The sequence below is a fragment of the Pipistrellus kuhlii genome, unplaced genomic scaffold, assembly GCF_014108245.1.
Source record: "Pipistrellus kuhlii isolate mPipKuh1 unplaced genomic scaffold, mPipKuh1.p scaffold_m20_p_8, whole genome shotgun sequence".
In the NCBI taxonomy this organism is placed as follows: Eukaryota; Metazoa; Chordata; class Mammalia; order Chiroptera; family Vespertilionidae; genus Pipistrellus; species Pipistrellus kuhlii.
In genome coordinates this window covers 44,841,819-44,985,997 of record NW_023425584.1, presented here as the reverse complement: position 1 = coordinate 44,985,997, position 144,179 = coordinate 44,841,819, and the positions used below count along the sequence as shown (strand labels likewise).

The following is a 144,179-nucleotide window of genomic DNA, read 5'->3' as shown; positions in this document are numbered from 1 at the left end:
GGTTGCACAAATCTGTAAAAACATTACAAATCATTGAGTTATATAATTGAAATGAGTGAATTATATGCTATCTGAATAATATTTCAGTAAATCAGTTATTCCTTTACATAGAAAAGGGAAACAGCGATTAAAGTAGACCATTATTTTCAAAGGTGGAGTCAGAGTTAAGGAACCTCAGAGGAAATGATTGAGCATACAGAGGCTGGCAACATGGAGAGAAGACAGCACTGTTGCTGGAAATGGAGAGAACTGTAGTATTTTATTGAATTAATTGGAGGTAACATTGGTTAATAAAATTATGTAGGTTTTATATAATACAATATACAAAAAACTGTAGCTTTGATATAGCTGTGGGGAGGACTGCCAATTTTTTTTCTCTCCAAGCATCAAATATTGCTCTTACATTTAGAAAAGTTATTAACACCAAAAGATTATGGCCAAATGAAACCTCAGAATATTAAACCCTATCATAAATGTATATAAGGATTTGTTTTCCTAATTAATTAGGAAAAACATTAATTATTGTCTGAAAAATGACCCAGTCACTATAATAGAAATATAAAATTTCATAAACTCATTCCTAACATTATATTTATGGGCTGAAATCATAGAATCTCAGAATTGGAAGACACCTAACAGAATTAAGTTACCTAATCCAGTGTCTGATGTTTGTATTGAATGGTTCAAGTGATTCTGTCAGCTTATGCAGAGCTGACACAAGGGAAAGTGACAACTAGAAAAGGATGTCACCCTAATAGCTCATGTTTGGAAAACAGCTATCATGCCCTGGATAAAAGATGTCCTTTTAAGTTCTGTCCCTGTCTGAGAGAAGAGAGAGAAAATGCAAGCAAAACTTCATATCACCTCATTTTACTGTTGGAAGAATACTTTGTCCCTTACTACTTTAAGCCAACATGAAGCTATTTATATTGTACATGTTTTTCTTTTTTCTCTTAGATATAACAGGTCCCAAAGAAACAACAGAAGAAAAACAGGGTAGTGATGGCACAGAGGAGAATGGACGATCACAACACCCACATTTTTGCTCAGGCCTCACAGCTTCCATACAACCCGTGGCTGTGAAAGGTGCCCAATAGAAGCCTGAGCAGTGAGAAAAAACATCTCTTACTTTAAAAGACACAGGAGAAGGTTGCACATGTCATACTCACATGTTTAAGTTTACATTTTATAACCTATTTGATGGCAATGATGATAATGAATGGTCTCTGCCCAACAACATTCTAAGTACTCTCCTGTATTAGCTCATTAGCCCTTCCAACACTCATATGCTATTTTGAAGGCCTCCTTTGGTTTTTCAAATCTTCTTTTATCCTCAACATCCATCTCACATTTTCCATGCTCTAATTCCTATTTCCCATCCCCTTACTTTCATCCCCAGATTGATGAGAATTTCTGTTTTTTTGAACCCCCTATAAAAATAGTTATAGCTCTAAAGTTATCATTTTCCTTCTTGCTTTAGTTATACATTTCACTGTTATCATTCTCTTCCTCAGCCACTGTTTGCATGCTCTTAAGAGCAGAAATAGGATAACAGTCATTTTTATATCTCATTAAGTTCTTAGTATACTTTCTAATACTTAATAGTTATTTAATATGGGTGTATTTGAATTGAATAAATATACATTTAACCCTTCTTTTCTAGTTAAATGTATATTTAACTAGATAATGTATATTTGGAGTGGTAAGCTAAGAAATAGACAGGCTATAAACATAAAATATTTTGTTCAAGTTTTACTTTACAAAATCAGAGTTTAACAGCTTTATTATTAAAGAGCTATGTAATAATTGTTCATGAGGACTATTGAATAAGAACAGGTAATGGTGACTGGATATCAAAATCTCCTTAGTCTCAGCAGCTAGCAAATCCATATGTTTGGTTATGCCCAATGGTAGGCCTTAATACCATAACTTCAAAAGTGATAATTACATATAATGAGACTGCTGAAAGTTTGTAGTTTGCTTCAAGACTAACACTGCCAGCTCTGATTCATTAAGAAGCATTTTCTCTTGGGTGTTTCATAGTGAAAATGTATCTTGGTGCCAATAAACTTCTCTTGTTATTGATGCAGGAGTGCAGAGTTCTGATGGCCTTAGGACCCATGATTGCCAAGCCCATTCTTTAATATCATGGAAAACCACTGGTGCTAAAATGTAATTTCAGAGTAAAAAAATAGGTGAAAGGGGTAGACAATAGTAAGGTAAAATTCTGGAAGCTAATTATGGTCTTGAGGAAAGCAAAATGTCTCCTAACCTCTTGCCAAACCTCCTCAGTGTATGTGTCTACCTGGTTTTTGGACTTTCCAACTGAAATGTCTGAGAACTATCTTCATTTTTTAAAAATTTGCTATTAGAAAAAAGTGTGAGTGCCAGGATTTGGATTTTAGTTATTTTTTGTTTGTTTTACACTGGCCTGAAAGGAGCAACTTTTGTTCCCATATAGCTTAGGTAAACCTAGGTAATAAAAATACTACTTTTCTACAATTTTATTAAATTTATGAGATCTTTTTCATTCCTTATTTCATTTCTTGACTTTTTTCCCCCTTGCTTGTTGTGTTTTTTCATGCAAATGGTCATGTTTTTAAAATATATTTTTGTTCAGGCACAAAGATGAATTAAACTCTTCGCCTATAAGATTACAATCTACAAGGTGAACAGAACCACAGGCACCAATTCAATAGTTTTTAAGCCAGCATTCTCAAAACAAGTGGTGTTACTGAGGAAACAACTTTTTACATGATAACTTCCTTTTTATAATTTAATAAATCTTTATTGTTCAGATTATTACAATCGTTCCTCTTTTTTTCCCCCATAGCTTCCCTCCACCCGGTTCCCACTCCACCCTCTGCCCTTACAACCCCTTCCCTGTCCTCATTCATAGATGTATGATTTTTTGTCCAGTCTCTTCCCACACCCTTTCCTTCTGAGAATTGTCAGTCCACTCCCTTTCTATGTCCCTGATTCTATTATATTCACCAGTTTATTCTGTTAATCAAATTTTTTTAGTCACTTGATTTTTAGATTCACTTGTTGATAAATATGTATTTATTGTTCATAATTTTTCTCTTTACCTTTTTCTTCTTCCTCTTCTTAAATACCTTTCAGAATTTTATATAATACTGGCTTGGTGGTGATGAACTCCTTTATTTTTTTTCTTATCTGTGAAGCTCTTTATCTGACCTTCAATTCTGAATGATAGCTTTGCTGGGTAGAGTAATCTTGGTTGTAAGTTCTTGCTATTCAGCACTTTGAATATTTCTTGCCACTCTCTTTTAGCCTGCATAGTTTCTGTTGTTAAATCAGCTAATAGTCATATGGATGCTCCCTTGTAAATAACTAACTGTTTTCTCTTGCTGCTTTTAATATTCTCTCTTTGTCTTTTGCTCTTGGCATTTTAATTATGATGTGTCTTGGTGTGGTCCTTTTTGGATTCTTTTTGTTTGGGTTCTTTGTGCTTCCTGGACTTGTAAGTCCATTTCTTTCACCAGGTGGGGGAAGTTTTCAGTCATTATTTCTTCAAATAGTTTTTCAGTATTTTGCTCTCTCTCTTCTTCTGGAACCCCCATAATTCTGCTGTTGGTATGCTTGAAGTTGCCCCAGAGGCTCCTTACACTAGCTTCATATTTTTAGATTCTTTTTGCTTTTTGCTTTTCCCTTTGGGTGTTTTTTGCTTCTTTGTATTTCAAATCTTTGACTTGATTTTTGTGATCCTCTAGTCTGCTGTTAGATCTCATATAATATTTTTTATTTCAGTCAGTGCATGCTTAATTCCTAGTTGGTCCTTTTTCATATCCTTGAGGTTCTCGCTAAATTTATTGGCCTTTTCTAGAAAATTCTTGAAAAACCTTATAACCGTGGTTTTGAATCCTATCCACTCATTTATTTTTCTGTTTCTTTCATTTGTGATCTGTTTCTTTGTCTCTGCATTTTGGCTGCTTCCCTGAGTTGATAGAGTGGCTTTGTGTGCTAGGTGTCTTATAGGGCCCAGTGGTTCAGCCTCTATAGTTAGCTGAGGAGGACACTCTTGGTGCACCACTTTGTGGGCTGTGTGCACAGTCTTGTTGTAGTTAAGCCTTGATTGTTGTTGGTATCACTGGGAGGAATTGACCTCCAGGCCAATTGTCTGTGAGGATCAGCTCTGTCTATTCTGGGAGAACTTCTGTGCTGGAGGCACCCTTATGAGATAAGACTTGCAAAAGCTTCTGTGCTCAGCTTGGTAATTGCTGCAAGCACCTCTGAGAGAAAGCCCCCCCTTGAGTTCTGCCCGCTGCCAGACAATCCAGTTTCTCCCCGAATGAGTCGGGGTCCCCAGAGTCTCATCTGGAACTGGAGTTCAGTGCAGTCGAGAGCTTTTGTCTCCCTCCCGCTTGAGAAAACCAGCTGTATACTCAGTTGCCAGCCCTCTCCACACACACACCTCAGTACCTCTGCCTTCTATAGTTCCTCAGAGTCTCAGTGTGCTTATCTATTTCCTGACAGTCCAATTTCACCCCGAATGAGTCTGGGTCACCAGAGTCTCCCCCAGAACTGGAGTTTGATGCCATCGGGAGCTTTTGTCTCTCTCCTGCTTGAGAAAGCCAACCGTGCACTCAGTTTCTAGTCCTCTCCACTCACACATCTCAGTACCTCTGCCTCCTGCGGCTCCTTGGAGTCTCAGTGTGCTTTTCTCTTTCCTTCTAGTTGTAGAATTCCCACTTAGCCAGCTTTCCTGTGGATCTGTATGATGTCTGTTTTGTCTTTTAGTTGTAGTTTTGAAATTGTTGTGTGAGGCAGCAGTTTAGGTGTTTACTATGCCACCATCTTGATTACTCCCTACATGATAACTTCTTTAAAAATAAAAGTTGTCACAATATTCAATTTGAATAGAATACACTACATTGTTATGAAAATAATGAATTTAAATATATAATCAATAATTAATGCCTTATTTCCAAGACTATAGCTTGTTTGCAAGCTTATTGACAAATCATACTGCTGTTTGAGTTCTCCTAGAGGTTCTCTAAAGTAATTGCAAATAATAAAAAGATGCATCATAAGACTTTAATTTTAAAAGTCTAGATGAAAAATTGAGCATGCATTCTCTTTGTTACATCTTGTCTGTTGACCATTGTACTCATGACTGTCACCTATTGCAGTGAAAGATACAAAGCCAAGTCACTAAAGGATAAGGTAAGGATTGTAGGAAACCCAGACACAACCTGCCAAGAGTTCTTTCACAGCAGGTTAACACAGGATACACTAAATTTCTTTAGCAATACATGTTAATTTATTGGTATTGTCTTACCAGTGAAGCTATTAGAGACTCAGTATCCAAGGCTTTTCTTGAGTTCTTGCCACATATGCACCCTCTGGCTAGTACATGACAAAATTCCAGACACCCAAAAGGAAAACAGGTGTGCAAAGTAAATAACATTAAACACTTTAGGCACAATGAGTCAGTTTTATCAGTTCTTGGAATGGTGGGAACCCTCCCAAAATCCAAAGTCCCAGACGTCAGCCAAGGGACAACCTTGCAAGCAGGTTTAACTTGCTATCCAAAGGATAGCAGGCTCAGACCTGTTACATTAGCTCTGCACATCTTGCTAGCTTGCAAATAACACCAATTCCAGCCCCTGTGCCTGACCCTGGCACAAACAGTACCTAGGCAGAAAAATTAAAATTTCTAGGGAAAGAGAGAAGATACAAAGCAAAGTAACATCTGGTGGTGATGATTACTGAGCTATTTTCCCGAGGCCATTGAGTCTAGAGCTACACCTAATGATGAGAGCTGAAAAGTGAGGGGTACTGAACTTTCTCAAGCACATTTGCTCTCAGAAATAATAATTAATTAGAAAAGATTCTGATCACATTGCTAATGTTATTTGGCATGAAATTACTTCTCCTTATAGTTACTCAAAGGATAGTAATTTTTTTCAGTTCTTCAGGGAAATACCAGGCACCTCTTGGTTCACTGCCTGGCTTCACTGTTCCCCAGCAGCTCCAGCTCTACCATTAACAAGGGTAAATTTCAATTGGCCAACCACAGGGTTAATGGGAGTTAATTTACTTCTTCGATATGATGTGATAATGCTCCTTCTCAGGGATATGAAATGGAAATCAGCTCCCTCATAAAATACTGAGAGGGAGTAAACCATGAAACTGGAAAATAGGTTTGGCTCTTGAAGTCTAAATTTTGCTCCTCCTCTATAAGCCCTAAAAACTGTATTTGCAAGAGGCTTGGATTAGGAATCAGCAGGAAAAGGTAAAGGAAAAAAAGATTGCCTGCAATTACCACTGTGACAGTTCTCCATTTCCCCCTGAGGGGCCAGTGCTTAAGAAGAACAAAATGGATAACTATTTGCTAATTGTTCCAAACTATTGCAGACGGGTCTGATTTTAGGATAAGGAACACAATTAGATTCTCTGAAATACCCTCTCCAACACAAGAACTTCTCCCTGAGGAGCAAAGAAGCCAGGAGAAAGGATTTAAGTAGGAGTTTCTGCAATTGTTCTGATAATCTCCATTCCTACAGATGTAGGGCTTTGAAAAAGCTGAAGATAATTTGGGGGGAACTTTATTTTGGTTTGTTTTTGTTTTCCTTCTTATTGAATTAATTGGGGTGACACTAGTTAACAAAACTATACTAGTTCCAGGTGTACAATTATATAATACATTATCTGAACACTGTATTGTGTGTTCGCCACCCAAGTCAAGTCTCTGTCCATCACCTTTAAACATGCCTCTGTAGATACTTTATAAATACTTTAGAGACTTTAATGTTGCTGTTTTAAATAAGCTTCTGATTTATAGTCAAAGTATCTTGCTTTCTTTGTCTCTTGTCTCCAGCAATAAAAGAAGAAACACAACATTTTACATAGCTCTCCCACAATTTCAAATTTTCTCATGTCCATGTATTCTTCCAAAGTCTAAAGTGTGAAAGGAGAATCTGTTCATTAAACAATATGAGAAAAACGTAATGCTTACATTATTTTGTGATGGAAATCCTGCAGCGGATCATTATCCATGTGGCTAATCATGTAAGTGCAATTTCCCTTCAGAGCCTGACACTACTGTCAGTGGTACCCCTTAGACTTACTCCTATGCTCTCTACAATTTCCTTCCTTCAAAAGAAATATTTCATTTCTGGCTATTGCACTAGACGCCTTTCATGTGTAAAATTCTTCCACTGAAAGCTTTGAGAAAGATATTTTCAAAATATCTTTAAATTTTACAAAGACACACTAAAACAGTGTTTTCTGTTTTATTAAAGATTTTGTGTTTATTCTTTTTTTAACTATCCCTGTAAATGTTAGAAGTAAAGCCTGAAGCGAGGAGGAAGATGGCTTCACATCACTTCGGATTAATCTGTGGTGTTGGAACATGTGTACCAAACTAAATGACTTAGACAGCCCATGCCTTGGAAAAGCTAAACAAAGACTATTGAAAAACCAAGAGAGACAGCTGGGTGACAGTGCAAATGAAGCAGAATGTATAGACTTTGACCAGATGTAAGCTTGGGTCAGTCTTTAGGTTTCCTGAAAGTTCAGCATTCCTATGAAAATTTTCCTAAGCTTAAACCACGTAAAATAAAGAAGCAATGACCATTAATTTATTTGACAAATTCTTTAGCATTTCAAGACACCTTCCAAAAAAAAAAAATAATAATAACCTATCAAATGATACTACATATGCTTAATTATGTCTAATTTCATGTTAATCATAACACCCTTATGAGCTCTCTTGGGCTTTTCTTATACCCTAGGACACATCTTGCTCATAGATGCACAAGATAAGCCAAGATGCAGCACAGATACTCACAGACATAGTTCATAGCCAAGGGGCTTGATGCGGAGATGCTGAGTGTGGTTTCTGGGAAGGAGCTCCGCGGGGCCTCTCTTGCTGCTCAGAGTGCATGCTGCCTCTATAATGCTCCCTGCAAAACAAATGCTGAGCCCTAATTTTGTTTTTCACCTTTTTTCCTGAAAGTGAAAATCATCCTTGGATTTATTTTGGTTAGCAAAAACAGGTACTAACGTAGGTCTTTTTTAAAAGCAAAGTGGCAAATGCAAACTTTTGAAAACGGAGGTGGGGGGTGAGGGGGTGGGGGTGTGGACGTACATATTTATTGAAACTAAAACTCCAGGTTCATAATGTTTGTGAGGTACCAGGTATCTAGACATTCGCTTAAAACCTTCTTTTATCAGTCTTTCCTTCTACGGGGGACCTAAAGATTATATTTCATTTCATACTTTGTCCAAACTTAGGCCCAACTGAGAAGTCTCTAATCTACTTTCTTATTTTATATTGGCAAATCATTACATTTTACTTCTCTTGGAAATTGATGTCAAAAGCACATACTGACAACTTAGGCTAAACATAAGAAGTGAGGCATTCCTGTGCTAGAGAAGGTATTTCAGTGAATTTAATTGTGTTCCTTAATTTAAAATGAAAAATGGTTCTTTTACCCCTAATCAATGCAACCTAGTGAGAAAATTGTTATGATTTTTAAATGTGTCATTTTTCTTATGAAAGATCAAGAAGGTAATCCAATAGTAATCCCATCACTTCTTTCCCCAACCCCTGAGCAATTATCCTTTTTCTGATGGAGTTTTAGGAAGTAATAAGCCAGTTAGGGTCCAGTTTTAACCCCACCCCATCATACAGCATTCCCTCTAGGGGAGGAACCAGTTAAGTGTAGGCCTACTTAAAATTAGTAGAAACTGGGGAGAACTGGAGGGAGAGTTGCTGCTAGAATTGAGTGTATAATTTGTGGGGCTCAGTGCAAAATGAAAATGCAGAGTTTCTTGCTCAAAAATGTAATGCAGTGACAGGAGAGCACTCAATGAAGTATTGGGCTCCTTTGGCCATGCATGGGTCCCTGTGTGACTGCACAAGTTATAGAGATAAAGGAAGGGCCTTTCGAGCTTAAGAACTTAGAAGTGAGGAAGGTAAAGATTACATGCCTGGCGAGGTAGAGAGAGGGAAAGGGAAAGAGAAGAGAAAGAGAAGGGAAAGGTGTGGGAATGCACCTGGGAGAGAGAACTCCCTTGGTGATCTGAACTGAGTTTTAAGGGTGGAAATTTTAGGGGAGGGCCAGGGGAAATTCTTAACAGAATATGCAGCAGCTGTCCAGGTGTGTCCTTTCAGGGTCTAGGTTTCCACCAACTGATTGGTTGGTGCCAGGGCAGGGGTCATTATTCAATGCAGCTGGTACCAATGTCAGCCTTAGCAGTGTTGCTTATCTGGTTCTGATGCTTTTCTAGGCCTGAAGCTGAAATACAACTGAAGCCTGTTATTCCTAGGAAGGAAAGGTCAGGGAGTCCAAACCTCATGAACAGCTGCATGCTAGGAGGAAAGGTCACCCTGAGGACGAGGTCCCACCCTACAATTTTCTGCTGCTAGGCATCCAGGGCTTTTCACCCCAGTGACTTCTGTTCCTGGTCCATCTTCCTTGCTCTGCTCAAGTCTGTCTAACTGCCTACCACACAGGGAGGAAAGTGTTAGGAGGGAAATAAAAATAACTACTGTTACCTTTTTTCTAGGAAGTGGAATTATGGTTGCTTATCTGATGTTCCTTCTGGCCATCTGGCATTCCTTCGGCCCTGTGCCCTGGCCCTGTGTCTCACTCTAAGGCACCTTCTGCAAGTGGATAAGGATGTTACTTAACCAAACATTTAAGGTGTTTGAATGTTTGAAGCCTACTCTAAAACAAAACCCAGATCTTTGATTTATTTTTTTCCAATTGTGGGAGCCTCTCTTGTTTCTGTGTAATCCATGAATGCAAGTGAATATGAGGGTCACTGGGCTAACCACAGAAGAGCACCACTGAAGACCTAACACGGGATATGCTGGCAAGTGAGAGGCACTAGTTCCTTTCAATACAATTACCTCCACTTGCCCCCTTGCACTTTCTGAGACATGCTCTACAGGAATCCTTGACACATTGTTGGAATCTATACAGTAAATTTGCGTGTGAGACACAGCAATTCACTAAGTTTAGATGCAATGAATCAAGAAAATATTGCATTGATTTTGTTTTTCTCAGTACCCTCATGTCAAGGAGATGTGCTTCAGCCCAGCATTTTCACTCCCTCTTTTCTCCCTGCTTCCTTGGTCTGGCCTTAATTTGTTAAGATTTAAGCACATAGTCACATGGAAATTTACTAGTTCGTGCCTCCAGTTGTGGTGATTTGGGGGACAAATTCACTTCTCAGACAACCCAATTGAAATTGGTGTTCAGCCCACATCCCTGGATCCACTTGAATCACAGTGTCCCGTTTCAGAATAAACCCACACTGAATTGTGAATGATAATTCAGCATTTCTAAATCTTTTTCCTCTCAAAAATCCAATCAAATCAGGTCAAATAAATTATGCTTGACACATTGATAAAGATTTGGGGGGAAAATATTGAGAAGGGCAATGGGGCTGGTCTCAAGCTAAACCAGCATCATCTCTTATAAGAATAGTAGCAATCAAATTTGTTCTGGCCTTTCTTAAAAACATAATTAAAATGCAGGGAGAAGCACTTGAAAAGGGATGGGATTATTTTTTAAAGTTTTAGAATAAATCTTTCTGGGTCAGAAGATTTGCCTAGTGGCAAGAATTTAATACATAAGCTTAGCTCCTTAGAGAGCTCATAATCGAGGAATTTTTCCCCCTCCCCAACCATGGAAACTTGAGGAAATGAAAATTTTCAAAGAGATGTTAGAAGTGGATAGGAAAAACCCAATTTGATCTCCACTGTAATGGTATTATCCCATTTTTACATTAAAGAATAATATCCATAATGTGAAGATTATGCCAAGTGCTCTATAAAAGGACACAAACCTTGAGGCAATCATCTCTGACTTGCTTCCAGCTGTGTTTGAAATGACACACACACACACACACACACACACACACACACACACACAAAGATATGCCGAGAAGTGCAGTGTCAGCAAAGCTTTTGGAGCTGGCAGCTTGAAGAAATAGGTAGTGGAGTCCTACCCCAAAATACAGAAATAAAGTATGTATGTATGAAACAACAACAACAACAACTGTTGTTTGGAGGTTGAAGAATTTGTCTCCCAAATGGGTATGGGTACACTTAAAGTATGAAATGATTATAAATTTGGCTTCCTTGATTTTTTTTAAAAAAGTATCTCATATAGATAAGTAAAAATATAGATACATATATATATCATACATGTAAATGTATACATACACATATACATGTACCTTTAGCATAGTGTATATATCTTTTAAGACAATTCATGTATTGAGACACTGAAAATGTATTGAGGTCCAGCAGAGCATCCATTAATGAAAGCCCAGATTTCACTTTTGTATCATTTTATGCTGACATATATTGCTGCTCCTATTCATATATATCCATCCTGGTTCGATCCTATCAAGAAATCTAACTAGAAGTAGCAGTTGGGTTTTATGTCACATGTCAAATCTATAATAGTAGTTTCCTAAAGAACTATGTTAAGAAGTCTTGTGTCTATATCTGAGATCAGCAGGAAAGATTACACAGATTGATTAGTGATGTCTTTCATGGCACACAAGGGAAAACTTTACTATGAATTTTTCATCTCTGGTCTAGAATTAACCAAGGTTTTGGGAATAGTTGTATAGTATGCAGGTAGAGTGTGAGTAGGGCTAAGTAATGAAGTTCACCAGGGTGAAAGCCCTAGCAGCAGACAATTGTCTGGTGGGATCCCAGGATGACTTTTCCTCCCCAGCATACAGCTGTTCATGAGGTTTGGACCCCCTGACCTTTCCTCCCTAGAGACAACATGCAGGCTTCAGTTGTATTTCAGCTTCAGGCCCAGAAAAGCAGCAGAACCAGATAAGCAACACTGCTAAGGCTGACATCGGGACCAGCTGCATTGAATAATGACCCCTGCCCTGGCACCAACCAATCAGTCAGTGGAGACCCAGACCCTGAAAGGACACACCTGGACAGCTGCTGAATAGTCTATTGAGATCTTTCCTTGGGACCTCCCCTAAAATCTCCACCCTTAAAAGCCTTATGACAGCTTGGCCAGTATGGCTCAGTGGTTGAGCTTCAACTCATGAACCAAGAGGTCACAGGATCAATTCTAGGTCAAGGCATTTGCCTAGGTTGTGTGCTAGATCCCTAGTAGGGGGTGTGCAGGAAGAAGCCAATTGATGTTTCTCTCTCATTGATGTTTCTATCTCTCTATCCTTCTCCCTTTCTCTCTTTCTAAAATAATAACATCAACAAATCAATAAAAACATATTTTCAAAAGAACAAACCCTTAATACAGAGGACCCAGTGAACTCTCCCTCCCGGGAGCACACACAAGCCTTTCCTTTCCTCTTCCCCTTCCCAGGGGCATTACTATTACCTCCCTCACTCCAAGCTCCAAGGGCCTTCCTTTGCCTCTATAACTTGTTCCTAAGCCTACTTCTTCTAGAAATTACTTCTTCTACCTCTGTGATTTCATAAATATATGTTCTCTTATAGTTTGGGTCTTGGGTCTGAATTCCTTCCTAGCCAGAACTCAACGTCCGGTCTGACCCCACTGATCTAACATTCAGTGCTGTTCCCACCATCTACAACAGTCTGAATGCTCTCTCTTCCTATTTCTGTTCTCTCTCTCTCCTCTCTATCTCCTATAAGCTTCACAGATGTTTTCCCAATCAACATCTTGAACTTCTAATTCTGCCTACAGCATTTTATTCCTAGAAGTCAAGAATTGATGTATGGGATAAAAATTAACCCTACATTTGGCAGAGTATCTTAATGAAAGAAATTCCCTGCCTCTCTTCCCCATTTTAATAAAATTTATGTAATGTTAATATTAATTAATACATAGCTTAATACAGAAGCTCCCCTAAATAAAATTTTCATAGAAATGAACAAAGCTATGTGTGCAAGTAATAACAAACACATCACTGGTATCTACCATTAATCATCCAGTGAGAGAGGATGACTTTGGGATTATGGATTTGTGTTTCTAGCATTAAGCTTTGAAATTTACCTACATTTACTGTGTCAGCAATTATTTCTGTATCTGTTATTGTTGCCTCAGAGGGACTTGGTTTTGAATCTGACAAAGGATCTAGCATTTTTTGTTTTAGCATGGTTTATACCTGAATATATATCAAATGAACCTAGTTCGTGAAATCACTAAAAATCAAGATATTACAACAAGTAAAATCAACCTCACAAGCAATTTAACATTGACTGAGTAGGTGGCACACAAGCCTTCATTCCTCCTTTATTTCTGATGGCCATGCTTCTCCAGTCCTGGTCTTGTTTATTAGGCTGGTTAAAGATGGGAGGGGACTTCTCACTTGGGTTACATTTCCCACTGTGATGTGCCTTCACAGAGTTTCCAGACCTTGCCACTCAGTCACTCGGTCACTTGAACAATATAAACCTATGTGATCTGTTCTAATTTTATCACCAGCTATATTTCCATACTTCCAAGTATGGCTGTGAAATGACAGAGTCAAACGCAGAATGTTCAGTCAGTTCTGATAAATATGAGTTTAAGGTATTGGAAAAGCATTTTGCCGAATACAGGTATGAAGGGACATTTGCTGTGTATCCACTTAAATAGTAAAAGCTTTTTTCTATATTTGGTACAGGATATATATTTTATTTAAATATTCATGAGCATTATGGATTCTTGCTCTTTAAATTTTTATCCTTAATGTTTACATTTACAATCTTATAAAAACATTAAGTAAGGAAACTGAAGTTGAGGCACCTTGAGAAAGTATCTAGCAAAGAGTATTGAGAGAAAAAGCTTAGTCTCTTCCAGACTTGAACAGAATTACATCAGATCTGATAAAGAAAAATAAAGTCTACCTTAGACATGTTCTATATAAAGATGAAGGAATAACTTCCCCACATCCTGGACACACCTTAGTGATCTATTTCTTAGGTATAATAGCAGCAGCATATTTTCCTATTAGGATTTTAAAAGCTTATTCTTCTTTTTCTGGTGAATAATTTATTTTTTTCCATTCCTGCCATATTATTTCAGTTCACTGCAAATGTTTCTAAAGTTCTTTTCATAGGACTGGATTTCATTTTGCTTCTGATGAATCCCTCTGAGAAAGCAGAAAAAAAAGTATATAGGCTTGGGTCCAGATCATATATTTTGACTCATCAATAATGTACAGAATACAAGGACCAAACAGTCTTGGGCAAGAGTTGACTCAGCTTTGTAACTAAAGTACAGATAATAGTTTCTAGTTAAAAAAACCCTGGGTATTGGTTATTGTCCATGATATACTTCTGGGATTTTGATTTAACTGTCTATAATAATTTATTGAGGCCCCCATTTAAATAGACATATCATTTTTAAGACCATATCATTGAACATTTTTAGTTAATTTTAACCATAGCACTTCAATGTTTATACTGGTTGAAATCCATTATTAAAATCAATAGTTATTATTTAGTTCAGTTTATTGACAGAAGTTTAATTCTAGAGGGAGTTATATCTCTAAGATATCTATGATTAAAAGGGGTACCAGTGAATTAAGTGAGTCTGAAATGCAGGTCTTAAAGCTTTTGGTTTGACATATATGGTTATTCATTAAACCAATAATTAAAGGCACCTTAATGCCTAATGTGTCTATTTCAGCTGTCAACATTATATACAATCCTCTCTTAGTTCAAATGAATGAATGATAAACAGAGTGCTTTGATCTTATTCTTTAGTTGCTAGGGGCATATGGAGTCTTTTAGGTTCCTTATGCAAAACAAAATGGTACTGAAGTCAAAAGGCTGCTTTTTCCCTTTAAAGAGCATTGAAATAGCAGATTTCAACAGCAAACTCCACATCCACCTTCTTTAATGGATTGCAACTTGTACAAGGTTTTAGCTTCTAATTTCTGGTTCTCTACTTTGAGTTCATATCCAGTTTCATCCATCTGCCAGTTGTATAATCTTGAGTAAGCCAGTCCACTTCTCTAAGCTTAAGATAACCTAGACAGATTTGGGGTTAAAACACCAACCTTAAATGTAGAGCTAGTATTTTTTTTAATGTGCTTAAAGTGTTTAGCAAAATTACTAATAAGAATTTAAAAATAACATTATGTGTATACTTTTTAAACACAATAAACCACGTTTGAGATACTGCCCTGAGAAGTAACCTAACATGTAGAAAAAGTCATTAAGAGTCATACTCACCCAACTCAGAGCTGATGGGCCCAGAATACTCTAGAAGCTTGGGATTGCTGAGAACAAAAGAGAGCTAGATGGCTTGCAGCAGCTCCAGAAAATCTGCATTAAAGGTAAATATATGGACCAATGATTTTCAACCTTTTTCATCTCATGGCACACATAAACTAATTATAAAATCCTGCAGCACATCAAAAATATATATTTTTTTGCCAATCTGACAAAAATGGTTTTAATTGTGACTCATTCACACACAAAAAAGTTATCCTTGTAGTGGCTGTTGTCCTTTTTTATTTGACATTCTAAGGGAAAGGCAGCCAGGTATTGCATGTTTTAAAAAGTCTTGCTGCACATTGGTTGAAAATTGCTGACACAGATAAATACAAAACCCTGTAATACCAAAGCTGCAGTACTGTAGGTAGACACCAGGGGGGTCGAGTGATTATGAGTTCCTAAAAAGAAATCAGCAAACCCCTCTAGTTGGAAATTTACCGGCCTAAATCCAGAGAAATCACATCCATTTTCATTGAAGCATTATTCACAACAACCAATCTATGGAAACAACTGAAATGTCCAAAGATATCTAAATGGATACATAAATATGGTATAAACAAAAGTTGGAATATTATTCAGCCTTCAAAAAGAAAGAAATACCATCATATGCTACAATGTGATTGAACCTTGAGGACATTATATTAAGTGAGATAAGCCAGTCACAGAATGATTCCACTTCTATGGGTTATCTAAAGTAGCCAAAGTCATAGAGGAAAAAAGTAGAATGGGATTGCCAGGGGTTGAGTGGAAAGGGAAGTGCAGAGCTGTTTTTTCCATGGTGCTATGGACTGCATTGTGTCCCACTCAGACTCACGTGTTGAAACCCTAAACCCTGCATGACTAGGACTATATTGCAGGGCCTTTGAGGTGATTATGGCTAAATTGGGTCATTAGAATAGAGTCTTAGTCTGATGGGATTAATGTCCTATAGGAAGAAGAAACCCAAGAGCGCTCTCTCTCTCTCTCTCTCTCTCTCTCTCTCTCTCTCTCTCTCTCTCTCTCTCCCCCCCCCCCAACCCCAAGACGCCACATGAGCACAGAGCAACATGCAGCCACCCATAAGCCACCTATAAGAAGAGAGACCTCACAGGAAACGCACGAGGCTTGCTTCCTGATCTCAGACCTGCAGTCTCCACAGCAATGAAAAAATAAATGTCTGTTATTTAAGCGGTCCTGTCTAATGCAGTTTGCTACAGAAGCTTGAGCTGAATAATACAAATGAATGTCAAGTTTCTGTCTTGAAGGAGGAATAAGTTCTAGAAATCTGCTGTACAAAAGCATGCATGTAGTTAACAATATTATATGGTATACTTAAATTTTGTAAAGAGGGTCTATCTCATTTTATACGTATTTTATCCAATAAAAAATATGTAGTGGTATTTTTAATAAAGCCTCAGGTTGCCCAGTGTGTTACTTTAAGCCCCTGTCCTATTCCTACATGCATCAGGGTTTGTATGGTAATGGATGGTTCTTAGACTTAACATGGTGACAACTTCATAAACTACATACATGTTGAGTCACTGTTTCTACATCTGAAACCAATAAAATATTATATGCCAATTGTACTTTAATTTAAAAAATTATTTTAAAAAGTAATTGAAACATATGATATAAATCCAAAATATACAAAAGAAAATACAGTAAAGCATCTTTTACCTCTTACTGCCCTCTCAGAGCCACCAACTGTATTTTCAGAGACAACCCTTACTTATTGTGTGGTCTTCTAGAGGGAGTCTGCATAGACAGACATAAATATTTTTTTCAATCAAATTATAATATACTAGAGCAGTGGTCAGCAAACTGCAGCTCACAAGCCACAGTTTGCCACTCTGTTGACTAATGAGTTTGCTGACCACTATAGTAGAGGCCCAGTGCATGAAATTTGTGCATGGAATGGGGGTTCCCTCAACTCAGCCTGCAACCTCTCCAATCGATGACTACTTGCAGGATGTCCAACTACCATTTTAGGCCCAACCCCAGGAACCATGCCTAAACTGGCATTCAGATATCCGTCTCACTGGGACCACTGGCTCTTAACTGCACACCTGCCTGCCTGCCTGATCACTCCTAACTGCCCTCTCCTGCAGGTCTGATGTTGCCCCCAACTGCCCTCCTCTGCTAGCCAATTTGGTTCTGATTGGTCAGTTCCTAGGTAGCCATTGGCTCCCCATAGCACCAAGATTTGGTTCTGATTGGTCAGTTCCTATGCCAGTCAGCATCAGAAGCTCCGCCTCCTGGACAGCCATTGGTACCCCACAGCACCCACCTTTAGTTCTGATTTGTCTTTTCCTATGCCAGTCAGCATCAAAAGCTCCGCCTTCTAGACAACCATTGGCTCCCGATAGCATCCAGATTTGGTTCTGATTGGTTTATTCCTATGCCAGTCTGCATCAAAAGCTCCATCTCCTAGACAGCCATTGGCTCCCCATAGCACCCAGATTTGGTTCTCATTGGTCAGTTCCTATGCCACTCAGCATCTCCAGGCCTATTTTTGGGCCTGGTCAAAGAGGTGGGGCTTAACAGCAGGTAAGCTTTTCTTTCACTCCTGGCTTAACTGGAGGACAGGAATGAAAGAAAAGCCTGGCTGCTGGCAAAGATCAGAAAGAAAGAGGAATAGGAAGAGAGCAGTAAGAGCACTTATCAACAGCTTCCAGTGAGGCTGCAGATCAAACCCTGACTCATTTTCTGAGTTTCAGCCACTGGACAGTCAGTGCTGGGTCCCAGGCTGTGGCTGGGCAACCCAGCCCTGATTTCCAGATGGTCTGCCTTTGGTTGCAGGTTTGGGCCCTTCCCAAACCTAAAGCCTCCACGCTGGCTGGGAGTGACCTGGGTGCGAGGAGGTTCCTGGGATCCAGGTATGTATGCAAATTAACCGCTATCTTTGTTGGGTTAATTTGCATACTCACTCTGATTGGCTGTGGGCATAGTGGAAGGGTATGGTCAATTTATATGTTTTTCTATTATTATGCGCCACCCACCCTCGAATCACAGGTCTAGCTCTGCCTCCATCCCTGGGCCCTGCAGCAGCCACGGCCACTGCTGATCAGGCCCTCCTTCAGAGCAGGCGCAGGAAGGCCCCTGCTGCCTTGCTCCCAATGCTGCATGCACAACCTTCTTCTGTCTGTCAAACTGTTATGGAGTCCCCATTAATTAGCATATTTCTCTCTCTCTCTCTCTCTCTCTCTCTCTCTCTCTCTCTCTCTCTCTCTATATATATATATATATATATATATATATATACACACAGTGTTTTTCACTTAAAATTGTGCCTTGGAGATCATTCCATATAAGTACCTATAGGTCTACCTCATTTTTTAAAAATACAAACAATAAAAGAACTCATTGTTTTATAGAACAGGTATGTCTATTTCAGTGGTTATAAGACAAGGCTCTGAGTTCAAATCCCAGATCTACCATTTACTACCATTTTACATTGGGTAAGATACTTCCTTCTCTGTGCCTCAGTTCCACATCTATAAAAAGATGGTGATTGTCATCTGTTATAATAGGTTTAGAGAAAATAAAATAGACACTACCAATAAAACACTTAAAATAAGTGTTTTATTTTATATGCATGCTGAGCACTCCACACCTTTCTATTATTATTTATACAGTTCCCTATTGTAAGGCATTCTGTTTCCAATATTTTTGTGTTACAAATAATTCAATAATAAATATCCTCACATAAAGTCATTCTGTACTTAGGCAAGTATATCTGGAGGATAATTTCTGTAAGTAGAAATTTCTAGGTCAAACAGAACATGCATTTGATATTTTCATACATATTGCCAAGCCACTCTCCATTCGGATTATAATAATTTATTCTCTACCAACAGTGATATGATAGTGCCTCTTTCCTCTCACCACTGCCAATGTGACAGTTATGAAATGATATTGCAGCACAATTCTAATTTCAATTACCTTTTTATCCTAAGCATTTTTCCATATGTTCAAGAGCCTTTTGAATTTCAATTTTTTTTTTTAAGATCAATTCATTTATAGACTTGAACCACTTGTCCTTCCTTTTTCTTTATCTAACTATCATATTTTTCTAGGGAGTTGGTGGCCAGTGCAGACCCTCTAACTCACTTCCCTTTCCATTGAAATTGCAACTTCTGCTGGAAAAAAAAAAATGCTCAGAAGCTTTTTCCTAGAAGTCACCAGTGACCTTCTAATTACTCCATTAATTTTGTTTTCTTATTCAGAATTCTTGCTCTTTCTCCTTATCCTAGTACATTCAGGCACTTCTGGATCACACACCTTTGCTTCTCAGAATGCTCCACCTGCTTTTCAGTTTTCTACATGTGAATATGTGGGCCATTTGCCAGTTAATTTTAGGGCCACCGTATAACCTATCACCTAAACCAGGATACTTTTTAGAGCAAGACCGGAGTTTGTAATAATCATTCCAAGGTAATAGCTATAAACAAACTCTGCCCCAAGAAAACTAGAACATATGCTCACTCTAATCAAGCCCTTTCACTATCTTCCTGTAGCCTGTTTTCTTCCTTTGTAAGTATCCAGAGCTTTCCTTTATAGCTTTGGTGATTTTGCTTTGCCATTTATTTCTTTGAATTGTTATCTTCAAAGATGAAGTGAGGCGTAGAGTCTATTCACCTCAGTACCCCATTTTTTGTTGTTTTTGTGTTTGTTTGTTTGTTTGTTTATTTTTTGCTATACCTCAAACGAAGCATTAAATTTGCTTGGAATTTTAAGGATTGTTGTACTAATAACTTTTATGGACATCAGAGAGGGTATATTATCAGACATGTCCATGTCTGAAACAGTGACTCAATATCTAAGGGCATAACTTAAGACAAAGCATGTGGCCAGAGAAGATGAGCTGACCTCTTAGCAGTGGATACTCAAGGAGCTCCAGAAGTTCAAAATGACCACATCTTTGCAACAGATGACAGTGTGTTTAGTTTTAAGCCATCTGAAGACCCTGATATTGTAACCCCTCAGTTCTAAAAACCACCACAGTTGTTTTAAATTTTCTTGAACCATAACACAGGAAGGGATTGACACTCTGCCCAGACAAGGAGACACTGGTGGTATAAATAATGAAAGGTGGGTCTCTGATGGGCCTACAGCGCTATAGGGCTCCACTGGCAGAAAGGCAATTCACCTACCTACCAACCTGCTCCTGACACATCATTAAGGCTGGACCTGGGCTGCATCAATCAATTTTAGCTTCATCCCTTCTTACATCCATATGTAACTCTGGCTTATGGGCATCACCTTATGTTCTTTTGCAGCTTACAAAAGATGTTTTTGTGATTAGAGGCTGAGCTATTCTCCTATCTAATAAAGAGGCAATATGAAAATTGACCATCACTCCAACACACAAGATGTCTACCCCCATATGGTCAAGGATGGCCATCCCCATGTGGACACAAGATGGCTGCTACAAGATGGATGGCAGGGGAGGGCAGGTGTGGGCAATCAGGCCAGCAAAGGAGGGCACTGGGCGGGGGTGGGGGGGCAGGTCTGTGAGGGCAGTTAGGGGTGATCAGGCCTACAGGGGAGGGTGGTTAGGGATGACCAGGCCAGCAGAGAAGGGCATTTGGGAGTGACCAGGCTGGCAGGGGAGGACAGTTAGGGGCATCCAGATCAGCAGGGGAGGGCAGTTAGGCATTAATCAGGCTGGTAGGCAGAAGTGGTTAGGGGCAATCAGGAAGGCAGGCAGGCAAGCAGTTGGGAGCCAGCAGTCCTGGATTGTGAGAGGGATGTACCAGACTGGAGAGGGTGCAGGTTGGGCTGAGGGACACCCCCCACCCCTACCCCCACCCCTCCATGCATGAATTTTATGCACTGGACCTCTAGTGTGATATAAAAGCTAAGTTGGTAGAACAGGAATCCAGAAGGTGGAAATTGCTTCACTCTATATGTGTAGGCCATGTATTGCCTCTGACCACAGGCCAGTTTCCCCTCCCTAATAAAGTCTTCCATAGAGACCCACCTGCAGGCAGGAAAGGTCACTCAATAGGGATGAAGAAAATAAACAACTTCAAGTACAAAGTTGATTATCTCAAGATTTAAGGCTATACCTCTCTATAATTTGGTACAAATCAAAATTCTCATTTACTCATTTGTAATGAGAATCTCACAGGCATGAGGCACGTGAATTTGTCAGCAGAACAAGGAAGAGGGGTCTGGGATGACAGAGTTGAGAAGGAATTTATCTGGAGAGACTTCAGTAGACATATTTAGACAATGTAAAATCATGGAACAACTATCAAGAAGAGCCAGGGCAAAAGAAAATTTTGAATATAAAGTCCAAGTAGGAAGATGAGGATGAAAATGGACAGAAAAAGTAGCAAGGTTAAAAGGTGACAAGACAGGTTGGAAGCAAAACACAGTCAGATGAAAAGACTGAGTTTAGAAGAATAATCCAGGTTAAAGGGGGTAAAGGGGTGGGGAGGCCCCCCTTTACTTGGAGACTGATGTGTATTTCCTTAATAATAATTTAAATATGCCATATGGAAATGATTAAGTATGGAGCCGTCTGAATTCTGCTTGGGGTTTCCTGAACCAGGACACTAAAACTCTACCCTAATTGTTAACAGCGGAGAATTGTAACCCACTCCACAAGTCTTTCAGTATTGTTTCTATAAAAGCTGACTGACTAATATGCAACTTGTAGGTAAACAGTATGTTTGTATAAGAATTCTAAGAACTAGTTTCAAGATACAGACTCCAACCAACCTTTAGTCAACCCAGCATTAGGATATTTGCTGACCTTCAATGGGAAAACCAGAAAAATTTTATTTTTTTAATTTGCAACCATGATTACTTTTCAAACAAAGCCCCAAAGAAAGTTCCCTGACTAATCAGGGGAAAAAGAAGACTAGAATGTCAAGCCCTGATATTGATGCTTGCAGCTTCCTCCCTACAGTATGCTCCACCTATAGGGCTACTGATGCTAACTCCCCATGTAGTATTATGAGGCCCAGTCACACCAAGGACATTTGGGGCTTTTCCTACTGGTTCTCTGAAAAAAAAGCTGGAATTCTTTGTTTCAGGTGTATTGGCTCTGTTCCAAACCAGAGCCAATCAGATGTACCCTTCTGAGAGTAGCATAATTCTAAGAAAGCCCTATCACTGTGGTCAGCAAACTGCGGCTCGCAAGCCACATGCGGCTCTTTGGCCCCTTGAGTGTGGCTCTTCCACAAAATACTACGACCTGGGTGAGTCTATTTTGAAGAAGTGGTGTTAGAAGAAGTTTAAGTTAAAAAATCTGGCTCTCAAAAGAAATTTCAATCTTTGTATTGTTGATATTTGGCTCTGTTGACTAATGAGTTTGCCGACCACTGCCCTTTCATAATCTATCCTATATAACGAAAAGGTAATATGCAAATAGTCCAACCAACAGAACAACCTAATAACCAATCAAACCATAATAAGCTAATAATATTCTAAGGCTGCTCATCCGCTCTCTGTGATATGCACTGACCACCAAGGGGCAGATAGTCAACTGGTCGACCAGTCGCTATGATGTGCATTGATGAACAGGGGGCAGATGCTCCGACAGGTAGGTTAGCATGCCCTGGAGCCCTCCTGCAGTCCCTTCCCTGCTCGATCATGCACCAGTGGGGTCCCTCTGCCTGGCCTGTATCCTCTCCTGATCTGGACTGATTGGGTGTGAGCCCGTAGTAGGCACAGTGGGGCGAGGATGAACAAGAGCGGCAAGAAGGAGCTGCAGGCAGTGTTGGACTGTGGGTTTTGACCCAAACCCTGCAGGCCACCCAAAGGGACCCCACCCATGAACAAATTTATGCACCGGACCCCTATGCTAAGTGTCCCTCCACCCATCTGACTGGTCGTTATGATCTGCACTGACTACCAGGGATCATACTCTCAATGCAGGGGCTGCCGAGCTACAGTGACTTGACAGTGGAGGGTTTTGGATGATGCACCCTGAAACCAGTGATTCCACCTTCAGCCATGGATTATGTTGTTGCTGGGGCACTGTCGGCCCTGAGTCTGGTTTACTGCACACTTGTGTTTGCGTTCCAAACCCTGTAGGACAGCAACTTTGCAGAGCGCCCTCTCACACTCTGGGACCCCTCTGGATATGTCAGAGAGCCAGTTTTGGCCCAATCCCTGCAGGCCAGGCTGAAGGAACCCACTTGCCAGAGGGGACCCCACTCACTCCATAGACATCCTTCAAGCCACGGGGTCACCCTAGGTACATCGGACAGGGAGGGACCATAGGAGGTTGGGTCCAAGTCCTGTCTTGTCCATTTTACCCAGGCCTGCCCTGTTGGCCACCTTCTAATTAATTTTCTTTCAATGTGCACGAATCTGTGCACTTGGGCACTAGTTGGAAATAAGAGGTAGAGCAGAGTGCGTGGTCAGGATGTTTCATAGATGAAGGAATAAATGTAAACCTATAAATTTATAGAACCATACCTTTTCAGTAAAGGGTTAACTCTGAAGGTTTGAAGATCTCAAACCCTGCACATTCGAAATAAAGATTGGCCTTTGCCAGCTCCTGAGAGATTACCTCAAAGCCTTGGAATATCCTTCCTTATTAGTGTCTTTGTATGGGCCATAGGATACGCTAGAGAGTTCATGCTAACTATGGCAGATGGTGAGGACCTTGAACCATACTGTATCTGTTTGATCACTGAAGAGGCTGAAGAGTAACTAAGGTCAGCCACATGGGTGCTCTATTCAGACATGACCAATCTTTGATTAAAACACTAAACACCAAGATTCAGATGAGCTTTCCTGGTTGACAATATTCTACATGTCTTATTATCCACTAGAGGCCAAGTGCATAAAATCCATCCACTGGGGGGAGGTTCCCTCAGCCCAGCCTTCACCCTCTCTAACCGAGGACCCCTCTCACAATCCAGGACTGCTGGCTCCCAAATGCTCACCTGCTTACCTGATTGTCCCTACCCACTCTCCTGCCAACCTGATTGATACCAAAATGCTCCCCTGCTGATTCAATTACCCTCAACTGCCCTCCCCTACTTACCCAATCTTCCCCAACTGCCTTATCCTGCTGGCCTGGTCCCCCCCAACTGCCCTCCCCTGTAGGTCTGATTATCCCCAACTGCCCTTCCCCGCTGGCTTGGTCGCTCCTAACTGCCCTTCCCTGCAGGCCTAATAGCCCCCAACTGCCCTTTCCTGCCAGCCCTGTCAACCCTAACTGCCCTCCCCCACCAACCTGGTTTCCCACAACTTCCCTTCCTTGCCAGCCATCTTTGGGCAGCCATCTTGTGACCACATAGGGGCAGCTATTTTGTGCCAGGGTGTGATGGTCAATTTGCATATTAGCTCTTTATTATATAGGATTGTTAATGAGTTAGCTAAGTGCTGTCTGTACAACTCCACTGGAAAGAACAACCAGACATTTGTGTCTGGTTTCTCCTGGACTCTGCCTTATATACCTTCCAACTTGGTTGATTTTAATCTGTGTTCACTGTAATAAATCATAACTATAAGTATAACAGCTTTATCAGGGTTCTGTGAATCCTTTTAGCAAATTGTTAAACCTAAGGAAGGTCTTGGCTTGGAAACCCTGACACAATACCTCTTAGTGGCTTATTCAGAATTAAGGGGAAGTCTAAGGGCACCAAGGTTACCTGAGGTGTGATAAATAGACCTGTAAAATCATAGTAATTAGCATTTATATTGATATTTTACCATATGCTCTCTTTTGATCCTTCCAAAACTCTATGAAGTGAATATTATCTTCTTTTTATTTTCAGATGAGAGACTGTATTCATTTTTATTACTATGGAAAAAATTACCTCAAAACTTATTGGATTCACCAAAACCAGTTTGACTCAGTGGATAGAGCATCAGCCTGCAGACTCAAGGGCCCCAATTTCGATTCCAGTCAAGGGCATGTACCTTGGTTGCAGACACAACCCCAGTAGGGGGTGTGCAGGAGGCAGCTGATCAATGTTTCTCTCTCATAGATGTTTCTGACTCTCTATCCCTCTCTCTTCCTCTCTGTGAAAAAATCAATAAAATATATATTTTTTTTAAAAAAAGAAACTTATTTGATTCAAAAGGAAACAAGTATTACCTCCCAGTTTCTGAGTCAGGAGTCCCAGAGTGGCTTAGCTGGATGATTTTGGCCCAGGTTCTGTCATTTGATTTTAATCACCTGGGATTGGGAAGTCTTGACTACAATTCCAGGCTCTGCTTCTGAGAAGGCTCATCCTAATGGCCGTGTGCTGGAGTGAGCCCTCAGTTCCCTGCTGGCTTCTGTCTGGAAGTCTCTGTGCCTTGCCATGCAGGTCTCTCCACAGGGTTGCCTGAGTAGGTTCAAGACAAGGCAGCTGTCTTCCACCAAAGCACATACCGCCTAAAACAGAAGCTGCAGTTTCTATAACAAACTCAAAGATGAACTAACATTATTTCTGCCATTGCTTACACAGATGAAACTTTGTCCAGTGACGGAATGGATTTCACAAGGGCTCACGGGAGGCCACCTTGGAGGCTGACTTTCATCAGAACTGAGAAGCTGGATAACTGTGGATAAGGTCACACTATGAAAGGTGGATTCAGGAATTGAATTCCTATCTCTGATTTTAAATTCCTTGACAATTCTCTACAACAGACCTATAAACATTCCTTTTGGTTATAGGGAAAGAGAAGCAGATGAAAAATGTATTCAAGTCTTGCATTACAGCCTTTTTTTTATACTTTAGAATAAAGGTCAGAGAAGTTACCTTGCTCTAGTTATGTAAAAAGACTAAAAAGTAAAACCTAATTTATAGTGATTTCAAATGTCTCCATAATCTGTTATCCTAAATGACCTCTAGGAGCAATATATAAACTAAAGGACACATCCTATTCCTCCATTTCTCACCTTCTCATTATTGTTTACCTAATCAGAGACATCAATGACTATCCTACTAGGAAAGAATGCTGCTGATGAAATTATGAATCAATGCTTTAATGAATGTCCTGCACAATTCATGAATTAGTCACACTAGCCTTCATTGCCTTGAATTTTTATTTTTTTCGTCTCTCCTGAGGAACTTGTCAAATTTCCCTGCCTTTACTTGTATTGCTTGGAATTTAAAGGCAATCTTTTAGCTTATACCCCATTAGGACATAATATAGTGTCATTATTTATTTGTCAGTATTTTATTTCTTTAATCCTTTGCTTTGCCAACAAGAACAAAAATAAATGTATAATTTTAGTTATTAAATCAGCAATGAATATTTGTTTCACTAAGAGCAACTACTCTTTCTTCAACTTTTTTACACAACAACTTCATTCAGTGCTAATTAGACTTGATCTGCTGTTGGAACAATGCACATTTTAGTAAGTTAATTGTAGTGATGAAAATAAGAACAATTAGAACCAAGTTGTATATACCCACCTGGCTGGAAGTGGTGGTAAAATGTTGTCGGTTTTATAATGAATGTTGATTTCTAATATGTCAAAATAGGAAAGGCTAACTGTCTTGAAATCAATGAAATTCTATTACTGGCCAAGTTTAATTCTAACAGTGGTTATCTGGGACACAACTTGGTTAATTTCAATTCAATCTAGCTAAATCCAAATAAGCCTCTTTTACCTCACTTGTTATACTCTCAAGCAACTTTCCTGTTACACTGTGTTTAGGATTTCTCAAGAATAAGTAAAAAATCAATTCAAAATACTAAGTCTGATGTGCAAAATTGAGTTGAGAGTCAGCCATCAAAGTGGTTTACATCGACATTGACAGAGCCCGACAAGACTATTTAGGTAAAATAGAAAATGAAAGGAACTGTCTTTGCAGATCAAGGGCTCATGAATCTCTTGTAACCAACAATTTCAATAAGTATGGGTAAACTCTCAGGAAAAGATCAGGAATGGTTTTTGAGCTCTAATGGGGTGACATGGGCTGAGAGGCAAATGCCAGGTGTCGTTAGGTCATACTGACACAGACAAAACATTGAGAAGACATTTTTTTCATTTATTTTGCAAGCATTTGTTTACAGTTCAGCTGAGTAAACATAATTTGTATTAGTTTCCCCATGGCTGCCAGAACTGATTACCACAAACTAAGTGGCTTGAAACAACACAAATTTTTTATCTTGCAATGTTGGAAGTCAATAGTCTGAAACAACACAAATTTTTTATCTTGCAATGTTGGAGGTCAATAGTCTGACATTTCATTGGGCCAACATCAAGGTGTCAGCAGAGCTGTGTTCCTTTCTGGTGACTCTAGAGGAGAACGGATGTCGTTGATTTTATTTACCAGTTTCTAGCAGACACCCACATTCTTTGGCTCCCGGCTTCCTTTCTCCATCCTCAAAGCCCAAAATGTAGCAACTGTCTGTGCCTTTCTGCTGTAGTCACAGCTCCCTCAGTCTCTCTTCCATCTCCCTCTGCCATGTCTAAGGACTCCTATGACTACACTGAGCCCACTTATATAATCCAGGACTTATTTTAAGGTCCTACTTTAAGATCTGTGATTACAAACTTTAATTCCCCTTTGTGATATAACCAACATATTCACAGGTTCAGGGAATAGAACGTAGGCATCTTTGGCAGCCATTATTCTGCCTAAGATACTACTTTTGCTCTTAAGATGCTTTATTTTTTAAATTACAAAATCATCTGAAATTTTTCAAATTTCTCTTAGAGTGCTAGAGATTTTAGGCTCACCTATTTCACAAAGTATATCACTGCTGGTTTCAGGAAAGACCACCAGACTGAGTTTTACAATAGAGAAAATACAACTGGCTTTCTGGGGCAAATCACATCACTTCTCTGAAAGGTAGTTTCTTGTTCATCAGATGTGGATAATTTCACATAGCCTACTCATCTCATGGAGCTATGATGAGATAAGCAAATATATATTCAAACATTAATTGTTACCTCTCTACAAATATGAGACAATGTACCTATGAGCAATAATGTTGGTTATAATGATTTAAATTTTCCAATTTAACTCCTAGTTCCTTGTCACAGAGCTTCAAGATACTAAACATTATACGAGCTAGTTAAAGTGCCCATAGGAAAATGCCTCCTGCATTTTTAAAGAATAAGCTACTGTATAAGTACAGCATTTCCTTCGTGAGTAAATGTTTATTGAGAGCCCTAAAACTCCTCTATCTCCGGGATGCCTCATCATCCGAGGATCTGATTTAAAATAGACAATAGACCATCTGTATTACAGATATAAATTGTGGGACAGTGATGACGGGCCATGTCTTCCACCTTCTGCAGGTGGCATTTCCCCCTCCCCCCCGTTTCCACACCTATAATTGCATCAAGAAGGGAGGTTGTTGTTTGTTTAAGTTTGAGGATGCACACGGAGGGCCAGGGCCCATGTCATCAATTTAAGGCCGCACTTTCATTTTGGATGCAATTAGCTGTCTAATTGAGCATCCAAATTTAGCAGTGCATTTGCATGTGCAATTAATTATGATTTAAAAGCACTCCACGGTTAATGGTTCCTTTTCCATTATCTACAAATGTAATTACTCAAGGATGGATTGAGTTTGGAAATCATTTGGGAAATATGTCTGTGCCACTGGAGCCCAATGCTGTAGAGGTAATAGTGAAATCAGAATACCATGCCCAGTGGCAGAGGGCTGAAAAGGGAGGCATTTTGGAAAGAGAGGCTGTAAAAGAGGACCAGATTGCTGATTTGGGTATATAGTAATCTTTTTCTTGCTTATTGAAATTAACTCAAATTAGAGTCACCATATGATTTCAGTCAGAAAAGAAATAAACCCTGGTTTTGCAAAAGCAGATTTTAGAGGGGGTTGGGGGTGGGAATTCACATTAAAATAATTCTAAAAGGAGATAATAAAATTCATAATTTTTAATAAATCACAAAATTAATACGGTAACTAGTTCAGCTTAGGAATTGAACTAACTTTGTGCATGGATTTGTGCACCTGTGGGGTCCTTCAGTCTGGCCTATATAAAAACAGTTCTTTTTTTTTTATTAAAGAAAGTAAAAATATAATCTTAAAAACAGATAAAAGTCAGATTAGAAGCCAGTAGTAATTAATAGGGAACAGACTGGAAATGTATTCATTGGAGAAAATATAAAAATTCTGAATAAGCAAATCTCTAGACCCTGACCCCACAAACCACAAAGACTCTGAGAGATGCAAGAATGTTTGTTTGGATTTATCTCTAGAGGCCCACTTAGGAGTGAGGCTAACCTCCTTGCTAGGAGATGCTAAGAGGGAATGTGATCATTGAAAATGAGGGGCCCTTCAAAAAGTGGAATGAGGGGAGAATGGGCAGGAAGATTGTGTGAAAGGAAAATTCTCACTTAATTATTATGTTACTAGTTTTAATTGTTCAAAATAAATTGTTTTAAAATTTTTATTTAAAAACTAGAGTCTCTGTGCATGGATTTGTGCACCTGTGAGGTCCCTCACTCTGGCCTATGCCCTCTGGCAATCCAGGACCCCTTGAGGGATGTCAGAGAGCCTGTTTAGGCCTGAACCCACAGACCAGGCCAAGGGACCCCACGGGTGCATGAATCCATGTACTGGGCCTCTAGTATGCATATAAGATCTTTGGTTAATCTCTTCCCAGCCTCCTCCCTCTTCCTTCCATCTGAGATTCATCAGTCTGTTTCATGTTTCTATGCCTGTGGTTGCTGCTCCTGCATTGAGTGTCTGCCCCTTGGTGGTCAATGCGTGTCATAGCTACTGGACAGTTGGTCAGCCTGATGGCCAGTTGGCGGGTCACTAAGGCATATATCTATATCAACATTTTTCTATACTCCAACTTAGAATTACACATTCTTTCTACCTAAATATGTTCTTGAGATCCAACTGTTTGGAGTTTTGTCATTTGAATTTGTTACAGAATTGAGGAGGAAATATGAATTTTCCATATCATTAGAGCACACAGGTTCTATGACTTACTGGCATGATATTAACTGTTTATTAATATGTTAGAACTAGGACATACTAAATGATATTGTCCATATGATTTATGTCTAGACCTTCAAAGAGAGGGGATATCTACAAGAAGCCTTAAAGTGTCATCTTGGTTTTAGTAAGAAATGAAATTTTTAGCCATTAAGTTGGAATTGTTTTAAATATCTCAATGATTGGCCAACAGCATTAAGCAGCAAGAGGATGAGTGGTCTCTAGCCACTGGGGAAGGAACTAGAGAAGAAGGGCAGATGGAAGGATAGAAGAAAGAAAGGGAGAAGGGAAGGAGGGGCCAATATACAAAGCAGCTCCTTTCTCTAACATGTGGTTAATGTTGAATATGTATAAATTCACAGAATTAGCAGGAAGGATACACTTCCATAGGTTTACATCTGACAAGGCAAAAGATGTTCTTTCCCTTTTTTGCACTTTTCCAAGTATGAGCAGCATAGCTCCCCATGCTGCTGTTCAATCCCAAGTCCATGGAATATGATGCCAGCAGTTAAGTAGTCCCTTAGGCAGAGAGGAAACCTCTGGCTTGCATTTCTGTCTCCATCCCAAGCACAATTTAGTTCAATGATAGAGCCAAATGGCCTCTCCCACATCAGACTGACTCTTCAAGAAATCTGATGTTTAGTCAAACCCTCTTGTTTACCATACTTAATTTAAACTAGGGTAAGGCAGCATCTTAAGACCTCCTTCCTGAAGTAGGTTTCTCTGAATCTCTTGGGCAGAAGTGGAAAGAGGGGAGGGCCTAAGGTTCTTTCCGAGGATGGCAGAATTTTGATCCTTTCAAGGTATTTCTGAATTTTTTGAGAGATTTTTGCAAATCTCTAAACATAGCATGGAAAGATGAAATTAAACACCTTTTGGATTTTTCTTGTTGGGAAGATGGCTAAAATTTGGGAGTGATCTGGGGTTTTATTGGGGGAAATAAAGTGTGTATTAAACATGACTAATAAAGTATTGATTCAGGAAGCTGAGTATTAAGTTTAAGAACTCATCTGGGCCTTTGGGGCCCAGTGATAGAGTTTATCAGAAATTTTGAAAAATGAATTACCCCCCACCTCCAAAATTCCATTATACTTGAAACTTAACAGCCTAAAACTGTTAAACATTTCAAGCTGTTTGCTGAAGGTGAAAGCTTTGTGATTCAGATTAATCCTGTGACTACTGTCTCCACCCCCATTTATTTTTTATTTTTTATTAGGAAGCAAAGGTCCCCATATGTTTCCTTGTAAGACAGAATGACTCAAGCATTTTATATTTAATGCTCTCTTGGATAGCTGCTTTAGATTTTATATGCTGGTACAAGAGCACAGCAATCAACTGTGACACCGTCTGCTGATGAAATGTAGAGAATGGCCCTGGAGACAGAGTTTTATGTTCTGGTTGAAAATATGCAGAAAACTAAATCTGTTTGATGCTATTATTAGCCAATATCTCTCAAATGGACTCTTTTTTCTAACGCTAAATCTAATCAAATAGTAGAAGTGATGAGATTGCCTTGATGAATATAGAGGTCAGATGCAAGATGTTTATCTCCTGATACTCACAACCAGCAATGTATTTACAAGAGCTCATGGTGGGCACTGAAAGGAAGAACTATGAGAGAAATTCCACTTTCTCAAGAGGAGGTCTGTCAATCTCACCTGCTACCACCACATTCTTTCCTCTGAGGACTGTGCCTTCAACAAACATAGGTAAACTTTCTCTGAAGTATATAATTTGTGCAGACCTCCAAATATCATCTTAGAAAGTTGGGTTGAGGAAAATGTACTTACCTATCTCCATTTTCATACATTTTAATATTCTTCATAAATGAATCTTAAAGGTTTGATTCTTGTAAAAAGAATAACAAAAACAACCTTGAGAATCATTTTCCATTCATATCTAAAAATCTATAGTCACCAAATCCTATAGATTCTATTCTCTAAATATTTCTTTTTTAAAATATATTTTTTATTGTTTTCAGATAGGTAGGAGAGGGAGAGAGAGATAGAAACATCAATGATGAGAGAGAGAATCGTTGATCAGCTGCCTCCTGCACAAACCCCCTCATTAGGGATCAGACCCACAACCAGGGCATGTGCCTTTGACTAGAATCAAACCCAGGACCCTTCAGTCCAGGCATCTGACACTCTATACACCAAGCCAAACCAGCTAGGGCTCTAAATATTTTTTATTTTCTCTTCCTCTGCTAATTTCTTAGTGGAATCTTAATAGCTCTGTCTACATATAAATATTCATAATTAATCACCTGCACTCAGTGCTCCCTCTCTCTTATCTGTAAAATATATGTCCACACTCTTGTCAAAGTAAAAAAAATTGCACTGGACACAGTTAAACAGACAAGGAAGACTTTATTCCAGACCATTGCGGCAGGAAAGAGAGACTGAACTCTGCTAACACAAAAAGCTGGACATTTTTTAAGAGCTTACGTAGGAATAATTATATGCCACCTATGTTTGCCAATCGACAATTGAAAAGTAAACTCTCTCTCTTATTTACATAACAGGACATAATTTTATAATTTGTAACAAGTAGCCCAAGGTAGCTACGTTCTTACCTACCACAGAGACAGAGATATGGTAGCTATCTTTCTTGATGCTTATATTTCAAAGGGATGGTTCCTAGATTTTTGAGAAAGATATTCCTTGTGCTGTAAAATTGGCAAGAGATTTTAACGGGATTTACATATATTTCATAGGGACAGAAAAATAATTTGTAATTATAAATTTCCTAAAGTAAATGCTCTATGAAAAGGGAGGTCAAGCCGACACCGGTTTGGCTCAGTGGATAGTGTCGGCCTGTGGACTGAAGGGTCCCAGGTTCGATTCCAGTCAAGGGTATGTAGCTTGGTTGTGGGCACATCCTCAGTAGCGGGTGTGCAGGAGGCAGCTGACCAATGTTTCTCTCTCATTGATGTTTCTAACTCTCTATCCTTCTCCCTTCCTCTCTGTAAAAAAACAAAAAACAAACAAACAAAAAAACCCCATGTATTTTAAAAAACAAAAGAAAAGGGAGGTCCAAATCCTACATGTGCTATATGCTATGCTATTGAGTTGTCTCTAGCATCTGGTGACTCTATGAATAAATGATGTTCACAATGTCTTGTCCTCAACAGCCCGCTCAGCTACTGTAGACTCATGCCTACGCTTCTTTTATGGACTCAGTCCATTTCATATTGGGTCTTCTTTGCTTGTTGCCTTCTATTTCTCCTAACTCATTGTCTTTTCAAAAGAATGCTGCCTTCTCATTATGTGCAGGAAGTAGGACACCTTCCATTTTGCCAATTTTCCCTCCAGCAATGTTTGAAGGCTTCGTTTGCTTGAGGACCCGCTTGCTCATCTTTCTGGTGATCCAGGGAATCCGAAGAGCTCTCCTCCAACAACATATTTCAAGAAATCTAATATTTAAGTCAAGCTGAAGGAAACTATAAGGCCTTCTTGGTCACCAGCAGTAAAGTAATCTTTCTGAAATACAAATATGAATATATTAGTTCCCTGCTTAAGAGTCTTTGGTGTTTGCACTTATGTAGGATAAAACTGAAATTTCTAACATTGTCCTCCAAGACTTTTCTTATCATGCAGCTCTAATGACTTCTCTCTGCTCTATGCTTTTGGATTTTTTGCAGATCTCTAAACATAGCATATCTTCCTTGGCTCTATGCCTTCACGCCATCATACAAGCTGACCTTTCAATTGGGGATATGTTTTCCTGCCTTGTTTGCCTACTAAACTCATATTTCTTATTTGTTATTGCCTCTGAGGAGCCTATCTCAGATGAAGTTATTTACTGCTTCATTGATCACATAGCACATTTTACATGATTCTCGTATGGTCTTATAAAAATTGTACTATCATGAGGTTGTGGGGGCTAAAAATATTGATACTTTTCCTCCCACCTCCTAAGTTCTTCTTGCTGGGCTAATTACCAAATTAATAGAGATAGATTAACAGAAGAAAATCAAAATGCAATACACGTGCATGAGGAATTCATGTAGACATGATATATCCATGAAAATTCCAAAGATAGTGAGGCAACATCAGATATATAAGACATTTTGGACAAAGAATAAAATGAGGCAACAGAGTATTATATTTCAAAAGTGAGAGTGGGTGATTTACAGGTAGTTGAGGAACAATGAAATACACATGGCAGAAAAGTCCTTGTTAGGTAACTCAGAAACATGGGACAAGGATACCTAGCTAAGAGGCACCTGCCTGAAGCCCTCTTGTTTACCATACTTAATTTAAAATAGGGTAAGACTTCTTTCCTGAAGTAAGTTTCTCTGTTTGAATTTCTTAAGCAGGAATGGGAGGAGGATCCAAGGGGGTTTTTTGAGGGTGGCAGAATTTTGGTCCCTTCAAGGTATTTATGAGGTGTTTTTTTTTTAAGGTTTGCAGCAAGAGTAGATAGAAGTTGTATATTTTTCATATTATCTTCCTACCACCCATCATCATGACGATTACCTTGAAAGTACGCCTTTAATATTTTTCAACTAAACTATAGAGACAATTTTTAGAAATAATACCAGGACCTACAAATGGGGCTCTTAAATGTTCTTAATGGTAGCAAATCACCATCTTTTCAGGGTAGAATTTAAAAAAATAATAATCAAGTGTAATTTGGAACTATATTTGAATAAAGAATATGATTAAGCCAATTTTAAGAAATCTGCAATAAACATTTTTTCCTGTAATTTAAAAAATTAGCTCTTAAGATTTTAAGCAAAAAAAAGCTTATCATTTAAATAAGGACCTAGATCCAAAGACTTTCAAGGACAACACTGACTTTGATAAATGAGATTGATATGCTTGTTCACAAATTAGTTTTGGTACTTCATTGGCAGCTCTGAGGAGGACTGTGTCTTCTGAGAGTTCTTAGTAAATATATATTGACTAAATATTTTGAAATATCCCATTGTTTAAGACATCACACCAAAATAGGGAGTACTCTTCTGGCTTAAAAATTTTAACACAGCTGCCACACTGTAAAGTCATGCTCCATGTGATAATGAATTCATTGGTCAGGCTGCTTGTAATCCTCAGACAGTTCCCCGCAGAGCAGCTGCCGTACAGCTGCTAGTGAATGAACTTCACTCACTAAGCGTGCTTAGTTCGATTTAAGGTTGGGTTCTTACCTGTGAACATGAATTATTTATACTCCCAAAGGCTGGGGAGGAAAAAGACATTCTTTAAAAGTGACTCTAAGGATTGATAAAATCTGACTATATTAAGTTAGCTCCACAAAGGGGGAAGTGTCTCAAGTCATGTGTATTTGATATAAAGTAAGATTGAAAAAACTTTCAAAATATTTTTTGTTGAATGTAATTTACATACAGTGAAATACAGAAATCTTCAGTGTTGCCCTAGCCGGTGTGGCTCTGTTGATTGAGCATCCTCCCATACACCAAACGGTCACAGGTTCTATTTCCAATCAGGGCACATGCCCTGGGTTATGAGCCCGGTCCCCAGTAGGGGGTGTGGGGGAAAGAGCCAACTGATGTTTCCCAAATCTATATATCTCTCTCTCTCCTCACTTATTTTCTCTCTAAAATCAATTTAAAAATATATAAAATCTTCAGTGTACATGTCCAGGGTTTTGACAAATTCATACATTTGTATAATCCACACCTCCATCAAGGCGGTAGCTAGGTAGGTATTAACAAAAGCAAAGGGAGCTAAACTGGCTAAGCCTGATTAAGTCTGGAAGCTACGACTTCACAGACACTAGAGATTACAGCCGCATCCTTCACTAAAGGGACATTAACGCAGCAGGCAGGAATGACCAGCTTTCCAGTCTCACTGGGAAACAACCTAGCAGTGGGAACCAAAATGGTGACCATCAAGGGGAGGTGTCTGGCCTGAGGAAAGAAGCCAATAGGTTAAGGGCAGGAAGTCCCTCCCTTTGAGATCCAGGAAAGGGATTGGGTAGGGGGAGGCACCGGCATAGCCTGGGCGGAGACAGGAAAGAGAATAATTTGAAAGAATGTTTTCTCCAGTCTGAGGCTGGCTTACTTGTTTTCTTAGCGGTGCACTTTCATGAACACAAGTTTTAATTTTCATGACGTGCAGTTTATCAATATTTTTCTTTGTGAGTTTGCTCTAAGAAACATTTGCTTAAATCAAAGTAGTGAAAATTTTCCTATGTTATCTTACAGGAGCTTTAAACTTTTAGCTTTAGGTCCAAGACTACAATTCATTTCAAATTGTTCTTCATGCATGGTGTCAGATGTTCTTTTTTTTTTCTATATGGAGATCCACTTCTTCAAGCACTGTTCGTTGAAAGATTTTGGTTAATCCATCGAATTGCTTTGGTATCCTTGTTTGAAAACATTTGAACTTATTACATACAGGTCTGTTTGCAAATAAGACCTAGAGTGCTAGGGGTTCCCCTAAGTTCTGTTCCTCAACCACAGTGCCTTTGCACCTGTGTGCGTGTGTGTGGGGGGTCATGGTGAGGAAGAGGGTCTTTCAGCTTTTAGTCTTTCTCCAATGATTGAAGGCCTTTACATAGTACTAGGTAGGAGGTTAGGAGTGCTTGTGAAGTTTATCTTAGGTCACAATTAGACCTGAGCCATATGTGTGTGCCTCAGAAGGGTCTTTCTCAGCTGTCCTGCCCCCCCCCCCCCCCCATCATAGACTGCTGCTATCTCATATTCAGTACAAAGCCTGGAGTGTGGGAGGCCTCTCAGTTCTGCCTTGCCACCAGTCTCTCTGGTGAGCACTCAGGGAAGTCCTATGCTGAGAGGTTGGCAGGGGGTGTAGATTGCTCTGTGTACAGGACACTCGGGGTTTCCAAACTCTTAAGCCAGCCTATCCTCTTTCTAAGAGGAGTTCATCTATTTTTAACATGAGTATGCTTTCTTTTTGGAATAAATAATTAATATCTGTAAGTTCTTAAATCTTCCTTGAAGTCATTTGGCATTAAGTGAGAGTCCTAGAGACCCTCTTTTCTTCCTATTTAAAATAGAAAAAGGTGGAGGTGAACATTAATTTATGGAAATACAGAAAGTGTTCTTTTAGGTATCTAAATTGTTTGGTTCAGTTGAAACCTAGGTTGAATATCTATTTATTACATGTCTTGTTAGCTCTGCTCAAAGAAAAGCTATTTTAAAGTCATTGTGCTGCTTCTATGTGTGCAGACTCAAATCTCAGTGACACCAACATAAACTAACTCAGAAGTGGATGGTAACTTAAGCATTTATAATGAGCTAAATAAATGCCAAGGGGCCAGACACATGCATCCTCAGGCCAGCACCTTCTCTCCCGGTAACAAGCCAATAGGAAGCCAGCTTTTACTTGTTAGCTCATTAAGTCATAGAAAAAGGAACAAGTAAAATTCAAACATTTAGTGAAGGTCAGGCTCTGAGAGGTTGGTATACATGTCACTGCTAGAGGAATACTACAGCTATCTCTGGCAATGAATAATTCAAATCTTGAACCAAAGAACCCGTTTTCCAGGGAGCAAACGTAGAGCTTCCCCTGCATTTGTTTGCCTCTGTGACACTCCTTTATCTTTGTCCCTTTTTTGACCCCAACTTCTTATCACAGACTCAGTCCTTTTGTAGTTATATTAACTCTATCCTTACACTTATAGTTCACAGTGTGCCTCTTTTAAAAGACTTTGCAAAACTTTACATTCATTCTGTGCAAGGTAAAACTTTTCCTTCACATTTTTCTCCAAATCTAACCTTTTGTGTTATTGTCCACATTTTTACTTATTAATATTGCCAATATCCTCAGAATGTCTTGGTCTGCTCATATATTAAGATTAACAGGCAGATGAAGAAAAACATTAGCATCTAGAAAAGGATTTAAGTATATATGTGGGAGAATAATTATTTAATTAAATGAAATTGGTAACTTTGGGGGAAACAATTAACTGAAAATAGAGAGTCAAATTATTTTAAAAAGCATTGTTCACAGTGATGATTTCTAAATGGTAGGACTACGCAGGATTTCAATTTTATTTTTTTTTCTCTACTAGAATCTGAATTATCCAGTCTTCCCATAAAAAAAACATGTGTACCTTATATAATTTTTTTTAAATTAATGAAAGAAGCTCATCCAGTGTGGTTCAGTTGGTTGAGCATCGTCCTATGTAACAGGAGGTCACAGGTTCAATTTCCAGTCAGGGCACATGCCTAGGTTTTGTGCTTGATCCCCAGGAGAGGTTGCACCGGAGGCAACCAATTGATGTTTCTCTCTCATTGATATTTCTGTTTCTCCTTCCTCTCTGTCCCTCACTCTGAAATCAATAAAAACATATTTTAAAAAAATAAAAAGCAGTTGATTAGATCAATCATAATGAAAGGCATAGCTGTGTCAGGAATTAAGGGACAATATAAGTATATAGTTTATGCAGGAACCACTTCTCAACTACTCGGTAATTAACTCAAAAATCTTAATTTGGGCCTCCTATTAAAAATTGTTATCCGAGCCCTAACCAGTTTGGCTCAGTGGATAGAGCATCAGCTTGTGGACTAAAGGGTCCCAGGTTCGGTTCTGGTTAAGGGCATGTATCTTGGTTGTGGGCACATCTCCAGTAGGGAGTGTTCAGGAGGCAGCTGATAGATGTTTCTCTCTCATCAATGTTTCTAATTCTCTACTATCCCTCTTCCTTCCTCTATGTAAAAATCAATAAAATATATATATTTTTAAATGGTTATCCGACTCTCTCAAATGGGTTTCTGCTAAAGTACTGAATGTCATCTGGCTTTATCTTTTTTTTTTATGACCCTAGATTATTCACTATCACTGGAAGGTGAACTAATTTTGGAGATATGTAGATTTGTTCATCTATCCACCTGGACACACACATTTGCAAGCAGAATAAATGCATGATCTACTAGTGCCCTGGGAATGCAAAAAGAAAAAGATTTCTCCCGAGAGAAACTTGCTGCCAACTTGATGCCTATTTTGAGAAACAAATCATACCTGCTTGAAGAGAACTTGATTGCACTCACAAGATAATACAATAATGTGGCATGATGCATAGGTTTTTACCAAGGATTATGAAGAATGGGACAGATTGGAATGTTGTGATAAAAGAATTGGAGAAGGTGCTGCTTACCCTGAACCTCAGAGTACATGGGATTTAGACCCAAAGAAAGGAAGAATTTTATTATTTCAGGATGGCACAACTGATGAGGTTAGAGGAGGAAAAATTTTTAGGGAAATAGAGAGAGATGAGGCTGAAAAAGTAAAGGGGGCTCATATGACAGAAAACTTCCAAATCCAGATAGAAGAATTTCTATTGAACTTAAAAAATTAAAAGAAATTTTTGAGCTGGTCTCAATAATTCAATTCTCCATAACCCTCCTGCAACTTTCCATAAAGCCAATTGTTGAGTTCATTAAGGGGGTTCAAGGCTGCTGCTTTTCCATTTTACAATTTTTAGGCAATATCACCCCCAACTAACAAGATCCTCTCTAGGACCTCTGTGCAAGGTGGACTCTCCACACCGCTCTTCAGCCACACAGAAACATCCTCATAACTGGAAGACATGCTATAGTTAGCCTCAAAGATGTTCTATTGGACCTTTCTGCTAAAAAAAAAAAAAATGCTGCAAAGCTTATGTGATAGGGAAAAATTAAAGGTCTGAGTCAGTGTGTGTGTGTGTGTGTGTGTGTGTGTGTGTGTGTGTGTAGGGGTGTCCTTTGTACTCTACTCAAGGGTCTCTCTTCTCTTGGAGCTGGCAATATAAGCAACCCTAAGAATTCTGGGGCTATGTAGGCAAACTTTCCTCCAACTAAAGATTAAAAAATTTTTCCATTCTTTTATATTTTTCCTCACTGATTTTTTTTAAACCCTCTTTTCCCTCAGATTGTCAATTAAAAAAAAAATAGAACAGTCAGCACAACAATAGCCATTTGGTGAGAGTAAGTCAAAATTATACCTTATTTTCTCAGATTGGCAAAAAATATATAATGTGTTTTTTGGTGTGCAACCAAATTTTAGCAATTAATTTATGTGTGCCATGAGATAAAAAAGGTTAAAAATTGCCACTCCAGAGTAACAATTTTGTTAAGTTATGTGAGAAAACAGCTATATGGAAAAGATCAAATTCTTAGTCCTTGGGGAAAGTGTAGTGGTTTGAAAATATAACATTGTCCTTGTTCTGACTGAACAATCTATGAAGCACTTAGGGTCAAAAGATTGTAAAAACTTTACTCCAAAATGAGCCTGGAATGAGAAATAAATGCATTGTTGTAAAAATGAGGAAGATTGAAACAGTAGCAGAGGCAGAGAGTTCAAAACAGGTGAAAGTGATGAGGGTAAAGTGGCAACAGCAAAAATTCTGAGGTCAGGGCAAAGATATTGGAATGGATTTCTCTAACCACCTTTTTTGTAAACTTTCTACTCATCCATGAAATGTTTGATGTTAGCTGCTTTGAGAGAGACATGGGTTAACCTCTACCAGGCTCCTTTCCAGACTCTTGAGTTCCCATAACACTCCCCAAAATATATCTCACTAGTGGTCTGGTGCATGAAAATTCATGCACTGAAGGCAGGGGGTTTGTCCCTCAGCCCGGCCTGCCCCCTCTCACAGTCCGGGAGTCCTCAGGGGCAGAGGTGACCCAGTGATCAGGGGAAGGCAATGCCTCATCACACTTCTGCTGCTGCCACTGCCAACAACGCAAGCCTTGGCTAGCCCTGATTACCTGAGCCTCAAGCCGCCCTGGGTGGCTGGGTAGCTGCCATCTGAGGCTTATCTATGCCTCTGGCTAGCCCTAGATGATTGTGGGACTATGGGGGTTGGGGGACTCTGGAGGCAGGTGTGCAGGGCAGGCCCAGCCTTGCTGTGCTCCTGCCACCCCAGTGGGGCAGAGAGGACTGGGTGCTGCCATCTTGTTGATGTGGGAACCACCATCTTTGAGGACATGGCAGTCAATTAGCATATTTCCTCCTTATTGGCTGTGGGTGCTGCCATCTTTGAGGGCAGGGTGGTCAATTAGCATATTCCCTCCTAATGGCTATGGGCACTACCATCTTTGCGACAGTGTGAGGATCAATTAGCATATTCATTCTTTATTAGATAGGATACTAGGCTTCCATGTGGGCTCTATGAGTTAGAGATAGACAGAAATGTGACTCTGCCTCCTTTTGCCCCACCTCGTCTTCCTTGAGCTGAGCAATTTAGCTCAGAAATGTAGAAGTTCTTCAATAGACATTATAGAGACAAGGGGGAAATGCTGTGGCTTTGCATTTATAAAGTATGTCCAATGGTAAGTTATCTATAAGATGGTAAATTCATTATGGGAATTTGCTGATCATGCAACAAATTCTGCTAACCATCCTAACAATGATTTCCATACATTTCAATTACTTCTAGAATTAAAGAATATTCTACTGCCCTAATTTATGGCTGACAATAATCATTATGTTTGTTTTTGGCACCAAATGGCATAATTATCAATTTATATCCTTGCTTTATTGATGAAATCATATGATATTACTACAAGGAGGTTCGTTCTTAGAGATTTGTTATTCAAATCATCTCTTTGATGTACTCTGAATGAATTTTACTGTTGTATTTTCTTGTCTCTAGCTGTCAATGGACAACTATATACATAAATATATAGCAGTGCAATGTTAATGATATTAACACAGATTTCAATTACAACTGAATAATCAAGTATTAGGGAGTTCTTATGAGGTCACACTACTCAGCAAAGATAATCATAGGCCCTTGGCAACATCAAAATACTCAGGACTGCAGAACTAACACCAAGAAATAAAATCCTCCCTTTTTAAGACAGAGACTCTAAAACAAAACAAAGGTGTTAGAAACCACAAAACTTGATTGGCACCCAAAATCTCCTTCACAAATGGGGAGGAAAGCACTCTGACCCATGTCCCAGGTGGGTGGTATCCATTACATTAGTGGCTGTGGCTTCTAGAGAAATCTCAGAGGCAACATGCATCATCACTGATGTACTTGATAGCTCAGGGGTTCCTTTGGAAAGGGTACTCATTTTGTAGCTAATGTAAATTAAAGTGCCTGTCTTTGTATTGCAGTGATTTGAAGTGACATTCTATTAAAGGTGTTGCTGACATAAACAGGACTAGGTGGTAACAGGACAATTATACTTGGCTGCCAACCTTGAGCCTAATAGTCTTCAAGAAAAACACAACAGTCTTCCTTTCCCTCCATTTTTCCCCCACACTATAGTCTCTTTATATAAGTGGCAAGTTAAAAAACTGAAAAATTATAGATTAGGACCTCTGTTTTCTACCACTATTGTTCATTACTGTCTGCTGAGAGACTATTTCAATGATGAGAATTTGTAGTAGGTCAGATTAATATAAGTTCCATGTTAATCACGACCTTGATGTTTTGCCAGGAAAAGAATAGTGACCAAATCATCCTACCTTTCTGGCTTAATGAGGAGAGCTTGGAGTCCTTCATTAGCAAGGGCAATGATCTAAAGTACAAGAAGGAATAACCATGACCTATTCCAAAGCATGTGAGCCCCCAGCATCAGCTAACATGGGAGCTGGGATGCAATGCAACCTAGACATATTTGATTCTTGACTATCTGAGGACAAAAATTAAGAAGATGAGTAACCAAAGCCAAACATCACTCAATAATTAATGTCAATAACGTAAGCAAACTATGACGTTCAGGGCACTAATAAGGTAAAATTGCAATTGTTGCTATAGGGAGATAGGTGAAATCTAGCAGGTGGGATAGCTTGAAAATGAATTGGGAAAAGGGTAAGAACGTGGTAATATTGTAGGATTCGCTGCAGTAGGTGAGAGTTAACCAATATAACTGGTGCAACTGAGTGCTGAAGTCGGAATAAGGGTGAGAGAAGGCACTGGTCAAATTGGCTTATAGACAGCATTTCCAAGGGCAACCAGCTGCTAAGCCAAAAAAGCACAGCAAATAGACCAATAGGCAGTTGCCTGGTGAAATACGATGGGCAGAAAAGGCTGGAATGCTATTTCTCTTGAGGCATTAAAATAGAAAGAGATTTTTCAAGAAAAGCTGGGGCATATAATATACCGCACTCCGTTTTGCTGATTATAACTCTGTAACAATCACCAGAGTAAAAGGAAGCCAAAAACTTGCTTAGGGGACAGGGGAGGGGAGAAAGCTATGTAGTGCTATTCTGTACCAAGAACTGTAGTCAGCATAATGTAACAGGGATTCCGGCAGGCAGATAATATGGTAATTTCTCTTTTAGAGATAAGAGAACAGGCTCTGAGTAGGTAGGCACATTGCCCAAGATCAGATGGCTGGGACCACATCTGGTTTCACATCTTCATGGTTGTGGCTCTGGGAATAGCTCAGAGGCAAGAGCTATCTGATGTCAAACATTATGAGTTCTATATCCTCAATGCTCAACGTGTGACTCATGAACCAATAGCAACAGATTTTCTGGGAGCTAATGAGTCAGAAACTGCATTCTAATAAGACCTTGAGACGCCCAGTAAAACATTATACAAGTTTCACAAGATATAATACTGACTGACCCTTCAACTTAATGGGGAGAAAAGAGGGTTCTTAGAATGGCATTTTTAAATCATTTTGATTCATGGAACAATCTAAGAATCTAATGGAAACAATGGGCCCTTAACTGAAAATCAATGTATATACCACTGTTCCTGAAACCTATACATGGACAACCTAGCTATCTGTAGACCCCAGGTTAAAAATGTTGTTGAGCCCTTGCTGGTTAGGCTCAGTGGATAGAGCATCAGCCTGTAGACCAAAGGGTCCCAGGTTTGATTCCAGTCAAGTGCACATGCCCAGGATTGTGGGTTCTATTCCCAGTAGGGGGTGTGCAGGAGGCAGCCAATCAATGATTCATTCTCATCATTGATGTTTCTGTCTCTCTCTCTCCCTCTTCCTTTCTCTCTGAAATAAAAAAAAAATTAATTGTTGAGAGGTGTTAAGATGACAGAGAAATCAAAGCAGTATAAAGAATTTCAAAAGCAAAAAATACATCCCTGTCCAACATCATGAAAATATTCTGGTGTATATCGCTAACCTGGAAAAGGAACAGAATTCACAATTTGAAGTGTGGCTTCTACTTGAGTGCTTATCACTTTCATGCCATCATAAAGAGTTTTTAAAAATCATTAAGTTGAACTATTATAAATCAGGAAATCGGGGCTGTCTATATTTTACCACTTTCATCATTTAAAATCCATAAAAGCAAACAGACTTTCAATCAGGTTTTAAAAAATTTTATTAAATTTAAAAATTTAATGGGGTTACAATGATTAATATAATTACATAGGTTTCAAGTGTACAATTCTACTATTGTTTTTCAGTTCTCTATAGACAATGCACCCTCTTAAAGCCTGCACTTGAGGCTCCCACAGCCAGACTTCAGAACAACACTATTTGCAAATACTCATTCCTTTGGGCACATTTTATATTTGATTTTGGAAATAAAGATGACTGAGGAATGAAATGAATCCTTAGGGATAAGTCAGCACTGCTGAAAAACAAAAAAAACAAAAAACAAAACAAAACAAAAAACCCATGTGGCTTCATGGGAAACCAGGTTCCTTCAACCAGGGAGAGTCTGAAGCCCAAACAAGTGTCTCTAAGAGAAAATATATCATGGTGGTGACAAGGGTTAGTTATACTTTGTCTTCCTTTTTCTGGTTCAGAGTTCAAAAGATCTCTTGGAGGGAGAGTACAGGGGCACGTGGTAAAGGGTTTCTCTGTTCTGTAAACCTACTTTCCTTTACCAAAGAAAAATTCCCTTTCCAGTGCCCATGTCACCTATCAAAAGCCACCCAGCTGAAAAGCAGGTAATAGCATCATGGTGGCCTTGGAGATAAAGTCTGCCTGTGGCTGCATGTTAGCTTTCTATTTGCAGTGGTCTTTAGAGCAATGCTATTAATAATGCTGTGTATAACAATAGCTTATATTTATTCATAAATACAGCACCAACATCTTACTTGTCAAAAGGAAAGGATTTTCTTTTTCTATAAAAAGATAATTAATTCAGGCTGGATAAACTTAATGGTGTGTTTGCCATCTGGGCAAAACAAACAAACACCCGAATAAAATTGTGTGAAGTAAAAGAATCAAAATATGGGATAAAAATATGTGCTTAAACTGTATTTTGATTTCTTTAACTACAAACAATTTTCCACCCCAAGTATTATGTTCATGCTTTATTTGACAGAAAATATAAAAGGCAATAGGGCATAGAATAAATACCCAGCTGAACATGGACAAAAGTTTCAGGTGATTTTTCTCCTTTTTCTTTTTTTACACATCAGTAACTTAAGCAAAATGTTTGGCAGGCTCTGCATCTCTTCTCATCAATACCCATGAGGGACAGAACCTCTTATAAGATAAAATAATAATACAGGTGAAAGTGCTTTGTGAACATTAAAGAACCATAAAAGTGCAAGAGGGTTATTATTTCCATCAGCCTGGTGTGTCCTCCGAGAGCCACCTTGAGAGCTCTGGTGTTATTAAATCAACTCGGGAAGCCGAATGTGGCTGATGATCATGATCTTTAATACCCTTAAAAAGAAAGTACTTGTTGAGTGGGACCATCACTGCACCAACTTTCTAGCCTCACCTTTAAGCTCCTCACTGTCACTTATTCAGAAATACTGCTCCTTTCTCATCCTCTCCTTAAATGCACCAGGCTTTGCTTCTTCTAAGCCACTCCACACCCTGACCCCATGAGTTCCTGACTTCATGGAGTATAACTGCACTTTCTCTCCACCCCACCACATCTATCTTGCTTCTTTCCGTGTCTGGTTTGAAACATGCCCATCATCAGTCAGCAGAGTGTATCATTTACACATATCCTGGTCCCTTCCTCTCCCCTATTTTTCTGGATGAGAAGGACCTGCCTCCATTACATCACATGGTTCTCATTAAAATGTGATTTTAAAAATCCTTCTTACAAGAAGCCTTCCCTGTGTTAAGATGTAGACCACAGCTCAATTTTGACTATTGCAGAACCCAACTCTGAGCTTTTGTGTTGATCCTCATGAACAGTAAACAGGTTTGTTGTAGTTGACAGTCAATGAATCACTCTCCAGTAAGTGTTACAAGGAATTCATTAAATGACTGCAATAATAAGGCCCATGTAAAATGATGTTATCAGAAATATGTTTTTACCTTGGGTGGGATTCAGTAGTCAGGAGGTTTTTACTTCTACTCTTCTTTGGATACTAGAAACATGTATTTTTTTTTTTTACATGTCAGAATAAAAGACCCTTTCTCTTGGAATATAAAGAAAAATCCTTACCAGAGCCCATCCCATCAGATGATACTTCATTTGCCAGCAAATAAACTGAAATAACAGTGCTTTCTCTGAGCCTAGTGACTCTGGCCTTCCTGCCACTTTTTGAACATGCCATAATCCTTCCTGGCCCAGGTTTTGGCAGGCTGTTTCTCCAATTGCTCCTTCCCACTCCTCCCCTGCTCCAAATAATTCCTAATTAGAATTTATAGTCGAACTCAGATGCCACTATCGCAAAGAAGCTCTCTCTTGAACCAATCCCTGTATATGCTCTGCTGGAGCCTTTCATAGAATTGGTATAACTGAATGAGCACTCAAGTGATTAATTGGGTCATATGCCTTTCTTGCTAGAACATAAACTACATGAAGTCTGAGACTACCACTGCCTTACTCCCAGCTGTAACTGCAGCACCTGGCATTATGCTCACACAGTAGGTTTTCAACAAAATGGATTACAATATACCCGAAGGAGTGAATTCCTTACTGAAAGAAACAGTGACAATGATGATGATGAACCACCTGTAGGTGATTTTTTTTTTATAACATTCAGGTACTGATAACATTCAGGAAGTGTTGACAAGGTTCTAAAAACAGAATGAGCAATTCTCAATTCTGCTTCTTTGTAATGAGTTCCTCTGCAATTCCTCTCAAGCTTATTTTGAAGTCTAGGACTGAAGAAGTAAAATATCATGACTCTTCATTAATGATTCATTAATTTTTCTTCTCTGTTGCATCAGATAGATTATACAATTGGGGGCTTTTCAATGAAGCTAAATTTTACCTTGCATAATAAATTCCTTAGTCAAAACAAAAATTCAGCCATAAGACACACTCAGAAGCTTGGAACTAAATCTCTGTGGAAATGGGATTTTCCCCTGGGCAAAATGTTTATACATGGTATGCATCTGCTAACTGTGACTCACACATGAATGCAGAAAGCTTACACAAAGCCTGATATAACACAGATGAAGGAACAGAAATGCATTTGCTAGTATGTCTGTGTTTTGGGAGGAGAATATTACTTGGTTTAAAAATTATTCCTTGATTTTATTGTTGTGTACATCAGTTTCACCTATGAGCCATTAAATTTGATGGCCATAAACAGTAACACATCAAAATAAAAGCTCCTTGCACAAAAGCAGCAAAACAAAGTAATTCCATTGACTCTCTGTTCTAGGATAAAGAATGAGAGTATATAAAACTAGACCTGTGACTGGGTTTTAAAAATCCCTGTGCTCACCAATTCTGTCTTGTTCCTGTTTGCACTTCCATGTCCACTGCCTTCTAGTCCTCTTTATTTATTCTGGGAGAAGTTAGAAATAATATTTTCTCATATATCTTTTTCTGTCTCTGCAATGAAGAAAAGATGAGATTTTAAGTCATCAATAGTACTTTGGATTGTAAACCTTACCTTTATTAGCTTTATCTTTACTATGTGAGGTTCTAAGCCTACAGATGTGTGCTTTATTATATGATATTCAGTGAACACTTTCAGCAATTAGGGCAGTAGGTGAGCCAGGAACACAGTGTCTTTGTTCAGGTAAATATCATTTGACTGGTTAATTGCGGAGGACAACTCAAGAAGGAAAAACTTTGAAATAAAAATGAAAGACTGATTTTGTTAAGAATATATAATAGAAATGAAAAGTAAAAGTTAATGTTTTACATTGTTATTTTGTTCTTAAGTTAGCTAAGAGTGTTTTAAGAAGTTACATATCTATGCTTTGGGCTTCTCTCTGCATAATTTTTTTTTGTTTGTTTTTTTTGTTTTGTTTTTTGTTAATTGTCACCTGAATATTTTTCCATTGATTTTTAGGAAGAGTGAAGAGAGAGGGGAAAACAGAGAGAAACACTAATGTGAGAGAAACATATTGATTGGTTGCCTCCTGCCCTAGCTCTGGCCAGAGCCTGGGCTGCTTTGGGTTTCTTAAGACCCATGTTAAGTTATTAATGGGGAGGAATCCTACTTTTGAGGACTAAAAAGTGCCAAATTTTAAACCCACTTGCCTATTTATACACCAGAGTGGATATTTGGTCACTATAATATCCATTGCTATTATTGGTGATGTGACTACTGCTATGATTTTCCTTCCCCCATCTCAGCAAACACTGAAGGAAGGCTAACTTTAAGGATTGAATTAGAAACTTAAAGTTTAAATGGTGCATTTTCCCTACCTTTTATCAACAGAAATCTAGGGGGGAGAGGCAAACAAAAGATAAATTTTAAAAATTTCATTTCAGATGAATCAAAACGAACAAAAACAAGCAACAAACAACTGCCACCATCCCAATCCCTAAACTTTAAAGGGTGGCTTCCAAGTACTATTTGTCTGGACTGAGATCAAAGAGGAACTGAGAGCCAACACATAACTCTGAAGGTCAAATAGGATACAGATTTCTCCAAAACTATCTTGAAAGAAAATGTGAAGTGTATATTGATGAACTACATGAGCATGGATGGTGCACTGGGTGACAAAAGAATGTTGAAATAGAGAACCAGTTTTTACTGTGCAATGGAGAGAAAACAAATCTATAGAAGATCAATTCCTACCCTATGGTCTCTCAGTGAAGAGTCAGAAGTGAATTGAGTTGAAAGAAATTTGTGATGAGACAAGAACATTTCATTTAAGTCATAGTTCACTAAAAGAGAGCTTACAAATCTTAGTATATTGTAAAGCTATATAAATAATTAATTTATGACAGAAAGTTTTGGCTCTAACAAGTCAGTTAATTATTCAAATATAAAGCATACACACACACACACACACACACACAAACCCACAAAACAAACAAACAAACAAAACAAAAAAAAACACTGAAAATAAAGTACCTGTGCTGGAAACTGATCATTGTCAACAACCTTCATTGTTCTGAAAGGTCAGAGCTAGTTCACTCACTGCTTAGTTGAAACATTGTTAGCTGAAGAAGCCTCCATCTCTGTTGTCTTATGTAAATTTCTGTTATTGGAATTTCCTGCTTAAGGGCTGTGGGTATTTCCCATAATCTCAGTAAAAGGGGTAGTAACGCCAGAGCAGTGGATAGTCCTCCCACTAGAGGTGGGCTTCCACCTGGCCCTCACTATCTCCAAATTAATACTTTTCTAGTCTCTTTTCATTTGTGTGCGGCCTTCTCCAAAACCCAAACCCTGAACGGGAACCCTGAACCACGTGGGACATGAAAGGGGTTCCTACATACCTGTACTTGGGAAAGCATGAAATAAAGTATCATTGCAACAATTCACTTTCTACATACCATTCTACCTCTCAGTGAAGGTTTTATTGCCACATTACTGGTACATGCCAAAAAGTTGTGCTTTCTTTCTTTCATAACAATTCTTTATATGTTAATAACCAAATTACAGAGGAAATCCCTGATTTAGCACCTAGTTCCTGCTATCTTGTTGACAGTCAGCCAATTCTCCCTCTGGGGGCCACACTGAGCTGAAAAGTAGATGAAGACTGGTAGTCAGTGGTCCCAGACCCAGCAGTTGTTAAATAATTTGATTATCACCCTTAACAAACGTCCCTTATTTTCTTATAAGAAGTAAAACATCAGTGCAATTTCAAAGGATAAAATATGTACATAATTTTACTCAACAATTTACATTATGCTACAAATATGTACAATTTCAACAATAAATTAAAAAGAAATGTTCATTTACATCAGGTTACTCAATGCCATTTTTCTGCCTTCATTTCTACGAGTTCAACTGATGCAAGATCCTGAACATCTTCTTGCTAGAAAAACTTGCTTTGGTAGCACACTGGAAATGCAAAGTGTTTCGGTGCCTCTGAGCAATGGGAAAGTGTTTGTAAATAACAGAAATGCTAAAGAGGATCACTGCAATCAGGAAGTGTTGATGAACATTTGCACAATATTTACAAAACTTCGCAAAAATTCTTTTACATTTTTTTCCTCCAGTTCCTCACATTCCTTGCATCCAGATTCAGTTATAGTCTGCAAAATAAATAGAAAGGATTAGAATGGAAAGTCTGGTGTATTTCTTTCCTGGGAATATAACATCGTTCAAATCATACAGTGAGGTCGTGAGACATGAAAACTTGAGCAAAGTTAATATCATATTAGAAAGAACTGAGACATTTAATGTGGGCTTATTTTTATAATGGATTAAGGACTTTGACAAAAGTAAGCCATGTCTATCAGACTATGGACTCTCTACTTAGAGCCTACAATGGTTTCTGCTCATAGACCCTCAAATGAAGTCCCTGCCTCCCAGCATGGCACACAGGCCCGCCTTACCTATTTCTCGCATCTCTCCCCACTGTCTCAAACATTCTGCCCTAGGAACACTGAGCTCACACTTTTATCCCCGTGCAGGCCATGCTTTTAGATGCCTCACTGCCTTTGCTTCTCTCTCTGTCTGTTCAATACTTCTTATTTCAGCTGAGATTACACACTGTCTGGACTAGGAAGTTTTTCCCAAACCTGTGAGCTCCTGTGATTAGCCTAAATGTCCCATCAGGATGCCTTCTTTGGATTCTTCCTCACAGCGCATCGTATATGACAATGACATTAGGGAGTTTTATGCTTTTTACACCACTTTTCTTAAATGCTTCCAGGAGAGCGCAGCCATGAAATTTTGTTTCCCTAGTATTTAGCACAGGGCTGTACACATAGTATTCATGAAATCATTGCTGGATGAATTGAACTATTTCGGTGACTACCACAAATCCTTGTAATTCAAACATAGTTTCACAGAGAACTAAAATATTTCAAATGTAGCAGTCATAAATACACTTTTTGAGATCAGCTGAACCATGAAAGCTCTACCAGCAAAAAACAAAATTAGATTCGATATCCATTAAGCACTTGAAATTCAGATTCACCAGTATTCATCAAGCACAGATTCTATGCCAGGCACTGTCATATTCCATATAACGCTGTCTGATTTAATCCCAAAAATAATCATGTCAGATAGGAAAGCAGAGGCATTAAATGACACAGCTCAGTTGACATACTCAGTGAAATTCTCCACATCCAGTTATTTTGACTGTGCAGTCCCACCCACTCTTTCCCCTACGTGTGCCACACTATGCCATGATGAGAGAGACTATGAGCATTGCATAAGAGAGCTGACCATTGATATTGTTATGAATTATCGATATTTGTTGTATGACTCAGTCTTTCTACCAATAAGATAGAAGTGACACATCGCAGGACTATTTTAAACATTAACATATTCTGTTCATAAATATATTGAGCAGGAAGTATATTGTTCTGGGAGTTGGGATCCACCACTGAAAAACAAACAAACAAACAAAAAAACACACAAAACCTGCCCCCTTGAAACGGACATTCAAGTGGAGGAAAGCAGACAATATTCATTAAGTAAAATGCACAGTATGTGAGAGAGTAGTACATGCAAAGAAGGGGACATAGCATGCTGACATAGATATGGACTGCAAACTGTAAAGTGGTGACATCACCAAGAAGGTGACATTTAAGTAAAGACTTAAAGCAGCCTGGAATTCCTTGGGAAAAATCCAAGGTGTCCAACCACACAAGCTTAGGCTCTTTGCACTTAGAGTTCCCTCCGCCTGAACATACATCCCCAAGTATCCTTAATGAATTTAATGCTCATTCCCTTACATCTTTGCCAAATGTCAGCTTGGTAGGCAAGCCTTCTCTAAAGTAGAATCCCGGTGCCTTTAGCTGCCTTCTTTTTGGCCATTGGATTTAGTGAGTAACTGATGTATTCATTTGCTTATTGATCAATTTACTTATGCTTCCCCGCTCCTTAAGAGCAGAACCCATATGTGTTTTTTCACTTCTATTTTCCTGAAGGCCTACAATAGGGCTCAAAAAGTATTTATTTATTTATTTATTTATTTATTTATTTATTATGTCTTCTTTGTTCATAAAACTTCTTTCTATCCACTTTGCTTTGGCCACTAGCGTTTTGCCATGAGAACCATAATCTGTTGTACTTTCTGATCTTCCAGTCATAATCTGTTGTATTTTCTGATCTCCCCAGTGTTTGCCTTCCTGGAACCCCATATTGCTTATGTTGCCTGAGATAGCCTAAATTATTCATATTTAATACTCAAATTGTTCATATTTTTACTATTATCCTTTTACAGCACTTATAAGAAGACAGACTCTGACATGAAACTGCTCGGGTCTGAATTCTGGCTCCCTGTTTTCTTAGCCGCATGAATTGGAAGAAGTAATTCAAGCTCTCAGTGCTCCAATTTCTTCAACATTGAAACAAACAAGGATAACTATCTCATAGATTTATTGGAAGGACTCGGTGATTAACCCCTGAAGATCGTGTCTGGCGGAGTAATAATCCAATAAACATGGGTTACTAGTATTCATGCCAAACCCTTAATTATGTGGAATAATGTCTAGCTGCTGCACCTGCTGATAAAAACCAGTGACCTGACTGGTTCACCACTGTAATTCTAGCATCAAAGCACACTGCCTGGCACTATGCAGCATGCATGTTTTGAATGAATAAGTCAATGAGCAGTTTAGGATTGTGTGCACCCTAGTGATGCTGCCATCCTGGATGCCTCTCCACGGGAATTAACTCCCGCTCCCTTCGGAAGGACTGCTTGTCCATTCTATCCAGCTCATGACTTCCCCCAGTCAAGCCAGAAACATCTGCCTTAATTGTACGACTATTAGTAACTCACCCCATTAGATGGTAAACTGGAGTTTGCTAAGAAGACAATGTTTCCTATCACCTCTCTAATGTCGTTATTTGACTCCTGCCAAATAACACATAACTCCAGGAGAAAGCACTTCATCGCTGTGACTTTGCAATTGGGCTGAAAATAGAGTTACAAAGAACCACTTTGAGAAACACATTATTTTCCCATTTTTCATTTTCACATAGATACAACTTTGATTTTTATAAAAAGTCAATCCAAATATTTCATAAAGAAACACAATACCCCTAAATTTTTTTTTACATAGGAAGCAGCTTGATTTTTTAGCACTGAAATTGAAACCAAAGCAAACTGCTAACAAAGCAATCAAGGAGGATGGTGATATTGTGCAGAAGAAAGAATGAAACTGGAAAACATGGAAATCCTAGGCCACCTTTATTCACTGAGCACAGTTCCTCTGTGTAGCAGGGTGAGAATACTGTCTGAGACTTTGAAAACACTAATATCTATAGTGAAAGAACTTTTAGGATCAGGTGGTACTGTTAACATTTGAAATAGTAGTAGCTGTCAATCATGCTATTCCTGCAAGTTCCCAAGTTTCAGAGGCAGATGGGATTCCAGGAAACTTATTAGAAAAACCAAAGCAGGGGTAGTACCTGGTTGGCCAAATCAGAAAGGTACCTTCAGCCGAAACTGGTTGGCTCAGTGGATAGAGCATAGGCCTGTGGACTGAAAGGTCCCAGGTTCTATTCCGGTAAAGGACATGTACTTTGGTTGCAGGCACATCCCCAGTAGGGGGAGTACAAGAGGCAGTTTGATCGATGTTTCTCTCTCATCGATGTTTCTAACGCTCTATCCCTATCTCTTCCTCTCAGTGAAAAATCAATAAAGTATATTAAAAAAAAAAAAAAAAGGTACCTTCTAGGTACCACAAAAATATGTTTTCTACCTTAACAAAAACTTAAACTGAAAAGAAAAGAGGCATTTAATGAACTCCTGGGGATTTGCCTATGTGATGCTTGACTCCATGAGCTGCCCAGTGCTGGGATCTTGCAGGCCCTGAACAATGCTTACTGCACAGGTGAATAGAAGTAAAACACACTCATGTGCCTGGCACTGGCAACACAATGGTCATTCCTTTATTGGTGGTTTTGATTTCCATGGTTTCAGTTACCCATGGCCAATCACAGTCTGAAAATATTAAATGAAAAATTCCAGGAAAAAACAATTCATAGGGTATGGCTCTATGATCCTCCTGACATGTTATCAGAAGGTAAAAAGTAGCCTAATAAACACTCTATTTCTTCACTTCGTCTGATCACAGAGGCATTGTATATCTTACATCATCATAAAAAGGGTGAATACAGTACATTAAGATATTTTGGGAAAGAGACCACTTTATACAACTTTTTTTACAGTACATTATTGTAATTGTTGTAGTTTGTTGTTATTTATTGTTACTAATCTCTTACCATGCCTAATTTATAAAATAACTTTAGCATATACAGGAAATAATAACAAACTAGAACAATTATAAAAATGTACTTGTAAAAAATTATACAAATATGGTCTTTCTCTCTTTCTCTCAAACATTGTATAGAGTTCGGTACTATCCATGGTTTCAGCATCCACTGGGGTTTGTGGAATGTATTGTGTCCCCCATGGATAAAAGGAGACTAATGCATTCCTTTCCCCCCAAAGCAGCTGTGTGGGATCAAAAGGACAAATACTATCACCAAGCTGGTAATAAAATAAGTAATAAATAAAATCTGTATATATAAAATCCTAATATGCAAAGTGCCCCTCAGGAGGTCATTTGCTTGCTATGATGTGCGCTGACCAGGGGGCAGCATGGAACAAAGGAAGGTCCCAGCCAGCACCAGCAGCTGCTAGGGGCCCTACCCATCCATGAATTTGAGCCTCTAGTAGGATAATAAAAATAAAATCATGGTTCAGACCAAGGTAACACAGCTAGGAAGTGGCTGAGTAAGGATTTAAATCTCAATGTCAGTCTCAGCTTCTTTCTACAACCCAAGAGTTGGAAGGTTTAAAAAAGCAACTTCAGGATGCTGAGAGTTGGTGGTTAATTGACTACTGTCTACTTTGAATAAATGCAAAAAATGGAAAGCATGCTGAAGTCAAAGGAGGGAGACAATTTTTGTGAGCACTGCACTATCTAAATGGTCAGTGAATATCTATTTTTCCTAGTTTCTGGCTATGGCTTCTTTCCAATAATACTTAGAAAGTCCTGGAGGGAGCAAACCCTTCTATTTCAGGGAAGTTCTAATTGAGAAATAACAAAAAGGACTCACTATTCTGAGCAATACATGACATAGTTTGTTTTCCATGAGGTGAAGAAGTCAAGGAATTGTTTCTTGATTTTTAGTAACCAATCAAGAAAAGGAACAGCAACATGCCTGAAGTCATATATGCCTTGGACAATACCAGAGTATATGTAACAAGTTCAATATTATTTTTTAATTCAGATAGGTTTTCTGTGTTGTGTTTGTTTCTTTTCTCAGAGAGAAATCAGCCAGAATCCTTTTCTGACTATTGTAGAGATTCATGCAAAATGTGGGTCATAAATGCATTTAAGCAATTTGTAGAAAATATGACTAAAGATGGTAATATACTACAGCAATGAAGCAACTGATATGTTGGATACTTTTAAATTAAATCAGTTAACCTGATTCTTGCATTTAATTGCATCACAAAATTATATGATATATTTTGTTTGACATTGATGGAAAAGGCTTTTATATTGTACCAAAAAAGCATCTATGTGGTTCTTTGTTCCAAAGCCCCACAATCTCAACAATTACTTATAAAAATTTATTGATTATATAAGAAAACACCAAAATTTAGATTTTAGAACTACATATTTTAGTAAATTTATAAAAATATACTTCTTAGAGTTTGAAAACTGGGAAATATAGCAATTTTGAAATAAAAACTATACTCACCTGAACATCACTTTCAGTATATAAAGTGGCATCAATATGTATAGACTGAAAGGGAGAAAAAGTAGATAATATAAAAAAATATGCACTGCTTTAGATATGAGAACAACCTACTGACAATATTAAATTAAGCTTTTTAAATTAAATTCTTTGAGATAATTTTAGAAATACATAATTATAAAAGAAATTACAGTGAGAGCCTATATATCCTTCACCATTTCCCCCCAATGGTAATATATTGCATAACCACAGTACAAGATTACAACCAGAAAATTACATTGATGCAATTCACTCACCTTGTTCAGATCTCACCATATTTATGTGCAGTAAAGTGTGTATATGCATGTGTGTGTGGGGGTGTGGGTGTGTGTGTGTGTGTGTGTGTGTTGTTCTGTGCAATTGTATCAGTAGTTTGTATTTCAGATATTATATTTTCATTTCTGTAATTTCTATTTGGTTCCTTTTATATAACATATTACTCTGCCAAAACTGATTTTTAAAAAAATATATATTTTATTGTGTGTTTTTTTACAGAGAGAAAGAGAGAGGGATAGAGAGTTAGAAACATTGATGAGAGAGAATCATTAATCAGCTGCCTCTTGCACACCCCTTACTGGGGATGTGCCCACAACCAAGGTATATGCCTTTGACCGGAATCGAACCTGGAACCTTTTAGTCCACAGGCCAATGCTCTATCACTGAGCCAAACCGATTTCGGAGCCAAAATGATTTTTTCAGTTGTTTCAAGAATATCTGTAATTGCTTGTGGCTGCAATTTTATGATGTTGCTTGAAAATCCTTGTGTGATAATTCTGACATCTAATCCATGTCAGTTTCAGAATGTGTTATCTTTTTTTCACTCAATTTATAATTTTTCCTGCTTCTCAAAATATTGAGTGAATTTCAATTGTATTCAGGTACTTTGGCCATTACATTAGGAGACCTTGGTCCTATTTAAATGGTTCTAATTTAGCCTGCAGTCACCTTGATTAGTTTTAGCCTGTGGGGTCTGACCTGTGTGCTTTGATTCCAATGAAGTTCTGTTTTCAGAATTTTTGTTGTGCTAATTTGGAAGGGTGGCTCACTTCATGCCCCTGGGACTCCCTCAATCCCTGCCACCACCCAGTAGGACAGAATACTCTTCATTAAACACAGTTGTCAGAGGCTCCTCTTCTCTGCCCCTACACCCTGTAGGGTTATGGGGCCAGTGGGTGATGTTAGGTTGGAGAGGGCTTCTCTAGCCCATAGACAGACAGCCTTTCCCAGGGTCAGGCTATTCCCCTTGCAATTGCCCCAAAGATGTCTGTTTTCTCTAATAGAAGAAGGGAATCTCTGGGCTGTTGTGACAGAGAGCTCTTCATGCTGGGCCTTTTATAAATTGAGTTTAAAGATAATTAGGATCCAAAAATTGTAAGTGAAAGATTTCAACTGAGGTTCTACAAGGCCCACTAATTTCTGCGAAAATAGTATTATTTCAAGTGAGATTGTATTAAGATTGATAGCAAAACCCAGGGACAGGGCTACTCCATAACAATTACATCAGATAGTTTACGGAAAATTCAGGACTTACTTGAATAAGATTTTCAAAGATTTCCAAATCCCTTATTACATCCTGCCAGTGTGCCTCTGTTTTGGGAAGACTTGCACTGATACAGCTGAAAGCAAAATCAAGAAGTAAAACATTTTGAATGAACGTAATACTGTCATGATAAATACTAGTGGTAAAAGAGCAAGCAAGAAAGTTTTGTACTGATGAGTGAAAAGATGAGTGCTAGTCTTGCCTTCATGCATCAACATCCCTGTAGAGGAACAGGAACACTGAACACATAAGACAACCTCGTGTTAATTTGAAGTTAATTTGAGGATTGACCAAGTTATGAAGACATAACATATAAAAACAGGGCGCAACTGATTATAATGAATACAAATAGTACCTAATGTGTGGTATGGCTCAGTAAATGTTTTTGAGTGAATGACTATTTTTTTAAGTAGAGGTCCTATCAGACTTTTTAAGTCAAATAAATAGGTAAAATGTTTAAAGTGAGCAATAATCACTTTGATATAATGATTTTGAACTGAAATGTTCTTTATAGTACATTAAACATGCGCCTTTGTATGCTGTGCAAATCATTGCTATGCTTGCAGCTGCCTTCTCCATAAACATGACAGACTTTAAGCCCAATCTAGGTTGAGTGATCATATACTTACTCGTTTTGGTAAAATGGAAATTTTGAATCTGGACAAAAGACACGTACACTGACCAAATGACTATGGGATGATTCTGAAAGCGCCACTAAAAATAGCTGCACCCTCATGGATTTTCATAGAAGCTCTGAACCAACACTAATCATTCTTGTGAGGAAGATTTACCTGTGCAAATCTATCGGTTCCCCATACTGTGAGATAAAGGCTGACCTGAGTCAGACTACAGAGCTAGAGGTTGTATGCTTAGGTCAAGCAGCGTGGTTTATTAGTTATCTAAGAAAGAAAGAAAAAGTTAATTGGCATGGAAAATACAAATGTTTATTAAGAGGAAAAAGGAAGAAAGAAAGAAAGAAAGAAAGAAAGAAAGAAAGAAAGAAAGAAAGAAAGAAAGAAAGAAAGAAAGACATGCTTCCAAATGAACTAGGATAGGGCTCATAGGATAGCAGAAGCCAGTGTCAGGAAATAGATTTAAAAAAAGGAACGTGACTGAATCCTAAATATCTATTTTGTTACAGCCATGAAAATCATGCAGGATATTAATAAGGAAGGTACTTTCAAGTGTAGTTATATACCAAAAGATCCATTTTATCTGCAGAATGTTAATATTCTTCGAGATCTTATTAGAATATAGAAATGGTCAGTGTTTACCAAACTTCCTGAGTCTCCATAATCAGCCTTCTCTCATACCCCAAATACTGACTACCTAAGGTGTAAGCCGACTGAACATACACCTTTTCATAGGGAAGATAATGAAGAAGAGAGGCAATTAGCATGATGATATTTATGCCTAAAGATAAAATTACCCCCAAATGAAGACATGAATGCCAGCCTCAGTTAAGAAATGACTATTCAGAAGTAAACACAAATAGCACTGGATGGACGTACTCCTCAAATATGGTTTCTGGAAAAAAAAGTCATAGAGAAAATGATTAAATATTTTAGTTAAAAGGTAATATTAAAATTAGTAGTTTATCATATCTGTAAATTAAAATTTAAGAATTAATCTTCCTTTTCAGAATTAATAAAACTAGAATTTATCTGCTGTGATGCCTGCCCTCCAGCTTTGTTTCTTGTGGGCAAAATTATTTAATATGTTTTTAATACATACCATTTTAAGGAAATGTACAAATCTAATAATATCACCACTAATTTTTTTTATTATCCTTAATCTCCTCATCCTTCTTTCATTTTTAAATAGTTCAACGTATTTTATGTAGCATAGATTAATAACAAAAATACTAACCTAGGTTTATAGTTCTAGATTAATTTCATGCAACTGTATAAAATTAATTATAAATTAATATCATTTAGAGAACAAATTGGATAGAAATGGAAGCAACTGAAGACACTCAGGGAAAATAAGGGGGGATGGGGGTAAGGGGAAGAGATCAACCAAAGGACTTGTGTGCATACATATGGGCCTAGCCAGTGGCCATGGACAACATGGGTTGGGGGAAGAAAGAGGGTGAGAGGGGGCATATCTAGGGAGGGGTTTGGGATGGGAATGGGGAAATAAGGACAATTATGTGAGACCATAATCAATAAAAAAAAATAACCTTTCTTGGTAATTTAGAAATATCACCTCCTTTAGGACCTCCCAGAATTTAGATACTTTTGTCTGCCTCTTCCATGTTGTCAAAGCTTTAGAATTTCAGATGGCAGTGTTGACTGTCACCTTAACCACTAAGACTCTGTAATTAATTTAGTCTATGCTGAAGGGATGAGTAACAAAAACCCATACTGCACAATTCACTGAGGATATCTATATTTAAAAAACAATAGAGTGAGGTAAGTGAAATAATACATTTACAAGCAAGACACAGAGAGTATATCAAGATTGTTAAGAGAGTTAAAAAACCCATTATATTTACTTTCAAAATAAGAAAAATCCATGTGAGAACAGACATCTGTTACATCCCAAGATCTCTATAGAAGAGTCACATTATGAAATATTTGATATTTAAGTGACCTTTTAGAAAAGTCCATATACAGTACTATCTTCATCTAATTATTCTTACCGAAATTCTCATTACTCAATGCCCAGATAAAGCCTTAAATATTGAAGAAGAGCTGACTATGGCAATGAGTTTCCAGCAGCCATCCATCCAGAATACTTCCTATAATAAAATCCAGGGGAAATAATGATCCATTAAAAACACAAATAAACTACAAGGGGTGAGAGGAAGAAAGGAAAGGGAATTAATATTTATTGAGCACCTATTTTTTCCCCAAGGGCACTCTATTGGTCACTGAATAAATGCATCACATTTAATCCTCACAAAAATCCTATGGGGTAGGGTTAGCAGCATTTGGTAAGCTATCTGGGCCCCACAGCAAGTCTAAGATAGCCAAGATTAGAGACCAACCAATACATGATTCTCTCTCACCTCTCTCTCTCTCTCTCTCTCTCTCTCTCTCTCTCTCTCTCTCTCTCTCTCTCTCTCACTTTCTGAAAAAAAAAATGTGTGTGTGTGTGTGTGTGTGACCCATGTTGGTAAAAAAAAAAAAAACACCAAAAAACACTTTAAAAGATAAAATATTCTATTCCTTTCTCTTTGTTCAGGACTCAATGTGTTACTATTAATATAATTATTATCAATGATGATAATATTAATTGGGCTATGTATTGCTTACCTAGTTCTCTCAGATTTACCAAATTATTCTCATGTACATTATCAAATTCAATCCTGGCAATATTGTTAATGTGGAAGATACTACTCTTATTTAACAGTGAAGAAATTGAGGTTCTGAGAGATTAAGCAGTTTGCGTCAGGTAAATATCATGCATGTGGCCATAAAATATGACCTCACAATTCAGGTTGGACAGGGTGAGAAGGCATGCAAAGAATTTCACAAATTCTGTGGTTGGAAAGTGTAGGCTCCTTGCTGTACGAAGAACCTGACCCACTCCAAGTGGATAATAAATAAAAAGCCACCGTCTCTGCTAGCATAAAAGCAGGTCTTCCAAAGCAGAACTCAGCTTCTCCCATGGGCATTATCTCAGTTGACTCTCACCAAAAACCTGTCAGAGGGAAGTGGCTGAAGCCAGGTTCACTACTTTATGAGAGGCCAACATAGGGATGAAATACATTGTCACTTCCTTTGCTGCCATAATTTTTGAGAACTACTGAAGAGTGTTTAAGCCTGGCATATGAATTGCATGTATAAAATTCCCTCTTAATCAGTATCATTTGTTTGTCCTCATTCACCTGGATGCCTGCAGCTGGGAATTACAAAAAGACTAAGTTCTAGCCTGACCCTCAGAGAGCTCACAGAGTTTAAACCGTAAGTTTTGGCAGTGCTGTGACTGGGTCTCACTGCACAGTGCTTGTTGACCTGATAACTGACACTGTGACTGCCCAGGGGTCAACACAAGAAGAGTGGACAGGCACATCAACACATCTGGCCAGTTCTAAAAGCTTCAGTTCTGCAGTGACTTGTGAAAAGAGCTGTAAATATGATACATCCTATACCAACGTTATTGAATATCCCACGGAGAAAATATAATCTAACACATGCCTGTTTTGCTTTGTTTTATTCTCTTTGTTTACTTGCCTCGTTGCACATGTAAAATAAATTCTCATAGACTTAACAACAAGAGTTCTAAATATAAGTTTATACAGTAGAGACATTTATCGATTCACTCAAACACACTAAAAATGAGGGCAAACCAAAATTGAATGTATCATATAAAGGATGTAAGGGAGGGTAGCTGTCCTTTATTGGAAAATAGGTCGATGTGGAGGTGTAAGTTCTCAACTATGGCTTTGGTTTTCCCAGTTAATTAAGACTAACAGTCATCAGCAGAGAGTGACGATGGGGAAGATGTGTTAAGGGTTGAGGACAGAGGAGAATGAAAGAGATCATCATCAGGGTAAGAAAGAGAATAAACTAAAATAAGTATGGAATGAGAGCCATGCCTATTGGAAGTTCGTGGTCATGAATGGCCAGGAGGTAAGATTAGTGTGTGTTTTCTCCAGCCACATTAAGCTGCAAGGAACAGGTAGGCCTGGAATAGGTAGAAAACTGGACTGAATCATAGATCATAGTTGTGTATGCCAGGCAAGCGCAAGAAAGAGAAAAGCAGGGGCTGTAGAAAATATGTTAGGGGATGTAAGGGAGCTACGTTCATGGAATTTTCTTTTCTTTTTATTATAAAACTTCATGGAGGAAGTGATATTGGAATCACACCGTAAAGGATGGACAGATTTTACACATGAGTTTTTAAAAGGAAACAACATTCTAGGTGGAAGAAAGAGTTGAGCAAGAACATACACAAAACAGTACACTGTGTATTCAGAGAAAAGGCAGTCATTTGGTAACAGTCTGAAAGTAGTGGTAAGTAAGAGTGGACAAATCTGTTGCCTCTGTATAAAGCAGGAATTGGTAAACATTTTCTCTAAAGGGCCAGACAGTACATCAGGCTTTCTTAATAATAAATCTTTATAGGGTCTGTCTTGAAGATGTTACTCTGCTATTCCATTGTGAAAACAGCCATAGACCATGCATGAATGAATAGGTGTGGCTATGTTCCAATACAACTTCATTTATCAAAACAGTTGGTGAATTTGACCCACAGCTTATAGTTTGAAGACCTATGACTCCAGTGGATCTCTTAATCAGTCCCATTTGAGTACAGCTGATAAACTGATACCTTCAGATGTCTCAGATTTTCCTGGCTGTAATTAAGGGTACTGGCATTTTTCAGTAATTGTGTTTATACTATTAATTGACACCCATATTATGAAAATGTCAAGCATAAAATTTTGTGAAATAATCTGTGTTCACTAGTAAGTTAAAAAATATATATGAACTGTGTTACCATGGTTACTACAGTGATTTTGAAAAAGTAATCCATACAAAGATAAGATCTGAAGTTGGTATTTAATGCTCTCGTAAAGCCACACACATGTTAATAGGGCCCATAAATCTCTGCTTATCAAAAACAACAAAAGTAAATGATTAGGTAGAATGTTTCTTTTTAAAAAAATACAATTTCATACATGGTTTGTAAAATATATGTATTTTAAATATAAATTTTTAAGTAAAATGTTTTTCTTGGGAATACAATACAAATTGCTAAATTATACTGGAAAGTCTCCGAAGCAAATTGTACACATTTAAATATCTATAATGCCAAGGACAAAGGCAGTGATAAAATTTGGATAGCTAGGTTATCATGACTATTCAAAAAAAATTTTTGTTAAATAGATGGTATCATAAAAGGTGAATAAAAAAATACCTCGGAAGTTTATCATATCAGATAGACAATGATGATGCATACATGTAGCTAGAGGGCATCTCTCTTAGTATAGTTTTATGTAGTAATATGTTCATGTGCTTTAATTTTTTTTCCTTTTTTTATTGATTTTAGAGAGAGGAGGGGAGAGAGAGAGGGAAAAAACACATCAGTGTGAGAGAGAAACATCAATTGGTTGCCTCTCACATGCACCTGGACTAGGGATTCAAACCCACAACCTGGTACACGCCCTGTTCAGGAATTGAACAAGCAATCTTTGGGTGCACAGGATGACACTCAACCAATTAAGCGATACTGATCAAGGCATGTACTTTTTTTTTTTTAATCATTAGGTGCAAACATTCTTGAAAAGGGTTTGTGGGTTTTTGAAAAATGCTAGTTAGTACGCTTCTTTAAGGCAGTATAATGTGATATTTAAGGAACTTTGGGGCATTAAACAAGTTGACATTTAGTATATTTGGATCTAAGTACTTTTTTAAAACCTAATTCACTTATTTATTTTGCAAAAATGTGATATTCTTGAGGTTAGAAACCTTGTTTAGTTCGTTTGGTCCTATACCTCCAACACAGAAAAGTATCCATGATGCATGATAAGTGCATATCACATGTTTGTTGGATTTTATTTTTAATTTATTTATAACTACATTGTCCTCATTGTCACAACTATTAGCCTCTTAGCTGCACTTGTCTCCCTATCCAGCAGATGGCTCAGTTGGTCACTGTCATATCCTAAGAAGCACCCTGAATTTCCTCCACATTTTATATTTCTGCTATATCTATTTTGCCAATTTCAAATTCCAAGCTACAAAGTATTGCTGGAACATTTATATGTACCATTATAATTACCTGAGATGCAACTAGTAATGGGCCTTTTCTATATACCACAGCTTTGCTCTTGCTGACATTCTCCACCACACATTTAATATCAACTTTATTGAGGTATAATTTCAAGATTATAAATATCATACACCCATTTAGGTATATAATATGCAGAAATTTGACAAGTCTATACATCCATGAAAGCACCATCACCAACATGATTATAAACATCTATAATCAAATTTCTCTTATGCCAACTTGCAGTCACTGCATTCCCAATTCCCACCACGAGGGACAGCCACTGACCTAACATACACCTTTCCAACCAGCAAAATGGAAGTAATCTCCATATGAAAAATAATGTGGGAGAAGTAAACTCATGTTAAGATTATTTAAAGAAGGTGAAATACATTCGTGATGATTAATTGCAAAAATCAAAAGAAAAGTTTACTGCAGGAAAAGAAAACCCTATATATATCATTATAATTTCTGAACCAAAAGGAAATGACACTTAACCTATCTAATGGAAGGCCACAGTACGCAAAAAAGAAAATTTAAACAAAGGATGCACAGTAAAAAGTATACATAAAACATAATGTGGCAGTAGTTAGTCTACACATGCATGTATATACACCCACACATGAAAAAGTGGGATAAAATCTTTATCTGCTTACTAAATGACAGAGACTTAGATTGCGTTTTAAAAATAAAGAGAAAGACATGGAGATAAAGTTTAAAATATGTCATTTATAAGAAATGGTACAAAAATATTGTAAAATGGCGCAGACAACAGTATGGTGGTTACCAAAGGGAAAGGGAGGGGAGGAAGGTAGTAAAGAATAAAAGGGGTCAAATATATAATGATAAAAGATCTGACTTTAGGTGGTATTCATACAATAAAATATATAGATGATGTATCATAGAATTGTACATTTAAAAATCTATATAACTTTATTAACCAATGTTACCCCAATAATTTAATAAAAACATTTTTAAATGGCACAAAAAACTTGAAAATGCAAATAATTAAGAAGTATAGTAACACTAATACTAGAATAATAGAATTCAAATGATAAGTACTAAGCAATACAAAGGATAATGCTCATGTATAAAATTTACAACCTATAATAAGATATATTAATCATGAACCTTCATGCACCTAACAATATAGCTTAAAATTGTACAGAGGAAAAATAAGAAGTTATTAAAGATCTTAAACACTTTTTTGAAATTTATACTAAACAAAAATGAAAGGGCTATGGTCTGTGGTAGGCAAGTAAGCTGGCTCTCAGAAATAAAACAAACACCACACTGATTTGTAACATTTGCCAATTTATGTTATGTAAGTATCTTATGACACTGATTTTCAGCCAGTGGTTTAACAACTGGTTCACAAAATGCCTGAATACTGAACCATTGGCTCTCACAAGCCAATTAGAATCGGTGCCAATTGACCACTGTCTATGGCAAATTTTAGAAGAATAAACAATTTTGTATGTAGTATATATGTATATTAGGTTAAATACAATATATATAAATAGAGAAAAACATTCTACCTTACAGAAATAGCACATAAAAAAATGAACACATCTACCATTCATAACATGTCATCAATGACCTAGACAAAAAAATGTCTATGTACTAGACTTAAAATAAAGCTTCAAAAAATTATAAAAATCTGAAATTATACCTGACACATTTTGTGATCACAAGCCAGTATTGGTGTGTTGGACTATTGAATTGAATAATATTGAATTACAATAATATCAATAATACTGGTACTATTGATCATATATTTTTTCTTAGAAAGTACACTGAAAAAAATCAATAATAAGCCCTGGCAGGTGGCTCAGTTGGTTGGAGCCTCGTTCTGTACAAGAAAAGGTTGTGGGTTTGATTCTAGGTAGGGGCACATTCCTAAATTTCAGGTTCAGTCCTGGTCGGGGCACATAAGGGAGGCAACTAGTCGATGTTTCTCCCTCAGATCTATGCCTTACTCTATCTGTCCTCTCTTCTTTCCTCATTCTCTAAAATCAATAAACATATCCTTGGGTAAGGATTTTTTAAAATCAATAATAAAAGTCTAAAAAACGTTTTAAAAACATATTGACTTATATGAAAAAGTTTTTTCAGTGTAATTGATACTATTGTAATTCAATATTATTCAATTCAATATCCTAAAGCCATAGGATTCCTATCCAGGGTCATTTTCACTAAGTATAGGCACAGAATGAGGAAGCTCAGAGTCAAGGCTGCTGTGGTCCCAGCTATGTGCCTCTAAGTCCTGGCTCTTCTTTACTCTCTAGGTAACTTCAAGACATGTATATACCTTGATTCATTTCCTCCACCCAAAAGCAGCAAAGTGGAGATATTCATTGAACATATATCATATGATTATTGTGAAGATTAAATTTTACATGTATAGCACTTGAGATTGTGCAAGAGGCATAAGGACTTATACCACCATCTATTAATATTGCATTGCTATCTCATAAAGAATCTTTGAGAAAAATATGGGAGGTATCATTAATATCAGCCTCATTTTACAAATAAAGTAAAACTCAGAGAAAGTAAGTAATTTGCCCATTACATATGCCAAGAAGGAAGACAACTGAAATGTAGTCCTGGTTCCTTCATTCACTTACACATTCATCAAATATTTATTGAACCCTACTATGTGCCAGTCATTCTTCTTCTAAGGACACAGCCCAGAAAGTCAGAAAACAAATAAAAAAGGAATTAGAAAGTATGGCTGGTGGTGTGGAGAGCAATAAATACAGAGTGTGTGATGTAATTCATCTTGACCACTGTGCAAAAGATGTATTTAAAGGAATCAAGACTGAAGGTAGAAAAATGAATCAATTATTATTGTAGCAATCCAGCTAAGGAGCTAAACTGAGGAAGTAGCAATAGGAACTGAAAAGTATTGCTTATTGGAGTACTATGTCCCAGCAAAATTGGCAAGTACTATGTCAGATGAGGGAGGAAGAGGAAAAGTCTAAGATGACTGAAAAGTTTTATGGTTTGGAAGATCAGGGCAGTGATGATTGAGATTGGACAGAGATAGGTCTGGTGTGAGGGAAGATGACTCAGCCAATGGTGGACATGTTAATTTTGCGAGGTTGTTGGGCTATCAAAGAAATGCTCTGGCAGACAGACAAATATGCAAATTAGAAGCTCAAGAGGTGGCAGTACTAGAGAAATAATGCATTGGCTCAAAACCTTGAGTTCAGAGGAGATCAAGCTGGGAGAGCATGTAGAGAGAAAACTGCAGTGAGAAAAGGAAAGAACAACAATCTTTAACCTTTCTTCAGATAATGGCTTCCCTGAAAGGCTTCTAAGTGCTTCAGGTTATTGGTGGCAGCCAGCCTGTTCATGCAGCAAGCAATTACAGCACGTGTGGGGACTGCCCTTCCTTGATTGTATGAAGCATTTTTTTTTTTTCAATTTGAATGTTTCTGAAATTGGGTCACATTTATAGAAATGATCTCTATCCTCATCCCCAGAAAAGCTGTTATTAAAAAGATTGTGCTTAATAAATTGATGGTGGTTCACAGCAGGTTCTCTGAGAAGGATATTCTGACTGATTCACGTGCAGAGGTAGATTGGGGAAGGTTTGCAGAATCACTACCTGTGGGGGAAGGCTAGAAAGCAAAATTGCGCAGAGGAAGAAGGGAGGCCACTCTGCACGCAGTGACTGGGTTTTGTGGAGCTGGGGAGCCGGGTGGCCCTCTGCAGTTGTACAGATTGGGGAAACGATGGCCTTTATGACCCTCCCCTCCACTCAAAGAACACTGGTTGCCCTGGGGATTGCATGTGCTCTTTGAAAGGAAAGTCTCTCCCAGAAAAGACTGTCAGCTGAAAACTCTAACAAGTAGCACTCCCACTAGGTGAGAAAACAAGTTCTTCATTTCTGAAAGAAAATATGGCCCCAGAATGACATCCACTACAAATGATATTTAAGAAGGAAGGAAAGAGCCCGGCCAGCATGGCTCAGTGGTTGAGTGTGTTGACCTTTGAACCAGGAGGTCACAGGTGGATTCTGCCTGAGTTGTGGCCTCAATCCCCAGTGTGGGGCGTGGATCAGTTCTCATCATTGGTCTTTCTATCTCTCCCTTCCTCTCTGAAATCAATAAACAAGATATTTAAAAAAAGAGAATACATAAAATACAGCATTTTTATTTCAATAAGATTTATATTAATATACTCATGAAGTATTAAGCACAAATTTTGTCTGGTGCAACCCATTTAAAAATCCATTACATTAAAAGTTCAGGTCATCTGAAATTCTCCCCTGATTGGGTAAAGTGAAGAAAAATAATTATTCCTAAAATTAAAAAAAAAAAAGTATATGCAATCACAAATGATATTCACTGCACAAGTCCTAGGCATTTACAAAAAAAAAAAAATCATTTGGCAATGAAAGTGCAAAATAACAATGGTAAGTTCTAACTTATGGAGCACCTGGAATGAGAGGCAGATTTAACACACAATCAGTGGGGCTCCAATGCCTGCATTTTGCATTGCCTGTAGTGAGTGAAGAAGCAACTGCTATAGCTCAGGGGGCTAGGAGGACATGGAAGGTGGCCCCAGAGGTGGTCACCTTATACCTCCTAGAAGTCATGCATGGTTTGAGCAGGTACTACCAGCAAGTATAATCAGCCAGCAGGCTGCCAGCACTTCCTTCAGTCTGCTTGGACAATCTATCCTCAAGAGACCTCAAGGAGTGTCGGGACCTTATCCATGACGCTCCGGATGTGAATACAATATGTCAGGGTCACTGTGGCCCAGGCTCTCAGCCACTTTTCCCTCAACTCTCACAACAAGAAATTCTCACAAGGGTGGCGATGGGGAGTCAAGAGGAAGCAGTGAAAACCATGTGCTACTCTGAGATCGTGCCAAGTGAAACCCCAAAGATGGCCTTCTCCCAGACTTCCCTCCAAACAAGAACTGCCTGAGGGTGAAGCCCTGAGGAGGTTAGATGTGTTAATTCGGGTAATGCGTTATAAAGAAAGATAAAAATACTTCCTAAACCCTCAATAATAATAAACTTCCAATTTACTTTGGTAGAGAAAAGAATAACATTTCTTTCCATTTTCTCTACAGAAAATATTAAAAATCATTATCACATAAAACAGGAAGTATGAGTGCATGCAGACAAAAATTTGTAAGAAATAAAGTATATAAAGATGAATCTGGATGTTTATTAACCATGATGGTAATATTTTGGAATGTTTTGGCATTTTTCAATGTTTTTGTTTCTGTAATTTATGATTTCTTCTCCCATTTTAAATAAAGCCATAAAAATGTTCTAGTTGGCAAATTTTGTATTCACCTTTAATACTCTCTTAAAAAGGATGAGGCACTATACAAGCTTGAGGTTCCCACAAACCTGGATTCTCCTCACTCATGGCATTCTCCCAAGCACTTAATTAATTTTAATCAGGAAAAATTATTCCACTTTACAGATGAAGAAGTTGAGGGCAGGGAGTTTAAGAAACTGACCCATAGTAACTCACAGAGGACAAGGCAGTGTGGAGACTTGAACCTGCCGTCTGTGCTATACTGAAGTAAGCAATTTACAGATTATAACTTAGTTTCTCAAACATCTCCCATCTTGAACAACTCGCTTCTCAACCTGACAACTCTTTCATGCTGATATATGTATCATCAGTCACACACTGTTCTGTGACAAAGCAGAGAATGCATGGATATGAGTCAGTTTACCACTGTTAAAATCTAAGGATGTTGTACTGTGAATATTTTGGGGTTGTTTTTTTTTTTTGCTTTTATCACTGCCTATAATTATTTTTACATTTTCATTTTTACTGTACATTTCCTTTCCTTTTTGTTACATTTTCATTTACATTTAGTGTACTTTTTGTTTTTAAAGTGTTTCTAGATTAAACAGTACAATAGACATGTACTGTATATGAGAAAGGTTACAATGGAATCATTTGGGGGTCAGTAACAGATTAATTCAATTTACATTATTTCTAATGGGAATAAATGAGTCAGTTTTGGAACAGCCTCCTAGAACTAATTAAGGTCGAGAAACGAGGTCCCATTGTATTTCATTTGTCATCAATCATTTATTAAGCTCCCTTTTGGTTAAATGTGTTAAGTGCTGGATAATATTGAATGGATTTGAGATTGTTCCTACCCCCACAAAGCATACAGATAATGAAGATACCCAAAATGCTACAATGGAAAGCATAATAAAAATATAAAGGTATTAAAAATGCTATGAATCAATAAAGGAGACTAAAGAATTAAACTTTCTGATCTGCCAAGTGAAAGAGTGTGAGCAATGACAAACATTTGTTAAGTTTCCTTTCATTCATGGAACATTGGGGAGCTAATGCTATAATATTCTGCAATTTTAACTCAAGATAGTGGATATGTTTGGGACAATACATTTTAAAAGTTTCATTTCAGGAATAATGAACAGATGTTTTCTGAATCCCCATGATGTGGCCGGCATTTTGATAGGCATGTCATAATCTATTATAATCAAAGAAAAAACAAATTTTACAACTGGGAAGAATAACGGAAATTCTATAGTTTATCTTCTTTTCCCACAAGGATGCTGAAGACAAACAATACATGCCATATATTCCAAGAGTTATTTTTTCAGAAAGCCTTTCCTTAAATGACCATAGTCAGGTACCATTTTACCTTTTTCCAAACTGTTCTTCTGTGGCTCTTGTTCTTTAGCTGGGTCACTAAGATCATGAGCTTTTTAACCTTTTTTTTTTTTTTTTAAATGATCAATGGCACCTTTTTCTTTTTAAATCCTCACCCAAGATTATGTTTCAATTGGTTAATTGAGAGAGAGAGAGAGAGAGAGAGAGAGAGAGAGAGAGAGAGAGAAATCAGTTCATTGCCTCTGTACCCTTCCTGATAGGAAATCAAATGAGAAACATTTTGGTGCACAGGATGATGCTCCAACCATCCCCGAGCCACCCAGCTAAGGCTCAGTGACACTTTTAACATCTAAAAGCTATTCACCATCTCCTCATAAAAATGCATATAAGTGCATATCAAAAAAATTTACATTAAAATCATCTGGAGCTAAAACATTCATTCCTCTAATGTCTCAGGTTAAGGGTCTTTCTTCTAGATCGTTGGTTCCATAAAATAAATTTGTAATGCATGTCAGTAATAAACATACATAAAATACATGTATTTGTGTAGCAACTATAGTGCCTAACACTGCAATAAACTTGAGAGAAGCTTAATAAATGTCTTATTTGAATTAGCCCCAAATTAAGTTGTAGCCAATAGGAGACAGAGAATCAGCTTCCTAACTCCCTGCCTAGTCATGTTTTACACTATCATAATCTCTCCTTATAAAAACAAACAAACAACCCATAATCATTGCCATAATGAGATCACTTTTACAGAGGCGGGAAAATAAACATTAAAATACAATCTCAGTATAATTACTTGGATATGACTCTACCTGCAATAAAACTCATGTTTAGGAAAGGATAACCTGTACCAAAGAAGGTACTCAATAAATATTTGTGGAGTGTTTGAATGCATGAATAAATGAATAATAGATAAGAATGAATAAATGCTGCTGCAAACAGAAGGCTTTGGATGGGGTGGCAATTGAGGTTAATACTAAAGACTGAATAAAATTTGAATCCAAAGTAGGAGCATATTCCAGCCAATACAGATCCAGCATAAATAATACCATCTGAGAGTAAGAAAACCCGAGGCACCACTGACTGGAAAGTATTGAAAGAAAATGCACTTGAAGAGGCATTTGGATTGCATGTGACGTTCAATCAGGCTAAGGAATCTGATTTAATTTTCTGGGCAATGGAATACAATTTTAGATTCTTAGTGATGTCACCTAACAAATGTACTTGACAACAGTTAATAATTAAATATGTAACCAAAGAGGAAAAAATCACAAATCATTTTTTAACTTCAGTTAGTATAAACACTCAGACCAGCTGTTTACTTATTTAAAAAAAAACTATGACCCTAACCCATAAAATGAGCTTACTTTCATAACTTAATTTATGATTCCTAGTCATCAACATTCATCCTTTTATGGGAAAGGAAAGACTGCTAATTCTTCAAGAGTGAGAATTTACAATTGATTGCATGATGAGCCCATGCCTTAATTATTAGCTGGATAGGTTCAGGATTGGATCACAATTGGTTGAGATCCTACATGAAATTTCCCAGCCTCCCCATCACATATGCCTGATAGGAACGTCCATCTGTATTGTGACTGTTACTTCCTTTGCTGTATTTAAAAAATAAATAAATAAATAAATTGCTTTTTCAAATATCCATATTGTTTCTGCATTTTGACCTGCCTATTAAAGCTGGATAATATTCAATCTCTGTACAAATCCATTCACAGTAAGTTTGAATTATAGCCCCCTAAAGAACTCAAACTATAGGTAAGAGTGAAAAGTGAGAAATGTCCGCTCCCTCCGTAAATCTGGACCACCTTCTCTGGACCAGCCTAAAGCTTTATTCTTCCCTTTCAGCATTATCATCTTCTCTACCTTCAAACAAATATTATACTAATAATTAATGTAAAAGTAAACTTCAAATGTTGTCTTAATATAAAGACAAGATAAAGTGAGCCAAAAGCTATTAATAATTTGTTCCATATTCCCAGTTAGTAGAACAACCCATAGCAGATAGCAAGTCCAGATTGTTTCTATGACACCACAATGTCTCTCTCCTTTCCCTAACTGTTCAGGGAACTTTCCAATGTTGACTTTCCAGTATATGTACGTGTGCCTGTGTGTGTGTTTGTGCACGCGTGTGTGAGTCTGAACACACATATGCACATTTGCTACTGCAGGGAATGAGAGAAAAACATCTCTGCTCTTATAGAGCTTATATATTTTTAAATGTGACTATAGATTACGTGTATGGGTTATGAACATGCAGAGGTAAACTAGCACTAACTATCTGATTAAATTTCTAGCTAGTATTTTATACTTTAAGTAGTTTTGGTCAAAAGTTTGATAAGGAAAAATCTGTAACTACTAGTAGATATGATTAATTTTGTTTGTAGAATTTAATTATCACTGTTTTTCAAGGTTAGACTCAGCAATGAAAATTCAGTTAGTCATCACTGAGTAAAGTCTTTCTAGTGTTCACTTTTTTTTTTTTAACAGGTATGAATCTAGGTTTAAGTAGATGGAGATATAAATGAGGAGAACAAAGCTCGGTATTATTGTATTGATCATATACATGGGAAGATAATAGTTAAACTTGTCTTGATTAACTCTGAACAAATATTCAGGAAATCCTTCAGTTCTGAAGGAGAAAAGGTAGACTAAAAGAACAAAGTCTTATACTGACAATCTATAGCCCAGTACACCCATTCAAATGTTCTATCGAATGTTGACTGTTAACTGAAAAATTTGAACTGGCTAGCAAAATCACTTCTTAGCAGAAATTACTTCAACACAAGCTATATGTTTATGAATTAAATTGAAATCCACAGCCTGCCAGATGCAGAAAGAAAAGAATGATTATTGGCCTCAGAAACAAAAAAATGGGTTGCTTAAGGCCTGGGATTTATGTATAACCAAAGAGGATGAGCTTTCTGCACTAACCCCTTATATAAAGCCAGTTCTGTGGGTTATTACCTGAAAAGAAAGAAAGCCCAACCTTGGGGTAAAGGCCATGCAGAGTAATTAGCTTTTGGGGGGATACATTTTATTTTTTCAGTTTCCAGTAGAAAGATATAAAACATAAATTAAAGGGGAATAAACATATGTTAAGAATCCTCTTATAACTCTTTGATTTCCTGGGACACCCATTATCAAGCTAAGAACTGAATATTTACATCAAATAGACACCATTAACAGAAAAGAAGATGAAAGAAAATTCTTGCCCGAGGCCAGATGGCTTCATAGGGGAGTTTTAGCAAACATTCAAGGAAGAACTAAAACCTATCCTCCTCAGACTATTCCAAAAAATTCAAGAGAAAGGAACATTGCCAAGTTCATTTTATGAAGCCTAATAACAAAACCAGATAAAGATAACACAATTAAAGAGAATTACAGACCAATATCCCTCATGAACATAGATGCCAAAATCCTCTACAAAACTCTAGCAAATCAGATTCAGCAATACATCAGAAAGATCATACACCATGACCAAGTAGGATTTATTTCAGGGATTCGAGGATGGTACAGTATCCTCAAATCAATAAACGTGATACATCACGTAAACAAATTGAGAGATAAAAATCACATAGTCATATCAATTGACACAGAAAAAGCATTTGACTAGATCCAACATCCTTTCTTGATAAAAACCCTCAGCAAGGTGGGAATAGAAGGATCATACTTCAACATAATAAAAGCCATTTATGACAAATCCACAGCCAACATCATACTCAATGGGCAGAAACTAAAACCATTTCCCCTAAGAACATGAACAAGACAGGGATGCCCACTCTCACAACTCCTGTTCAACATAGTACTGGAAATACTAGCCACTGTGATCAGACAAAAAGAAATAAAAGGCATCCAAATTGGAAAAGAAGTAAAACTGTCCTTATTCATAGATGACATGATACTGTACATAGAAAACCCTAAAGACTCCATTAAAAATTTATTAGAGTTATGCTGAAACTGGTTTGGTTAGTGGATAGAGTGTTGGCCTGCAGACTGAAAGGTCCCGGGTTCGATTCCGGTCAAGGGCATGTACCTTGGTTTCGGGCACATCCCCAGTAGGGGGTGTACAAGAAGCAGCTGATCAATGATTCTCTCTCATAGTTGTTTCTAACTCTCTATCCTCTCTGTAAAAAATCAATAAAATATATTTTTAAAAAATTATTAGATTTAATAAATGAATTCAGCAATGTAGTAGGATACAAAATTAAGCCTCAGAAATCTATGGCATTTCTATATACGACTAATGAACTTAAAGAAAGAGAGACTAAAAAAGCATTTACCATTGTACCAAATAAATAAATAAATAATAAGGTACCTAAAAATAAACTCATCTATAGGTAAAAGACCTATATGCAAAAAACTACACCAGGACACTGAAAAAAGAGATAGAGGAAGAAATAAACTGATGGAAAAACATACCATGTTTATGGATTGGTAGAATAAACAATATCAAAATGTCCATTCTACCCAAAGCAATCTATAGACTCAATGCACTCCCCATTAAAATACCAATGGCATATTTCACACACCTAGAATGAACTTTCCAAAAATTTATCTGGAATAAAAAAAGACCTTCAATAGCTGCAGGAATCCTGAGAAAGATCAAAGTAGGTGGGATTTCAATACCAGATATTAAGCTGTATTACAAAGCCACTGTTCTCAAAACAGCTTGGTACTGGCATGAGAATAGTCATATAGATCAATGGAATAGAATAGAGAATCCAGAAATCAACCCAAACCACTATGCCCAATTAATATTTGACAAACAAGGCATGAACATACAATGGAGTCAAGACAGTCTCTTCAATAAATGATGTTGGAAAAATTGGACAGATACATGCAAAAAAAAAAAAAAAAAGAAAGAAAGAAAGAAAAGAAAGAAAAGAAACTAGACCATCAATTTACACCCTACACAAAAATAAACTCAAAATAGATAAAGGACTTAAACATAAGATGGGAGACTATAAAAATACCAGAATAATTCACAGGCAGCAAAATCTCAGACATATGTTGAAGCAATTTCTCACTGATACTGCTCCAAGGGCAATGGAAACTAAAAAGAAAATAAACAAATGGGACTACATTAAAATAAAAAGCTTTTGCACAGCAAAAGGAACCATAAACAAAACAAGAAAGCCCACTGCATGGGAGAACATATTTGCCAATGTTATCACTGATAAGGGTTTAATCCCAACATTTACAGGGCACTCATACAACTTAACAAAAGGAAGATAAACAACCCAATCAAAAAATGGGCAATGGACCTAATATATACTTTTCAAAAGAAGACAGAAGGAAGGCCAAAAGACATATGAAAATATGCTCAAAGTCACTAACCATCTGAAAGATGCAAATCAAAACAACAATGTTGTACCATCTCACACCTGTCAGAATGTCTATCATCAACAAATGACAAGTGCTGGCAAGGATGCAGAGAATAGAGAACCCTGGTGTACTGCTGGTGGGAATGCAGACTGGTGCAGCCACTGTGAAAAACAGTATGGAGTTTCCTCAAAAAGAAAAATTAAAAATGAAACTCCCATTTGACCCAGTAATCCCACTTCTAGGAATATATTCCAAGAAACTAGAAACACCAGTCAGAAAGATATATGCACCCCTATGTTCATAGCAGCACAATTCACCATAGCTAAGATTTGGAAAGAACCTAAGTGCCCATCAACAAATGAGTGAATTTAAAAACTATGGTACAGCTAAACAATGGAATACTATGCTGAGGTAAAAAAAAAAAAAAAAAAAAAAAAAAAAAAAAAAAAAAAAAAAAAAAAAAAAAAAAAAAAAAAAAAAAAAAAAGGAATTCTTATCATTTGCAACAGCATGGATGGAACTGGAGAGCATTATGCAAAGTGAAATAAATCAGTCAGAGAAAGATAAATATCAAATGATCTTACTCACTTATGGAATAAAATGAACAACATAAACTAATGAACAAAAACAGATCCAGAAACAGAGAAGCATCGATCAGACCATCAAACCTCAGAGAGAAGGTAGGGGAGGGTGGGGGTAAGGGGGAGAGATTAACCAAAGGACTTGTGTGCATGCATATAAGCCTAACAAATGGACACAGACACCAGGGGGGTGAGGAGGTAATTGGGGGGATAAGGACACATATGTAATACCTTAATCAATAAAGAAATTTAAAAAATAAAAACAAGAACTGGATGATAGGGGGAAAAAAGAAATATTTTATTTTTCCACCTATAATATATTATTTTTTAAACAATACTATATAGTAAACGCCTAACATGCTAAAAAATGAAAATTACTTTCCCACTTAGAGCATTTCAACATCTGGACTACTGTGGCCATTAAGACACAAAGCAACAGCCTGTCCACACTGGTGCACACTCTACCTTGTCAGTGTCTACCCTGGATGCTGAGCAACCTGTTTCCAGGGAAAGCAAAATTCTGATTTCTATTCCCTTCTTTTCACTCAGGCTAATTAAACATGCAAGTCCTGAGGCAAGGAAGGAAAGAAATCATGTTTCACACAGTGCATCTCATAGAAGAGTTCAAAGTAATAATCAAAAGGTGTTCTAGGGGGGCCTCGCCAAGTGGCTCAGTTGGCTGGAGCCATTGTCCCTTGCCCCAAAGGTGGCAGGTTCAATTCCCAGTCAGGATACATTCCTAGGTTACAGTTTCATCCCCAATTAGGGTGCATATGGGAGGCAGTGCTAAGGCTGACCAGGAGCCCCTGAATGATGGATGCACAGATTATTCTGACACAGTTCCACTGTGGGGGAGAGGGCTGAGGGACTGCCCTGCTGAAGAAGCCAGGTAGAATTTTTATCCTTAGATAAAATCAGTAGGGTGAGTAATCTTGAGGGGGGGGGGGGGAACACACGTGTGTTTACATTTTTCTCTAGGCAAGGGTATCCAGGGATTAAGCATAAGGATTCCAGTAAATACCTGGGGATCTACACATGCACAGACTTGTTTGGAAAAGTCAAGGAATGATTAGGGGAGCTGCCTTCAACACTCCCTAAATCTCCCCTAAGCTGATATTTTGATAAACAGGGCAGGTGGCCTTCCACACACTTGCCTTTTCTCAGAATGTCCCCTTACAACTTTCCAACTAAGTCTCTTATGCTCCCCAACAAGGCAGCCAATCAATAGATCTCTCTCTCTCTCAAACAACAACAACAACAACAACAAAATCAATAGAAACATATCTTTGGATGGAGATTTAAAAAAAAATGTTTTTGGGAAAAAAAGAAAACAGTGTATAATACTGGAAGACAGACACTCAGTATCTGCTTAACTATATACGACAGAACATTAATCAGTCACAAAATTACAGGAACGTATAGGTGTGTACCAACTGAACTGAATATCTTAAGTTGCCAACCAGTAGAGATAAAATCAGGGTAATATGGCTACAAAATGTAAGTGCAAAATGCAAGTGGAAACAAAGAAGTTTTAATAAGGAAGAATTGGCATTACAGTATACTCATTTCAGATTATATATATATATATATATATATATATATATATATATATATATATATATATAATTTGCCCCAAATGTTCAATTAATACTCATTGAGGACTCCCTGACAGGAGAGGTGAATGACTGAACATAAATGGTATATAGTATTGGCAATGCAAATAGCCAAGGAAGATGCCCACAAAGTATGGTTGTAATGTACAGCAGGGATGGGTCATACAAGGCTATTGAGTCCCTAAAGAAAAGTTGGTGGGAGTGATGTCTTGTAGGCAGAAAGTGGTAAGATGAAGAATGCAGCCAAAAGACACACTGGGCAAACAGCTCAGAGTTAAAACTAATGCTCCACTTCCAACCTTTTAATAGCACAGAGGGCGGCAACTCATAAAAACTATTTCCGATCAAGTTTTATGGGAGTTTATCACCAAGACATGAAGTTATCGCCATGAAAGGAGCTTTGCAACAAAACTTTCCATCAAGTGTTCCAAAGAAACAGAGCCATCTGATAAACCTCTGATATTCAAACAACAAAATGATAAGAACAACCCACGGTAACACAATATTCATTCAATGGTATGAAGCACATAAAACACGGCAATAGTTCAGTTCTAGACATGGTATTGGTGGTGTTAGGCTCCCTGCTTCTAACACTCCTAGTCACACTCTCCCCCCAGCCACAATAAAATATTGCTATCCAGCCTGGAAATCAACATATCAGCTTCCAAATCACACGGCCTAGGTAGTTTTCCTATGAGAATCCTACAGCTTTATGAAACCATGTACTGACAGAATGGCAATGTTAAGAGAAAATAAAACCAAAAGAAAAACAGATAAACATCTGTTTCCCTTTGCATGAAGGCATCATTGCAAACATATAGTAGAAGAGGTTCTTGCATAGTGAAAATTCTTTTTGTTCTTTATATACTGAACGGCATCATGAATAGTTTTGTTCTGTTCTGGTTGCTATTTTCCCAACTTTATTACCAGAAAAATCATTCCCCATGTGCATGCTGCCCATAATATCCTCCCTTCCAGGGAGAGGAGTTATAGCTCAGACCCCATTTCTAAATTAACTGTTCATTTAATTTTCTTTAGCACTTTATAACATCATATGGATGCTTTGGCTTGTCACAACTGGGCCATCAATTTCAAAGAGAACTCATCAGAATGACAACACCAGTGTCTCATACAACCTATTTCACAAAGAAAGAAAGAAAAGAAAAGAAAAAAAAAAACTTTGCTAAACACCCTGTCCACGGTCAACCCTCATGATGTCTGTGTGTAAGTGTTTTGGTAATTTACCCTAGACAACAGTAATAGTAATGCCTCATTAAAGTAAGAACAATCATGCATAAATTGTGACCAAAGAATATTCAAATACTGTGAAAGGTATTTCTGGTGAAAAAAAAGGAAAAAGAAATGGAAAACTTATTTATTTGAGAAGAGCAGAGTGTATAAAATACTGGAACCCAAGAAGAAGTTTTACTTTGTAAAAATAGAAAAACAATCCCATAGTTGATTAAGTATGGTAAGTCCCAGCACATTCCAATCAATTTTACTATAATATTCACACAAACAATATAAATGTTTTTTATGTGTCTTTATGAGACCCAACAAACAAATTTCAAAGCAGTGGAGCTGCAATAAATTAAATACTTCCAAAGACCTGGACACTGACCAAAGTGTCATTTCAAAAAACATGTGTTGAAAAGAATAGAATCTTACAATTGCTCATTTGGAGACAATGAGCTTCAGAGATGAGTAGTGACTTGTCCCAAATGACTTAGCGGTTGAGTAACCCAGGACTGGCTTTTGTTTCACACACAATCTACACTGTTCCTAATACTACTGAGCTGGTTAGGGTTTGTGAGGTTGCCTAACCTTGTGAACCATGGGGAAAAGAAAATTCCTATCCTTATTTTAAGGAAGAAAAAAAGAAGATTCAAAAGCTGCCAACAAAAAAAAAATCAATGGTTCTTTCAAAAACAAAATTATACACTCGATAGCTGAAGAAATATATACCATATATGTGCTTGAGTTGTTTAAAACCAACAAAATGACATTTAGCTGTTTTTTAGTCCCTGCATGCACTATATCAAATATTATGCTTCCTACAAGTCCATGTGATCTCTAGTTAATGGCAACTTTATATGATCAAAAATAGGATTTCTCTTGATTGACTTTATAAGCTTTAGCATGTCCCTTCATACATTGCTATAGGAATTAAAGTCAACTATCTGAAAAGCAATTAAGTAAGGAGAAAAACTAAGATTTTTAGTTGACCAATTTTTAAAAATGTATTCATAAAATAAGCAGAGGGGAGAGACAGGGTGCAAAGTACAAATCAAAGTCTGAAATGAAAGAGGGCAAACTGAACTGACAAAAGTACAATTCATAGAAATGTGTATGCACAATAAAATCTAATTTGTGTGATTCTTGTCAATTACTATTTTAAGTAATAGGGTGTGGATCTCATATTTTACAGGACCAGTGTGCATGTAAAGCTTGCATTGGAACTCTTTAAGGCAACGTTTTTAATAGCACTCTGTGTTACCAACACCGTCTGGCTCCATAGCAGTAAGGCTGGTTTCCATAACGAATGCCTGTGGATAAAACAGGCTCCCTGATGCCTATGGTACAGGGACAAGCTCTGTAGTTCAACCAACCTAGGCTTGACCTCCAACCTGTCGATTACTGTTTTGTGTAATAGGGTGTGGCAAGCAAAATTACATACCCCACCCCCAAATCCCATCCTAACTGTGCACATGGTATCATCCCTGGTTGTGCTATGTTATATGGCAGAGTGGGAAGGTTATTGGGGTCGGGAGGGAGGAAGGAGTGGTTAATTTAATCACGTGAACCCTTAAAAGCAGAGAACATTTTTTCCTGGGTGGTGGCAGGAAAGGAACCTAAAGAGACCTGAAATCATGAAAAAGACTACACATGCCTTGGCTTGTCTGAAGAGTGGGGGAGCCATGTAAGTGGGAACACTGGTGGCTTCTGGGAGTGGTGAGTGCCCCCTGCTGACAGGCTGCAAGGAAACAGGGACCTCACTCCTGCAACCAAAGGAACTGAATTCTGCCAATAACCTGGGTAAGCATGGCGGTGAGTTCCAGCCAGAGCCTCCAGCTACGAGCCCAGATTGGCAGATACCTTATCACCTTGTCAGACCCTGGGAAGAATACCCAGTAGAGCATGTCTGAACTTTGGTTCTGAAGAACTGCCATATAATTAATGGGTGTGATCTGAAGTCACTAAGTTTGTGATGATTTATTAAAGTGGATAGAAAACAAATACATTTAGTTAACTTCAAGAGCTTCTGAAAAACAGAGATGGTATGAATCATAAATTGTTGTAAGGAGATAAAAATAATTCATGTATGCAATGTGTCCACCACAGTATTTAGCATGCAGTAGTAATTCAAGAGGCAATTACTGTGCCTTTAAATTATATCAGAAAATTAAAATTGAGGATTAAATACTTTATTTTATGAAACTTAGAGATTTCTGACACATTTGATAAGTCAACCTTTCTGGGAATATCCTGCAAAACTGCTGATATTACTACTGCCTTGGTTCACCTATATGCCTTGAAGAGACTTACAGGTTTGTAAAATTAAAATAAGCTTTCATATAAGATATCACAATAAATTATCCAGATGATTCCACAAAGCACATATGAAAATAAGTCTCATTAATTTGTATTACCATTCTAAACATGCTACACCAGTTGAGCATAAAACAACACAACAATAACAAAAATTAAATATCCTTTAAAAGTGTTAGTATCCGCCGAAACCTGTTTGTCTCAGCAGTAGAGCATCGGTCTGTGGACTGAAAAGTCCCAGGTTCAATTCCGGTCAAGGGCATGTACATTGGTTGTGGGCACATCCCCGGTAGGAGGTGTGCAAGAGGCAGCTGGTTGATGTTTCTCTCTCATCAATGTTTCTGGCTCTCTATCCCTCTCCCTTCCTCTCTGTAAGAAAAATCAATAAAATATATATTTTTTAAAGTGCTAGTATCCTAATAAGTAAACAAAGGTCCTAAATGCTCTTGGTTGTGGGTCTCTATTACCATAAAGGATAGCTGAAAAATTACTTGAAAACTGCACATATTTAATACCAACTTTAGCAAAACCCTCTAAATTTAGCCCCAAAGAGGAAAGATCCAGTTCCTTATGAATGTTCAATTTGCTTACATTGTTTGACTGTCCAAATAATGCATTGGTGTGTAAGTGCAAATGTAGGTTGATAGAAAAGGGCAGATTATTCATTATGTTGGAATATTAGAAAGAGGATAAAGAACTAGAGCATTTGTCTTGAGAGAAGATAAACTACTATATAATATAATTACAATAAAAAGAGTGAATCTCAGAGACCATTATTAGGAGGACAGCAGAAATTTTTATATACATGAGATAAATAGACCAAAGTTAGGGAAAGGTGATAAACTGCAGAATGTGAGTTGAAATATGTTGTGAGATGATTATAAACATGCTATCTCTTATGTATGTCACAGGAGGCAGATGTGACCGAAAAGCTCTATAAGAGCTCTATAAGAACAGTGGGACCTTGATGTTAGTACCATTCCAGAGGTCCCAAGGAAGCTGTAGAAAAGCTATAGGAAGCAGAAAGATATCATCAAAGCAGGAAGTATGGTGATGAGGTAAGGTAAAATTGAGGTTTCTGATCTGGGTGACATAATCCCCATAGGAATGTGCTAAGGGAACGGCCCAAAATACAGTCAATCAAATCATATTACCTCCTTGATCTTAGTCAGCAACCACTTTAATGAGAGACCATTTGAATATTGATCTGAATGTCTGATCTGTTGCACACAGGGAAAACATAGTTCATTGTGTGTTTTCTCTTCCTCAGTACCAAACAGCTATGGATCCTGATCCAGAAAAGGGGGCTTTTATTGTATTAGTAATTGGATAAAGAATACACAAAGGTAAAAACAAATTTTATTTCAGTCTACTCCAAATTAATTTGTTCAACAAATATCAGTTGCCCTCTGAAATGCTCTAAGTGCTGTGCTTTGAAGTGAAACTACCATGTGATCAAGGCCAATGTCATGCCTGTCCTCACTGAGCTGAGTGTATCTGTCTTCTTCACAGTCCAGTGAGGAAGACAGATACACTCATAGCATTCTATACTAACAAAAGGGTAATATGCTAATTAGACCAGACATTCATCTGGATGTGACAGGGGCCAAGGCAGAGGCAGTTAGGGGTGACTAGGCCAGCAGGGAAAGGCAGTTAGGGGTGACCAGACCAATAGGGGAGGGCAGTTAGGGGTGAGCAGGTCAGCAGGGGAGGGCAGTTAATGGCAATCATGCAAGCAGGGGAGCAGTTAGGGGCATTTGGCAGGCAGACAAAGTGGTTAGGGGTTATCAGGCAGGCAGGTAGGCAAGCAGATAGGAGCTAACAGTCCCAGATTGTGAGAGGGATGTTTGACTGCAGAATTGGGTCTAAACTGACAGTCAGACATCCCCTGAGGGGTCCTGGATTGGAGAGGGTGCAGGCCAGGCTAAGGGACCCCCCCCCCTCAACTCACAAATTTCATGCACCAGGCCTCTAGTTATATAATAGTGGACATGTTCTAGGGCACATGTGTCAAACACAAGGCCCGCGGGCCAAATCCGTCCCGCCAGGCCTTGCAATGTGGCCCGCACTGCGCTGTCATCACTGCACTCCGCTGCGTTTCCATCACAATGACAGTTTATGACTGTTCAGTAAACCATTCAGCCCGCGATTTAGGCTGGATTTTAGATTTTGGCCCCTTCTCTGATTGAGTTTGACACCCCTATTCTAGGGGGATTCTATAAAAACATGCATAGAGATGACATTTTCAGGAGGAAATAACAAGGAAGCTGGGACCTACAGGGCAAGCAGATATTCCTGAAAAGAGAAGGGGTAGATATGTTCTAAGTTGAGAGGCTGTGTAGCTAAAGGCTAGAATATTAGGAACTGCATTGTATTTTCAAGAAAATCAAAGCCATTCCCTATAGCTAGAGACTACAATCAACATATATAATGGTCTACAGCAGAATTATTTTTACTTTGTTGTCACTGCTCCATGTATTTAAAAAAGAAAAACAAAACAAAAAACAGGCAATACCAAACCATAAGTGGTTAGGAGTTTTCCCTGTTATAATGTATTAAGTCTCCTGTTCAATCTCAATCCTGTGAGTATTTGTCAATGGAAAATTCTTGATACTCACAAATGTTTGAAATCCCTTATTTTGAGCAACATATAAAAGTTTGTGTTTCTGTTTTCTCATACACACCCTTAAGATTTCGTGGTACAGTATATAAATGATAAAGTCACTGAGATTATAAATCAGAGATGGATTAATGACACAAAATAATATTTTGTTGTGAGGTCATGTGAAAAGAAAGGAGACTAATTAGTAAGAAATGGCATTGAAAATACTAGATTGAATCAAAAAAGAAAACAAAGTCACTTCTCATCCCAACAGCTATGCTCTCTGAGACTCCATTAAGCACTGAGATGAAAAGAAAACAAGATTAAAATATAATCTTAGTGTCAGGAAGAAATAAAAGTGACAGGTATTAAGAAACCACTTATTTCTTATTGTTAAGCCACAGAAACAGTGTAATGATCAATAATGAGATTTTAACCCTCTCAAACTGGTAGATTTTCTCATATATACAGACAGACCCTTGATGCAACACAGGGGTTAGAAGCTGTTGCCATCTTTCTTTAATTATAAGCAACTACAGATTTAAAAATGGCTCTGAACCAGATAGAAGGCCTTCAACTATACCTTATTTCACATCATTAGTTGCTAGTAATTATTATTAAAATACAAAAAATATATAACAGCCATTCTATATAGAAAAAATTATCACTTTGCCATATTCTATTGATATTATGTCTTCAAAAATATAGAAGATAATTTTTACTATTAATAATAATAAAAGAATAACTGCTAACCATTATCAAATACTACTTATCAGCCACTGTTCTGAGCTACTTCCACATTTTCCCCCTTACAAACACTGTATAACAAAGGTTCTGCCAGTATCATCACTTTAAAGATGAGAAATCTGAGGACTAAAGAAATTATAGGACTTGCCCAAACTTACACAGCAAGTAAGTGGCTGCCTCACAGCAGGAACCAGGGAGCCCAGCTTGCACTCATGTTTCTACCACTCGACTGCGCTCCTCAGAAATTAAAGCAAAGTCACCTTCTGCTTGGAAAATCCCTACCACCCCACTTTCCAGAGGCCCCTCCCTGGAAAATGAAACTTGGTCTATAGGATTTCTTACAGAGGTGAGAAGACAGTTTGCCCTGAGGATTAAAAAGATGTCATAAGCAGATGTTTCAGCCAGGAGAGTGGGAAGGCTAAGAGAAACAGAGGTAGAAGGAGACACGTTTGTGATAAATCCTCCAAGCAAGGGTTGATACTCTTCTCAGGAGCAGGTTGAGAGTGTATTTGATGGCAGGCTTAGTGTTGCCTCCTACATCCCCATCCCACCTGAGATCATGGATAAATACCAACAGGACAATGGGAAGCAACAATCAAGAGGTAGCAAATTGTGACTGAAAAACAAAGCTGAGAATTAGTTAAGTGGAGAGGACTGAGTTAACACACCCAAGCTTCCTCTTTGGAAGGAATCCAGAAGTTTCTGTCAAAGTCCATATAGAAGATGGCTGAAGAGAGAGCCAGAGGCTTGCATGGGTGAGGTGAGGTGAGGAGGTGATGGAAAGAAAGCTGAACCCAATACAGATACCTTAACAGCATGACCTGGTAAGGTAGATGGAGGATCTATAGCATCTTTCAAAAGACCCTCCATTCTAAAGAATATCACTTAACAAGGATGTTCCAGCATATGTGGCACTAAATGTTACCTCTATCACAAAATCAATTTACAATAAAATCAACAATTTTTAATAAAATTATAAAACAATGTAACCACAATTATAAAATGTGCATTAATAAAAAGTAGTCACATATCCTGTATACTTTTTTAGTCCACAAATTTCATTTCTATAAAGTGAACTTTACTAACAGTAGCACTAGACAGAACTTAAAGTCCCCTAAAAAATGTTAACAATATCAGGTTAGGGTTCTACAGAATATTTAGATAACCTATTGTATCTTAAAATTGAGGATTAAGTAAATAACTTTACTAATGGTAGATGGTCACAGTGGGGTTCATGGTTTTATGTGTAAGTGACTAACCCTCATACTCTATTCACAATTTTCTAAATATTATGTAGAGACAAAATATGCACACCACACTCGGGGGCATTGCGTTGAGTGGGTGAGTTGGGCACAGTGGGACAGGTGCTTGTGGCTGCAGAGAGCAGATTGGTGATTGCCAGAGGCAGGGGGTAGGGCAAAGAGGTGGGTGAGGGGGTCAAAAGGTAAAGATAAAATAAATAAAAACAAATAAAAAAATATCACAGGACCAATGCACAAAAAGTCTTTATTTTTTTATATTACATACCTTCCTAACAAGTTTAGTTAGCTGGTTTCTTAACTCATAATAAGTTACTAACTAAAATAATGGCTAGCCCTACAGCATGCTAGGGCCTGGCAATATGTACCCACCAGGGCCCAAAGCAGTTAATGAAGTGTGATTCTCCCATATCACAACTTTCATCCATCCTCAATCACAGTGACGTTGCATTTCAAACTTTGTACTTGAGGTCAATGGTTAATTAGGAGCACTCCATAGAAAATAAACTTTAAGCCAGCCTTTCTGGACAGCAAGTATTATCTAAGTCAAAGGCTATCGATCTCTCTTGAGCCACGTCAATGACGCACAGGTTTTTTTTTAAGATATATTTGTTCCAATAAAACTTTATTTATAAAAAACACATTGTAGACCAGATTTGGTACATGAGCTCTAGTTTTCTGAATTTCACTTTAAGAAGGTCAAAAGGCATTCTTCTTATCATTCACATTTTGAGATTTCCCAATGAACTGTATTGATTGTTGTTCTTCCCCCCCCCCCCCCCCCCCCATTGATTATGCTGGAATATCTGGTGAATCTTTCAATCCTGAGACTCATGTCTTTTAGATCTCATAAATTCCATAGTGCTATTAAAAATATATGTTCTGCCTCCATTTTCTGGGAGTCCCATTAGTTATTCAATATCTGTTGAATGTCTCAGATTTCTTCACAGTAGTTTTTGGGCCTGTTAACTTCAATGATATGTCACTTCAAGCATTTTATTCTGTCTCCTGCTGATTATTCTCAACCTATCATATTCTTTCTTGAATCTGAGTCCAAACCACATACAATTTCACTTGGACTACTTCCTAATGCCTTCTTCACTATCCAAGAACCCCTCCTCGCAAGGTTGTTCTTTTTGGACTAGAGATCCTGGTAAAACATAGATTGTATCATGTCTCTCCCCTGCTTACAATCCTCTAGAAGTTTTTTGTTGACCTTAGGATTCAGTCCAAAATAATACCTGGAATAACCTTTAAAGCAATACATGTTCTAGTTCCTGTCTACTTCTCCAAACTCATTACACTCCTCCACCTTTATCTGTTCCCTGGCCTTTCAAAACCAAAAATAAACAAAACAAACAAAAATATGTGATAAAATATACACTGCCACGTGACAAAAAATAAACACATCTCACATTATCTCACATTATAACTAAAAAATCAGAAGGGTTTCAAAAATTAGTATTTGATTTAACTCCACCCTACCTCCCTATAAGTGAATAAATAGAGTTCGAAAGAGCAGAAAACAAACATGTTTCTTAATCTTGCTGACTGGACAAAGCAAACCCATTTTTTAAAGGTAAGTGACATATCGAGAAGGAAGAAAACAGGGTGTGAATTGAACCATAGGTGCTCCAACACAGCGTAGAGAAATATATGCTTTCATAAGGTAAGTCACTGTTTTCTGATTCATGTCAGACTTGCTGTGTTCACATTCTTTCATTTTAAATTGTTCTATAAAAAATGTGCCATCATCTGAATAGATGATAAAGTTATTGCTTATTAAGTGCCTACTGCAATCAAAAGGCCACGTATAACAGGTTAAAGGCTTAGCTCATGTGCTGTTTATAGAACCTCATTGCTGTGTCCATCTGACAAATGATAAAACTGAGAGCAATGCTACTAATTGGCAGATAGGGTTTCAAATTCTAATGAGCCAATCTCCAAACACCGTACCAACTGTGCCCTAAACTCATTTGACAAAAGTCAGCACCTGTTCTTTTAAAAAAAACAATAATAAATTCTTAATCAAAAGAATAGAATAATAATTTCTTAAGATAATAAAAATTTCTTTTAATCTAATACCAACTTCAAGCTTACTAGCAAATCACAATAGATATTCCTATTGTATTCAGGAATCAGAATAAGATATCCTGATGATATTATTTGGCATTTTTCTGGAATTTCTGACTAACACAAATAATGGCAAAAAATAGAAATTATACTTATAATTATTCAAAATAATAAAACCACTTTTGGTATATTCTTCTACAATTATTTAATTAACAAAGCTAAGCAAATTACATGAGGCATCTAAGAACTAAAATAGCAAGTTCTATGGGATGGTTTAGAACAAAATAAATTTAAGATTAAATAACTAAAATATTTTATATTCATCATTCTGTATCTTAGTAATATGTAGAAAAATTATTTAGTCCATATTAAAGACAAAATTATATCATTCTTAGGAATGAATACAAGGAATATAGTGAATTTACATAAAAGTCAATAAAAATCAGACAATTAAATAATTTGAGAAGTGTACTTTATTCCTGGATGGGAACACTATATACTATAGAGCTATTATTTTTTCCAAAATATCTCAGAAGAAATAAAATTGGAAGTGAACTTGCCATAAAAGTGGATATAGAAAGTTAAATTGACACTATGATCTTAAAGTTGATGTGGAAAAATCCACTGGCAAAAATAATTTTGAGATAGAGAAGTAATAAATAGGAACTAGACCTAGTAGATGTTAAAATTTACCACAAATAAAAATAAATATGTCACTTAAGTATGAATAGATAACTTAATGAAACACTGAATCATGACACTGCAGGTAAGGGAACATTTTTAACAAAGATTCTGAGAAGCCATTGGTTAGCTATTTAGGAGAAGAAGAATATTCTCATCTCACATCATATGACAAATTCCAGCTTTAAAAAAAAGGCATTCTAGCCCTGCCAGGTTGCTCAGTGATTAGGGCATCAGCCCTCAGTCTTGACCAGTTTCGATTCCTGGTTAAGGACCCTCTAGCAGGGGGAGATATCAACCAAAGGACTTAAATGCATCTCTATACGCATAACCCATGGACACAGACACCAGGGGCGGTGAGGGCATGAGCAGGTGGTGAGGGGGTATGGAGTATGGTGAGGGGTTGTTAAGGATACATATGTAATACCTTAATCAATAAAAAAAAAGAACCCTCCAGCTGGAGGCAACTAATCCATGTGTCTCTCTTATGTTGATTTTTTTTCTCTCTCTCTCCCTCTCCATCCTCCCTTTTATTCTCTCTCTCTCTCTCTCTCTCTCTCTCTCTCTCTCTCTCTCTCTCTCTCTCTCTCTAAAAAAAGAAAGAAAAAAAGAAAGAAAGAAAGAAAGAAGAGAGAGAGAGAGAGAGAGAGAGAGAGAGAAAGACAGACACACACACAGAGAGAGAGAGAGAGAGAGAGAGAGAGAGAGAGAGAGTCAATGGAAAAAATATCCTCAGGTGAGGATTAAAAAAGAAAAAGATATTATAAGTATCTCATCCTGGAGAGGCTTTAAAACAATATTTGAAATACTTAAGAAAATAAGATTGATAGATTTGACAAAATGAAAATCACCAAGTCCCTTAAGTTAATGTATAGTTAACAAAATGATAAGATAAACAGATTTTTAAAAAGTAAAATAAGTATGTTAAAATTTACTGGTTGCTTATTTATTAATACTAGGAAATTATAAAATTATAAAATTTTGTTTACAAAAATGAAAACATCTCTAAATGTAGGAAATTGAAGAGATAATTTCAAAAGCTGAAAATATGAGTAACAAATGAAAACTTAAAGAAATTCTATGTCTACAATAATCAAGAATACAAAATAAAATGAGATGCAATTCCTTGCTTTACACATTTACCAAAAAAAAAAAAAAAAAAAAAATTTGTGCCCTAATCAATTTGGCTCAGTGGATAGGCATCGGCCTGTGAACTGAAAGGTCAAGGGCATGTACCTTGGTTGTGGGCACATCCCCAGTGGGAGGTGTTCAGGAGGCAGCTGATCCTATGTTTCTAACTATCTCTCCCTTCCTCTCTGTAAAAAAAATCAATAAAAATATATTTTTAAAAAATACATTTCATAATATTTTTTCTATAAAGGTAATTTATTCACATGGTTGAAAAACAAAACAATATGAGAGGTATTCATTTAGAAATCGTGCTCTGATTCCTGTCCCTATGCACCCTATTTTCCCTCCACCTTCTTGTCTTTATTCAGACAACCATTTTATTAGTTCCTGTGGGTTCTTAAAAATGCCCTTATGAAATGCAAGCAAACTTAGAAGTATATACTTATATTCCCATAGTTTGTAAATAAATTTTTTTAAAAAATAGTATTTTATAGGAGGTTAAATATTGTTATAAGTTGAAATGGAATTTGTGTTTCTTTTAAGGCAAACTATCCCTTCATAATCTTTGCCCATTGTTCTATTGCTTTGAATTTCCCCACACCCCCACAATTTAACATGTTAGCGAGAAAATGCTTGGTTATTTGAGAGGCAGGTATTTTTTCTTAGCTTATCATTCTCCTTTAGAATTTCCTCAGAGTAGCTGAGGTTTTTTGTTTTGTTTTGATTTGTTTTGTTTTTGCCAACCAAAGATTTTTTTTTTAAGTGTCAGATTTATCTTTTTTCTCTTTTAGATGTTGAAATTAAAACATTTTTGCTTCTTTTCAGTTTTCTAAGTATTTAGTCATCCACAAATAACAGTTTTACTTTCACCTTTCTAAGTGTTATCCTCATTCCTTTCTCCTACCTGGCTTGGCTGACTAATAACTCAGGCAGAACATCACTAATGGTGAGAACTATGCTCCCTTAATTTATTTGTACTTATAGCAGAAACAGCAGAAAGTTTGCTGCATTTTGACATTATTTATAAGGCTGTGTCCAGGCTCAGATGTTTGTATATATGTATGTTATTGCATAAATAGTCTGTCAGTTTGTCATGGTCATAATATGTTTAACTCTTACTTTATTGAGTCATCTTTTATTTTTTTTTAACATCCAGAATGACTTGAATTTTGTCAATGACTATTCAATATCTATAAAGATTAACATATGCTTTTTATCCCTTAGATCAATGAATATGATTAATTACTCTAATAGAAATCATAGTATTTCATCCCTAGAATCAACCCTAGTTTATCCTGATATATTACTTCTTTAATGATTGCTGAGTCCTCAATGGTATAAAATGTATTTATCCCTAAGGCTGTCAGTACATTTCTTGAGTTTGGGGAATTCTTAATTAAAATTCTTGGAAATAGAGCAGTTTCAGGGAAGAATATGAAGTTAGAGGCTAAGTTTTACTTTCTAGGTAATTATAGGAAAAAAGCATGTTCTTCCTACTTTTTCTTTCAGTTTACTTATGTTCTGATGCCAGAAATGATTGCTCAAGACAGGAATTTACTTTTTCCTCCTAAGATTCTTGTAAAGCATTTCAGTTTTCATAAACCCTTTATTTCATATTTTTTTTCACTGATGTATACACATGCTCCAGGATTTTTTTTCTGAAGGAGCTAAAATTACTGAAAGTAAAAATAAAATAAATGTGTGTGTTCACTTTATCAAGAAAGAGTCAGTTTCTTGGGTTTCCATGTCTGTAACTTTATTTTGTTTAGCTCTTGAGGCTGAATTTCAATTTACATTATTCCAAAATATTTTTTAAAAGTTCCAATATGCCATTCAAAAAACCTAATCTACATTATGCTCTACTTTCTTGACAGTGGTAAAAAAAAAAAAAAACAAAAAAAAAAAAAAAAAAAACAGAAATTGAGTAATAATGAAGTATGTCCATTATTTAATTTTAAGCTCTCCAGTTCCTTTCAAATTAACCTAAATAATAACAGAAAATGAGATATAGAATGCCTTCATCTTACGTGCCAAGGCTGGACAGACTATGACCCACAGGCCAAACCTGTCACCTGTTTTATAAATAAGGTTTTGTTGAAAGAAAGCCACGCCCATCCTGTCTACAACTGCCAAACAATAAGGTCCAGTTGGGCAGTTATGACTAAGATCATTTGGCTTACAAAGCCTACCATATTTACCACCTGGCTCTCTTCAGAAAAAATATATATTGCCTACCTCTGATATATGCAATATTCTATGTCCTCAGAAAATGCCTTAACTATTCTATGACAAATGGCACTTTCCTTTTCAGCCAAGATGATCATTTAAAAATTTCTGAGTATTTACAGGTGCCCAAAAAATGTATGCACACATCAACAGCTGATAGCTCAATTTTGAAAATGAAATATATTTTAATAAACACTACCTTTATAAATATTAAAAGTGCTTATATGCATTTTTTAGGACACCCTATATATAACTTCACCTGGTTTGCCACATCTTCATTATCATTCATTATATACTTACATTAAAACATCAATATTGCCTGATATAATTCTTAAAATCTTACTTACATGACTTCCTGTTGGCTGGCTATATGCTAACATGGACTTCTCTGCGTCCTGTGACATTACAAGCATGGCACATGATAGGACACTGCTTCAAAGAACAAGATGGCAGGATGAAGAAATGAATTCTGTAGAAGTCAAGGAGAGATGATTTAAATTATGTATTGAACAATTCTCCCATTCTCGCATTTAGTTACCTCCACACAGATCAGGCTAGAAAAAAGACAGGAAGACTCACATGGAGAGAGCTTCAGAAGTCAATAGGAATTTGGGGGAATTAATTTTTCCTAAAACCTTCAGACTTCCCCATAACTTAACTCAAATCCATGTTGACTATTTCATTTGGAAAACAAATAATCATACATTATTTAAAAGAAACTATATTTCATACAGTTCTCTAGTAAAATGTTTTGTTTTGTTTTTAATTTTCTCACAAAAAATAACAACCCACAAAGCAAATGTGATGTCAAATGTGTTTGTGGACTTAATGTCATTACTGACCATCTCTAAGGAAGATGTTGAAAATAAGTTGCCAACATTTATTCTAAGAGTGAAGTGACAAAGTCTCCCTGCAGACACTCAGTAGTAAAATACATCATGTTTTCAAGGAATATGTCATTTTTAAGGAATTTAAATATACCAACAGATTATACCATTAGGAAACCATAGAGTAGTATATTTCCTACTTAAAAGGTAGTGTAACTTAATTACAGCATTTAAAAGAGTTAAGCATTATAATTCCTATTTTATAAAATAAATCAAGAAACACTTTACCCAAAGTTTAGAATAGTTCATGATATAAAGAATATCTATGTTAATAATAAAATTGTATGTATGATCTTATTTTGGACTGTTACTGATATAGTTAAAGGTTAATATAATTTTAAGTTCAAAAGTTTAGACTTTCAATATATATGTTTGCCTACTGGTACTTTCCTGTGTTACTTACTCAAAAGCATTTACTCAAAACTGTATATAAGAACCTATAGTAGATGCTCTTATAACTGGTTTTAATACTTAAGGAACTCACCAACCCGTGTGGGGAAGAAAACTTCAAACAACTAAATAAAGCTGCTAGTGTTCCAATAGAGGAGTGAAGAAAGCCCCATGTAAAAATAGAGTGAGGCAATTAATTCTATAGAGATGAGGAAGATAAGGAATTTGGAAAGAATTCAGTGAGCAGATAGCCTTGAAGTAGTGTTTCTTGCAGAGGCTCAGAATTCAAGAGGGTGGATGAGGAATGATATTTTAATTGCATTTTTCCTGCAACTGATGACTGAAATCCACTGTTGGGAATAAAGAAGTATTAGGGTCTACAGTCTAAAGGAGTTTCATAGCTATGTCAGATACCTGCTCCAGGACTAACTCAGAGGTAGGCAAACCCTTAATATGTCTATGACTTAGAAACCACAACTCCACTTCAAGACCCCAACCCCAGTCCATATACAGGGGACTAAAATGCCAGTCAGGGAAAGACAAAAATTGAAATCATATGCTGAGGGCAGGATGAAAATTGCCATGTGGATATACATAGAGAGATTCTGTTTCCGGCTGAATTTATGTCTCCCCCAAATTCTCACATTGAAACCCTACCCTCCAATGTCACGGTATTCTGAGATGGGGCTTTTGGGAGGTAATCAGGTTAAGTGAATGCATAAAGGTGGGGCCCTCATAATAAAATTAGTGCCTTTATAAAAGGAGACACTAGAGAGCTTGCTTCCTCACTCCTCCCCAACATGTGATGACATAGTGAGAAGGCAGCCATCTGCAATCCAGGAAGAGAGTCCTCATCAGAGAACTGAATCAGCCAGCATCTTGATCTTGGACTTCCCAGCCTCCAGAAGTCCAGGTATGGTATTTTATGGTAGCCAGAGATGATTAATACAGACTGGCATTTTATCCTGTGGCCTGGATATCATATCAGCTAATGGTATTATTGATTTGCTCTTAAACTTTCCTGGCAAAAGAAAATAATAATGGAGAGAAGTATCAGATTTTGTTCCCATTGTTTGATCCAGCAAAGCTGTGATCAAGCCTGGCCTCCAATGGGACTCAGATAATCAGAACTATTGATCTGTACCACCAGGGGAGGTTAAGCCTGATCACCCACAGAAGGCCAGTGTGGTTTCTAAGGCATAGACATATTAAGGGTTTGCCTACCTCTGAGTTAGTCCTGGAGCAGGAATCTGACATAGCTATGAAACTCCTTTAGACTGTAGACCCTAATACTTCCACACTATATGTAGAACTCACACACATATCCTATAAGAGAGCCCAACTTTAGAACCTTCTCATACAGAAGGTATCAAAGATTAGTTACTTTTAACCGGGGGGGGGGGGGGGGGGGGGAAACAGAAGATGGCCTAGTGAAGCAGGAGACATCTGGATCTTTGACCAAGATGGACCTATGCCACCCTCTCAGTCTCTAACTTCCAACAATTAGAACTAAAAAGAGAAAGCTAGAAGGCACCCCCCTCCCTCCCATACTAGTCCCACAGTTATAATGTGAACTGGAGGTACATATGAAGATGAGGTTGGGATTTTAAATAAACTAGACAAATAATTGGAAGTGCCCAGAACACTACAGGATTGACACTTCTCAAATGGATAATGTAAATAGATTATGAGGAGAGTGGTTCCAGCAACATTTCAGAATTGGCATCAATAAGTCTATTTTGCAGTAAAGAAAAGAATAGTCTGTTTGTTACAAAATATCCTATAATAAAAGCCTAATATGCTAAGTGTCCAGTCAACTAGTCAGCCACTCAACCAATCAAAGTGTAATATGCTAATGATATGCAAAGGTACTCAACTGCTCGCTATGATGTGCACTGACCACCAGGGGGCAGATGCTCCAACTGGTAGGTTACCTTGCTGCTGGTGTCCAGCCGATCAGGACTACATATTTTCCGGTGTATAAGATGACTTTTGAAACGAAAAAAAGTCAATCGAAATCAGGGGCAAAAGACCAAAATTACACAAAATTACCTGCAGATCTTGACAGCAAAGTAAGTCTTTTCTTTGAAGTGGGGGGTAGTCTCATACAGCGAATATAGGCCTAAACCTATGTTTTAACTGTAAAATTAGGGGGGTCGTCTTATACACCGGAAAATATGGTAAGAGAGATGAGCCAAAAAGACCCTGGGACCCTCCCACAGTCCCTCCCCAGCTGGCAAATCTCCCGCATCCTTCCCCTGCCCCTGTTGTGCACCAGTGGGATCTTTCAGACTGTCCTGTGCCCTCTCCCAATCCAGTACCCCCTAGGAGATGTCAGAGAGCCAGTTTCAGACAGACCCCAGAGGTCAGGCCAAGAGACCCCACTGGTACATGAATTTGTGCACTGGGCCTCTGGTTAAAAAATAAAGGCAAAACTGCAAAGAATTAGAGAGGAGAGATTAAACTTTTGTGGTATCATCTATGAAGAAATTCTAGGGGAAAAATGGGTAACCTGCTCTTCAGAGTTACTGAGATAATGAGCTCCTTGAAGACAGGAATCATAGCTTAGTCATTTAGAATGCTTAAAACCTAGTACAGTGCCTGAACCAGAGGAGGCAGTCACTAATTAATTTTTAAATTAAATCTTCCATATGGCAACAGATTTGACAGTCTTTTTTCTTGGGTAACTCTAGAAATGGAGAAAGAATAGCATATTCTATTAATGTATTTTCCTGGGTTGGTTTTCCCATTAGCTTGTAGTCTGCAATATACAAAAAGTATCCAAAGTTGTGCTGTCCAATTTAGTAGCCACTAGCCACATATGGCTACTTAACTACAATCATTAGTTAATTAAAATAAAATGAAACTGGAAATTCACTTCCTCAGTTTGAGCTAGCCATATTTTAAGTACTCGTGTGGTTATTGGATACCATGCTGCACACAGCAAATTAAAAACAGTTTTTAATGTTTTTATTGATTTTTAGAGAGAGAGAGAGGAAGGGAGTAGGAGAGATAGAAACATCAGTGAGAACCAATAACATCGATTGGCTGCTCCTGCATGCCCCCTGCTGGGGATCAAGCCCACAATCCACACATGTGCCATGACCAGGAATCTAACTGGTGACTTCCTGGTGCATGGATTGATGCTCAACCCCTGAGCCACATCTGCCAGACACAGAATATTTTCATCCCTGCAGAAGTTTCTGTTGTACAACTGTAATCTAGCTATAGCATGACTTTGGTTTCAAACAGATTTAGATTTAATTCTGACATAGCCACTTACTAACATTAAGGTTTAGGGAAAGTTAATGAATCTCTTGGGGCCTCAGTTTCTCCCTATGCTGAATGGGGACAATATGAGTACCCACCTCACTGGTCATTGTAAGGTTAAAGTAAGCTCATTCAGGCAAACTACCGTATTTTTTGGACCATAAGACGCACTTTTTTCCCCCCAGAAGTGGGGGGGAAAAGTCCCTGCGTCTTATGGTCCAAATATAGCCTACACATATACTTTAAAAAAAAAGTTTTTTTACTTGCCCGGCTCTGTGTGGTCTCTGTGTGCTTGCCTGGCTCTAAAATGGTTCTAAATGCTGCTGTTTACTTTACAGGGTTGATTACATGTGTTTATGACTGTGATGTTGGGTTTTAATGCACATAAAATATTTTAGGACACTACTTGTTTCAGAATCTTTTTTTCTTCATTTCCCTTCTCTAAAAACTGGTGCGTCTTATGGTCCGGAGCATCTTATGGTCCAAAAAATACGGTACATAGAACAGGCCTTGACATAGAGTGAACACTCAAAAGTCTCACCTCCTATTATTGATTATCTCTCTGTGAAGATAACACCTCACCATGAGCCAGTCATCGGATCCATCACATCAGGCTGTTCCACCCTCCCATAGGACTGGCAAGAAGAAAATGGCCATTAACACCCTTACCACCTAGATCAGTGTTATTAAAGTGCTACTTTACAGTGAATAAAACTTGCACTAATTTCTTTTCAGGGAAACCTTGCTACGAAGAAATGTTGGCAAATTAACCATGTGTTGGTGATGTGATTGACTTACTCCCCGGTGCCAGCTTTTTCTTGCAATGAACATCTGGCAAGACATACCCCTCCGTATCATTTTAAAGTTCTCACAGAGAAAAAAGGCTGTCGAACGATCATGGAAAGACACAACTAGTACAGCAGAGTTGAAGCGGAAGAAGACAGCCAGGTAGGTCAAGGTCAGGTTTTTACTGCTGGTAATGTTGAGTTAAGATTTGAAGAATAGGAAAATCATGGTGAGGAAAGAGAGATAAACAAACAAAAAACAATACAAGAGAAAGGAAAGAGAAAGAAAGGAGAGAAGCCTAGTCGTTTTAGTCCTTCAAGAAAAAAGATTTTCCTTTTATCCCTTGTTAACTTGTGGCTTCCAACAACAGAAAACTAGAAAGGTCCAAATCTAGTGGCCAGTTTTTACCTCTTTGGTCCTACTATGCAACATCTTCATATAATAGGAATACTACATATATATGTATAAGATATTATATATAAAAAGTTTCCTCCAAAAATGTATACACATCTTATAGCTGATAGCTTATTTTTAAAAATGAAATGTATTTTAATAAACACTGCCTTTATCATTATTCAAAGCATGTGTATACTTTTTTTGGACACCCTATATTGATAAAGTTATTTTGATGCCTTTCTAGTTCTTCAAATGTTTCTAGTTAAAGATAAATGATCTAACCAATAAAAAGCTCCCAAATATATGTTTAAAAAGAATTTTCTTCTTTTGAATTGCTCGGGTATTTATATAAAAAGATTCATATAAAAATTATTGTTCAACATAAAAATCAGCCAATCATTACCAAACAATTTCCCAGTACTGACACTATAGATAATTGTTTAACTATTAAAATGTATGTTATGATTTATAACAGCCATAATGGCACCCATCTCTATATGATTGCTTGCTGCTACCACGGAAGACATACCTCATCTATTGCAGCACTCGATGACGTATGACAATTTGGAATGATGCACATTCCTTATTACCTGCTGATAATAGCCTATCAGTGAAAGCAACAGCTTAATTACATCTCCCTCTAGATTCTAACATTTCTATTGCTCCTCACCCATCCCTTTTAGAAACAAAGGGATACCATTGCCACAATCCTCAGAAATAACACTTACAATTAAGTTAAAAAGTCTAAGGGGAAGCTGATCTTTTATTAAATGCAGATGTACTTTAGACCACATAATCCCTCAGTCCCCTGTCTCCAGACATTTTCACTAGAGCTGGTTGTCACTCTGCCAGGGTTTAATTATTCCTACTGATGAGGCCTCTGGTGTCTCCCACTCCAAATACTTGGCTCTTTTTATAAAATGTACCTTGAACTTTGGATCTCTGAGTCAACACAGTGCCCACAAATTTGCAGAAGTCCCACAGGTCTTGTTGCTAAAGCATTGCTTGACAGGCTGCTTGTGACAAGTAAACAAATTTACCAAGTTTATATAGCAAAGCAACAGTGCTTATACAACCGCTAAGGGGCAGGCTCTTTCTAGTAGTGTAGTTTATTTTGGCAACTGGTCGAGTGCTTGGACCCTTAAGTTGCAGTATGGTCCATGTGGTAGCTGGCCTTCTTTTCCTTGGACTGGACAGCAGGACTTGTCTGCCTTTCATGGCATTGCTGGTTCTTTCTTCACCCCCCAGTGCTGTGTCTAATTACCTGGGACACTATCAGAACTGCCCCTACATTAGGAGATAGACAGTTTGAGTTCTTTACCTCCTCTTTCAAGGGTCTCATGAAATGTTCTTATTTAAATAGTAGTTCCTAAAACTACTACTATGAATAGATTACCATATCTTTCTTCTTTCTATTCTTCACTTTTCATGTTTCTCTTTCATGATTCTCAGCTTTTGGGGGGGAGGGGGAGAATGGGCTGATAGACATCCTCATTTATTTTATAAGATTTCACATTTGTTACAGTCTTTAAGGTTTTGACCCTTTCTACTGTTTTTTTGGGGTTTTTTTTTTATTACTTTTTAAAAGGAGTGGAGTGGTATAATGGCTAAAAGTGGGTGGCCACTTCTTGAACCAGGGCCATCCTTAAATAATCGACGCTACACTATTAACTTAAATGATCAAATTACTGATAAGATTTCTTGACAAGCAGTGGAGTGAGAACAAAGGAAACTGGAAAGTCTAGTAGAATATATCATCTAGGTTAGGATACAAAATAGAAAGTTATCTTCACTCAGTTATAGAACACTAGAGTCCTATTGCACGAAGATTCATGTTAGAACGGGCCTTCCTTCCCCTGGCTGCCGGCATCATCTTTGCTCCTGCCCAGAGCCATCATCCACTTTTGCTTGGGCCCCAAGCTGACTTTCTGTCTTCCCAGGCTGCCCAGAGGCCTGAGTAGCTGGGGCAATGTGGGATTCCTATGTATGCAAATTAACCCACCATTTTTGTTGGATTAATTTTCATACTCACTCCTGATTGGCTGGTGGGTGTCGCAAAGGTATGGTCAATTTGCATCTTCCCTTTTATTAGTGTAGATAGACTTCTAGACAATTAACATTAAAGGTATTGCTGACATGTGCTTGGACCACAAACATTCACTTTTACATACATAGAATCACTGCTTTGGACTGTGTAAACATGACAGAGATGTTCATCATCCTGACATTTACTAGTCTCCATGCAAATTACCATCTTTCTAGTCTATGTATCATCAGCATGTTATAATTTCCAAAACCATAGTTCATGCAATATTGAGACTAAAGGCTCTTTGATTACAATGGGAACCTTCCAAATTTACAAAAGCATGGAATGGACTGGAAGCCAGACACTTGCCTGTTCCTGGTTGTCTTTAGATAGCTAAGTGGCCTTAGCAGGGTTCTTCATGTCTCTTAGCCTCAGTTTCTTTATCTTTAAAACTAGAGGCCTGGTGCATGAAATTTGTGCACATGGGAGGGGAGTCCCCACAGTCCAGCCTGAACTCTCTCCAATCCAGGGTATCCAACTGCTGGTTTAGGCCCAATCCCAAGGATCAGGTCAAAACCTCAGTTAAACATCTCTCTCACAATCTGGGACCACTGGCTCTTAACTGCTTACCTGCCTGCTTGCCTGCCTGATCATCACTAACTGCCCACCCTGCTGGCCTGGTCACCCCCAACTCCCTTCTGCCAGCTTGGTCTCCCTTAACTCCCCACCCCCACCAACCTGGTTGACCCCTCTTTTCCCCCCCTGCCAGTCTGGTTGTCCCCAACTGCCCCCCTTCTGGCCTGGTCTTCCCTTCCCTCTCCCCCCTGCCAACCTGGTTGCCTCACACAGCCTGCTGGTCAGTTGTTTGATCATCACTTGCTAACCCCCCTGCTGGCCTGGTCGCCCCAGGCAGACTGCTGGTCAGTCGTTTGGTCGTCCCTCACTAACACCCCTGCTGACCTTGTCACCCCATGCAGCCTGCTATTTGGTTGTTACTGTGAGGGGTCATGACCAATTTGAATATTATACTTTTATTAGTATAGATAAGGAAGCCAGATTAGTCCATGTCTGAAGTCCCTTCCAGTGCCTAAGTTCATCTGTAACAGTCACAGAGTTGTTAGCAGCATATGATCAATTTCATCTACCTTGTATTAAGCCTCAAAACCCTCAGATTTGACACTTGAGTCAATGCGTCCATTCTAAATCCTAATTTTCCAGAAGAGAACCAAAGTGTGGAGAAACTAAGTGTATTGTTGCAGCTTTACACAAAGAGGTAATATTGGGGTTGACCATGTGTCTTGTGTTCCCAGTTCAATTCTTCACTAGTAGCTCATTCAGTGAACAGAGAGCACAAGGCATGCGTGATCCATTGTGCTGCCTCTCCATGTTAGCTTCAATTTCAAGAGGTCAACTTATCCCCAAAATCTAGGCTTACAATAAGCCAGAAAGGTCTTTCATAATCCCATATGTATTGACAATAACTGAAGGGCTGTAGATTTTGGCTTGTTTTAATCTTCAATCTTCGATGTAACTATCCTGCAACAACACTAGTACCACCAGCAAAATACTTCTATAACACTACTTTGTGGGTCAGAACAAATAAAGTAAACATGCCATCTGCTTCCTCATAACACATCACAGTGCAATTACCACTTTTCCACCTTGGATGAATGAGAAGATGGAAATCTCCTCACTGTGGGTAAGCTACCACACTCTTGCTTTCACACTCAGATTTTTGGGATCTTTGCTCAGTGTGGGTTGACATATAGCATCATATACTTATAAAGCTACTGTTTCTTGTATGAATCAGTTAGATGAAAAACCAGCAAGGGCAGCTGGCTCCCTCTTTGGAAATCTGCCCTGTAGGTTCCAGAGAAATAAGGTGGTTTGTGGAATGCTCAAGAACTGATACCACATCTGTGAGAACCCCATGGGAGGAGAAGGGAATTGTTTGGCAGCTCAGAGCTGGCCATAACCCAGAAGTGGAGGGGGAGATGGAGAGGAGGGTTCTAAATGACAGTATCTTGTTCTCACCCTTAAGTACCATGAAAGGTAGGACCTGGGAGAAGCCTGCTTCACTGCATGTCTTATGAATATGCCTTGAATTAAGAGAGGTCAAGGTTTTAGAAGATAAATACCTCAATATCAAACTTAAAATCATCATAAAGTCACATGTCTGAAATTTTAAAGTCCCTTCACAAAACAACAAGAATAAGAATCTTACTTCCTAGGGGTAGACTCTAAAGATATAAATTATAGATTTTTAAAATCTGACATTTGGGATTATTACAAATTTTAAAATGACAGAGTAATGTTGTTATGACTGTGTATTTGTTCTCTTGCATTCTCAAGAGAAGAAGCACTAAATAATTATCAACTACTAGGGGCCTGCTTCATGGATTCGTGCATCAGTGGGGTCCCTTGGGGTCAGGCCAAAACCTGTTCTCCAACATCCCCCAAGCGGTCCTGGATTGAGAGAGGGAGCAGGCCAGGCTGAGGGACCCCACCAGTGCATGATCTGGGCTGGGGAGGAACACAGGAGGTTGGTCAGCCTGGGAGAGACTGTGGGAGGGCTCTGGGGCGTGTCTGGCCCATCTTGCTCAGTTCTAATTAGCAAGCTTACCTACAGGTCAGAGCATCTGCCTACTAGTGGTCAGTGCACATCATGGTGATTGGTCGACTGTCTGCCCCTGGTGGTCAGTTCATGTCATAAGGAGTGCTTGAGTGGCCTTAGCATATCATTAGCATATTATGCTTTGATTGGTTGAATGAATGACCAGATGACCAAACTCTTAGCATATTGGGCTTTTATTATATTGGCTACTACTATTTTTATAAAATTCATTGTTTTTGTCTGTTGAATTTTTTTCCCAAAACATGTGGTAACTGGAATTAGGAAAATGAAAGGTTTTTAATATGAAGCAAGTTAGACAATAGGGTGTGCCTTGTTTTTTTTCCTTGCATTTATTAAAGAACTTATTTTGCAATTTGTAAAAGTATCCCTTCAGTGAATAAACTGGCACACAATGTTAAACGGTCTTTTTTTTTTTTTTTTTCTATGAAGGTCATACTAATCTAAAGAGCTCATAAGCATCATCCAAATAATAACTGTAAGGATTTTATCTGTAGCTTGGCCCCAATTAGATCCTCAACCCTCAAGAAATTGTATTTGCCTTATTTTTAGTATGCTGGGAATGGTTTCCCAAAAGTTATGGGATCACTGATGGATTATTTCCAATTAAATCTAGTCAAGCTCCTTTTCTCAGAACCTTATATTGCTTGGCCCCTCAGCAATATGTGATAATTACTGACAATAGCCGAGACCGATTTGGCTCAATGGATAGAGCGTCGGCTTGGGGACTGAAGGGTCCCGGGTTTGATTCCGGTCAAGGGCATGTACCTTTGTTGCAGGCATATCCCCGGTGTGTGTGTGGGGATGTGTGTGCAAGAGGCAGCTGATCAATGACTCTCTCTCATTGATGTTTCTGATTCTCTATCTCTCTCCCTTCCTCTCTGTACAAAATTAATAAAATATATTTTAAAAAATTACTGACAATAACAAAAAATAATAATAATAATTAAAGATCTGCTATGTGCTGGGCAAGGTGCTAGTCACACAAGGATGTAATGTTTCCCAAACTTTAGCCCTTCCAACTCCACCATCACATTCTGGCCATCCTTAGGACCCCCTTCACCGATTACCACAGAGAGGCAATGTGAACACAAGTCAATACTGTAAAATACTGCACATAGTATTAGAAAAGTATCAGTGGAGAGAACATAAAGGAGAGATGTGGTCAATATTTTTCACGGGGCCAGAGAGGTGGCAAAATTAGGGGTTTGCCAGAAGAACTTCATAAGGAAGTGATTCTTTAAAGTGGATATGTTTTTAAAATAATGAGCTAATAGATGTAGAGAAGATATTGGTGGCTGTTGGAGGCAGGGTTGGGGGTGGGTGAAATGACTGAAGATTGTTAAAAAGTAAAAAACTCCCAGATAAATAAAGAAGGCATGGGATGTAATGCACAATATAGTGACTATAGTTAACAATACTATGCTGTATATTGGAAAGTTGCTAAGAGAGTGAGTCTCTAAAAGTTCTCATTGCAAGGGAAAAAAAAATGTAGTAGCTATGTGTGGGGATGAATGTTAATTAAACTTATTGTGATGATCACTTTGCCACTTATACAAATATTGAATCAGTAGGTTATACACCTGAAACTAATATGTTTTATGTCAATTATATTGTAATTAAAAGAGATAAGGTGAGTACACAAGACTAGTTATATGAGGATATAAAATCCATTGTGAGAGCCTCAGAGTAAGTATGACAGGGAAGCAAAGGCGGGAAGGTGTGAAGCCTGACATTTTCTCTGAAGGCCAAAAACTGGCCAACACCTTCCTGAAGGCATTTTCTGAACATTTCTTCTGTCAGAGCCCAGCACAGTGATGTCAAGGCCCCTCTGGTCTTCTTCCCAGAACCTTTTGTACATGCACTGGTCTCCTGAGGAAATACTCAGAGTTGCTTCAGGCAATCATTCTTTACCATTAAGTCACAAAACAAAACATCTGTACAAATAACTCACCCAATCTTCAGCCCAGTATTTCTAATAATTTACAGGACATATGCAACTGCATTTTCCACTTTTATCTCAGTCTTAATATTTGCAAAATCAAGTCCATCCCTTTCCCAGCTATAAACAATATCTGTTCCTCCAATGTTTATTTTTTCTGTCTCCCAAGATAAAAATCTTGATGAGGTCACTGGGCTCTCTTTGCACTTTGCCCCTCTCACTGAATCAAGGCTGCTCAATACTTAGAAGAGCCTCTTGCCCATACCTGGAACTGAAGATTATGTTGCCAAAGGAAACAGATCAACTCAATGGAGAAATAAATTTTATCTTCTTTGAAATAACTCTTCTTTCTATTCCCCTTTACTTTTAACATACCTCCTCTTTAACACCCATTCTGTAAAAATTTATTAGTGCCTACCATATGCTATGACAAATGATAGTTGTTGCAATGAGCAAAATAACAAAAGTACATGCTTTCCTATAGCTCACATTCAAATAGAGAAAGGCATGTATTAAAGAATCAAATAAAATGTATTTAAATCTCTTATCTGAAAACTTAAATCTAAAAGGCTCTAAAAACTGAAAGTTTTTACTTAATTCATAGGTAAACATACACTGAACTGACATAAGACTATAATCTGCCCTTATTTCACTTTTGGGGAGGTACCTGAATCAGCTTGATTGCTGCATATTAAAGGCATTTGTATCACTCTCAGTCTGCTCTGCTAGAGCTTCCATCACAGAATACCACAGACTGGATGGTTTACACCACATGTGTCAAACACAAGGCCCGCGGGCCAAATCCGTCCCGCCAGGCCTTGCAATGTGGCCCGCACCGCGCTGCCATCACTGCACTCCGCTGCGCTTCCATCACAATGACAGTTTATGACTGTTCAGTAAACCATTCGGCCCGCGATTTAGGCTGGATTTTAGATTTTGGCCCCTTCTCTGATTGAGTTCGACACCCCTAGTTTACACTGTAGAAAATAATTTTTTTTTTCTTCACAATTCTGGAGGCTGGAACTCCAAGATCAAAATGCTGGAAGGGCTGGTTTCTGGTGAATTCTTTCTTCTTGCCTTTCAGAGAGCCACTTTCTCAGTATGTCTGTACATGGTCTTTCGCTGCATGTCCACTCATGGTATCTCTTCCGAATCTTATAAAGACACCAGCATGATCAAATTAAGGGCCTACCATTATAATAACCTAATTTACCCTCAATTACCTCCTGAAAGCCCTTTATTCAAATACAGTCCCATTGGGGTTAGGGCTTCAAGATATGAATTGGAGGGAGGAAGGAAGGGCATGACACAATTCAGTCTATAACAATTATCTTTCCAAAATCTGGAAAAGACTCTGAATGCTACACATATCTGACTCTAAGAGTTTTGGCTGTGACACTGTAAAAAAAAAACTGGTAGTATGTGCGAAAACTGGTTTGGCTCAGTGGATAGAGCATCAGCCTGCGGACTGAAGGGTCCCTGGTTCGATTCTAGTCAAGGGCATGTACCTTGGTTGTGGGCACATCCCCAGTAGGGGGTGTGCAAGAGGCAGCTGGTTGATGATTCTCTCTCATCAATGTTTCTAACTCTCTATCCCTCTCTCTTCCTCTCTGTGAAAAATCAACAAAAAATATTTTTTTTAAAAACAAAAAACTGGTAGTATGTCAAATAGTAATAGGTGTGTGGAGCAGAGTTTAAGCCCAGAGTGCTGGCGGCAGTACAGTTTGAAGTACACCGGTCAGGGAAACCCTCACTCAAAAGGGGTATTTGAGCCAAGCTCTGAAAGAGTTAAGGGAGTGGGTCAGATCTTTGAGAATAGCATTCTAGGCAGAAGGACACCAAGTTCAAAGACCCTTAGATAAGGATGGAGCAGTGTGGCTGAGGAATAGAAAGCTTACCAATGTGACTGAATTGGTGAGCTAAGGGAGAAGTAGTGGATGAGATTATGAAGATAGAAATCATTTGTCGCTTCAGTGACCATTGCAATGCAATTTGGTTTTTAATGAAGTGAAGTGAAGTGAGAAAGCAGTAGAGAGTTTTGAATAGAGGAATGGCACGACTGAATTATTATTTAAACAAGATCACAATGTGTGGCAGATTTCCAAAAGATAGCTGCCATCAATCAATGCCTTCCTTCCATGAACAAGCATGGCAACATTACCTATCAAGAGATGAAGTGAGAGACAGAGAGAGAGAGAGAGAGAGAGAGAGAGAGAGAGAGAGAGAGAGAGAATATCCTCTCTGGGAGGACATTCTGACTTGCTTTTCCAATGGAATGAGACATATGTGACAACCCGGGAATTCCATACCCAGGCCTCTTAAGAGCAACTGAAGCTCTCACTTCCTATTTTATAGAAGCTGGATATTATGAATGGAATCTGACAACCATGAGAACATCATGCTGTGAGAAAGTCCAGTTTAGCTGGTGGAAGAGCCAAGTGAGAAGAAGGAACAAGACAACAGCCATAGCTGAGACCCATATGTATTAACCAATGTCTTAAGCCATCTCAGACAGTTCTTGAGCTTTGGAGTCATACCAGCTGAAAGCATAGACATTGTAGAGATAAGTAATTTCCTTTTTTTTTCTGCCCAAATTTCTAGGTTGGTAACCTTGAACAAATTTGGGGGTAGTTTATTACATAGCAATTAAGAACTGGCACAAAAATTAGCAAGAGATCAGGTGGTGGAGAAACACCTGAAGGGAAACAAGGACACTGTCAGCTAGAAAGGCAATGATGAAATTATTACCAGAAAGAGGGCTACTCATCTATACATATAAAAGCCTTATATGCAAATTGTCACCTCGGGAGTTTGACCAGGAGACTGGGAGTTTGATCACTTGCTGTGACATGTGCTTAAACACCAGCGTGTGGCGCGAAATGGAGGAAGGCCCCAGCCAGCAGCCAGAAGGAGCCGATAGGCCTTGATTGTGAGCCAGGCCTACATGAGCCTCTAGTGTTATATATAATAGTAAGATGTTTGGCAATACTGTCACCAGCAATAATACAGAATTAAGGAAATGTATCTCATGAACTGTGGACATGCTTAAGATTTCTAAATGTGATAACTGACATCATTTAGCTGCCTAGGATTAATTACAGGAAGAGAAAGATGAAGTGAAATGTTCAGCAGAATTTAGAGGAAATCAGGACTTGCTAAGTTGGAAAAGAAAATTTATTGTCATGCTTGCTTGTCTAGGCAGCAAACAGCAAACAGATTATTAAAGAAAGAAGTCGTTTTAGGGCAAAAATCACAGCCGGGGGTCTATTAGCACCATATGCTCTCAGGTTAAAGATCAAATCAAGTGTATGGCTGGGAAAAAATCTCTCATTGAGACCTCAGGAAGATTTCAAATGTAGTGCCTCTGTCAGGAAGACAGAAGCACCTCTGAAACCCTAAGGGCTCCTCCTTCAGCATTCTGACTTGCAGCCAAAGTCAAGAGGAGCCTGTCTTAAGAGTTTTGTGTCTATGTCTTTTTCTCAAGGAATGAAAAACTTTACAGGAAGCCCCTAAGATTTATAAGAAAATTATACTGAAAAAAAAAAAAAAAGTACCACCAGCAAAACAAAAGCGAGAACACAAAAGGTCTCTAGATTCCTAACTCTCTATGAACATGAAGCAGCCTTCTCAACTGCTAACAAGAGCTATCTCTCATGGTCAAGCACTGACCACTGCATTTAGCGTGGGGGTTCTTAGAACCTCTGACAAGTACATTTTTAGTGGAGCAGTGGGGACCACAACCTGGCTGGTTCAAGAGAGATTAAGAAGAGAGAAATTGGCGACAGAGAACTGAATTGATTTTGAAAATTTTCCATACAATGGAAATAGAAAAACTACGGCAAGAAACACGAGCATTTGTGTGTGTGTGTGTGTGTGTGTGTGTGTGTGTGTGTGTGTGTCTTTAAATGGGGGAAAATATAACATGGCTATATATAGTGATGAGAAAGACCCATCAGAGAGTGAAAAGTAGTGATGGTGGAGAGAAAGGATGAATTATTAGAGTTATGCTCTTGAGCAGATGATAGGAAAGAGACTACACACCTGAAAGACTGCCATGAATTTATGGCTCGCTCCCTTACCTCTGATGTGATTTTTCCTCAATAAATCCTTCTCCAGACCAAATTTCCTAAAATACTGCTTTAATTATAATATTGTAACATCGCTATATTACTTATGTTTTCTATACGTTTTACATTCCTCTGCTGAGATGGAGATGCTCTTAGGTGACCTGACTTACTCTCACAGAAGTCAATAAAAGTCAACTATATGACCTGCCCTTGGCTGGGCCTACAAGCCACACTGTCCTATCTTTATTTAAAACATAACTGCAGAAACAAACACATAATAAGATGAATCTACAGAGACAAAAGCTATTATAGGGGAATGCAGGCAGCACCAAATACATTCATATAAGGGAGGAAATCATTCAGCCTGGGCAGTAGAAGGGGCAGCAAAAGCTACAGAGGGTGGGCATTTTGAATAGGACACAGGAAAGCTGACACAAAGCAAGTGTGTACAGAGCCCAAAGAAAGTGTGACCAGAGCAGAGGGTGGAAGAGATTAGATTGCAAAAGCCATCCAAGACCTCAAACCCCCAAGTCCCCAAGCCCCGCTGGAACTTACTCCCTCTAAACAGGTGGGAGGTTGGCAACAAGTAAGAACAAGATCAGAGACCTTCAAAGTGAGGTGCAGGCATTCAGGAAGCTCCCAGCTGTTCAAGGTCTGTATGGGCATAGAGAGTTCTAAAGAAATCTATTTCCATACTCACTGTGTTTTGAGTGGTATGCCTGAAATGTGCCTGAGGCAAGCAGATTTCTAGCAAGTTCTTCTTTCCCTCTTCCCCTTTCATAATCAGCCTCCTCCCATTTTACAAAAGAAAGGCATCTCTCTCCCCCTCCAGAATCTCACCCTGCCTCTGGCCAAATGAAGGGGCAATCTGAAAAAGGGATGTTAGCAAAACCCTCTCCAGAGAAAGCCTTGATCATAACACCACCCATATTTACCTCTGTACGCATATACACTTCCAATGTACTTTAGTTTTATGCCTAATAATTTCTTATCAAAAGTTAATGAGTTATATTGGTTAATCACGGACTAATAATAGTTAAAGTAACATAAATAAGAGTTTTCAACAATAAAATTATTTATTTTTAAAATATATATATTTTATTGATTTTTTACAGAAAGAGGGGAGAGAGACTGAGAGCTAGAAACATCGATGAGAGAGAGACATCCACCAGCTGCCTTCTGCACACCCCTACTGGGGATGGGCCCGCAACCAAGGTATAATATATGCCCTTGACCGGAACTGAACCTGGGACCTTTCAGTCCGCAGGCTGATGCTCCTCTATCACTGAGCCAAACCGGTTTGGCTAAAATTATTTCTTAAGTGATTACATTTCAATACTTACTTTTGTTGCTGCAGAGGATGAAGGAAGTCAAAGAAATCAGAAAGCTATATTGTAAGATTTCTAACTGTAACATGTTCAGTTGAAGAATAATTATTTGAAATTTTCAGAAGTCTGTGCTAACAGTGTGCAAAGGGAGAAATGACGCAAGAGATCCTTGAATGTGTCACAGGTCTCTCTCCATGTCCCTGTGATAAGTAGAGCTTCTCTCCCTCCCCCCAACCTTACAAGCTTCATATATTCTTCTTCTAGAATATATTTTCAGTTTCAATTCCTTTATCTGAGTAAATACTTTCTGTCATTCTCCTGATCTTCCTGAATCCTGTCAGCACTGGTGGAAGAAACAATTGTGTATTATTTAAACATGATCAGCTAATAGGGACTCAGAGTTCTTGGTCCATTTTTATGTGGTCTATATACAGTCCTCTGCTCTTCTGAAAATGACTGGCAAGACACCAATAGACTCAAAGTGGGATAAAAACACTGGAAAATATATGCATACAAATACCCTCCTCCTGATATAAAATATGTACAAGTGAGATCAAAGGGCCTTTTATTTTCTATTTCTGATTCCAGCACTAAACAACTTTTTTTTTTTTTAAAGAAACCACTCCTTGACATAGAGCAAAGTAATAAATACAATAGTCATAACGCATTCCAATACTAGCTACATCCCCAGATGTTCTCTAACTCTCCTATGGGATTTTCCCATCCAATCCATCCATTAGGGTAGCAGCAAGCTTTTAGGCAATGTTCAGTCTCAATAGTCTCATGCAGTAATTTGCAATTACTGGGTAAATTAATCCAAGAGCTAATACTGAGCTGAAGAAAAAAGCTGGCTTTTTGCCAACTGTCATACCTTAAATTCTTCTGAAAGCAGACTTCTCAAATAGCTGACTCTACCACCTCAGTAGTGATAGAATGGGAAAGTCTTCTGTCCTGATCTCCCCATGAATCCCAGGTTTCTGTTTGGATGGATGAATAGATAGGTAGATCAATAGACAGAAACATATAGATCAATCCACAGTTACCACTACTGTCAGAAAAAAAAAAAAAAAAGATACAAATTAAACAAATGTTTTCATTCAGGAACCATAAAATGAAATGTCTCCAAACAACCAAACACATATAAACACTCTTGTGAATATTATTTGGTTATAAAGGCAATCCTTAAGTATATTATGTCAATCATGTAAGAAGCATGTAAGCATTGCTTTAAACTCAACATTCAATAATTATAACACTGCATCAAAATGAAATAGGGGTTGATTGTCACTGTCAAATTGTGGGAAGTATTTCTATGGAAATAATATCACACTTCATAAATACCAGTGTCCAAATCCGTCTGGGTTCAAATCACAGCTCTACCACCTTTTAGCTGTAACTTTGGGGAAGTTATAAATTGCACTATGCTTCCATTTCCTGAGCTATGAAATACAATCCTTATTACCACATAAGTTTACTATGACAATTTAAAAAATACATCCATTCTTGGAACATCTGATACATAATAAGATCTCAAAAAATTAGCTAGGGTTAGTATTATTTTCCATAATTCAAGTTATGGGCCCAAAGACAGTATTCTGAATTACCATTAGCTAACCTTCAAAAGAATAGATACAGAAGAGCAAAACTTAACAGTAAGTATGGGGGGGGGGGGGGAGAGACAGTCTTCTAAATTTTAAAATATTTTAAAAAGTGTTTTGTGTCCAAGACCCATTTAAAAAGCTGATTAGAATTATGGGTATTGTCCTTGGAAAAATACACTTATACACAAATTTCAGGACTTCCTTGCCAGTCTTCCTGAGGTTTACTCAGAGCAGGCAAATCTGAGGACCTCGTAGGGTTTAAAATCCTCCAGTTATCAAACTATTTCAATAAACTTTAAACTGCTATTCCCCCATCTTCCAAAGAAGTTTACAAACATGCCATTCATTGACAGACATAATTTGTGATACAGCTGTTCACATTTAAATCTGAATCTCATGGATTAGGACAAAAAGCATCCCATTGGTTTTCTTAAACCCACCAGTAATCCCTAGGAAAATTCCAAATTCCAGAACTATAGCTTCAAATCAGGTTCTGGAGTTTCTACTCCTTATCAGCAGAGCAGTGAATTCAAAAACTGTTCGAGGTCTGAGACCCATTTAAAAGGCTGAGTAGAATCTTGATAACACTCTGCCTAGTACAAGCTTCTGGACCAGTGGCCAACCCAACCCCTTTCTGTCACTTTGTCCCAGAGCAGAGGGCTGCAGGGAAGACCATTCTGAGTATGACTAAAACTGTTTTGAGAACATAAAACAGAGGGAGAGATATAAGAATATGATATTAAAACACTACCACAAAAACTTCAGAACTTTCTGACACTTCTTAACTATAGGAAGGAAAGTTTTCATCACTTTTAAAATCTAAACTGGCTATTGCTTTGTCTTCAGTCCTTTCTTTCATATATATATATATTGTGTGTGTGTGTGTATATATATATATATATATATATATATATATTTTTTTTTTTTTTTTTTTTCCTTCACATTCTTTCTTTAGTATCTCCTTCTTCTGTCAACCACACCCACTGACCCGGCTTTTTCACCAAAGGGCAAGATTTCAAAATTTCATCTATATTGCCCAGTTCACCCAGGAGGGCGCTGTGACATCCAGATTGAGTAAAGCCTCTGCGGGCACATGGACAAGATGAAGATGCCTATCAGCTACAAGTTGACACCATCACCAGTGTTATAATATGAGGAAGAAGCTGTATTATAGAATGTACCCCTAAAGCCAATATAATTTTATTAACCATTCACCCACAATACATTCAATAAAAAGGAAAGTAGTTTTAAAAACGAACAAAACACAGTGGTAAATAATAGCTAGTGACAACCACTTCACCCCTAGTTTCAAAACGTCTGACTCACTATTTAAGAATCTGTTATAAGCATCACTGAAGAATAACCTTAGTGTATTTTGTACATACACAGAGGTTTAGAAACCCTTAAGTGCATGGAATTACGTAGTTAAATTCAAATAAATTGTATACACTTGCAAATGCCGTCTCAACAACACTTGAAGAAATTCACTGGAATTTCATTTAAAACCACCTTGAACAAGGATTCGAATGCAATGCAAATCGCCTGCACTTCTTCCAAGTTTCTGACACTGCTTTTCTAAGAGACAGATGTCTTGTTCTAGGGTTGGACCTAAAAACACAGACCCAGGTCTGACAGCCCAAAAGTGACCATTCCTACAAATTCCTCTCCCTGGAAGGCAAGGTTCCTGACCAAAGAAAAGGAGGGAAATTTGATTTTGCCAGGAAAGCTAGAGAGAGTCCTGTGTGTTCTTGCGCGCGCAGGCTCACACAGGCCTGCAGGAGGTTTGGGAGGAAACAGGGAAGAAGCGGGAAGACGAAGTATCTTTCTTGAACTTACTGAGCCCAATGAGGTGAGAAACTCAGCGCTTTGTGCAGCCAGGTGCAGTCTTCTCTGGGAACCGGCGGCTTGGCGATGGTAGTCAGGCGCGCGTCACTGCTCTCCGCCAGCCCACCTGGAGCCTCCTCTGCAGCCGGCAACGCGCAGAGAGAGGAGCGCACCGGGGAACGGCCAAGACGCCGGCAATCTGCGCTCCTCTGGAAGCGGGGGATGGCGAGAAGAGGCCACAAAAGGCCAGAAGGTGAAAAACCTCTGCACGAAATGCAATTGAAAACTGAAGTCAAGTGTTCCCGATAAGAAGGCGGGGCTGCCGGCCGTCGGAGACGGGTGGGTCCAGCTGGAGGTGGGAGGGGTCCAAGACGCAGACTACTTGGGGGAATTCTATCGCCGGTTCATCCACCAACACCTCCCTTCCCAAAGCTGAGAGGCTGTGCTCTGTACCTCCATCGAGTGCTGGCTGCAGGGTGAGGGGCGGCCGCCCGACTGCCTTTCCTTTGGAGCGACTGCGCCGGGATGCGAGGGAACTGGGTGAGCGCTCTGAACTCCAGGAGCTCCAACGCCCCAGCTAAAAGAAAGTGAAAGAGAAACGGGTGAGGAGCAGAAGCCAAGATAAACACCCAAGGTGATGGGGGGAGGGGGAATGGTGTCGGCTGAGCGCTTCCCCTGGGTTTGGTAGCGCCGGGCAGGTTTCTGGCACCACCGCGCTGCAGGGGCGCACAGCCTGGAGGGGTCTTGGGAGGTGGTCCGAGAGGGCTGGTCTCGTGTCGGCCGGGATCTCCTTGGGCATCTGGTATCTTCTTGGGCATCTGCCCATATAGCAGGAGGCGATAGCCGGAGCCCACCTGCCACAGAGCCAGGCATGGCGCAGGAGGCTGCCCCCAAGAAGCCTGGAGGCCGGGCGTGGTGCTTGTCCAAGCTGCCCAGAGGAAAGGGGAAAATGTGTGGATCACAGTGGGCGGCTTCTCCAGACCAGCCCCTTGGCTGGCTGCACAAGGTGGAAGAAGGAAGGCTCTGAAGTCTTAAAGGGAAAATGTTGGGTAATTACTTTGTCCAAGGCAGTTGGCACCGAGGCTGAACGCGAAGGGAGTCTGTCCGCTGATCAAGCTGAGTGTAAACATTACACTTGGCCCCATTTCATCGGGTCCTGTGAAACTTTATTGTTGTAACATTTGACTGATTTTATTGCCAAGGCTGAGGGATCTGCGTGCCCATTTTTGGAAGCACTTGGGAGAACCTTTTGCACTTGTGAGCCACCGAAAATCCCAAATGCAAAGTACTCCACCAAAGTTTTAAGGGTTATGTCATAGAAAAAAATAATAAGGCTCCCTGGAGCTTAGTAAAATATTTGTCTGACTCGATGTGTTCTAGGTCATCCTGACGGTTAAAAATAAAATAGAAAAATATTAGAAGTGATTTGAATATTAGATTGCATAAAATTCTACATAAAAATCATATCTTTATGAAAAAGTTGATCTCTAAATAATCACTATCAACAAAATAAATGAAATATCAAAACGTAAAAAGGTTTTTTTACAATCATTCAAAATTCCACCATAGTTGGAAATGAAACTATCATTCTTTCCTGTTCAATTTTCTCATGATGATGCTAATGATTTCAAATCTGATCAGATTTTTTTCATAGCAATGTGCTGAAGTTCTGATTTGGATTTGCAGCATGAGCACGCCCTGTGAAGCCTGCATCTGGATTGGAGTCCGTTTAAAAGATATGACAGCCACAAAAGGACTACAGTGTGTCCCCGGGTGCATCTGGAGTTTAGGATGGAGAAATGGATCTGTGTTCCCAGCCTCAACTAGGAGGACAGCAAAGCTCCATGAGCGTACTGCAGAATGAACTCCCGCTGTACCCCTTGTGGTCAATGCTGTTGTGTGCTCTGCAGAGGGGGGCAGAAGTAGATGTCCAGACAGTAAGGCCCCTCACTGGCTACCTCAGTACCAAGTAGCAGAGTCAGATAGGGCTGCTGCCAGAGGAAGTTTTTTCACATCCCGAATCCTGCTGTTTGGGTACCTGGGAAAACTAGATTCCACACATAGCTGGGCTCACTGGGCTGGTGGGATCCAGAACCTTGTCAGCGGTCCCCATGGCTGAGGGGATCAGTGGCTGACAGTGCACTTTGAGTACAGGGCCATCTTGAATGTTCTAAGCTACTGAAAAGTTTGCACAACACTGGGAATTTTCTTCCTAAAGCTGAGCTTTAAAGCACCATCTGAGTACATAGATTAATAAAATTGGTCTCAAATATTGATCAAGCTTACAAGACAGGCGGGATGATATAGAATAGATTTAGTCAGATTGGGGAGATAAAATAGCATAGATAACAATAAAGTGAAATGGAATAATTATAGCCATAAAAAATGCTATACCACTTGCCTGCCAACTATATAGGTCAATATTGCTTCCTTAATTACAGAAAGAGAAGTATTTTTTGAATTAGTTATATACTAGTAGGTGCCTGCAATTCAATAAAGTTGGGTTTTCAGCATAAATTGTTTTTTGCTGCATTGAGCACAAACAGAAAAATCTAATATATGCATCTTGCTTTTCAGTTGCCACAGGCTGTTTGGCAAGATATTGAAAATTACTCACACCAATGAACATGTTCCACTATATATGTTAAAAGCAAAGACCAAAATTGATGAAATAATTTGAAACTGCCTGAAGATAACTGATATAATTATAATGTGGAAAACAGCAAAAATTAACTAAACTCAGAGAATTGACCATAATATATTTTTTTAATTTAAAGAATTAAAAATAAAATTAAAGTTTAATAAATTTTAGTGTCTGGTTTTTTCATCCAAAGACAATGTTTAACAATTTGGCAGTAGTCTTTAAAATAAATTAGTAGTAAATATTTTCTATAGATTCTGAGACTATGAGGAAGAAGTTGAAAGTTCATCTGGTTTGGTGTTCAAAGTCCATAACTATGACCTTATTTATGATTCTTCTAAGAATAAATCACAGGTCAGGAATAAGTTAGTCTTTCTTTGAAAAACATGACCCATGATACTCCCAGTTTCATTTTGGTTGAAACAGACCTGAAATGCAGCCTTACCTCAAGGTTGCTCCCACCTCTGACTTTTTGGTGGTCCTGACAATAGAGTAATATTCCTCCTCTTAAAGATGACTTAAATTTTCAAGAGCTTCTTAAACTACCGCTTTTTTGGAGCTGTAGCAGTACCAGTTAATATATCTATAATCTCTATGGTGTGTCCCCAGGTACTTGCTAAGCACAAGTACTAATTCATTAAACCCTCATGGCAAGGCTGTGAGATATGACCTATAATATTATTATGTCCATATTATAGATGGAGAAACCAACACCCAGAGAAATTACATGATTTGCCTAAGGTCACATGCAATTGAGTGGCCCAGCAAAAATTTGAACTCAGGTCTGGCTTGAGTATGCATCTCCTACCTTCTGCAGCCTACTCACCATGGCTTCCAACACAAAACGTTCCTGAGAGTAGTTTTAGCCCCCACCAGGGAGGGAACTCATCAGTTCCCTTGAATTTATGCTTCCTGATCTCAATGTATTTCTGTAATGAAGCTGGTCTGAGTGTTACAGTGCCACTACAAATAGGGAAAAAAGAAGAAAATATGCAAAAAGATAAAGAAGGAAACAATAGATAAAAGCTAAAATAGAACAGAAAATCAAAATCAATGGAAAAAGTTATTAATTTGAAAAGATTAATAAAATTGACAAATCTCTAGAGAAATTGATCAGGAAAAATAGGTAAAATGCAGAATTATCAATATCAACATTGAAAAAGAAGACATCACTACATGCACTATAGACAAAAATAAATAAAGAATATAAAAAACAACTTTGTGGCAATAAATTTGACACCTTAAAGAGATAAGTTCCTTGAAAGCTGCAAGCTGATAACACACACACACACACACACACACACACACAGAATATTTAAATTAATCTATATCCATTAAAGCAATTTAATTCATAATTAAAACCCTTCACACAAATAGAACTCTAGACTTGAATGGATTCATTGACAAATTCCATTCAAGAATTAAGGAAAAATAATGCCAATCTTATACTAACTTTAAGAAAATATAGCAGGAACTTATTTTATGAGGCCATTAATTGCTTTGGCAAAATCAGCAAAAATATTATATGAAAAGAAATCTACAGCAGAATATTTTTGAACATGGCACAAAATTTCTTAACAAAATATTAAAACTCTAACCTAATGTATAAAAATGATAACATTTGCCAGTAAAAGCCAATCAATGTAAATCTCAGTAGTAATTGAATAAAGAAAGAAAAAGCATTTGACAAAATTAAACCTTCAGCCATGATGAAACCTCTCAGCAAACAAGAAATGGAGGGAAACTATCTAATAAAGGGAAACTATAAAAAATTCTGTAGCTAACATTTTACTTGATAGTGAAAGAGGAATACTTTACTCCTAAAATCAACTATGACCAAAGATCTCTGCTTTCATCACTCCTATTCAACTGGTACTGGAGAACCTACACAGTGCAATAAGATTAAAAAAAAAAAAAAAAAAAGTCATAAAGAATGGAAAGAAATAGGATTGCAAGTCAAATTTATAGAAAAGACTTCTTTATTAATTTTTGGTCGAGAATATGTTTATATATTTTTAGAAAACAACTCTGAGACTTTGTGGATTCCTGCAACAGAGAGGAATTGACAGGAGTGCTCCAGTCATGAAGACAGAAGAGAAACACAGAGAAGGAAGACGCTGACCATGCCTTGCCATACTAGCAGTCAGCAGCTGTGCATCACTGCAGGTTGCCCAGGACCAAACCAGAGAGGGTCGGACCTGCATTACCACCATTTGTCCACCATCCAGATCTGAAATATCATTGCTGACATGTACATATAAGGAACTGTTTGACATAGAAATTGGGACTCAAAAGAACTGTTGGCACAGAAAATAACTCACTATAGAATGATTCATTTGCCTCTCAGCATAACGATTATTGCTTGTCTCATTTTAGGTTCTTATAAGTGTATTTCTAGTATCACATGAGCTCACTCTTCTAGGGGAAATGATGAACAACATAGACTGACGAACAAGAACAGCATCAATCAGAGTGTCAGACCTCAGAGGAAGTGTAGGGGAGGGTGGGATGAGGGAGAGAGATCAACCAAAGGACTTGTGTGCATGCATATGAGCCTAATCAGTGGTCACAGACAACAGGAGGGTGGAGGCATGTGGGGGAGGGGTTTGGAATGGGAATGGGGTTGATGAGAACAAATATGTGATACCTTAATCAATAAAATAATTTTTTAAAGTGTCTTTATTTCCAGAGAATAGGTTCCTGAGGAATCCACCAGTAAAATTCCTAGTACTGTAAGTGAATTTAGCAGGATACAAGATAAGTATATAAAAACAAATTATATGTTTTATACATCAATCAATAATTAGAAATTAAAAGTTTTAAGAAATTAATTTACAAAAATATCCAACATAAAATACTTAAGCATAAATTTAACAACATATATGCTGAAAAGTACAAAGTACTGCTGGGAGAAACTGAAGGTGACCTAAATCAAAGATTGATAAACTATGGCCTACAGCTTTTAGCCTATTTTGTTTTTAGAATTCAGCCACACCCATTTGTATCATTTGGGCATGGCAGCTTTGGCAGTTGAGAAATTTCAACAGAGACCGTATAATTTAGCAAAGCATAAACAATATTTACTACATTACACTTTACAGAAGACATTTGCCAGCCCTTTATCTAAATGTTTGAAGAAATACCATATTCATGAATATGAATTTGGATTCAAGGTTAAGATGCAACTTGCCCCCCAACCTATCCATAGATTCAATGTAATCCAACAGGCTTTCCTATACAACTTGTTTAGGTGATTCTGAAACTGATATGCAAATACAGAGGACCTAGGAGAGGCAAAACACTTTTAAAAAATGGGAGGATTTATACTACCAGATATCTAGAGTTAATATAAAGCTGCAAAAAAAACCCGAGCAGTGCAATACTGGCATAAAAATACACACAAAAATCAACGGAACAGAATAAAGAGTTCAGAAAAAAATCCACAGACACATGGTCATTTGGTTTTGGCAGTTGTGGCAGGATAAGTGTGAAATAATTATCTTTCAACAAGCAATATAGGAATAACTAAATTTTTAGTTGAAAAATTATTTTCAATTCCTAAACTCATATCACTCATAAAAACGAACACAAAAGTAGTTCAGAAACCCAAATGTAAAAACTAAAATATAAACCTTTTAGAAGAAAGCATAGAAGAAAAATGTGGCAATCTTTATGTAAATGAAAATATCTTGGGCAGAACATAAAAAAGTACTATGAAAGAAAAAAAAAAAGAATAATTGGATTTCATCAAAATATAAACTCTTTTTAAAAAGTTCAAAATGACTACCAGCATACTAAAAATTCCAGGGAATCCTGCAATTAAAAATCCTGTTTGATATTGTTTGACTTATTTCTCAAATATATTGGTCTAAGAACCAATTAATTATATATAGAACTTGTGTTCCAGAAAAATATTTGCAAAGTGTTATTAAAGACACATTACTTGCTTCTGGAAAAAATTATCAATGCTAATTGAGGGAGAAGAGCCACAATCATCAAATAATTATTTTTGTCATAGTATATGCTCTGTGTTTGATTCACCTACATCCTATATAATAAAAACCTAATATGCAAAGTGTCTGACAGTTCAACCAGTCACTGTGACATGCACTGACCACCAGGGGGCAATCGCTCCAACCAATTAGCTTGCTGCTGGGGTCTGGCTTATTGGGACTGAGCAAGACAGGCCAGACTCACCCTGGAGCCCTGATAAGGTCCCTCCCAGGCCCTGATCGTACACTGGTGGGGTATCTCTGACTGGCCTTTGCCCTCTCGTAATCTGGGAACCCTTGTGGGATGCCTGAGAGCTGGTTTCAGCCTGATGAATCTGTGCACTGGGCCTCTAGTATTTTATAATAGCTGTACAATTTTACTATTTACCCACTAATAGTCATTTACAGCTTGATTTATTAAAATGAAGCAAAGATCATGTAAACATTCTCTGGAAAATCTCAAATTTAAACTCTAGTTAAAGGAATATGGAATTGCCAGGAAGAGGCATTAGTCTTACAAAGAAACTCAGCCTATATTTCTACTTTATTTTGAAAGAAACTGGGGCACAGAGAAACTAGATAATTCATTTTATCTAATGAAATATCTAAGTAATAGCAGACCTCAGGATTGATGTCTTAAGAAGTGACAAGGATATCACTAAAATTCCTCAGCTGTAGATCTTAAATTAAATTAAACAATAATGATTACATTTCAAAATATTCCCTTCAAGGACTCAGCCAAAGCCAGCATTGATCCCAGACAAGAAAGAGTTGTCAATAAACACTGTGTTAATTAAACAAACCACAGAAATAACCACCCTCATGCAGTTGAAACTACAAAGCAAATTTAGATTATTGCCCAATACTACACATAGAAAATAGTGTTACGTTCCAAGAAAGCATTTTAAAATTTACTATTAATTGCATAAAGTCAGAAATTCACAAAAACATTGAATGGCCATTTCCCTAAAAGAAAAAAAATTACTTTCAAACAGGAGAGTTGGCAATATTGTTCTATTTGAAACATAAGTAAGAAATGAATTTATAGTTCAGGCAAAGGAAAATCTTACTTTTGCAAAGCTTACTTTTATGTGTAATTTGGGAAATCTAAAATTTGTGGATTCAAAACTTCGACAGGCCTAAAGGATGTTATCAAATCATCCTTTCCCTAGCATTGACTGATTGCTAACCCTGCATTCAGAATTTGCTACATGCCACAGATTTTTATGAAGTAGGACAGTATAAGGTATAATCCCTCCTGTCGAAAGGGAAAATACATATGTGACATAATTGCCATATTAAGTTTGCAATGTGTTGTGGTTGATTTTTGTAGGTTAATATGACTATACATAGTGATTTGCAGCTAACCCTATACAAAAAAAAAAAATCTTTGCTAGTATTTTATATCACAATTACTTTGAGGTAATATCACAATATCATCTGAATTAGCTAGCTTTACTTTGTATATTTTTGTTGATTTTAGAGAAGAAGAGAGAGGTAGAAACATCATTGATTGATCCGCAAGCTGGGCATGTTCCCTTGACTGGAATCTAACCCTGGACCCTTCAGTCTGTCGGCCAACAGAAGCTCTATCCACTGAGCCAAACCAGCCAGGGCTGAATTAGCTAGTTTTTCTGATAGGATGGTTTAATGGGAATTTTCATGCCAGATATATACTTATTCTTGAGTACTCAGAAATTGAGAGAAAGGAGTCCTGGAATTAAAGGCTCAAAGACTCTGACCTACTTAAGCAAGTACCTTTAACCACACAAATTTAACTCACAGATAAACTTGTCCAGGATCATGCAGAAATTAAGTGTTGAGTCCAATATTTGAACCCATCTTGATTAGCAAAGCCACATCTTACCTAATATTATGCAAACTCACTGAACATCAGCCCCTCTATGAGTAACAATGGTTATATTACTCACTGCCTAAATAAGGCAGTTGTACATATCCTTGTGGCTTAATATGCATTATTGTTAATCCTAAAACTAAACTTAACAAGGTCAGAGTTATTATTTTCAATTTACATATGGCAAAAGTAGGGTTCAATAAATAATGTACCAAAGGACATTTAACTAAATAAATAACATAAAGTAACATTTTTATATTTCCATTTGGGTTTCAATAAAACACACACAAATGAACCTTAGGGTAACTGCCTACAAAATCAGACACTAGCTCCTTAGGGTTAGCTTTTCATTAGCTGAACCACTGAGTTTCATCTCTCTTTATAAATGTGTATAATTATATTTACCCTGAAGAACACATCATTTGGCTCGTTCTCTCTCTCTCTCTCTCTCTCTCTCTCTCTCTCTCTCTCTCTCTCTCTCTCTCTCTCTCTCTCTCTCTCTCTCTTTTCTGGTTAATATTTGACACAGTAAGCCAAATCCTCTTTCAAAGGCCATTTCAAGAGATTTCCCCTTCAAGGACACTTTCCATGTTGACTTCATGTTCTTCTTCCTTTTGAGTAATTCTTTGGATCTTGTTAGTACTGGCATGTATTTGTTCTCAAGCTGTTTTGGATATGTGTCTGTTTCCTCACTGAAATGTGGTACAAGCTTAGCAATGATTAGCCTCTCAGAAACCAGATAAATGAATGTATTTGAGCTACCGCAGACTGAAGAGAAAATAGGATGTTTGTTTGTATGTTTAATATCAATAATTCTTTGTTTGTGGGGTCACTTTTGAGATTAGAGCTGAGTTCCTGGCACATGGTTGGCAGTAAGTATATACAAGGAACATGGGGCTTTGGAGAGTAAGAGGGAGATGTAGACTCAAATATTGATTCACCATTTAATGTCTGTGTGATCCTGCAGTTTCCACACATAAAATGTTGGCAAGCATAACATACTTTCCAAGTAACATGAGAATTAATTTAAGATAATTTTCATGAGGCCCTGACCAGATAGCTCAGTTGGCTAGAGCATTGTCCCAATACGTTAAGGCTGTGGGTTCAATCCCATGTCAGGGCACATACACGAAGCAAGCAATGAAAGCATGAATAAGTGGAAAAACACATAGATGCTCCCCCCCCCCTCTCTCTCTCAAATCAATCAGTAAGAAAGAGATAATTTACATGATCATGTTTTCTTCAGGGTGAACAGGTTGAGGCTAGACTATTACCAGCAAAGGTCAGCTGTTTGGTTGTCAGGAGGCCTCACCATATTAAATCCAGCAATTTTAATATGGTTCAGGCTAGGCTTTATATTCGAGTGCTTAATAGTATAAATCATTTGTCCTGCTTCTCAGTAGCCCAATTGTTACCAAACTCAATGGGGTTCCTCACTTGGGGTGCTCTACTCAAGAAAGAGACCTGGTTGTCACTTATTTACTTACAAGAAAGAAAGGGGATTCATTCCAAAGTTCTGCCTCAGGAAAGGGAGGGTTGGCCATTGCTTATATACACTAGTTGGTTAATTACCTGTTAATTTCTTCTTTGTAGTTGCTTACACTTATCTTGTTGGGCTCCTCTCAAGCTCATCTTGTTTACAGCTGCATCTGCAAAATACTGTGATACATTTTAACATTTGGCAAAAATAGCATTTAGTAAGAAGTACCCTGACCTTGAGACCCTTGACCTTTCAAATACAATTAAATGACTGTCATTTTATCAAGACACTCTTTTCCCTGGAGAGTGCATGAAGGAGCAGCACCCCCTTGTTTCTTGATTTGATTGGAAATTGTTCTGATATTTTAACCTTAAAATGTAATTTTGGCTGTTGGTTAGAAAAATACAGGATGTCCCCAGAAATGTATACACACTTTAACAGCTGATAGCTCAATTTTGAAAACAAAATATATTTTAATAAACACTGCCTTTATAATTATTCAAAAAGTATGCATACATTTTTAGGACACCCTATATTCTTCATCATATGAAACACATAAGTATATTCTCATTTATTAAGTCATTTTATTATAGAGCAGTTTTAAGTAATTAAATGCCTTTACGGTACAACTGAGATTACCTTGTAATTGAACTTCTTTGGTTTATATAAATGATATGTTATAATACATTTTCTCCCATGACATATCTAAATCAAATATTATATAAATTTTAAGATTAAACAATGCATGTTTTTGTTCTTTTGCAACTCAACTACTGAATTCAGGAGTTGTTGATTTTATTTTAGAGTTCTGCATGCACACTCATAAATTATATTAGTGTCTTTATTTTCTCCTTTGATCTATATTATATATGCACATATATATAATATTTCCATGCTATATTACTTGGAATATAAAATTTTAATTTTTTTTTTCATTGATTTTGTCGGTTATGCATACAAAGTGACTCTTCCCTTATCCAAAGTGACTTGAATTTTAATTTTATTGATGTTATTGGGAAAGATAAACAGTTTAAACATTTGAATCAGAAAATCCTGGGTTCAAATTCCAACTGATTGATCTTTAGTAAACCTTTCTCTAGGCTTAATCTCCTCTTATATAACTGGGGAACTAATGCTGACCTCACCTGTTAGTAAGTGACCTGACATGAGTATATCAGCTCAGGCCCTACAAACAGGAGGCTCTCAATAAGTATGTTGTGGATATTCCTATTGTTTTTGTCCTTCCTCAGCACTATCTTTGCCAAGAATATTAGTTGATTCTGGTCCATTGCTATTGTTCTCCAGTTTTGTGTGCTTCAGCGTGCAGATTCAGTTCTACAGATCATCTTCTGCCTACTGTATCAGAGGTGATTGCTTCACTAGAGCTATGCAATCCCTGCCCCACCAAATCAACCAGGGTGCTACTCGCCAATAATGTTATTGCACTGCTGACTGGCTCCGTTCCAGCCCTTGATTGTTACCCTTTACTATTCCATGAAGTCAGAGTTTATAGGAACAATGCTGCTCAATAAAAATCACAAGTTTGGGTCCTGTTGTAAACTCATTATGTCTCACAGCTGCAAGACTGTCAAATGTTGTATTAACTGTACTCCCACAGATCTGAAGCTTATTTAGAAATTAAGATATGACTCAAGGATATTTAAATAACTTTTCAACCAAGCACAACTATCACAAATTATATGTAAACTGATAAGAATGTGAAAAGCCAGTATAACAAGTTTTTCTTTTACCCTTGAGTATGTATCTATAATACAAGTATAGGCTTATTTTCCCTATCCCTCACTCCCTCCTTCCTCTCTCCCTTCTTCTTGCCAAGTTCTACTCTCCTTTTAGAAGGAAAATGAGACATGCCGTAGTTTTCAAGATCTATTTTGCTCATATTGAGAAACAATGTTTGACAGGCACAGAGTGGAAAACTTCAGAAATTGGCAATAAGCTTAAATGGAGGGGGGAGAAAAAGATATAATCTTTTACTCTTTATGTTGACGAATGGAATGCTATATTAATATAAAATTTTACTAAACAAAACTTTTATGTAAATCACATAATTAACTTAAATAGGGTCTTATAAGTATTTTAAAAAGATAAGTGATCAATGCTGTTAATAATTTCCTAGGATTGTGCCATCTTGTAATTATCTGTACAATCTGAAAAACAGAATTTTTTTGGAGGGTTATATGTTCATGAAATAAGTAGAAATTATGCATATTTATATTTTTAATAGTTTGTATGCTCTTAAACAAGATAGAATATACTCAGAAAAAAATTAATATTTGCTTAAATAAGTTCATAAATCTTTATTTTTCAGTTTTAATTCTCTAATTTAATTTAGTGATATACTTTTTTTGCTTATTAAATATTAAAAGAGTTTCTCAGCCAATGGCTAAAATTTTCATTTCAAAGCTCAACATGTATTGAGCACTTATATAATGTACTAAGCATTTGGTTGAGAACTTTACATTATTTAATCATCACAGCGCTGCAGTGAGATGTGCGTAACATCTTAATTTTCGCTTGAAGAACCTGAAAGAATTGAAACAACTCGCTGGCCTCCAGAGAGTAGTAGATGCAGGATACAAATCCATAAGTGCCTGGCTTCAAATTATTGACTCCTCTATGTAATGCTGTCCTCAAATTTACTTGCTGTAAACACAGAATGGTTATTGTGCAAGAATCTTCTCTCAACATAGAATTCTAGCATCGTAGAGTTGAAGGAGCCCTACAAACCATGAGATGCTGTGGGTCCCTGTGCCCTGGTCCATTGCTGAAAACTCACAAGGGTGGAGGGGAGGGTGTTTAGATTTTTCAGTGGAAACACTAAGTTCTGAAATCTGTCAAATACTGTTTGTACTACTAAGCTCAAGGAATTTCAGTTTTGACTTTAGATTGTTAAATTCCTTTGAGTGACATATAGCTTTCAAAACTGCTGAGTTTCCAAGATTGAAATGATAAGAACAAATTACTGCAGTGCAATAATGTGAAACAGGAGATGAGAGTAGTGATATCCAGTCTGGTTTTAACATTTCATGCTTAATGAGTGTACACATCCCATTAATGATTAATAGTGCTTACTTAAGAATTAAAATTTTAAAAATGTTTTCAAGTGATTCATATTATATATTTTTTTGCAATGGACCCTAAGGTTGTGGGTGTTAGTTTTTAGACCTAACAACTTACAAAAGGTACTTCTTGTGGTCTAGGAATGCCCTACTTTCACCAACATTTTTCATATTTAAAATAAGCAAAATAAGTCAGAAAAAGATGTCACACAATCTCAATGTCACTCATTTGTTCAAATTTAATGAACAAAATAAATGAATGAACAAAATAGATCCAGAGACATAGAAGCATGGAATAGACCAATGAATCTCAGGGAGAAAGTAGGAATTGGGGGAAGGGGAGAGGTAGGTGGGGTTAGATTAACCAGGGAATTTATATGCATATATGCATAACCCATGGACACAGACAATAGTGTGGTGCAGGGTGGAGGGGGGATCAATGGACCAAAAAAGGGAACATCTGTAATACTTTCAAACAATAAAGAAAATTTTAAAAATAAATAAATAAATAATAAGTGTATATACTCTCACTTTCCTTTTGTCCTGATTATTATTCTCATGAAGTGGCTGAGAGGGGAGAGTTACATCTGGTGATCAAACCATCTATTAAGATTTGTGGACAAGGAGGGGATATGAGAGAATCTAAAAATCATTTTGAGATTATTTTTGAGGAACTATTCCAACACTCATAAACACCAGGTATCTGTGGATGGTGGAGAGTGTGGAAAGTCCTCTGAATGCTGTGATCATTCTTCATTCTTGAGTGGCCTCTATAATAAAAGGTGCATCATTTCTCAAAAGAAAATGGTCCGGAAAGCTAGAAGTGTGATATAGATTGGTTTCAAGGGACACAATAAAGTGACTAGAGTTGGGTGATTGGCTTGGAAAAATAACATTGCTACTTAAAAACATGTCAACAGCAGTGAGATATTACTGATAGCCTTGAAACATTAAAAGGTCTAATATAGTTAGTCATCTAGGAATAGCGGGTACAATGTCCTATGTGATAATCTCCCTCACTGCAAGACAAATGGGTCACCTTTGGTAGGAGTCACAAGTCTGATAGTGATACCCTCTGAAGCAAGAATCCTTTAAATTCAGCCAAGTCTCTGAGGGTGAATGTATTGCCTTGTCTGATATACACTGAGTGGCCAGATTATTATGCATTCAAAGATCATAATAATCTGGCCACTCAATATATATATTAGAGGCCTGGTGCATGAATTCATGCATGGGTGTGGTCCGGCCAGCCTGGCTGGGGACGGGTGGGGGGGTTGGGAGGGGTGCGCGCCGATGAACACATGGGCAGTTGGCCAGCCTACCTGCTGGTCGAACTCCTGATTGAGGAGGGGACAATTTGCATATTAGCCTTTTATTATATAGGATATACACTGAGTGGTCAGATTTTTATGTGTTTAGAGATCATAATAATCTGGCCACTCAGTGTATATGTGAATCAGAGAGCAATGGTGGCATCTGAGTGGAGAAGCCTCCATGTGTGACCCAGATAAGTATCATCATTAATCATCACTTTATTTCTAAAAAATAAAGTTATGACCCCCAAAGAAAACTATTTTCAATCTTCCATTGTATAGTTTTGGAAGTGCCAGACCACGCAGGCAGGCCATTGAATAAAAGTAAAACAAGGTTCACTGAGAGAAGTATTGGACAGAGCTATGAAAAATGTTTTGAGTCCTGCAACAGAGCAAAGTAATCATGTCCATTTTTTATTCTGCATAGTTGGGACTATGGCTGAAATGTGGCTGCAATCCTGTAGATATCATCAAGCTACAGCTTGGTCAAGTTATAAGTTTTAGGCATTTAAGGGAATTTCATGAATCATAGCTTTTCTTTAAGCAGTCTAATTGGGGATAATGTTTATCCCAATGAAATAGCTGCCTTTTTTTTTTTAATGTCAAAAAGCCACTGGAGCCAGGCCAGTTGCATTCTTGAATATACCATTTCCACATGATAAGTACCCTTTCCACCTTTCAATAATGGAGTCTGAGTTGAACCACCTCTATATGGAAATAGGCCAAAGAGACAGAAGAGCTCCTTGAGTTGGAAGTTCATTACTGAGAAGAGCCCTCAAAGCTAGATGTGATTGGAATGATAAACCCAAAACCCAAGGTGTACCTCCCAGTGGAAGCTGCCTCCCTTTGCAGAGTCTGCAGTTGGGCAAATCTTCAGCCGGAGAGACTTACAGCTCAATAGAGACTTTACTGCAGGATCCTTCACTCTAAATGTTATTGATTTTCTTCTTCTGCACTCTGTATATTTTCTTTCCCTTTATTAAGCCACTAGAGGCCCAGTGCACAAAATTCAAGCACTTGGGGGGAGGGGGGTCCTTCAGCCTGACCTGTGCCCTCTCACAGTCTGGGACCCCCGCAAGGGATGTTTGTCTGCCAGCTTAGGCTCTATTCCTCTGGGGATCAGGCATAAGCCAGCAGTCAGACATTCCTCTCACAGTCAGTAATTCTCACAGTCCAAATCCCTCTCTCCTTACATATTAGGGTTTTATTATATAGGATACTTTCAAAAATGTTTCTTTTTCAGGTAGCAAAACTTCTATGCTTCTCCTATCTTTTGCAATATTATGTTGACTACGTAACTTAAGACTTATAATTATTTTCCCTAGGATATTTTAACATATTATCTAACACTAAAAAGCACACAATGTTAAATCACAAATCCAAAGGAAGTGGTTATACTAGAGTATTTTTCTAAGTGCTATAGTCCTTTTCCAACATTTATTAAAATATTTCAATGTGCCAGAGAAGTTGCACAGCACCAGAGATTCTAGGATGAACAGATAGTACCTGTCCTCAATTTGTTTGGAAGTAAATAGATGATTATGTGGAGTTGACATGCTTTGTGAGAGATAATTTCAGGATGCAATGCTCATGAGTAGAAGACATGGCAAAGCCTGACAGATCCAACTTTTTATAGAAGTGGCTCCTTATAAGTCTTGATATAAATAATACTCAGTTGAAGAAAAGATAAGATGGGAATGTTTGTCCCAAGAAGTGGGTGCTATAAATTTAAAGACCCTGCAGCTAACTGGAACTTAGCAGGCTTTGGGAACTGCAACTAGTACATTTCATGTGGTACATGGCATGTGATGTAGAGCCTAAATTCCACATGAATTTCAGACTCAGATGCCTTTGGAGGCTCACCATTGTAAAATGCTCAAATCATTCATATGTGTACAGCATGTCCTGCCATGAGTAAATCAAATAAGTTATTCTGAAATACTGAAGTTTCTAAAAATAGTCACATTAAGACATAGCTGTTAGCCAGATTTAGCAACGAACTTGCTGCCCCTGCTTTAGAGAGTAAGCACTGTAAGACATTGTCAGAACCTTGTGGCTTAACCATATGACCACAGACATAACTGAACTTCTCTGACATTCAGTGTCCTCATCTAGAGTTACTTCCAGCTATAAAATTCTATTCTAAGGATGAAGATATAAAAATAACTTAAACTGGAAGTTATATTATGTTATTGAGATGACTGGCAGTAACAAAAAACAATAAACATGAAGATCAAAACTCAAAGCACATTCACCACATTTTTCATAACATTTTGATAAAATTTATTTTCTTTTACCTAATATTATTTTTGCACCACTTTTCTTGCACTAGAATAGAAGCCTCATAAGGCCTGAAATCGATTATTTTTCTATCTTGATGTGTTCCACAGCATTTCATCAACATCTCACAAATAACAGGCAATCATAAATAATGATCAAAGAGGATTTTAAATTTTAAAAAGAGATCCATTTAATTTTTAAAGACAAAATTATATGTATATTTAACTAAATCATCTTAGAAAAATGATGTGTTTTTTAAGTTAAATGTATTGGGGTGACATTTGTTAATAGCATTACATAAATTCAAGGGTACAATTCTATAACACATCATCGGTATATTGCATTGGGTGTTTACCACCATAGTTTAGTCTCCCTGGGTCACCATATGTTTGGCACTCTTTGCCATTTTTATTCAGCTTCCTCCAACCTCCCTTCCCCTCTGATAACCTTCATACTATTGTCCGTGTCTATGAATCTAATTATTTGTTCATTTTTTGTGTTCAGTTTTATATCCTTCGTATAAGTAAATCATATGGTTTTAGCCCTTTTCTGCCTGACTTATTTTGCTTAGCATGATACTCGCAAGATCCATCCATGTTGTTGCAAATGGAACAACATCCTTTCTTATGGCTGAGTGATATTCCATTGTATACTAGTACCACATCTTCTTTATCCAAATAGCCAATGAAGGACACATGTCTTTGCTACTGTGACTAATACTGCAATAAACATAGGGGTACATGTATCTTTATAAATAAATGTTTTCAAATGTTTCAGATAGATATCCAAAAGAAGGATTGTTGGGTCATATGGTAACTCCTTTCTTAATTTTTTGCTGTTTTCCCTTTTAGCTGTACCAGTTTATAGCCCCACTAGCATTGCATAAGGGTTCCTTTTTCTCCACAATCTCTCCAATACTTGTTTTTACCTGTCTGTTGATAACTGCCATTCTAACAGGTGTAATTTTGATATTTTATTGTGGTTTGATTTGCAAGGACAATGAAGTTTTACAAAGTAGTCTTTTAATTAAAAAAACCAAACCATAACAAAAAAAAAAAAAAAAAAAAAAAAAGGTAACAAGCAAACAAAAAACAAGAATACCAAAAGATGTTTGGTTTTCCATAGGTGACCCTAGGTCAAAAATCTTGAATTGGCAATAAATGGTTTTCCTTTAAGATAAAGCATATTGACAGTTTCTGTCCTGTGGTTATGTTATACCACATTACTTTTTCTAAATTGTATTATCATTTGTAGTGAAATGATCCTATTTTAGCAGTATTATCTTGAGGCTTAAAGTGATAACAATTTCCTGAGTACTGTTAGCAGAGCTTTCTCTGTGTTCTCATGATGCTTTCCTCATACCATCATTATAGGACTACTTATGTAAAGGCCATTAGCTCTTTACACAGGTGTCTATGCCCTAAGGCTAGGAACTCTTTTAGGGCAGAAATATTATCTTATTCATCTCCATAGTTAAGAGTGTAACACAGCACTTAGGTGAAATTGGTAGTAAATAAAACATAGATGTGAAATTCTGTAAAAGTCCATAAATAGCTAAAGTAAATAAAAAATCCCTGAAGTGGTAATTGCTAAGAATTTATTGTGTGCACATCAAAAAGACAGCTTGAAAAATCAAGAGTACTCAAACCAAAACATGGACTGAGGCTCAAGGGTATATGGGATGAAGCAGCTTAACTGGTAAGAAAGTAGTTTTGCTTATTAATTCCAGAGACATAGCAATAAATGATTCAAGTTAAGTCAGTATTCCAGCCCTAGCTGGTCTGGCCCAGTGGACAGAGCATTGGCCTACAGACTGAAGGGTCCTGGGTTTGAGTCCTGTCTAGGGCACATGCCTGAATTGTAGGCTTGATCCCCATTAAGGGGCAGCCAACCAATGTTTCTCATCATTGATGTTCCTATCTCTCTCTCTCCCTTCCTCTCTGAAATCAATAATAATAATTTTTAAAAAGTTAGCAAAGTAAGCTGAATTAAGCTTTGCTTGTATGACTAAGCAATCAAGGAATTTTTCAAGCAGATCTCCATTTGCTTTTATTTTAGCATTTTCATATCAGGTTAAGTTGTAGACTATGTTGTTCTGTGATTCACAACTTTTTTCTGGTGGAAAGACAGCTAGATGCTAGGACAATAAAGTAGTTTCTCAGCTTTGATAGGTAAATAGGACTTTTGAGTCCCATGTAAGACAATAGTGTTTAAAGTCTCTTATCAGATTGTTAAAAAAAAAAAAAAAAAAGAATTTAAATTACCGGAATTCTTCTTAACACATGGCCAAGCGGACGTTCACAGCCTTTTGCAATTAGGTAAAGTAGATTAACATCTTCCCCATAGTGGAAAGAGACGCCTAGTGAAAACTATTGCAGTAAGTCCTCTCCACCTCCTGACCCCTAAAGTCTAGAGGACAACCTGAGGCAGGGTTGGGGCCAGTGAGCAGGCAGAATGGCCAACCTCTTGGTTCTTCTCACCAGCCAGCAGTCTCTGATCATCTGATGGGGATAGGGAAACTAGGGTTGGAGGGCGGGGGAGGGGACAGCTACAGGCAGCTGTGGAAGATGGCCTTGATCACAGGCTAGGCCTAGAGACCATGCCCATGCACAAATTTCATGCATTGGGCCACTAGTCAAAATATAAAGCCCCTTTACTGTGCTCAGTATTAACACTCTAAAGAAACTAACTTAGGTGAAAGCAACATTAATTACATTTACATCTACTAACTAGAGGCCTGATGCATGAAGATTCATGCAAAAATGGGCCTTCCTTCCCCTGTCTGCTGGCACCACCTTAGCTCTGGCCCAGAGCCACCTTTTCCCCTTCCCACACTGCCCAGAGGCCCAGAGCAGCTGGGGTGGTGAGAAACACCCTGCTCGCCCCACCCCCAGCCACTCAGTGCCTTTGTATGCAAATTAATCTTCCATCTTTGTTGAATTAATTTGCATACTCACTCCTGATTGGCTGCTGGGCATTGCAAAAGTATGGTCAATTTTCATCTTTCTCTCTCTTTTTTAAAAAAAAATATATATTTTATTGATTTTTTACAGAAAGGAAGGGAGAGGGATGGAGAGCTAGAAACACTGATGAGAGAGAGACATTGACAAGCTGCCTCCTTCACACCCCCCACTGGGGATTTGCCCGCAGCCAATGTACTGTACATGCCCTTGATAGGAATCAAACCTGAGACCCTTCAGGCTGACGCTCTATCCACTGAGCCAAACCGGTTTCGGCATCTTTCTCTTTTAATAGTGTAGATAGTTACAGGGAATCATGTATCTCATCAAAATGCCTGCAGATTGCTCATATTAGTTATTTTATTTACATTATAAATATCTTCATCACATTATTAGTAATCCTCTTAATATCTCTCTGAGTGTGTCAATAGTATGCTTCTACTGCAAGTGACAGACAGCAGAGTATTTGTGAATATTAGTGGAGAAATTAAGGTATAGTGGCTGAAATATTGAAGTGTAATAAATTACAGCATTATTGATAAACAAACTTTGTTTTTGTCGCCTCTATGGCTATCTCATATGCTCTCGATTGACTTTCCTTCTACCTAAATAGTCTGTCAGTCTTCTTTTAATCGCTTAGCTGCTTTCAGTAAATGTAGGTTGAGTATCTCTGACTCAATTCCTTAGGAAGTCAACATTCTCCCTGTCTTTACATAGGCAGTGTTCCAGTCTTCTGGCCTTAGAACTTGTATTATGGTTCCTTTTGTTGGATTTGAACTGTTTTGAAGAAAGCCTTTATCTCCATACAGTCAGCTTACCATTTGACCAGTTTTAAAATTATTCCACTGTTCCTGTTTGAGTATTGAGTTTAGGTCTTGAGAGTGTTTGGAATTTTAAGTATAACAGGATATTGGCTTGTAAGAGATTTCTGGCAGCCTGTATTTTATAGATGAGAAAACTAAAACCTAGAAAAGTTAAGTAACTTTATCAAGCTCAAACATTTCCGTCCCAATTCTTTTACTTTTATAGATAAGGAAATGGAAACCCAGAGATGTGAAATAGCTTAGGTCTTGTATCAAAATGTAAATATCTTTGAAATAAACTATGAAATCAAGCAATAAAATCCACTGCCTGGAGTAAAATCTGTACCTAAAGTTAGAAATAAAATGTAATGGGAGTATATTTTGTAAATATTAACTTGATGCATTTTTATTTCTCCATTAAATCGTGTTTACTAGCAGCCTTAAATTTTCGAAGCTAATCTTAAGGCTTATTTCTCAAGGGAAGAAGAGCAAGAGTACTGCCTAAAGCAGAGAGGCCAACAGTCAACTCTGAGATTCAAACCTAAATTTCTTAGTTTCTCTAGTAACAATTTAGTCATGGGAAAATTTCCTAAGTTATTTTATTTCACTCTTTCGTAACTGGAGAGGCTTGCTTGACGTAAGAGATCATACAATAATGTGTAAGGGAGATCCTGTCCGTATGATAAGAAGATGAGGAGGTGGGGCCAGCTCCTTCGGGTCCTGGTGAATGTACAAAATTGAGGCAGAAGAAGGAGACTAGGAAAGTCCAACAGTAAGGCTCTGGTTTGCCCTCACTGAACTCCAAATGTGTCTGGGACCAACATGTGAGAAATTGCATCATTTGACTGTGTTACTTCATCTCTCCCCCATATCTCAATCCTTTTGCCATGTAACTTTCCAGGCAGAATCATCTGCCTTGCAGACAAAATGTCCTGTCCTGCTACTTGAGTTGGGACTTGCTTTGGCCAATAGATTAAACCCTAAGTGGCAGTGAGCCAGTTCTAAACCTAAATTTCAAAAACTCTTCCTGTCTCTGCTTGTTATCTTATGCCTCTGCTATTACCATGAGAATATGCCCAGGCCAGCCTGCTGGAGGGGGAACAATGTATGGAGCACAGTGAATTGCTTTGCACCTGTCATCGCAGCTTAGAACAATGAACACCCAGCTAACCCCCACACATGAGTGAGCCCAACCAAGATCAACAAGCTGTCTAGCTGATCCCTAGCTATCTTAGCAGGGAAGGTCATTCTGTCTATAGGGATGGGTGCTGCAAAATTACATGACAAAAGGATTGAGATATGGGGAGAGATGAACTAATAGTCAAATGATGCAATCTCCCACATCTTGGTACCAGATCCCTAACTAACTTCAGACATGTGAGCAATAAACATATAATTTTGTATGCCTCTAAGATTTATTGGTTATTTGTTATGCAACTTAATTTTAGCAAAAATGAACTGCTTTTTTTTTTTTAATTAGTGTTTTTAAAACATTAATATAGGCATGACAAAGGTAGTGGTATGCTTCCCCAAGAGAAGTAGGGAGAGATTGTCAGCCAGAAGCTCATCCAACATGGTTTGAGGCAATGACAGCAGCTGGACACAGTGATATAGACAAAGCTGATTCAGTCCTCCAGGTTCCTTATTCCCTGACATGCAAAGACTAAGATGTGCCCAAGTGACATGGCAAGGAGAAGCAGAAGAGCCTTTAAGCCTGGCATTTGTAAACCAGCAGGTGCTTCAGCAAACCAGACCCATCCAGGTGCCCATGGCATTAGCTATACAGGAGCTTGGCCAATAATAGTGAAAAGTCTTTCAAAAGAGAATTTACCTCAAATCAGCCTCTGAAAGAAATGAAGTCATTTGAAAAAATGAATTCTATAGCTTTTACTCAAGATCATCAGATCCATTTGTTAAATATGATTCTGGTCAATGAGAAAGGAAAACAGGGTTATAAGAATATGCTAAAATTTAAATTTTTATTTACTATTTTTAAACTATTTTTTCATATGCCAAGCTTTCTTGGCATTTTTTCCACCATTCAAATTATTTCTGACTTTTAAAAGTATAATCAATCTAACAAACAAAATCATAAAATTGATACTTTCCAAAATGGCCCTTCCTTGCACTTAAATCAATTCAACCTGCAGGCATTTTTTTGTGGAATTGCCAACAGAAAATTGGGTGAGCAAAAAGTTTTGGAATGGTGTAAATCTTTCATGTTAAGAAAATTATCTTTGTGATAGAGGAGAAAGAAGAGAAGGGGAGAAGGAGGGAAGGAGAAAGAGAAGGAAAATGAAGAAGAGAAGATGATGTATGTTTCTGGTCTGAAACATTGACTTATTCTGTACCCAAGGAGCTCCCACAGCAAAAATTTCTGATTCACTTCTATAATAGTATGATGGTGAGCTCCCCTATATATTTGGTATCTAAAGGGTTAGGGTTAGGGTTAGGGTTAGATACAGGCTGTATCTTGATAATGTATTTGAAGTTGGGAACGGGGAATAGATAGTTGAGAATTTTAGTGAAGTTTTCATGTTAGTTCTTAAATGTCTTGAAAGGGTCTTTGTGCATGGCAAAAACTATGCCTGATTACTTTGTTTTTATATTACTATAATTTTTATTAAAGTTGTAATTATAAAGGAAACTAGTTTACTAGTATCTTATGCTCTTAATTTAACTAACAAATCTTGTTCTACTCCATAAAACTAATAAGCAAAGAGCAATTATTTTCACATTTCTTTGATGAGTGTTCAATTAATTCAAATGGGATAGACTAAACTACTTTAAATAATTAATCCCTTTGACAAATTTAGTAAATTACATTTTCTAAAATATTTTAGATTATACTTACAAATTTGTTTTATTTTTACAGCATTTTAATAACTTCCTGACAGCTCAATCAAAACTGTAACAAGAAAAGCCTGTGTATACATCTTAAAGTCTTGTAAATAAAATAAAGTATGATTATAATAGAATGCATCTCCAGTTTTTGCAAACTTTAGTCAAAATCTTGGGAATAGTTTTAGCTTAAAAGCACAATTCCAAAATCTATTACAGATCTTAAATTATTTCACTTACCAGATTCTATTAAACATCTTTAGATGCCAAATATATAAAACTACCACAATAGTTAAAAGCTTAATTCAGACCTTGGACTCAAAGTATAAATGATTTTGGGTTAATACACTCCATAATATATGTATTTAATATAAAACTTTCTGTGGTTGATAAACTACAGAATCATCAAGAAAATCATATTTAGCATTTCAAAGAAGTAAGATTGACAATTCTGATAATAATATGATTACTTAAGGGTGGGAGCTCAGGAACAAAATGTAAGAACAACATATAAACAGAGTGTCCATCTTAACTTCAAACTGACATTATCAGCCCTTCCTTAGAGTCACCATGTGATCAGGGGTTTTAAATTCACACTCATATCCAGTTCTTTTACTTCATTTACATATACTAAACTCTGTTTCCTCAGTGAAGCTTTATGTAACTTCCTTCAACTAATCATATTACTGCTGAATTGAATTCTCCCATCTTTCAAATTTGGGGGATATATGTGACTAGAGAGATATAGTTATACTGATGTGTTTATTTGTCTTTGTCTAGCCAGACATCTTCATATTCCATACAGTCAGCAGCATTCTTCACAACTTGGTCTGATATTTTGGATATAATCTTACTGCCATGCAAATACAGAACTTCTAATATATTTCAGAGAGATGGCTTTATAAGCTCAAATTTTATTATTTTTCAACAATTATAATTTTTGTGGTAAAATATACATAATATAAAATTTACCATTTTAACCATTTTAAGTGTACTATTCAATGGCTTTAAGTTCATGAACAATATTTTGCAACTATCACCTTATCCAATTCCAGAAATTTTTCATACTCCTTAAATAATTATTCCTTATTTTCTCATTCCCACCTGGTAACTTCTATTCTACTTCCTATCTCTAACAATTTTTCTATTCTAGGTATTCATATGAGTGGAATTATACAATTTTTATCATTTTGTGTCTGGTTAATTCATTTAGTAAATGTCTCCAATGTTTTCCCATGTTGTATTAGGTATCATAAGTTCATTATTTTTTAAGGCTGAATAATATTCCATTATAGATATATAGCACATTTTATTTATCCATATATCTGTTGATGGACATTTGGGTTGTTTCTATCTTTTGGCTATTGTGAGTAATGCTTCTCTGAACATTGGTGTACAAGAATCTTTTTGAGCCCCCACTTTCAATTATTTGGGGTATATACTCAGGAGTAGAATTGCTGAATCACATGGTAATTCTGTGTTTCACTTTTTAAGGAATTGCAATACTGTTTTCCACAGTGACAGTACCATTTCACATTTTCATTTGCAATTCATATGAGTTCCAATGTCTCCACATCTTTCCCAACATTTGTTATTTGTTTTTGTTTTTTTACAATAGCCATCCAATGGGCATCTCATTGTGGTTTTAATTTGCATTCCCATAATGACTAGAAATTAGCATATTTTCATGTGTTTCAACAATTACATTTTACATAAAAGAGAGCATTGCCTACTGAAAAGAGCAAGAAGTATGGAATCTATATTCAGAAGGACTCAGTATTCTAAGTCAAATAATTACCACCTAGAATAACATATTCAAACTCTTTGAATCTCAGTCCTCATTTAGAAATTAAGGGGAAAAAATACTTGTTTTTCAGAGTTTAAAGTATGCACAAATAATGGTTATTATTCATAATATTATAACAGAAAATAGTTTCATTCAAGACACTAGACATACTGGCAAATTTCCACATGAGATTCCAGTTTTTCTGATGGTGAAGAAACTCACTCTTTCCTCAAATCAATCATTTAACATCACATTAAGGGAGAAATAAAAAGAAGATAGTTATTAAAACAATAAAACTAATGATTGTAAACTTGCATTTTAATGTATAGTAGTTAAAGTGAAATAAAAATAAATTAATGTCTTTTTTATTAGATAAACATATCCCACATATCTCCCTTTTCTCTACTCCCAAAGCCTTTTACATGGTTAAAGTTCTGAATCAAACAACTGAAGAAATTCTAGATTTCTTATAATGGTGGCTTGGGCAAACTAATAAATCTTGAGCTGGTGGAAGACATTTTTCAGTAGCAGACAGAAGGGTGATGTTTTATGTGTTTAATAGAGAGGGAGAATTAGGTCTGGTTGTGCTGTTTGGGCATAGTGATAGATCTAACTCCCCTATCTAAATGAGAACCATTATTTTGAATAAATTCTTCTTCGGTGTCAGAGAAAATGCAGCTCAAGACCCTGTAATAGAGACAAAGGAAAGGAAAGACACAGGACTTCCCACTCCTTTAAAGCAGAGATCTGTCACAGATGGAAGCAGGATTGATTGAAACATCCATTTTCTGACTTTCTGCCAACTTATATCACTTGTAGATAAGGAGAATGGCCAGAAAAGTAATCTAACTTACAGCCATTAATCACACATAGCTGCTTTATCTGTGGTGTTTAAGAACTTCCCTTTTGTGGGAGCAATTGATGATTATACAGCGATTCATGTTATATCTTTTAAAGTAATTGACTAACAGAAACATAAAAATTCTCTACTCATCACACACTGAGTATATAAGACATTCACTTGACTACTCTTTGAAGGCATTAAAAATACTTTTCAGCTTTCGGTGGCAATCCCTAAATCTCTTGAGACAAATGAGAGTTTTCATGGCTTCCACTGAAATGCTTAGGTTAATGGTTATGTTCATTTCTTCTTGTGCCCTCTACTGGACAAGCACACAGGGAGGAGACGATCAGATCAATTTTTACAAAAATCACTCAGTTCTGGTTTTGAATCCTTGCATTACCACTTTATATCTCTGGGTGACCTGGGACAAGATACTTACTTTCAATGAGCTTAATTTCCTCATCGCTAAGATAATCGTCACAGGACTGTTGATACAATGAAATGTGAAAGTGTTGGTGAATGTACTAGCACAGTACCAGACCAGCAGGTGTTCAAATTAGGTTCCTTTTAATCTTTCTTTTACTGTTGTATTTATTACTAGGAACCCAGCGCGTGATTTGAAATCATGCCGGCATTGCCCATCTTGGAGTCGCCTTTCGGCACTGCCTCCCTCTGCAGCCCTTGAAGCAGCTGTAGCTGCTGCTGACTAGACCCCCTGCCCTTTTCCCCCCTTCCCCTGCCCTCAACAATGCATGCACAACCTCCTTCTTTTGGGTCAACCCGTTTTGGCATCCCAGTTAATTAGCATATTTCTCTATTTTATATAAAGAGATAGATATAGATGATAGATAGATAGATAGATAGATAGATAGATAGATAATTATATATTTCCCATGAATGTATAGCTCATCTCTTTAAGTTTATGTGCAAACTGCTGAAGGGTATAATAAATATATCTCATTTTTCCTCTGTAGCAGCAATTTTCAACAAGTGTGCTGTGGCACACTGGTGTGCAACAATAATTTTTGAAACACAAAATACCTATTTAGTCAGAAGCACTGACCTCTTTTCTCTTAGATTGCCAAATAAAAATATGACATCAGCCAACACAATAATAGCCATCTGGTGTGACTGAATCGAAACCATACTTTTGTTGTTGTTGTCAGATAGGCAAAAAATGTATGATATATTTTGGTGTGCTCATAGAACTTTAGTAATTAATTTATGTGTGCAAGGAAATAAAAAAGGTTGAACATTGCTGTTGTGTACTAATATAAGGCATTGCATGTAATAATCAATATGGTACATCTTTTTAACTAATTACAAAAATTATATATGTTCATTTTACATGATTGAGAAAGTATCTGAACTGGAAAGAAAAATTAAAATTGCTCATAACACAACACCATTGAAAGAACCACTAATAACTCATTTTGGCCCATTTCTGCAAGTTTTTTCCCCAGGTGTGTTTAAAAATTAAGATCATGCTTTATTCAGAGATTTGTGACTTTTTTTTTTCATTTAACTTTACATAATGAACATTTTTCATGTCAATATTTTTCAAATATACGAATTTTAAAAGCCTCATAGTAGTTCATCAACTGAGTGTTCATACTTTCTTTTCCACATTTGTTTCCAAGTTTCCACTATTATACATAATACTCATACCACACTATTGTACATAAATCTTTTCACAAATTTCTTATTATTCCATTAAAGAATTCCAATGAGTAGAATTAAAAAACAAAGAGAGCCAGGACCAGTTTGGCTCAGTGGATAGAGCATCGGCCTGCAGATTGAAAGGTCCCGGGTTCGATTCCGGTCAAGGGCACCTTAGTTGTGGGCACATCCCCAGTGGGAGGGGGGGCTTGCAAGAGGCAGCTGGTCGATGTTTCTCTCTCATCAACGTTTCTAATTCTCTGTCCCTCTCAATTCCTCTAGGTGTAAAATCAATAAAATATATTAAAACAAACAAACAAACAAACAAAAAACAAAACAAAGAGAGAGTGTTTTTTTAAGGCTCACCCCTCTCTTCTTTTTACCTGTGACAACTATAATTTTTACTAATTAATAAAGGACTCGTTACATCAGATTCAGGTATTACAAATATCATTATTTCTTATTGACAGCCACCATATTTCTTTTGTTTACTACTGTATTCCCATACCTTTCACATGGTAGTAGGCAAATATATATTTATAAAATTGGATTAGCTTCAATTACCTTAAAGTATTGACGTTGTTGACATTTTAGTAAGTACAAAAAGGATATAGCCAAAAAATTAAAATGTTTGTTCAAACATATATATAAATATAGGACATTGTTCATAATCAGAAAAATGTAAAAATGGCTTAAGTCTATCAGTACTAGTATATGTGTTCTTAAAGTTTTTTTTCTATATTATTTTCTTTTTCCTTCCTACTTACCTATAATTACTTTTCAACTGACTACCAAACTGATAAATCTAGCCCAAATTCTAAGTATTTCCAAAACCTAGGGGAATTTTCCATGTAAATATGGAATGAATGTGAAAATGCTATAAATGTCTCAAACTCTACATCATAAAACTCAAATGTATCTGTTGATCCATGTGAAATTGACAATACTAAAAAGCAGTTGACTGCTTTTACCAAGAATTTCACATGGTTCAATCTAATAAAATGTAACATCTTCCTGTTCAAACTTAAGTCCTTGTATTTGAAATTTCATTTTTTAAGTTCTTTTAATTGTATTTATTTATTTATTTTTAATTTACTTATTAATTAAGGTACTACATATGTGTCCTTATATTCCTCCATTACTGCCCACCACCCATTCATAATTCTTTCATTCACTATTATAATTGTTGATAAGTTGTCCAAGACTATTGCTTCTACTTCTACAGAATCTCTGTTTCTATTTTATCTCAATTTATATAATTTACAACCATAGTTCAAGTCACTATAACCTCTTGAATTATTAGAAAATATGCTTATGGTCTCAATGACTCACTCAGTCAGCAAGTTGTGTACCTACTCTATTTTACATTCTCAACTAAGGAATGAGTGCCAAGGTTAATAGAACATAAATAAATTCTCTCCGTGCATTCATGCTCTAGTGGTCCCAGAAAAATTACAATACAGAATGCTGTTAATAATAATGATGGTAACACAGTCCTAAGAGTATCTCAAGTCAAACACAATGAAAAATGTGCCATATGTCTTCTATATATAAATTGGAATTTAAAAAATTATTTTCCTTCATTCTTAAAGAAAGAATGTTTATTTACCTTTTACTGAGTCAGGAACTGTGGTCAGGCCTAGAGATACAGTAGAGAACAAAAAACTCACCTCATGAATGCTATGGAGTAGAGAAGAAAGCCATTAACAATAGAATCACACATATAAATACACAGTATCAAGGAGTGATAAGTGTTCTGAAGGAAAGTATTTTTCCATATATTATGGTAGGCTATTGAGAAAGACATAATTGAGAATGGAGGAACATGGAGGTGTCCATGAGACAGTGACAGGAAGCCAAGACTTTAAGCATTATTAGAGTAACCATATAAAGAATACAGTTGAGCCTTTCCCAGTAAAAGCAACTTGACCAAACATACTGTGTGGGAAAGAAGTTGGCATATTTACGTGGATGCAAAGGTAATATCAGATGAGGTAATATGTATTAATATTCTGTAAACCATTAAGCACTAAGCTATATCAATAATTATTGGCAAACATATTTGTAAGGATAATAAGTTTATATGTTTTATGAGCTATATATTGATCTCATGAATAATATGTTCCTTAATCCCAGCATGACTGAAGAAGCACTAAGATACAAATATGGAATTCTATTATTTTTTTCTTTTAGTTCTACAAAAGAAAATGTAATCCTCTCTGTTATGTAGATTTCCTGATATGCTATAGATAAATGAAAGCAAAATGACTCTTCTTTGTCATTATACATGTAAAATCACTCATCAAAATCTATTGACATAGCACAAAAGCAATACTGAAATCTGCCCATGATTCTCTGTTTTCATCTATGTTATCCAAATTTGAGCTGATAATCTCACCCCTGGACTTCAGGAGCCCTTTCTCACTCCCATTCAATCCCAGCCACCATTCACAGCCTTCGTGGCCATGAGCGTTACAGCTGTGAAACAAGTTTCATCATTTGTTATATCCTTTCAAAAAGGCTTACTGAGGAGGCAGGGAGGTTGCAATAGGAAGAATGGAACTTCTCCCCAGAACTACAGATTAAAGAGCACAACTGTGTTTGTTTATGCTCTGCAACCTACAACCCCTAGCATACATCAGAGAAGCACTCAGGTATTTCTTGTACAAGTGAATGAGATGAGGAGAAAGAAGCTGAGGCCCTGGATCTAATATGGATGAGGAAAGTGAACAGGTGCATTAGCCAGAGGCTAAGATAATTATTCAGGAGACTTGTTTTTGGATGTTCAAATCTGATCTTAGTGGATATTTTCATGAAACTTGGAATGTCATTT

At 37.6% G+C, this 144,179-nt stretch overlaps 1 protein-coding gene across 6 annotated transcripts; it reads right to left on the bottom strand.

Annotated features, from left to right (window-relative positions):
* Positions 1-49,896: 49,896 nt before the first annotated feature.
* On the bottom strand, positions 49,897-114,821 carry IL15 (interleukin 15). Of its 6 annotated transcripts, XM_036423495.2 has the most exons (9): positions 113,825-113,958; positions 111,259-111,364; positions 93,011-93,132; positions 60,145-60,243; positions 58,930-59,027; positions 57,492-57,576; positions 55,925-55,969; positions 52,986-53,120; positions 49,897-50,283 (listed from the first exon to the last, which is right to left on the bottom strand). In XM_036423495.2, the coding sequence occupies exons 4-9, from the start codon at positions 60,154-60,156 to the stop codon at positions 50,173-50,175; spliced, it is 486 nt and encodes a 161-aa protein (XP_036279388.1). In that variant the 5' UTR covers positions 60,157-60,243; positions 93,011-93,132; positions 111,259-111,364; positions 113,825-113,958; the 3' UTR covers positions 49,897-50,172. The 6 variants fall into 6 exon arrangements, with proteins under 6 accessions (XP_036279388.1, XP_036279384.1, XP_045432466.1 ...); XM_036423491.2 differs by lacking the exons at positions 60,145-60,243; positions 113,825-113,958 and adding an exon at positions 114,266-114,821; XM_045576510.1 differs by lacking the exon at positions 60,145-60,243.
* Positions 114,822-144,179: the final 29,358 nt, after the last annotated feature.

Bases quoted from the DNA above. Each gene is read 5' to 3' on its own strand.
- IL15 (XM_036423491.2), bottom strand. From the start codon at position 93,076: ATGCTTGTAATGTCACAGGACGCAGAGAAGTCCATGTTAGCATATAGC. The intron at 59,028-93,010 runs GTAAGTAAGATT...TTTTTTTTCCAG, and splicing joins GCCAGCCAACAGGAAGTCAT to AAACCATATTTGAGGAGTAC. The intron at 50,284-52,985 runs GTGAGTTACTAA...TTTATTTTGCAG, and splicing joins CCAGTTTACCATCTAATGGG to ACTATAACTGAATCTGGATG.